This window comes from Sphaerodactylus townsendi, linkage group LG07 (assembly GCF_021028975.2).
Source record: "Sphaerodactylus townsendi isolate TG3544 linkage group LG07, MPM_Stown_v2.3, whole genome shotgun sequence".
In the NCBI taxonomy this organism is placed as follows: domain Eukaryota; kingdom Metazoa; phylum Chordata; class Lepidosauria; order Squamata; family Sphaerodactylidae; genus Sphaerodactylus; species Sphaerodactylus townsendi.
In genome coordinates this window covers 57636397-57780575 of record NC_059431.1, presented here as the reverse complement: position 1 = coordinate 57780575, position 144179 = coordinate 57636397, and positions in this window count along the sequence as shown.

The following is a 144179-nucleotide window of genomic DNA, read 5'->3' as shown; positions in this document are numbered from 1 at the left end:
ATGGCAGCCGTGAGGACACTACCATGTCCTGTTTAATCTTGTTAAGTGCAGTACTGAGAAACAAAAATCTCTGAATCTCTGTGCCAACCTTTTTGTATATAGTAAATATATATTTGTCCTGCTTCCTGTCTTATCTGTCTCATCAAAATCCATCTCCAAGTTATTATTCCTCCATTTCCCATCTTTTCTACCTTTAATAAATATTTCATCTATTTAAGTTTTAAATTTGCCTCAAGTATTTATTTTAGTGTGCCTTAGAGTGCCTGGAAAGGAATAAAGTCAATGGGCATCCATTACCTTCTGGGGGTGTTGCAGGCCCGAGGAGAACCAAATGCTATTATTTTCTAAAACACCTCAGTCCCCGAAAAAGAAAAGGTGGGAAAAAACTGACAGGACATGTTAGTGAGTAGTTCCCTCCCTGATTAAGATTAGAAGCTATATGTGGAATCCATCACAGCTGCATTAGCACTATACTGGCACCTGGGGCTTAGGAGTGCTCTGTGAGACATGTAATCTACATACTTGAGATCCCTCCCCCAGTTTTTCCACCTTTCTAATCACTGCAAGGAGTCTTATAGGTTTCTCTCTCTCTGTGTTTTAATGGGAAACAATAGTTTCTGGTTTTAATTTTTTTCTTAAATGTTAAATACTTGGTAGAAAAAGTCAGAAGGTTTTTGTTAAGTCAACACAGATGTTTGGTAACCATTTAAAAACAAATACCTCAAACTTTCTACTTTGGCTTTTCACCCTCAAATTAAATGAAATATCATGGAATAGTCAAACAGTAAGACACTGTAGACCATATCCCATTAGGTATAGCTCTGTCTGATTTATTATGGGTCACACTCTGCAAAATGAGTCAATATCTACTGTAGATCTAAAGTTGTCAAAATCTTGTTTTAGTAGAGAAACAGAAACTTATTTAAAAATACCATATGTCAGTTTCAGATATCATGCAGTAAGTTATCCAACCTGCAGTACCTACTAAATAACATAGTTGAATATTGTGCCTACAACTCTAAAATCACATCCTTCAAATTTATTTCACTTAACCTACAGTAATTGCCATTGCTCTCCTTATGAACACATGGAGGTCTGTGCAGTTCTTTAGAATCTCCTTGTTAATTTTTGCATCAGTAGAGTTGTGTATGTACAATGGGAAGGTGGGGACAGAGCTGCTCTGGAAAGCTTGGCATACATGGCAATCTCAGATGATAGTGAACAAATTCTAACACAGGTATGAATTGATGATTCAGATAATATTAATACATTAGAATCGGACTGGTCATTATTACTTAACTTTAAAAAGAAAAAAGTGAAAACCCACCATCATGCGACATCCCTCACAGAATACTTTAAATCTAATAGGATACCATGAGAGTTACGTAGGCAAAAAGAACCTACCCTATTTTTAGAATCTGATAATTTCAAAATCAGATGGATGAATATCTTAAATAAGTGGATTTAATGCTCCTCATTATTGAAACAGCTACAGAGGAGGAATGAATCAACGATGAAATTTAAAAAATAAAATCTGATTTGAAAACTACCTCCTCACAGATAGTGTTTGAAGAGAAAATAGGGGAGATTGATAAGGATGTGAAGATCTTTAAAGAAAAACTATCTGAATTTAAGAATAAGAAATTCATGAGAGATAAAAAAGATTATGAAACAAATAGAGTATACAGATGGCAATATGAAAGTGCCATCAAACCGAAACAAGTTACATAGCAAGATGGGTTTAGTTCATATAATAATGACTTTACAGATAGGGAGGATTTACATTTGACATCAGAAGGTAAGGGGAGTAAAAATGTCAAAGAAATGCCCAGAGAAAGTAGAAGAGGCACAAGCCAAAAACAACCCACTTCTTTTTTCTGTTCTACTTGGTGAGGGAATATGAAAACCTAGTAGTCAACCTTTCCTCGAGGGTACTTTCCTCTGAGGAGACACATATACTTAATCTGGGATTAGGGTATGTTATTACATTTACATACAATGAATACCAAACACATATAGATATATTCCAATTGATCAGGACAGTAAAATTGAAATCATTTTTCAGTACCACTCAACAAGACAATATGAATAATGAAAATCCATTCAGGATAAAATTCACTTTTACACCTACTATACAAGATCCTTCTATTACTACATTTGAGAAGGTTATCCTGAGAGATATTTCAACTCTTGAAAAGTCAAAACATACTTGTTGACAGACAATTTCACATTGAATGATAAACAAATTCTTGACAATTTAGCTCAGAATCATTCTATAGCAATAAAAGAGGCCAATAAGGGAGGGACAATAGCCATCCAAGATCATGTAGACTATATTACAGAAATACATAGACAATTAGATAATGATGCATGCTATAAGAAAACAGATCGAGATCACACTGACCAGATTATGTCTATTATTAAGATTGCTGTACAGGAAGCTTCAGCCTCAGGATGGATATTGGACAAAACAGCACAATTCCTTATTAATCCATTTCCCAGAGTTCTGGTTTTCTATACATTTCCAAAGATTCACAAGCCTATACCAGGTAGACCTATTGTTTCAGCTCCAGCATCTGCACTGGAACCCCTACCCATTTACATAGATTCTTTCCTACAACCATTTGTGAAAGATATGCCATTTTATATAAGAGATATGTCCAACTTTATTACCAAACTGGAAGGGACATATTGTCCCAGAGACTCATGCCTGGTTACACTGAACTTGAAATCTCTATATTCAAATATCCCCCATGAGGAGATAAGACAAATTCTGTTTGATATCCTGAACAATAGAGACCAATGTCAACCTCCTTCTCACTTTCTGATTAGTTTAGTTGAAATTATACTAGACAAGAATTATTTTCGTTTTGACAGCACATTTTATTTTCAATGCAAGGGGTTAAGAATGGGATCCAGTTTTACACCCAGTGCTGCTAATTTGTTCATGCATTTTTTAAATCCCATTTTTTGAATTTTTTGAAATTTTTGAATTTTTTGTATTCGGCAACATTGAGGTTGAATGTATGCATTATATCACTTTATATCACTATGTATGTTATATGTATTTAAGTCTGTTCTGTATTTCCTGTATGTCCATTTGTAGTATTGTAGGTTTTGCACTATTTTAAACACAATTAATGTAGGTGGCAGCAGGAGTACAACAAGTTTTTATCCTTTATTCATACATGGGAATCTGCCTCCAAACTGTCATGAATGCAAGGAGTCATTGAACTGGAGTATGCATAATTAGGAGAAATCTAGCAAATTTGTTAATCAGTTAATTCTAAATAATATTTGTTGTGTGTAATTCAAGCTACTGTATAAACTCTGCTGGAACCTGACAACTATAAAACTACATTTATTTATAAGTATAATGATAAATTTAACAACTGAAACCTGAAATAAATATAGTTTATCAAGAACACCCCAAACTACACATAAATGTATTTAGGAAGATGATCCTTATCAGGAACACCATGCTAAAATATTGCTCCATTGCTACTATGGAACGGGAGTTTGTCTTTCTGAACTTTATTTAATGATCAGCTTTTATTGACTGCAGTATTATATTCTGACAGTTCTATGGGTAAACTGTTGTTCTGATGGCATTTAGTGCTGCAGAATGGTACTAAAGTTTCAAACAGCAGAATAAAATGTTGGGGAAAGGAAGCAGAACTCAATTTTCTACAGGTAGGTCATTAGGTCTACTAGGCTTGTTTCATTTTTTGAAAATACAGTTATACTGGGAGGTATAAAAAGGTTACAAATAATGAATTGGATCCAAAAATCACTTTCTGCAAGCAAAAGGCGCTTCTTCTGATGCAAGAGTGATTTTTACCTGTTTCCCCGCTCACTGCAGACCAGCCCATCATATGATCCTGCGAGTCTCCTGGTCTCCAGCACAGTGGACTGCAGTGGGAGGCAGGAAATGTGTTATTTCATAAACTTTGCTCTGATCATGGCACATTGGATACAACCTAGCAGTTGATTGGAACAGTGATATAAAAGAACAACACTGATGGAATAACTTCATCTAATGCCAACAGCTGCCAATCAGCAGTGAATGTAACAGAATATCTCTGTTCATGATGTATTCACCCAAGGCTGTTGGAAGTCCAAGAGTAAAGGAACTCCAGAAAAGGTTTCAGGAGATGCATGGGAGCTAGCAAAAGTAAAACCATTTCCTATATTCCTGTGAACCTCCAATGTTTTTCCTATCATTATGAGTCTGAACAAGAATCTTAGTGGATAACTTCATTGTTTGTTCCTCGATTTTCTTGTATATGATATTAGTCAAGATTAATACAACTGACTTCTCAAACTAACTTGTTATTTCTCTTGCCTTTTCCATATCCCATTTTTCTGCCTCCTATACATGAATATATTTTTTAAAAAATTCTCTTTGGCTTTGTGAATGATTATTGGTAGATTCCACACAGCATAAATATAATGTCATGAGGTCATTGTAAAAAACATTTTAGGGGATAAATTTGCAAATTGAAGACATTGTCTGCCTGCTGAGCAAACAAAAACAGGCAGGAAATACTTTATTTCTCCTGCCCAAACCTCCTACTTCCATTTTCACCTCTCATGCCTGCCATTTTGTATGCTGCAGAAGATTCTTTGTGAAGATTCCTTGCAGAGATTTCCTCAGCTTGCAGCTTATCTGAACACCATTTCACTGTAAAAAATACATGAATAAAGGTCGTTTTGCCTAGTGATCAAGTGCATATGTAGTTTTCCCTCTTTTTTGTTTTAAGGGCAATTTCTGTGAAGCTATGACGACATAAATATGCACATATTGCGCTTCTCTAATCATATCACCTTAGCTTCACAGACACCTCCTGAAAACAAAAAAAGTGAAAAACGATATGTGCATGGGATCACTAGACAAAACTTTATTCACCTACTTTTTACAGAGAAATCACTTGTGCATGAAGATAAGTGGGCTTTATCATTGGTGATAAAACAGGCATCAATTTAATAGCAATCGTTCTAGTGAACATCATCAGTATGGTCTGCTCCTTCTAAGCACAGGAAATATATGTCAGACACAAGGATTTTCAAATGTAAAAGTGGCAACCCCAAAAGCAGGCTTGGGTTGGGTGCCATGTTTTGGGGTCATCTCCATGACTTTTCAGGCCATGCATTATCTGAGATTGTGGGAGATACTCCATGTTTGATATTAAAACTGAGAAATTAAGATGAAGCTACATACAACTAAAGGAAACTATGAATAGAGCATTGCTATCATCAACATTAGTGATAACCAGAATTCTTATCAGTCATCCCACACAAGAGGAACCTATTGTTACCTGTTGAAATTTTGCACAATTTGCTAATGGCTTCTTCTCTCTGTAGTTGTCTGAATGTGTAGCATTAGCTACTCTAGCAGTAGTTTCCAGCATTGGCAGATTGGTTATTTTATCTAATTAGAAAAGAGTTAAATGTTATGGAAGAAAAATAATGAAACTTGATTACATTTTATGGAAGGCACATAAAACCCCTAACTTTCATTTATTCTCAAAATTAGCTTACTAATTGATAAACAACTAAACTGTAGTTGGGATTTTCATACTTTCTTGCTGCACAAGTACTCTAAAGTATAAAGTCAAAAATTTTGAATCAAAGAATTGTTCAGTTCCATTTTATTGCATTAATTTACTTTTACCATATACTTTACGAGTTGCCTTTTGAAGTGATATGTGTTAAATGGACTGTGTCGAGGTGAAGGATGGACGCTGTAAGATAGCTTTGATAAATTAAAATATAATCTTTCCCCCTTAATTATACACACCAGTGGCATTTATTTTAAATATGCAGTTCTTTTTCATTTTTATTATCTTTATTTGCAAGCAAAAAAACCCCTAGAAATGCTTGGCTTTTATCACAGAATAAGTTGCTTTAAATTATTGTTTCAGCAGAACTGTTCATTTCAGTTACTTACAGGCTGGTTCCCAGGCATAGCAGTTGTATTCTGGCATTGTACTAGAACAGATGTAGTTTTATAGAAGTGCTGAGGAAGAATCTGGATGCAAAGAGTTTTGTTCAGCAAAAACAGTAGACATCAAAATAGTCCAGATGCATAGAATAAGTGCTGAACCCTTATTAAAAATACATGTGATGGAGCAAGCCTTGAACAAGTGGGAAAATGTCAGGATGGCAAAACATGGTCAGAATCTAGCAAAATTGTGTCCAACAGGGTGAAGCTTTTAAGCTGTCCAGTCATATGGTGATGTCTGTATCCTAGATATGCCAAAAGCTGTCTAAATTAGCAGCTGAAAATTAGATGTGAGGTCATGGAAAATGTTTTGGACTTTAAAAGTTGTCTTTGCATTTGTGTGCATGCTAAGATGTTATACTGACATCTGGGAAATTAAGATATACATAACATATAAAATATGTATGTGTGACTGTCATATTCACTGCATCAAGTTAGACCAAGTTAGTAGACTGGAAATATCACTGTGCAGGTTAGGTGGAAGCCCTAGGAATGGACTTCTCCACATTGGTCACATGGAAATATTCACTTTTTCCTCACTTCTATCTTCATCACCATAACTAGATTCAATTGTCTCATGATTTGGGTATGTGATCGTAAATCAGCTTTCCTAAGCGTTAGGATAGAAATTGCAGTCTACCCAGGGAGATATTTCGTTCATTCTCTAGTGATCACAAGACCTCGCCATGTTGCACTGTAAGTTATCTAGTAGCTTGCACACCAAGAGTTGAGCTGGCTTTCACGCAAGATGCAAATGCATAGGTAATAAGTTGCTCTGCACAATGTTCTAACTGGATTTTGAGCATAAACAGTGAAGCAATCACATTATGGGATTTGTTTTGCAAGTAAAAGAGAATCCTGATCATGGTAAACTCGGTAAATTCATATTCACAGTGATGTTCTTGTCACTTCTGATTTTGATTTCTTTTTGGTTGTCCTACCTGATTTCTTTTTGGTTGTCCTACCTGATTGTCTAAGGTCCAACAGGGCTTCTGATGTCATTCATTCTGTGTCATTAATCATATGTCATTGAAATATTAGATAAGATACATACCACATATCCATAATCTCTGACCCAGAGTCTTCTCAGGACAAGCTGATATTTTTGGCAGTGCCCCTTGACTTTTCTGAATCTCTTTGCCTTTTGTATGCTGGCTTCTTTGACTTGAATTTGTCACTAGACAAATGGTCTATTCTGAGCCATAATGATAAGACAGTGCACAAGACATTTGTCCCCAAGGTGACCACTTGTTTAAAGGTAAATGTGGGACAGCCATACTATTAGATTATAAAGTAGTGTCTCTGCTGGCTGGTTAATGTTGATGTTATTGTGATGGGAACTGAGAAAACCATCTACGTTGATGATACAATTTAACAGTTCTTTCTTATGCAAATCATCTATAGAATTAATTAGCCCTTGGCCTTTGGAACTTCCATACTTTCCTTCTAAGTCACGATGTGGCTGTACATACAATCAAATCAGGCTTACTTCTGTCCTTTGATACTTGTTTATAAGTTGGTGAACACTTGATATCATCATGATTTACAATTTTAAGATGCTAAATAAATGAAAATAGGTGCTGTGTAGCATTAGCAATTCATACTATTGACTGACATATTTATAATTAATAAGGCTTGCATTACTGCTCAAATATAACCAAAATACCTCTGACACAATTATAGTTCATAATAAGTTATATCTTTCAGGTGTCAACAGTAACGTTTAACAAAGCATTACATATTTTTTTGGCTAATAATGTTATTGAATTGTCCCAGCTATGAAATTCTCCTGCAGATAATTGTGGGACCATATTCATATAATTATTGTTACTTATAGGCTGTGTGCACACTCTGCATAATTCACAGGTTTGTCTCGTACAACTGTTAACATAACTTATAAGGTGGAACGCAAATTTAAGATTTTTTATTGAAGTGCTAACAGTGGCTTCTGAATGCATAGAACTTAGGTCAGTTCTCAGTGCACAGTCCTTGAACTATTAGAACAGTTCTTAAAGAATACAAAAAAGAGAATGAGAACATGAAAGCTTCCTATAGTTTAACAATACTTGACTTACAAAACCAAAACTGTTGCACTGGAAATATGTAGTACATTTTTAATGTTGTACTTCCAACTGATGTTGCTGGATTTCAGCATTTGACTTTCAGACTGAACTTTTGCTATTGCCAGGACCACAGAGTAAGACCCTGAAGCCCAAGGGCTAACAACTAGCCTACATATTTGATGGTTTCTTTTAAGACCCACATATGCCTCCTTGTAGTAACTACTGAACACTAGAGGCACAATGCTGCAAACTTTGACACAAACAGAATCAATGGCTGAACTTGCCTTTCTCAACCCCCTAAATTACATATGAGCCAATTACACTGAGGCATGTAAGAAATGTAATGCTGAACCGTGTTTAGGCTATTAAAATGACCTACTTGTATTAAAAAGCAGGAAATCACTTGCCATTCAACCTTTCTTTGTCCCTTGCAGTCACGTGAATCCTTGAAATTGTGAGACTGTGTTGCTTGCTTTTTGCACCTACACAGCCAGTATCTATTTAAGAAACAGTAGCAGCACAAACTAGGTTGATGGGCAGAATTTAAAGCCACCCACAGATCACAAGTAATAAGTCTTATTTCAAAAAGATTAAACTCAATTGTTTTCTTTTAACTGTGTGCCTTTTAATAATGGAGGAAGTAGTAGATAAGAGGGGCAGGGGAGGGGGAGCTGCTACAAAAAATACTGTAATCAGTTAAAAATGAACCAATCTAAACAATTTACCAAACAAGCAGTTCCTGGCTTGCAACTGGTGAGTGGGATTTTAACTGAAGCAGGAGATGACTATTATGAAGACAGCAATATTCTGTAAAATGTATACAATTAAAAGTTAATAGGTTCTCAACATAATCGTAGATCTCAACCTTGTTTAAGCCCTAGTCCAGTTAAGTCCAGCCCCAGTTAAGAACATAAGAAAGAGCCTTCTGGATCAGACCAGAGTCCACCTAGTCCAGCACTCTGCTACTCACAGTGGCCCACCAGATGCCTTTGAGAGCTCACATGCAGGATGTGAAAACAATGGCCTTCTACTGCTGCTGCTCCTGAGCACCTGGTCTGCTAAGGCATTTGCAATCTGAGATTAAGGAGGATCAAGATTGGTAGCCATAGATCGACTTCTCCTCCATAAGTCTGTCCAAGCCCCTTTTAAAGCTATCCAGGTTAGTGGCCATCACCACCTCTTGTGATAGCATATTCCAAACATCAATCATGCATTGCATGAAGAAATGTTTCCTTTTATTAGTCCTAATTCTTTCCCCAGCATTTTCAATATATGCCCCCTGGTTCTCTCTGTTGACATTTTCTACCCCATGCATAATTTTATAGACTTCAATCATATCCTCTCCAAACTAAAGAGTCCCAAATGCTGCAGCCTCTCCTCATAAGAAAGGTGCTCCAATCCCTCAATCATCCTTCTCTGCACTTTTTCTATCTCTTTGATACCCTTTTTGAGATGTGGCAACCAGAACTGAACACAGTACTCCAAATGCGGTCGTACCACTGCTTTATATAAGGGCATGGCAATCTTTGCAGTTTTATTTTAAATTCATTTCCTAATTATCCCCAGCATAGAGTTTGTCTTTTTCACAGCTGCCATGCATTGAGTTGACATTCCCATGGAACTATCAACTAAGACACCCAAATCCCTTTCCTGGTCTGTGGCTGACCCCTGTAGCATGTATGTGAAGTTTCGATTTTTTGCCCCATGTATATCACTTTACATTTTGCTACATTGAACTGCATTTGCCATTTCTTAGCCCACTCACTTAATTGATAAAGGTCCGCTTGGAGCTTTGCAATCCTTTGCAATCCTTTGAAATTTATAAAGGTCCGCTTGGAGCTTTGCAATCCTTTGTGGTTCTCACCACCCTGCATAATTTGGTATCATCCGCAAACTTGGCCACCATGCTACCCACCCCTACTTCCAGGTCATTTATGAATAGGTTAAAGAGCACTGGTCTTTAAAACGGATCCTGCATTGTGAGAACTTCCCATTTACACACACCCTTTCCTTCCTGTTTCTCAACAAGTTTTTAATACATAGGAGGACTTTCCCTCTTATTCCTTGATAGCTGAGTTTCTCAATAGTGTCTGGTGAGGAATTTTGTCAAAAGCCTTTTGGAAATCCGAGTAGACAATGTCCACTGGTTCCCCTTTATCCACATGCCTGTTTACACCCTTAAAGAACTCTAGTAAGTTATCATTCTATTTGCCCTTAGGAGTGGCTGTAAAGAACATGATGTATCATACGATCAGTCAAAAATGCCCAGCCTTTTGAGCAAATGTATCTGTACTCTGAGAAGAGAGATTTGCTTTGAAATCTTAATGTGCTTCTATAATAAAAAAGTTTTCCCCTGCTGCTCTAATACTTTCTCAGATATTACATTTCTATAGAAAAACATAATCCTGTGCAATTCTCCTATAATCCTTTAATGGGCATGTCCCCCCTCATCATCTGGTTTCTCCAACATTTTAGCAATTTCTAAATCATACTGATCCCATCTTAATAGACAATTTTGTTCCTATCTGGTGATATTAAGCCACAAATTGTATTCTAATACTAAAAAAATCAAATTAACATTGCTGTTGATTCCCTTTCCTTTGGTCAACTTCTTGGAGAAAATTTGTGACACTGTTAAATACAGACTAGTGTGTTAGTTTAAAGCTAACTGTGCTGGTAAATATGCTGGTAAAACCAGTGAAGATGTGATGCCAAAAAATAATAAATCAAGTTTTTTAAAAATAAAACGAATCTTCTGAAATGAAAGCATGTATACATTATAAGATTTAATGTTAAGCAATGTTCTATACAGTATTTGCAAGGGTTGTAGAGAAGTACATGATGAAAAAAAGGAAGTAACCCTAGAACAGATGGTAGAGTTATCATGTTAATTTGTGTTTTCTTCTCAAACACGGAACATTGTTGTGTTTGCATAATGACTTGGAATTCTGGGGGAAGTAGTGTATAATGGTTAGCCCACTGCATTTCCAGAAGACATGGATAATTGTGTCTTGATATACTAGATTCTCTTGGGTCTCTTACAGCATTTTGATGTCAGTTACCATGACATCATTTTGAACTGTCTTTTCAGGTTGAGACTAAGGGATACTGCTTAGTGGTGGAGCTGGTTTTTCCACAAAGTCAGATTCTAGCTGGTGATGTTGTGAGTCCCTAGAAGCAGTTCTGAAGGTTCTTCATTTTTCCTCTCCTATTTTTTTAAGAACTACATGAAACAAATGGAAGAGGTTGTTTAAAGATATGAACTGACGATTCTCAATAAGCTGATAATGGTCATCTCTCTTTTTACTTTTCATCATATCCTTGACCTGGATTGTATGAGGATTGTATGAGGATGAATAAACTTAAACTCAGTCCAAACAGGACAGAAGTAATTTGGGATGTTCAATGTACTAGCTGGCTAGCTGAGGTGTTTGATTCTTCCTGCTACAAACTCACTAGCTTAGTATATCATAGTCTACACATAAAACTGTGCTGAGAGGTACTGTGTCATCCAATTCTCCCCATGGCATCTTAGCTGCTCAGGGATTTTCTGATGCTGTTCAGTACTAAAGGAGTCCCTTCCCCTGGGTGCAAAACCCCATGAAAGGCTGGCTTGGGAAATCTTTGTTCACTGTTAGACATCTCATAGGGCTTGCAAATTGCAAATTTCTCAATACCAGTAGCAACCAGCTAGTCTCACATTCTTTCTTGGAGGTTCTATGAGCCAGCAGCTTGGCACCCCCCCCCCCCAATTTTGGAGAGGTATAGCTGCTTTATAAAGCCACTCCAAACTTTCCTCTGGCTGGGCTGCATGATTGCACAGCCCCAGCCTCATCTTCCTAGGAGCCCTCATTAACCTTCGGAGACTGAGGCAAAAGCACTCCCTGACCCCCACAAGGGTCATGGAAGAAACTTGTCATATGCTGGGGAGCAGATTGTATGGTTTAATATTAGTGTTAATTAAATAAAATTTGTGTTGATTTGAAATTATAAACTGCTTTGAAAATGTATATAAAAGGTGGCATGCAAACATAAGAATTGTTAAATAAAAACATTATTTTGTAACTGACCAAAGAAGAGTTTTATCATTAGTGATCTCTATGTATTCCTTGTGGCTTTCATGTGCAATAAGGGAGGCCGAAGCTTCTCTGGGCATTACAGTAGCATTTGACATACAGGATCATATAAACTGTCTTTCCAATAATGCATAGTTTGTACAGTTAAGTGCATTTTAAGAAGAAGAAGAAGTAGAAGAAGAAGAAGAAGAAGAAGAAGAGTTTGGATTTATATCCCCCCTTTCTCTCCTGTAAGGAGACTCAAAGGGGCTTACAATCTCCTTGCCCTTCCCCCCTCACAACAAACACCCTGTGAGGTAGGTGGGGCTGAGAGAGCTCCGAGAAGCTGTGACTTGCCCAAGGTCACCCAGCTGGCGTGTGTGGGAGTGTACAGGCTAATCTGAATTCCCCAGATAAGCCTCCACAGCTCAGGTGGCAGAGCTGGGAATCAAACCCGGTTCCTCCAGATTAGATATGCAAGCTCTTAACCTCCTACGCCACTGCTGCTCCTTTTACTCATTTATCCATTATGCATTGTAATAGCAAGTTTTTGGCAGAGTCGAACAGATGTCCAGTACTCAAAGTAATATTGAATTATGGTTTTTCTGTGTCTGGTCTGGGTCATTTTTGTATAACCTATGGATTTTAAGGTTTTCATTTCATAAAGCAGAATATATCTATTTTTGTTTTGAATAATAGATTGTTTTGAATAATAGACTGCCTGTTGACTTTTCTGAGTTGTATTGTTGCTAGATTATTTTGGCTAAATTTAAACCCAAATTATTCAGAAAGTTAAGCTCATACTTAAAACATTTCTATACCATGATCTTAAAACATACTCATCAAGACAAATAGTTGCAAATTTTTACTGCTATTATTCTAATGGATACATAGTATAGATGTGGTCTTTTGTTGTTTCCCACAGATGCATCTCTCAACACGTATTCTGCTTAAACCCCCCACTAAATTAGAGATGTACAATGTGACCTTTGATGTGCAAATACTCCCAAGAATATTACTTGAGCGATCCATGGGTCTAGTTAATTCAAACAATCAATGTTATGTTCTAAATTATTTAAGAAGCTAGCTATAAATTCAAGGAAATGGTCTATTCCCAAGCCTACTTTGCCTCTCTTACGCTCTGTCTTTCATGCACAACGACAGATTCATACAAGCAAATCACTCTTACATTTAGGTCACTAGCTTTCATGGCGATCTGGGTCAATGTAAGATTTATGAAAAATTCGTCCTATATTCTGCTGTTCATCAACTGAAGTACAAGATCTGGGAACTGGAATACCAGCCGTAGAAATACTTTGTTTGGCAGATACCCACTTCTGCAACTAATTCTGGACAGTTCGTGAAATGCTATTTGAATTTATTTCAACCCTTTAAATGTTCCTTTCACAACTTAATTTGAATCATGATTTCACAGCCGGTCAAGTGAATATATTTCTCATAAGAAGGATTTCAGAATGTCTATGACAGACAGTGCAACCCTAAAAAGCTGCAAAGCTCATCGACTTCAATAAATTGAGAAGAGTATGCAGCCCTACATCAGATTCCACTGTGATTGTTTCACTTTCCTATAAACAGTTGCACATGTGCAAGAATATAGCATGAGATGAAACACACAACTGGCTGCCACATATGGGCAGACATGGAAGAACCAATGCATTATGAAACAGGAAAACATGGACCAACTCTCATTAGGGTCCCAAGCTAGTATAACGTACCTGATAACCATATAATTTTTATTCTTGGTACATAGTAAATATGTTGGTGGTGAAAGTTACTGTAAGGTCACAGTTGACTTTTGGTAACCCCGTGAGGTTTTCAAGGCTGGGAGACGCTGGGAGATGGTTTGCCATGGCCTGCCTTAGCATGGGCTCTGCGAGGAATACTGGAAAAACCAAGGTGATGCTCATTACGAAGGCAGGGATCTTGAAGACCATTGTGCTCCCCAGTTTGGATGGGTTTCAACTGACCCTTGCTGACTCAGTTCAGATCCGAGGGGTTGTACCGAATCCAACATTACTACAGTTAATGCAGGGGCAAAAATGCTTTCTTTCTATTTGCCACACAATCCTAAGGAGGGGGCTGAAGGGGGAATAGGGGTGGACTGACCCCTAGGTAGGTTATCTGGCAGATATGATAGCATAAGGGTCATTTAATAAATGCATTCAAGCCAGTGCAGACCCCCAGCACCTCTGCATATTTTTGAGTGTCAGCATAAAAGGAGACAGTTCAGGAGGCAGGATTAATGTTAGTCAATTCTCTGTACCGTTTTATCCCAGGAATACTCTCTTTTCCCAGTGCAACTTTGTGCTGTCAAAAATGGCAGGAGAACCTTCCCCCACCTCCAGACAGCATGTCAAGGAGGACCCATCAGTTACTGTTGATATTGACAAGAGCTGTGACTTTATTCTCAAGAGCCTGCTGCTGAAGGGGGGGACTGCAGCTCTGATTCCCTGTAACCTCCCAAGCACTGCCAACTGGACACTGAAGAGACGCCTCAGTGATCATTCTATGCCACAAAAGGCCCCTTGGCCCCTTGTTGTGGGTGTGCTTGCATGTTTTTATATCTGCTGCAGGTAGTAATCCAACTGGAAAAGCTGTGCCCAGAGCCTTGCTCATAGAACAAGGCTTCCCCTTGGAATGCATCTAGGGTAGGCAGATGGCTCACTCTGTTGGTCATTCACCTTAATGGAAACACTGGGGCCCTTCCCACACAGTGGGTTGCAGGCAGGATAAATGAACCCTTCATAGCCCCAGGCTATTCACATGGCTGGGTGTCCTGTGGTCAGTGAGTGCTTTGGTTGGGGCATGTGCCTTCACATGGAGGTGTTTTTCCCCCCACTCACCTCCCTCCACTGCGAATCTATGAAGCCTGGCAGGCATGGAACGCCGCAGCCATGCTGCTATCCTTGTCCCCCCCTCCCATAGCTTTGCAGCAGAGAGGCAAGGACTGAGAAAAAGGAAAGCGGCCAAGTAACACACTTCCTGGGACAGTTGTTCGCTCAGCCGTGGCTGCAATCCATGTTTAAACAAAAGAATCGCAAATGGTGCGATTCTTGAAAAACCCAGGTTGGGGGGAAATGCAGAGCAAACTCATGTTAGGAGCAGGATCCATGCGAAGTCCCCTCCCTCAACACAGGTTTTATACTGTGGTTATCCTGCGCAGATGGGGCCTAAAAGAGTTGCATCTGTTTTCTTTCAGGAGTGGCAGAGGTGAAAACAAAGGTTCCAAGCTCCATTGCCCCTCCAACCACCCACAACGTTTATTCAAAAGCAAAGACTGTTTTTCTTGTCTTTGGGCCGTTTTCGCGACTTTTGGCCAAAAGCAGCGACGCGATGACGTCGCAAATTGCGACGCATCCCAAAAAAAGCGTTCACACAGACAGGCGGAGCTGCGGGCGTCCGCAGCCCCGCAGAAATGTGACGGTTCAAGCGACGTGAAGCCGCTTTCGCGAAGCGGGCGTCTACAGCGACGATATGGGCGCTTCTGGCGCGCATTCTTGCGAAGCTTCGATCTGCAGGTTCGACGCTATACATTGTGACGAGCATACTCCGTGCGCGGCTGTTCGCACAGTCGAAAGCGGCGTCGATGCATCACGATGGGGAAAAAAAAAGAGTGGTTTTAAGCCGGCGTTTCTGAATACACCGTCTTCGCGCCCGGTTTAGCGTTTTCGCTGACGAAGCGGCCGACTATACCTTCGCCCGACTGCGCTGCGAACAGCTCTCCGCTTCTGACGCTTCTTTTTCCGTTGCGACGACGTCATATTTTGCCCGTGCGGAAACGGCCTGGGTGTTGTTGAGGAGGAAAGATGTAGACTTACTGGTCCCACAGATGCTGAGAAGTGAAAGGTGCAGATCAAGCTCTTCCAAAGGAAATGATGGACCTCAGCCTAAAGTGCAAGCAGTGCATAGAGCTCCTGGATGGCACAAGGTGTTACCAATGCAGACCAAGCAGTTGTGTGAGGCCTGGGCCACTGGATAGAGGGACAGGATAGCTTAGATCAAGGGAAGGCAGAATGTCCAGCAGATTGGGGACATATTGGAAACAACTTCTTTGGGTTCTGGGAGAGAATATGAAGTCCCTGTGCAAAGTTGATGGGTGGTGGTGAAAAGTGAGGGTATGCATTTGGATATGACAAACTGAAAAAAGCCATTTTGGCTTTTTGGGGCCAAAAATAAAGAGGCACCATTTCAATTAAGCTGAAAACACTAATCTGATAAAAACTGATTTTTTCCATATGTTTGAGGTAGTGCTACCACATTTGCAGCACATCTGCAGGTGACTCTAAAAGATTTTTAATAGAGAAAATGGGACCTGATAAAATTGGTTCCCTTGAACCAATCTTCACAAAAATTGGAGGTTCTTTTAAGGCAACTCACCATCAACCACATTGCAAATTTGGTGCTTCTACCTCAAGAAACCCACCTCTTTATTGCCCTGCAAAAAAAAGTTTTCTATGCTGTGAAAATTGAATCTTCATGATTCTCATCTCTGACATAACTCAGTGTTATGTCATTATTTGGAGGGGGGGTGTCTGAGGGCTGTTTTCTAAGCTAGTGGCACTAAGTTTTTAGCATAGTTGCTAAAATCTCCTTACAGTCAATCTCCTTACACAGACCCTGGAGTTTGGTGAAGATTGGGTTGAGAGTCAAATTATATATAGTAAAAATGCAGAACACCAAGTATGGTTATGTCTTAGCCTATAAAATTGGACCTTCAAATAGAGGACAGCTGGTGCCCATAAAATTGGACCCTTTGACTTAACCAAATTTGGAGGTTCTTTGGAGGAGAGTGACCTATAGCTATGCTGCAAACCTTGTGCCCCTATCTTAAAAAAAAACTTCTCTCAGAGCCCCACAAAGATTTCTCAGAGCCTTTAAAATTGAGTTATTTCTTCAGGCCTATGGTTGAGGGCAGTAATTGGTATTCTATCTTGGCTGGCCATCCTTCCCCTCCCCTTCCTTGCTGGGTTTATTACTGTTGGTTTTGTGATGCCAGAAATGCAGTGAGCTGCCCAGAACCTGTATTGACAGGAAGGACAGTCTATAAATCAAACAAACAAGCCAACAAACCAGTCGGGTTTCTAAAGGAGTCACTAGCAAATATACTGCAGTTTTTGTGCCTCTTCATTAAAAATAATACTCCCCCCCCCAAGCTCTGGGAAGATTCCCCATATGGTAGTCTATATGGAACCCAGATTTTTCAGATTTCCAACTCCCCACCCACTGAAAAGAACATGTCAATATGGGGGTTCAGGAATATTTGGGAATCCTGAAAAATTTGGAGTCCAAAATAATTGAATAGTAGTATACAGTAGTATACTGTATAGTAGTATACTGTAGTATGCTACAGTAGTAGGAGCCTACTATTTATTTTTGTAAAAGTTTAATTTAAATTTAAATGTAGTCTGAACTATACTCCATTTTCTAAACAGTAAAATTGTATAAATACGCACATTCAGTTTAATATGTCACATTAATTCTTATGCTTTGTTTCAGCTTTCTTTCAGCTTTCTGCTTGGTTTCAGATATTCCAGTTCAAAGGAGCAGCGGTGGCATAGTGGTTAAGAGCAGGTGTACTCTAATCTGGAGGAACTGGGTTTGATTCCCCACTCTGCCGCTAGCTATGGAGGCTTATCTGGGGAATTCAGATTAGCCTTTACATTCCCACACACGCCAGCTGGTTGACCTTGGGCTAGTCACAGTTCTTCTGAGCTCTCTCAGCTCCACCTACTTCATCAGGTGTTTGTTGTGAGGGGGGAAGGGAAAAGAGTTTGTAAGCCCCTTTGAGTTTCCTACAGGAAACTTGTTTGAGATCCATGTTCTTTACACTATAACTTGGACACTATCAGAATAAAAGAAATAGGACACAAATAAGTGTTCACAGGCAAGGAAGCAAAGTATTTATCAACAGCAGCACATTTGTAACTGACCATAAAATGCCAAAGAATTCTATACCAAAATTTGATATTCAGAGCAGAAAAAACGTATTTAGCCATGGAATGCTGCTTGTGGGTTCGGCACATTGCTCAAGGATGATAAACTGGGAACTGTAACTTTTCATAAAGTAAAACAGAGTCCTCAAATATCCCACAAAATATAGGTAGGGCATAAATTACTCCCAGTCACAAGCCTTTATTGGCATAAAATAAACATACAAAATCAGCATACAAAATTTGCCCATTATTGCTCACAATTATAGACACTGGTACTAAAATACTAAATACTAAAATATATACATGGTCCTTCTGTAACTATAGGACATTCCTTCAGCTAAGTTAACTCACTTAAACGTCATCGGATACTGACAGAAGCTAGCAAAAATGACTGCTGGCTATTCTAATGTGGTCAAGTATAATACATAGACATTGGTTGGTATTCATCTAGACTTACGTCTATTATTGTTAGCAGAAATTTTGCTACATTCTCACACACTGTGGGATCCATGTTGTTCAAAAGCATAGGTATCTTAAGAGCATCAGTTAGATTGTTATACAGAAATGGGGATAAGTGCAGATTGTGACATTCTTGGAGTTTTTTTTTACCAAACCTTACACAATGAAAGAGGAGGTATGATCGAAAGTAATGTTCCACCGTGAACCCATATTGCATGGACACTTAGCCTCCTCTGCTTATATCAATTTGTTGATATTATCTGCCATAGAGCAGCATAAGAAGGCATTAGATTGAATCTGGCCAGTGTTGTTAAAGCTCTTCTTAATTTAGGGTTGGTGATCCACTGTAAATAATTGGCCATGTGTCCTTGTTCAATTGGAATAAGCAGGGTCAGGGGGGAACACGTTTTCCTCGCAGCTGTTATCATATCCCGATACTCTTGTTCTAATAGCTTAGTTTTCAAGCAGCTATATGCTTCTGATAGGGAAAGAGGGACTAACGACTCTAATGAAAAGCCAAGAGTGTTGATTTTTCCCTCAACTAGTTTCAGCCACCCAGAATTTGCATAGTCGGAAAGCATGAGGTGTAACAAACTGGAGTGATCCTGCAAATAGTGGATACGTAGCCAGTATCTGACAGTTCTCAGCCAGATCATCAAATTCCAAGATGTACAGCAAAAAAAAAAGTTGTTTTCTCTTTTACCATTTATACTGTTAATCTTCTTACTTAGATTTTATTACTTTGTATCAGTTAATAGTTTGGTTGCCCTTTAATAAAAATGTGACAGGACAGAGGTTTTTTTCCCCCTTCTCCAGTAAATATCATGTATTTCTGCTTGCATTATTGAATGTTGGCTGTGTGACAAACATCCTTGACATGTAGGGAAAAAAATCTTAAAAGGGCACAGAAGAAGAGCTTCTATGAAGCTAGGCTATTTTCTGTATTTCAAGCAAATAACAGAGCTCCCCAAAAGGGAATGTTTTTTTGCTCTGCAATTGAGTATCATGATCCAAAAGAAAAAAGGAGAAATCAAAGGCTAGATCCACGAATGAGATGATGGTGCTTGCTAGATATTACTAGTTATTTCATAACTTTGAAGTTGTAAACTTACTGATCTACTGTTAGGGGTTTGCACCATGTTTACAGTATTTCTTGGGTTTCGGTTTAACAGATTGAGAAATTTTCAAAAATCTGCACCCCCATACTTTTAATGGTTTTTTTGGCTTTTTTACATATTCAATTTTGTTCAGATCTATTAAATCCAAACCCCCAAAATTCCACCTGTCTCCGAACTCGTGTGGGTCTTGGAGGCAGTAAATGGTACAGAGCTTAGCTGAGCTGAACATTCAGCTCTGTGCCATCTTCTGTCTCTGAGATTGTGCCAGCAAGCAGGTAAGGGGGTGGGAGTGGGAGGGTCTGCCAGTGACATCTGCTGTGGGAAGATCCTGAGGCTTCTAGATTAACATTCCATTCAGGACCTCCTATGACAGGTGCTAGAGACTAGGAAGCTGCCCAGTCACCTTGGGGACCAGAGAGCACTTTCCACCCCCATATTATTGAAGAGATGGAATGGGATTTACTAATGTAGCTGCACTGATTTCAAAGGCAGCATGTATTGACTTGTCAAAAACTGTTTGAATACTGGTGCCATCTTGCGGTTGATGTGTAGTGTTTCATGGTTTAATGTACCTAATTTACAAAATTTATATTGTATAGTCTATCCATGAGAAACAGATGCATGAATTTTAAGTAAAAATACATCAACTCTATGCTTAGTGAGTTGATTAAAGAGAACTGTTCAACTGGGACTCTGCCTTCCATAAATAACCTGTAGTAACCAGCTCCTCCTTGTTTCTGCAAATATAATGGTCTTCTGATAATCTAGGAATAATTCAACCTTTATTAAGTGTGCTTCCAGGCTCTTCTGGAAGACCTAACAAATTCTACTGAACAGTGTGGGTGCTTTCCAGTTCTGGCAATAATCCTATGAGGAAGCAGCATATGATCTTTTAAACTATGCAGATTCTGTTGTGTCTGCTGATATTGGTTGTGGTGGTATCTGCTGATATTGTTGGGTTTTCCTATCTGCTGATCTGTTGGCACTGCATACTTGTTTTCCTTTCTTTTTCTACCTGTATTATGACACTCCTTTCCTAGAAATATGACAATAATTACAGGACATTGTGACGGATTAGGCTCTTATGGGGTTAATTTGAAAAGGTGCAGTTAGTCAGAGAAAGAGCACCACAGTAACAGTCAGAGCACAACCTGATTGGCTGGGCTGTAATGGTATAGCTGGCAGCCACAGATAGGGTGCGCTGTCTGCTATAAAAGCAGGAAGAAGCCTGTCAGAAAGCAGATGGGGAATTGAGAGTCTTGAAAGCAGACTGGGGCCGTTTCTGCATGGCCATGCTGGGGGTTTGGTCGGCGTACATGACGCCGACCCAACCCTCCTGGGACCGTTGCAGTGGGGAAGACGGCGCAGCATTTTAGGAGTGGGTTTGGGACCGTGTGTGGAAGGTTTGCCCTTACAGAGTCACCTGTGCTTGTTTAACACTAAAGTCTGTACAAAAAGCCATCTTACTGAAACTGCTTGCTCTGCAATTGCTAAGAAGTATCTGCCTAAAGTTACACTTGAATGCCTCTCTGAACCATCTTCCTTAAGTTTCTTAAATAAAATCCAGTTTTTGTGTTTAAGCTTTCAAAAGCCACTCTATGCTCTCCATTTTACTTCAGTTTTTGGTGGCAGCATTTGAAAACTTTAGATTAGTTTGCCCTGACAGGAGTTCTGTTTAAAAGGCCTGTGTGTGTGTGTGTGTGTATGTGTGCGTGCGTGCGTGCGTGCGTGAGTTGAAGGGAGTGTCTTAGGCGAACACAGTCAGCTACCCAAATATCCACCCTCAGTAACAGGCTTCTCTCCCTTTTTGGGGCCTCTGTCTTTGCTCAGGGAGTGTGTGCTGTTGCAAACTTCATTTGGTTCTTCCCATAGGGTGGAAAATTAACTATTTAAGGTATTCAGATCCTATGCCAGATTTGAATTGTAGAAGGACAAGAACATTCATGGGTATTAATGGGCTTCTAAATAGGATTGCAAAAACTTAGTATTGCCATTTGGGAATTGCAGTTCAACTTAATAAGTTCTGAATATATGGCAACCCTCAGGTATGTAACTACTGACTATGCAACTTTAAAAACTGCACATACACTGAAAATGTTGCTGATTTAAAGTGGTGCTTGACTTCCCTACGATGATTTTGGTGTGTATTTCACCTTATTACCTCATAAATTATAATCATATTCCAGTGATGGCTACCTGGTCTGCACCACACTGCACAGACACAAAACCATTGAAAAACTGTTTATTTTATTGTTAAAAATTATAAGAAATGCTCAACTTAAGCAAAGCATTATAAGTGCAGTATATTGTTTTTTGAACCCATTCTTTGTGAAGATCACAACACCACTAAGGATAGAGGGACTAATGGCTCAGGGTTTTTTTTTAAATTTTGGACTAGAGGGAAATGCAAACACTTTGTGGAAGGCCAGTCTTTCCACATTGCTTTGGAGAATTTTGTGTTCAGAATGAAGAAGATCATGGTTGCCCATGAAGGACTCACAATCAATAGGAAAGGGTAGGGTAGGCCTAGAGGTAATGATGTTACACAAGTTGTCAAGATATTTCTGGCAAATACCCAGAAATGGCATAATGTTGCTGGGGAAGTGGCATCACACTACTGACATGGTGTAACCCCTATGTTCAGAATGGGTTGACCCAGAAAGGGGTGGAGACTCAAAGAAGCAGGAGGCTGCAAAAACTCATGAAGTTGAAGGAGGCAAGGCTACCAGGCTGGGACTTTGATTTATTTCTTTGTAAGTTCTTAACACCTTGTTTAAGATAACTGCAAAGTTGTTGGGAACTAGTGGGAAGGGAGTTGTTTTTGCTGTATTGTAAATGTTAGAATTTATTGTTTCAGAGCTTTCTGTGTATGTAGTTGATGGGAGTTCTTTTGGGGACCGTCATCATCTTGAATCCAATTCACCAAGCCTCTGAAGTCTTCATAAGCCAACCACCAGCAGGAAGAATTGGACTTGGCAGTATCAATAGACTGTAAAGATAAGGACTTGGAATTGAAACTTGAACAGGACCTTGAAGTGTTATATTAATTGTTAATGTTTAATAAGTGTCACATGTTAAGGAAAAGTAAACCATTTTGTTTTAAAATTAGTTGTTGCAAACTCCTTCCAAGTTCTGCCCCACAGAATCCACAAGCAGAGGTTACAATGGCACTATTTTTTTTTAAAAAAAACCCTTTTCCCACTGGCCTTTAGCAGGCTGGTGGGCACTTCAGTTTATACGTTAATTCTGCTGCCAGCTTAGAAGGTTTCAGAGAAGCGGGGGGGGGGGGGGAATAGATAACAATTACTTTCTTAACTTGTACTGTGGAGATATTTTTCTTATTCATTTGGAAACCTGTGTTCATCATGACTAATCATAATCTCTTTTCCTTCAAAACCACTTAGCTTTGATTTATGGCCTCAAAGACACTCAACAACAGTACTATCATTTACTTAAATGGCTGTTTCTACTGTTATATTTCAGTGTTTCAGAGAGATCGTTACAAAATTGACTGTCCATATGATTATTAATTAAACTCTTTTATATGTAAACATTTATCATACAATTGACTCTCTGGGCAATTAAGGATTCAATGTATTATGATTTTATATGAAAACAATGCACTAAGAAAAAAGACCCAAATGGTTTCGATGCTATTTTGTGTGTGGCCAAACTTGCTAGCACAGCTTTAATTACTTGTTTTTCTGCGTCATGAGTTTGGAGGTTGATTTGGAATGAGAAGCTGTTAAATGTGCCACACACCATATGCATAAAGAGACTACAATGTTTCCCCAAGATTGAAATTTCCCTGCACATTTCTGAAAGACTCTGTACTATACTAGTGTTGTAAAACACCTAGAGTGCTGGGCCTTGACTACTGAAAAACTTTATTCAGCCATGAAACTGACTTGGGCCTGTCACTTTTCTCAGTTAACGCTCTTCATTGCCTACTTCTTTTTCAATGAAAAGCAGAAAAAATTGATAGAATCACAGTTCTCAGGGTGAAGTAAGCAGTCATATTTATTTGCTGTTGGTGGCTGAAAGTCACCATTCTCCTCTGTGTTCCAACTTCCTTCTTTCTTCATGGAAACAGCAGCATTCCCAGTTCTTAGGTTGATCTACAACTGAAAAATAGCGTGATAGAGGCTGAACATTTCAGAAATGTCTGGTCTTGATTCTATCTCCTTAACATACTGACCTTACATTATTAGGGACTTTTTATTATGGTGGATCTTTACATCCCCAACTGCATCTAAGTGGTCTACATCATGTGCCTTTCCTGAGTTCACCAGTCCATTCCTAATAATTACATATCTATATATATAAAAATGTAACTGTGACTTTGTTAGTCACGCCCTAACGCCGAAACGCCTAGACCGAATGCCCCCAAATTTGCACATGCTGCTGGCAGGTCTGCAAGTGTGTTTTTCACTACGTCCAACCCTCACAAGACACACCTGAGGCAGGTAAAACACAAAAATCGAGGGTCACCTTCACTGTGCATGCATGACACCTCAAAGCTGGGGCCCAAAGCAAGGCACTCGGTGCCGCCAGGCCCAGCAAGGTGGCCGGCGCCGCAGAAACCAGCGCCCGGAGGGTGGAAGGAGGGACTGACCCCCCACCAGGAAAAGCGTGCCGCCTCAGAAAGCACCGACCAGAGGGTGGAAGGAGGAACTGACCCCCCCGCCGGGAAAAGTATGCTGCCACAGAAAGCACCAACCGGAGGGTGGGACCGACCCCCCTCCCCACAAAAACATGCCGCCGCATAAAGCACCGACGGAAGGGCGGAAGGAGGGAACCACCAACCATCCGGAACAGCAGAGCCCCAGCCGATTTGACCCAGTCCCGCCCCTGACCGGGGACGGGACGGGGCAGGTGGGGAACCACACAGTTAGCCAGAGAAAGCCACCAATGGAGGTGAGGAAGGAGGAAGCCAGCCACCCCCCCCTCAAGAACTGCAAAGGTAGGCTGAGCCACAGCGAAGTGTGGCCGGGTCTGCTAGTAATCTGTATTAAACTTCCATGTGGAATAGTGCTAATCACCTTTTCTGAACTTTCAATATGCTGAAGTTATTTTTCTGTCTAAAAATGGACAGATTAAACAATATACCTATTCTTTTCAGCAGATTTTATCTTGTGTGAACTCCTCTGGATGGATGGAGGGGGAAAATCTGAAAAGAATTTTTAAAACCTGATTAATGCCAAGCAACCTGTGAAAAGACTTCATGGTTTTTGATTTTATTCAGGTTTTAATTCACAGTTGTACCGTTTTGTTTAATTAAGCTGTCTGATGGCTTATTCTGCACACATGGTTACAAATTCCTTGTATGTTTTCTTTTATTTTCACATTCTTGTAGCACTGTGTTTGAAAACAAAACAGGTTCAATTGGTTGTTAATAGGAGGGGGAAAATAAGCTATTGAATCATGAAATCTGAAATTAAAAAGAAGCAACAAGTAGCCCAATCCAGAGCCCTGGGGTGGTCAGGGACAGCACTGTTGTGGCACTGTGGAGCTACACCACTGCCTTCAGAGGGATTTCAGTGGGTAGGGAGGCAAGAAACCCCTCCCTGCTGCCAAGAAGCCCTCCATTGGGCCCAAAAGGCTGGTATAAATCCAAGCCCTTGGTGCCAGCATACCCACTAACAGATTTGCCTCTCCTAGGGTAAGTGTCCCAGAGAGGGCAAATTCACTGGCTTAGGACATCACTGCCTCCACAACTGCCTTTGCCCCCTCCTCCAACCCAAATTGAGTTAGTAGTCTATTTAGTTCTTAAACTTCAAATTTTCTTTGTTGTCCAAAGAACCATATCTCTTCAAATTTTGGAAAAGGTTTATATCTGCTCATATATCAGCCATTAATAAATCTTAATTCAAACCTCCAATACTGATTTCTGCTACAAACATGTCTGTTTGAGAGCGTTTTCACTGAAAGGTAAAGGTGATTCTCTCTCTTGCCAGTTTATACTACTATCACCAGACAAATTCTGATTTACAAAAGTAATGAAGACATAACAAATACGATTAAATTTGCATGAGCATCATGAATGGAAGGAAAGAGACAGAGCACATTACTTGTTCCCTGAGGAAAATCATTCATTTAGAGTTCTCATGGAAAGTGTTTTGAGAGCTATTGCTTGCTTTAATCCTTCTGTACATGGTGGATCAGTGTGTGCTGTAGGAGATAACTCTGAAGTGGCTATTTGGTAGGCACAGCTCCTACTCAATCCTTGTGCTGAATTACTGAAGAAAATTAGGCGATGAGTCAATTTGTTGCCAGCAAATAGGATCTAAGCATGTGCCTGAAGTATAATGGCAATGGAACATTAAGGCACAAATTTCAAATGGAACTGTGTCATTCTTTGATATACTGTAACCAGTAGGGCATTCAGCATTTAATTAACATTGCGTGCAGATGTGCGGATTCCACTTCCCTCACAAACCAAACACACACTTAAATTCGTTGGAAAAGAAATGGCCGCAGCCCGGTTTATTAACAAATAATGCATAACTCTTTTGGAAGCTGGGCAGGCATATCGGGGCACATCCTGGCCACCAGGCAGCGCACCGCTGAACCTGGTCACTGTCAGCTCCACAGCTGACCCCTGGCCCTTCGGGCAGCGCACCGCTGAACCCGGCACCGTCCCCCAATGGGGACCGGGACAGAAGGTTACTAGATGATGTCACTTCTGGAAGCCTACCCATTTGTGGCCACACCCCCTCACCTGCCAGGGGTAGCTTGAGGCTTGAAACAGGGCTTCCAGGTACCTGCATCCTCCAAGCCCAGCCCTACCCCCCAGACCTCTTATTGAGGCTCCCCGCCTAAGGAGAGTCTGGCATGCAAGCCTGCCTCTCCCCAACCGGATTGTGCCCCTATGCCCTGAATCCGCCACTGAGGCTGCAGGTAAAGCAGCTGTCGCTTCCAGATTCCCGAGCTCGGAATGACACCCAGCCCTATTAGCGTGCCGCTCAGCCACTGCAATAGAGCATACCTCATGTAAGCGATATAGCCAAATGTCCGGATCCCCACTTCCGGACAGGTGGAACTCCATCTGGCCCGAATTGTGCCTCCCCTGGCGCAAAGGAGATATTTCCAGTGACTGTGGGATAAAGCTCACCCACTCATATCCCATACCGCTTTGGGCTGCTGACGGCTTGCGGAGTCTCTCACTTCTGAAGACCATAGCTACTGCAATAATGTCGTCTTCGTGGCGTGTCACCACACCTCTCCAGCTCGAAAAGCTTGGACAGAGTGAGGCATCAACAAAGGCAAAGAGTATATATGCTGTTATCTGGTAATTTGAGGGCTTCAACCTCTTGCCGGGATAACCTCTCACGCGCGATGACTCCCAAACCACTTGGCTGTGTCCTTGCATCTCATATACCTGGCCCAGTTTACGGCTATTGACTGAGAACCAGGGCCTCCTCTGCCTAGCCCCAAATAGCTAGCAGGATCAAGCTAGAGTGCACTTTTGTGCTACGCTCCCTTGTACTAGGGCTGATAGCACTCCACTATGCCTGCCTATGTGATAGGCATAACCATATTTTCTGGCCAATGAAGCTGCTGATGCAGCTCTCCAAGCTGTAAACAACTACCCTGACAGCCAATGTCCCTCTGAGCAGGGATGATGATGTGGAGCTGTGGCAAGCGGTGAACCACATCAGGAAACTTCCTCATAGAGCAGCGGCGGCAGCACATCCCATCGCAAACCATGTTGACCGAACCAGCTAGCATAACGATGAGTCCCCACCGATGCTCCACTTCCTCTGGATCGATGAGGGGCAAACCAAGCGAGTGGCCCAATGGTCCATTTCCTTAAAGGCTTTGTGTGCACCGATCCATACCTCTCCATTTGGCTGGCTCGACAAGAGACTAAGAGTAAATAAATTAGAGAGAAATTGAGGTACCTGAACATTCGCCTTCAGTTAACTAACGACACCCATGGCTCGGATGTACCAAAAAATTCGCTCAGAAGGGTGACTGTCCTCCAGCCACTGCCACAGCAGCTCTTATGCGGCAGGAATCGATCCGGTCCGGAGATCCCTGGTGGTAAATCCCAAGCCACCACTCCAGAGTAATAGCACAGAACAACGCTTTACCATCTAAACAGGGGAAAACCCATCCGGTGAGAGAAAGTGCCTGTAAGAATTGCTGGCTGCTAAAAGCTAGGACCACCGCTTAGCCCTAAGTGAAGACTGGGCATGAAGGCCCTGTGGTGTCAGGGTTTAAACCAGATTCACCAGATTATCATCCACCTCCTCTCTTTAACACTGTAGCCCCACACTGGGTCTCCAGAGATGGTTTGCCATTGCCTGCCCTTCATGTCACCCCTCGATACTCTAAGCTGGAGTCACAGTGTGGCGGTGACTGGGCCCAAGGTCATCCAGAAAGCTTCCACATGTGGTGCCGAGTGAGGGATTCACACGTGATTATTCCCAAGTTCTAGTCCCACACCTTAACCACTAAACCAATGCTGGCCTCGCGTAAACATGGTTAAAGAGGTTGTCCCTCTGTCAGTCTGGGCAGTTTGGAACTGGCCAGCCAGAATCTCCAGATTGTCATCACCAATGACACATCCCCTACGGCAAGGTAAATGGCAGCCTGTGGTCCTTTCACATTTTAAGTGCTAAGGCGCTACCTCACCGGTACCACGGAACAGAGAGGGAAGCCTGAAACCCACTGGCATCCAATAGTCTAGTACTGACGGGAAGACCTGGAAAGGAGTCCCCTAATGCCAGAAGAAGCCCTCCGCCTGGCCAAGCGAGGAATCAAGTAAATCGCCCACCAATAAAGACTGGAGGACTCCATCCATGGGTCAAGTGCTGCTGCCCCCGGTCTCACGGCTGATCTGCGAAATGCCTCTGACTGCCCGGTTGCACTTGAGGGGCCAGGGAGGCTGAGGAACAGTCCATCTGGTGACCGTAATTAAACTGTTGGCAATATCCGTGGTGATACCTGGAAAAGACCAGCCTTAAAATAAATGCCGTTAAATTAGTTCCCTCATTTCCCAGTGACTTACTAACTCCGTGGGCTAAGCTACCAACCTTTGCCAAAAGTGGCTGGATTGTCTGACAACTGCACCCATGCCACGGTAGGATCTGCTAACGTTATTATTTGCAGTGCCATGGCCGTATGGCTATGATAGTATCCAAAAAAGCCGTGCTCAATGGTGGCCCATGGATTGTGCAAGCTGGGCCTAAAAGCCCTTTACAGCTCTACGATCCTCATGCTTTCGACACATTTAGGTGCTCCTAACAGGAAAGCCGTGATCCTATGAGCCAGCTTGAATTCAAGCCCATAAACAACACTTCTGTCCCTATACACATCCTGTGGAAAAATCCAGTGAAGAACAAGATTTCGCTTAAAAGAAAACCCTGGGCACAAAACTTGGCAACGTGGGGGAACCCGGTCAACCGTCAATATCAACAATCCTACCTGAGCACTAGAAGTGAACATGAAATCAAGTAGAAAAGATTAAGAAACCCTTACTACTTGCTTAAGATTGCACCTGTACCACATATGAGAGCGTGAGGCAAGAAATTAAATCTCATTTGTGCCAAGGCCGACAACTTGTGATAAAACCCTGATTGTCGCTTAATAGGCACCAAGGGATGATTGCTTCTGATGGATTTGTTCAAGGTATAATGTCAAAATTGAACCATATGCAATTGGCTTTATCAGCAAGGAATATGCCCAACCAGAGTTGGAGAGTTGGCCTGGTTTGGTCAGCCAGCTCCGGGCCTAATGAATAATCAATTTCAAGATAGCTGGCTATGTGTCTATAAATCTTCACATCTTTGGAATTATCATTATTATTAATTATTATTAATCACTCAGTTATTCAAACCTTCCTGTCACTTGTCTTGGGCTCAAGGCCTCTGACAAATTCCAGGGGAAAATGGTGGTTTTGGGCGCAGTATCTAATCATAAACAAGAAATTCTGCACCCATTATTAAGTATACATGCTGAATAGTTAAATGCCCTAGTTTTCCAAAGTGCTGAATTGAAGACCTGCACTTACCAAGGAAACCAAATGTTCAGATTGGACTCCCCCATTTAATGTGCCACTTCCGTCAGCTTTCATGTAAGGCTCCCAATAAACACTTTTTAAGCTTTGCTGATAATAACAGCCTTACCATAGCCCTTTGCTATCTCAGCCAAAATCTTCTGAGTAACTGAACTTATTGCAGGATATCCCCAAGATATGGATTCCAAACCCTTTACTTCAGTTGCAATAGTTTTCTCTCACATACAGAACATTGCAAAGGTGCCAGCATTAGATTTCTAAACTGTATTGACTCAGCATAATAACCACCAAAAAGCACCTTTGGCTTCTCTTATCTTTGCATCGCCAATGTGAAACATACATGGAAAAATTTTGTGCTGGCAGCAGCTGCTCCCTTTCCCCAAAACAGTAGCCCCTTACATGGGAACCATCTATGCCAGCCACCAAACTGCCATAAATCAAAGGTATGGAGAAATTAGTCACTTAACGGGTGTTTACCTGAATGTTTCCTGATGTTTTGTCCCACTCTGATTCCAAACATCTCCCTGACCATACCCACATTTTACCTGTCTTTAGAAATTGCGTAGTTATGTGCCTTTTGCACATTCGATCCTGTGCTGGCTGGATCACAAGGCAGCAGATCTCGTTCATATCAGTAAAAGCTATCTTAATTATTGAGATACTGTGCACAAATGTGGTGAATCCACAAACTTATGAATTAAGAAAACACATGGATACAAAACAATACACACTAATAAGGAATCTTTTATTGCTCAGCTGGCCACCCAATTGGCCCCTTCTAAGACCAAAAGCCTTTATGCGGCCTGCAAAACCCTTTTATTAATATTATTTTTAGGCCTCAATGGGGGGTCTGCAAGGCCTCCAAATCAGAATCTCAGAGGCCTGCCAGGTCCTCCTAGGCCTTCATGGGCCAGCTGGGCCCTTACAGGCCTCTTTGAGTCTGCAAAGCCTTTACAGCTTCCAGGAGGCCTGCAAGGCTAACTTAGAGCATTGTCAATGCTGAAATTCATTCACTGCCTCTTCAGTGTAGAATAGGCCCGAAACAGGAGAGGATGAGGGATAACTAAAGGCCTTGATTCTGGTAGAGCCTCAGCCCCTGATTATAAACCCACACTCGCTACCGTGACTGCCTGACAACTGTGAATGCTTAATATACTGTAAACCCTCAGTAACTAACTATGAATAACCATGGATCTACACATCTAACTATACTAAGACTGAAAACTAATAGGCAAGTCAATCACAGTAAAACTGCCCAGCAGCGGAGACCTAACATGGCCCCTGTAATCTGCCTGGCAACCAGGAACTAAGAATGGCTGCCGCCACCCCTCTGCTGATATTACAACGGGCGCCCTGCCTCTGCCTTGGGCTTCACATTCCTTTGTGGCGGGCGTCTCACCCGCCCCACCATTGGACCCTCTCCTGAAGCTCCCCTCGTAAAATGCTGAGTGGAGACTAGTCTGAATTGGGTTATGGAGTGGCGGCCACTCGCCCCACCTCCTCCCATTGCACTCAGTGCGGCTGGCTGTGAGTCATTTCCAAATCCCGGCCCGGCTGCTGAGGCATCTGTGGCGCGCAGCCGCTTCTCCTGCCCCCGCATCTCGAACTGGACCACCTGCATCCCTGGGAATTCACCCACCTCCAGGAGGTGGCCTGCCGGTTTTAAAAAGGCCCCGGGTCAATGCGCGAGGCCAACGTAAAGCTGGCCGAATCTGCCGCTAACAGAGCCTTCCCGCCCTCACCAGCCTCGATCTGAGTGATCGTTGTCTGGCTGTGTAGGGTGCCGGGAGACCTTGCTCCGCCGCCTGGGGCTTTCCTCCCCCACTCCTCAAGGCCCGCCTGTGCTGTTCCCAGGCCCGAGCAATACCTCGGGCCTAACCAGCTGCAAGCCGGAGCAACCACTCCGCTTGCCGGCAGCCTTGTAAGGAGGCTGGGCTGAACTGGGCATGGGCTTAAATAGCCTGCCCGGCTCCCTCGTCACGTGACAGTTCCCACCCCCGTCACATGACCTGTCGATCCAACAGGGAGGTGAGCCGATCGCTCCTTCCTCCCCTGCCGCAATGGCGCCCAGGGTAAGTCCTGGTGCGCTTTTTTTAGATGTTATAGCAGCCAACATCCAGTTGTGGTTTTAAAGACATATTGATGTAACACAATATAATTCATACCTCAAATGAGTTCACCTCACTTAGTCAATGGTATTTTCATGGATCAGCACAGCAATTTATCAAAAAAGAGAGAAACTTTGGTTTCCTCCTCTTTCAAACATTTCAAAAAATGTTGGGTAATAACATTTCATTTATAATAGCATCAACCTGGAATCTCAAGTGATTTGTCTACTAGAGGTGGCATTGACATAATTGAATCAGGCAATTGCCCCATGTTGTTTCCCCCAAACTGGGTTTTTTGAGACTCATGCTATTCACGAGTCTTTTGAAAAATCCCAGGTTGCAGCTTCTTGCGAGCAAACGACTGGGCCGGAGGCGCTTTATTTACCTCCATTTTCCTTTTAAAAAAATTTTGTGACTTACATCTGCATAGCCACACAGGTTCAGATGGTTGTATCATGAGATGTCAGTGTGGCTATGGGGGTCATTTGTGCATTTTTGTCTAGCTATGCATCGGTGGGAATTAAATTAAAAAAGAGACACATCTCTATGCGAAGGCATGACAGCAATCCGGCTTGTTTCCTTGTGCTCCGATTGTAGTCTGCACTGGTGCATGTGAATGTGAAAACAGGAAAATGGCCTAGGAGAGGCTGCACCTAATCTCCCTGCTGATCCTTTGCAGTCAGCTGTGGACTGCTACACTGGAGCCATTCTGCTCTTAGGAGTCCTCACTGTTCCTGAGTCAGAGCTGGACCATGACAAAAATTTTGGAGGAAAGGCAGGAGTCATTTCTTCCCTCTCAGTGCTGTTCCAAATCCTTTTGGGCTCTTTCTCTCTTTTTAGAAACTCTCGTTACAGATACTGTGAGACTGCAGGAAACACAACCCTACACTACACACTGATACATACTCTCATGATATTTTATTGTTTCCAAACCATTTGTAAATAATATAAGATCAGAGAATCTAAGTTAAACATTTACTTTGTGTTTTGAGTTACACAGCTTTCGTGCTGCTAGCTGCTTTCAGAGTAATTATATTTAATGTATAGGTCTGGGATAATAGCAGCCAGTCTTTCAGCCTCCATGTCTCCCTGTCAAAGATAATAAATTGTGAGCCAAAGATCTTCATGCAGAGCAAACTGATTAACAATAGAATGCAATGGAAACTGATCTAAAATCAACGTATTAAACCTGCTTCAATGTAATAATCATCACAATGGTGTTATTTAGAAGCAGTGTTTATAATATATATATATATATATTATATATATATACATATATATATATATATATATACATATTATATATATATATATATATATATATATATATATATATATATATATATATATATATATATATATATATTATATATATATACCTGCAGTCTCACAGTATGTGTGTGTGTGTGTGTGTGTGTGTGTGTGTGTGTATATATATATAATTTACAAAAATATCATTAGTACATCTTCATTTACTGCTACTTGATATACGAAGTCTGCCTTTTTCTTCTTGCATGCTTATAATCCCAAGAACCATCCATATGATAACAAAGTTTATTCAGATGGTATATTACTTTAGCCTTTAGGGTTCAAAATTTTCATTTTATGGCTTCTCTTCCTCCAGTATCCCTCAAATGAAAACACTAAATGGGTTAAACTAGATTTTTGTCAAATAGCTAATCTGCATTATGAAACTACAAATTAACTTTTAAATGTTGATTGTGACTAAGGCAGCACACTAGCTATGAGCATTTGGGCAATGCCAGTGTGGCTTCAGTCTTGGTCAACATTAACATTAGCTTTGTTTATCCTAGCTTGTGCATTAACTGTGCCAAGAAGAGCCAGACTTCATCTGTCATGCCCCCACAGAGCCTTTGTTTATTTCCCCTTTAGTTTCCCCACAGTTAGTATGGGTTTATCTATGTTTGTATAGTATTCAGTGGGAGGGAACCAAATTTAGTTCTGTCCCTTTAAGAAGCCCTAGGGCTGGTGTTCTATGAAAGTGTTGGTTACTCCAGCAACCCGCTCTGGTTTTGGCAGTTAGAGTGCCAACGGAAGCTGGAGTGACACCAACAAGTTAGACAGTCCAAGATCTTATAGGCCCACACTATTTAAGTTAAACAGTTATAAATGTTATACATTCACAGTATAGACGTTATAGACTTGCAGTCTTTACAACAAATGCCAGACTCCATAAAGTTTCCGCAACAAAAGTAACGCCTTTTATTTAGTTAGGACCCGGAGGAGTCAGGGGTCTGTCAACATTCCATTGCCAATTAAAGCTTTAAGTATTGAACTGTTAACTGAATCAGTGAGTCCTTTACATTCCCAGAGCTTTGGCCGTGGTGCAGGGCACCTAAATAACCAACTCAAAGGGAGCAGAAATCAGTCCTAACTTGAGTCTAACTTGAATGTTTCCAGTTTCCAAAAGGCCGAGATTAGAAAGTTTCAGTCGGTGAGGAGGCAAGGGCAGGGAGCCTTTGCAGTAAAGGAACAAAAAAGAAAGAAAGTCTGCCTCAGCTAACAGTAAGAGATTGGTTCCTATAAGCCCCAAAGCTGTTGGGCATAGAGGAAGTTGAAGTCTTCAGTTGCTAGGAGCACCAGCCAGAAGAGAGAGATTTGGGTTCCTACAAGCCCTTAATGTGTAGCTGGGCAAAGGAAAATTGAAGTCTTCTTTGCTAGGAGCACTGGCAGAAGAGAGAGATTGGTTCCTATAAGCCTCTAAAGTAGCTGGGCATGTGGAAAGCTGAAGTCTTCTTTGCTAGGAGCACCGCAGAAGAGAGAGAGATTGGTTCCTTAAGCAAGCCCTAAAGTAGCTGGGCACAGGAAAATTTAAGTCTTCTTTGCTAGGAGCACCAGCAATGCCAAGAAAGAGAAGAAACTCACTCAGAGCCAACAAGCTCTATTTCACAAAGCAAGGCTAGGAAATAAAAGAAGCCCACTACCAAAATGTTAGCATCTTTGGTGCAAGATCAGGTGAATCGTATTGCAGCTCAAATGCTCTAAGACGGGTGGCAAGACCTCCTAGCTATTTATCAATCTGGAAAATGCCTACTTTGTACAAGCATAGAAGAAGAAATATTAAGTTGTAAGCAGGAGATTCCTTACAACAACGGTACCTTTTTATGGAAAAGGTCCAAGCTAAGATATACGCATTTCCCTAGAGCCTGGCAAGTGAATACGTCAGAAGCCTTGAATCATCAAGACAAAGATGGAGAAGGATCAGAGAGAAAAAAAGGCAAACTTCTTTAACAACATTATGTGTGGTTTGTATCCAGCAGAGTTGCAGGGGTGTGCAAAGAAGCAAGTCAACAATCAGAGATCCAGCACCGCAGCTGAAGCATATTAATCCACCAAAACAACTGTAGACACTGCATCCCTATTCAGGAGTAGTACTTAGGAAGAGAGGAATGTCACTCCTCACATTCCAGTTAGAAAGGAGTACACACCTGCAATTACCCAAGGGCAAGTTGGGCAGTAAATCTGCAAGCCTAAAACCTCATCTTCCCACACATTATCCCACAGATCAAGAGAGAAGCACTAGCCAGCCTCAAATTATAGCGAGTGCTACCTCTTGTCGCTCCCAAAGATTGGCTATGGAAATGAAGATCCTGGAAGACCAAAGCTGCTCGCAGTTGCTGCTGCAAAACAAGTAGAGTTCTTAAAACGAAAAGGAGAAATCATTGGAAAGAACAAGCTTCATTTTGAGAAGCCCAGGTGAAGAGGCCTCTAATAAGCAAAAGTAGAAGCAGCCTTGTCAACACTAAGGAAACAAAGAGAAACAAAGGCAGAAAAAGCTGATAACTTGAGAGCTCAAGTTTTGGAGCAAAGACTTTCTCCAAAGAAGAGTTTATTTACGCTCCGGCTCTGAGGAAATAATAGCCCAGGAAGAAGACCCTATGATGAAAGGTATCTTCCTATTTAAATCCAACAGACATCCAACTTTGGAGAAGTGACTGCTGATTCCGGAAGAATTCAAGAGTGACAGAACATCTGGCAGCTGCAGAATCCAGCAGAACTAATGTCCCCAGATGTCCAGGAGTGCAGCAATCAACGGTCCAGTTCCGACCACAAGCATAGCATGGATTGGCGCCCAGTAGTGAGTGAGTCAGCAGGCAGTGCCTCACAAAATGAGCTGCCCTGGTAATCAACAAAGCAAAGTCAGTTAGCAAATGAACAGAATGAGGGGAGGAAAACCTTATTAAATCCAGTTGGGATGCCCAATTTCGACTTCTACCCAGTTTTGTAGACAATGTGAGCAGAAGTCTCCTTGAAGACACACAGTTAAAATTACCTGGAGTATCAGCTTGGCTAGATGTTATACTCTCTACTCCGCAAGATCATCAGGCAACAAATCCCATTATGCAACCTGACATCCCAAATTTGTCAGATGTTTTGAAAGCTGACCCTTTCCAGAAATCCTGTGAAGCCGATTTAGGTGGACAGAGGCATTCAGAAGATTTTCTGATAAGCCAGAAGATCTACTTACTTTGAAAAATTACATCTCCAGAAGAGAGCCCTCAAAGACCTGAAACTAGATGCCGAGGAAGAGCTGACCTTTGCTTATAGCTTGGTTGGGAACAACATCGCCAAGCGCAAATAAGAAGAGCTCTATGCAGCATTACGTAAGAAACCCTCACATGGCTTTCAGAACGAGCAGGCATGGAGTAGGGACAGGACGTAAAGATATGGAGCATCTTCAGAAATAGAAGCTTCAATTCTTACAAAGGCTTAAAATCCTTTTCCCAAACTTTGCAATGAAAGTTATTGCAAGAAACTGTGGGATTTGACAGGATCTGCTTTCAGGAGATTGGAGTCTGGCTTGAAGAAAACCCCGAAAGCTGCCAGGACTTGCATGTTTGGATCAGCATTTGACTCAAGAGAGAAGTTATCGACAAGTTGCTCCTTCCCCTGAAAGAGCAATGGGGTAAAGAAGTTTTTTAATTGGGCTAAAGAGAATCATCAGCAAAGGTATCCACCATATTCATATCTTGTAAGGATTTATATATCAAGAATGGCTAAAGAAAGAAATGATCCTCGAAAGCAGGATTCCCTTCTTTGTACCAAAAGGTGTTAGGAGAAGAGAAGAAAGCCGCTCCAAGAGTTTAAAGGTAAACCTCAAGTTATGGATTTAGGAAGACATTGTGAGACAAAATACAAAACTCAGCTAAACAGATTCTCAAGCTAAGCCATTGGAAATTAATGGCCAGTCCAGTTCATAAAAAAATTGCACAACCTCAATGACTGCAAAGAGTTCAGAGAAATGCCTTATGAAGAGCTTCGTCCTACATAAAGCAACAGAAAACTGTGTTTTAAATGTTTGCTCCTTCCAAGAACCATATATGGCCAACGAATGCAAAAAAGAAAGGTAAAAGTGCCAAGAATGCTCCAGTGAACAGCATTGGTTCTAGCCATTACACTCGCTATCAAAACCACTTTTGCTAGTTACCAAAGAAAGAGAGACCAAAGAGGCAGAAAATATCCTGGAGAAAACCATCACAACCAAAGGAGGGACAGAACGGCAACAGCTTGGCCGACATGCACTACCATGTGCTGATGGAACAAAAAAAGATATCGCATTTCTTGCCATCCGATTTGTCTCAAGCAGATGTTTGCTCAAAAGCTTCACCGCATCAAAGTTTTCCCAAACGTTTATGTATGTGGCATTACTACTGTGCCGCATGCACTTCATTTTCAGCCACTTCCAGAGTTTTGAGATGTTGCTTATACACTCAGAAGAGAATAGAATATGTCATGACCACATGTAGTGGAAATCAAATCATGACAGGAAGAACAGCTTTACCAGGATTTGTTCTGCAATCAACTGATGGGACAGAGCAATTTAAACTACCTACTCTCCTTCTTGAGATGTCAAGCATATTCCTAAAGACTCCAAAAGACAACTTCCAAAAACAAGAAGCATTGCCACGCGATCACAAGCACTTGGAGTCTATAGCAGACAGGATACTCAGAGGCTTGACCCAAATGCTAAGCATTCCTAAGCGCTGCTTATCGGCTAACAGATTGTCCCAGAGGGGTGTTCAGTCAGGGGTCAAAAGAACAGGTTAGAAAGGTTCCCCTGTGAATGCCATTCGCTCAGAGGTTAGGGGCTGCGGGGTGGACCATTCTGGAGGCCCAGTTTGTTTGAACCAATAAAAAGAATACCTGAACATTGCATTTCACACCTTCTGCCATGGGTTTTATAGCCAAAATGGACAACCCACGCATAGATGTTAGGACTGCCCAAATCACATCCAGATAGCTACAACATCATAGCAAAGAGGAGTTGGAGTCATCAGTGCTTTTTAAAATTACAGTCCACTTATGATGACCAGCCACAGGCCTTGTCCATATATGAAGATAAAACGTGTTTCCTAGCCATAATGGAAAGAGAGTGTCAGTGGCAGAGATGAGCAAGGAAACTGGATTGCACCTTTTACCCCTTCAAAGAAACTCCAGGAGACAAGCAATTACCAAATAATCGTGTCATGGCACTGCAACATTTGAAAGCACTCCAAAGAAAAAAACATGGAAAAAAAAAATGCACAGTGCCAAAGGAGGATGTTATTGCCTCTCATTAACACCACATGATAGAGAAGGGCCATGCCGAAAAAGCTCCTGACATTGAAGACCACCAAGAATGCTGGTATTTACCATTTTTTGGAGTCTATCACCCCCCAGAAGCCACATAAGGTATGCAGTGGTGTTTGATTCTAGTGCATTATTTAATGGCACATCTCTTAATAGAGTTCTGCTGACAGGACCGGATTTTAATTAACAATCTTATCGGAGTACTGTTAAGCGCTTTTTTTTAGAAAGGAAGCTGTTGCAATTATGGCAGGAATATTCAACAAATGGTATCCTATTCCTCTTTTGGGTTCAGAAAAGACCATAGAAATCATCTTCGTTTTCTGTGGTTTAAGGATCCATATCAGATGTCAGAGGTGCAAGGAAGTACAGAATGTATGTATTTCATGTTTTGGAAACAGCCCCTCACCAGCTATTGCAAAACTATGGACTTAAGAAGACTGCAAAACTCTTAGAGCAGCAATATGGGATCAGAAGTGAGTCAATTTGTTCACAGAGACTTTTACATGTAGATGATACTTTAAAATCTACACCCACCCCGCAAGAAGCAATCAATCTTCTCAAACAACCAAAGCATATGTTGGCCAACGCCAACATAAGATTACACAAAATTGTTTCGAATAGTCCAGGAAGTGCTGCAAGCCATTTCCCGAAGAAGATAAAGTAAAAGGAAATACGAAAACTTTAGGAATTAGGACAGGAGTCCTCAACAATACAAAGAGAGTTTGGGTTTGTGCTTGGAAGGTTAAAAAGGATGAGTTTACCTTTCAAGTTCCAGACTCAAAGAAGAGCTGCATCATCGCAGCAGGAGTGCTATCCACAATCAACAGTATTTTCGATCCCCTTGGGTTTGCAGCGCACCAGTCATTATTCAAGGTAAATGCTTGCTGAGAGAGCTAACATCAGGACATTAAAGATTGGGATCAACTCTTTGTCAGACCTTGAAAGGTCCCAAATGGGAACCCTGGAGATGTCAACTCTTTCCAGCTTTGGAACAAGTCCAGTGTCCCAAGGAGTTATGTGTTCATTTCTACTCCACAGACTTCCAGAACACATCTGCAACTCCATATATTTTCACAGATGCTTTCCAGTTCAAGCGATTGCTGCAGTGGCCTATCTTCGAGAGTGATCCGAGGTGATCAAGTGTACTTTAGGTTTTATTTTAGGAAAGGCTAAGCTGAAGCACCGAAGGCAGAGGCACATACCATACCTCAGCCTTTGAACTTCTTTGTGCCAAGCGAAGTGCTAGCTTTCACAATAATAACTTTTAGAAATTATCCAAAGGAATTGGACTTGTCCCTTTCAGGAAGTAGTGCTGCTCTATACAGGGAATAGCCAAAGTAGTGCTAGGATTATAATCTAACAATATACATCGAGTAGATTTTACGTGATATGTGAGCAATAAGGAGTGGGATCAAATGCATTGAAGATCACCTCACACACTCTAGTCAGTGGCAACAGACAAACATGAAAGGAGAGACTCCCTCTCTTTGTAGCGGTGGATAAATGTCTTGTGGAAAATGTCATCCATTTTCTGCTACTTCTAATGACTTTTAACCCTGATTTTAAGAATGAAGATGGGAGATTCTTCTTTATTCAGAGTTCCTGAACGTTAGAACTTCAGTAGAACTTCACAAGCAGTTTGAATTCTGCAATCATAGAGTTGTTAGAAGTTTATAGTTATAAAGTTAGCATATAGAAGTTTACAGTTAGCATAGTTGATATGTATGTAGTATTAGGGATAGATAGTTATTAAGAGTAGTACAGTTAAGAATAGATTTAAAGTATAGTTAATGGAAGTTGATAAAGGTAAAACTTCCAGAGGAAGTTTTAGGCGGGAGTGTCATGCCCCCACAGAGCCTTCTTTATGGTTTATTTCCCTTTGTAGTTTCCCCACGAAAGTGCCAGTCATGGGTTTAGCTATGTTTGTATAGTATTCAGTGGGAGGGAACCAAGATTTAGTTCTTGGTCCCTTTAAGAAGCTCCTAGGGCTGAGTGTTTCTATGGCAGTTATTACCCAGCAAAACAGCCCGGCCTCTGGGTTTTGGCAGTTAGGTGCCAACAGGAAGCTGGTGTGACAGCAACAAGATTAGACAGTCCAAGATGTTATAGGCTCACAGTATTTAAGTTAAACAGTTATAGATGTTATAGATTCACAGTATAGATGTTATAGACTTGCAGTATTTACAATAAATGCCAGACTCCAGAAAGTTTCTGCAACAAAGTAACCTTTATTTAGTTAGACCTGGGAGGAGTCAGGGTCTGTCAACATTGTTACAATTAAAGCTTTAAGTATTGAACTGTTAACTGAATCAGTGAGTCTTACATTCTGCTTTGGCCGGGTGCAGGGCACCTAAATAACCACCTGGGGAGCAGAACATCATCCTCTCCCAATGTGCTAACAGACTGATTGATACCACTTCTGTGGAAGCAGTTATGATTCTCCTGGGTGATTTAAAGCAACAGACTTCTGAAGAAGCACTGAGAAACAAGGAAGAATCACAAAACCTTCTCAAGTAGTATTGCTTCGATATTTGAAAAATTAAACCCTAGAACATGTGTGAGAACACACACATAAACATAATTAAATACTTGCTAAACGAAATACATCCTCCTACACAAAGGCAGAGAAATACAAAAGCTTGGCAACAAATCAACCAAACTGTCCTCTCCCTCCAAAAATACCCCCAGGGACCATAAAACCAAATGAGAGAAGACAACCATTTCCTCACAAGGCCTCACAAGGATTTTTGGCTTGACTTACTTTCATCCAACACTAGAAGAAGGCAGGGGTTTCCAAACAAAAAATAGAAGGGGTGAAGGAAGGCCCCCCAGAAACACCCCAAAGAAACAGCTCAGAAAAAAACCTAGTAGAGCCACTCAAACGCACAAGACCCTAATTAAAAAACCCTCCTGAAACAACTTTTAAGAACACAACAGGGAAGCCAAACAACCAAACTTAAGGCAATTGAAGGCCCTTTAGGACTTGCAAGGCAGAAGGCCCCCAACCCATAAGCAGTCCAAAAACTGAGGAAGGTGCAATGGACACACTTCACTAGAGGTGTAGCTAGATAAAATGGAGCCCAGGGCAAAATCTGAGTTCATCCCCTTGGTTGGCCACCCTCCCTCTACTAGCAGCAAAGCCCATTGCTGGGGAGATGCAATGGGCGCTAGAAAAGGGTGGAAGAGGAAGGATCTCCCCAGCAACGGGCTTTAGTGGGGCTGTAGCAGTGTCAGATCCCCAATGATTGAAACAACACCTTGTAGGGAACAGAGGTTCATTCATCCTGAGGACAGCTTGGAAAAGCCAGAATTGGCTTTTTCCCATGCATACAGCAGTAATATTTATGAGGGTTATACCCCCCCCCCCCTGAGAACAATGCAAGAAAATATGCAGGCAGTACAATAAGAGCAGTAGTCCGTTGGAGCTGGCCTTGATCAGCACCTGGTGGTAGAAGCAGTTAGTAACACACAGTACACCCATAGTATCTCATCCCATCCCCCCAAAGCCCAGAAAACGAAAGCAGCTCCCGGCTCCCACTAGACTTCCTGACAAGCAGCTTCCACCCCACCCTTGCTCAAGTTGTGACACTTACGTGGGTGAGCATCTGTGGCTCAGGGATGGGACAGGTTGAAGAGTGTGGTTTGAGGTAGGAATAAAGGGGAGGATAGGGGAGGGTGGATAGGACTAGGGTGGGGGGACTAGGGGTGTGGCAAAGTGAGGGCTGGAATGGAGGAGGATGGAACAGAGTGGCTTTGGGTGGTGGGAGGGTTGAAAGGGCAGGCTTGGGGTGGCAGATTGGGAGGGTGGAATGGGAGGCTTCAAGTGGGGGAGGTAAGAAAGGTGAGGGTTCTGATGGGACAGGGTGACATGGTGAGGCAGGGGGGGTTGAAAGGTAAGGCTTAGAGTGGTGGGGGAAAAGGTGTGGCTAGGGGTAGGGGAGGGTTGTAGGAGAGCACAGGTAGGGTTAGCAGATTAGTGTTGGGTGGGTAGGGATAGCAGATTAGTGTTGGGGTGGGGCAGGGTGGCAAGGTGAGGGTTGGGTGGAGGAGGGTTGAAAGGTAAGGCTTTGGGTGGTAAGAGGGTTGGAAGGTGAGGCTAGGGCAGGGGTGGGTTGGTAGGTGAGTATGAAGGTGGGGAGGGTTGACAGGTTAATATTGGGGAGAGCAGCAAGATGAGGGCTGGGGGTGGGAGGGTTGGCTAAGTGAGGCTTGGGCCATGAGAGCATTAGAAGGTAAGACTTGGGGTGGGGAGAACTGGGCGGTGTGACTAGGGGCAAGGGGAGGGTGGAAATATTAGGAGCGAGGAGCGGGAGAGTGGAAAGTGCCTGGGAGATTGGTAAGTGAGTAGGTTTGGGGCGTTTTGGGGTGGGGAGGGTGGCAAAGTGAGGGGAGGGGTTGGGGAAGGTTAGAAAATGAGGGTTGAGTGGGGGAGGGTGGGAAGCTGTAGATAAGGGTGGGGGTGCCAGGGCTTCCTTGCAGGGGTGGCGGTGGCAGGGGGGTCCATGGAGTTGCTCAGGCTTCTTTGCGGTGGCGGGGGAGGCAGGGGAGGGCCTCTGGAGCTGCTTGGCCTTCCTTGTGGAGGTGGGGGAGGCAAGGGAGGGGCCCAGGTTTCCTTGCAAGGGTGGGGGCAGGTGTGCCTGAGAGGGCTTGCTGGGGGTGGGGAGGGGGGCGATGGGGCTTTTAGCACCACTGGTCTGGGATGGGGTGTGGCCGTGTGGGGGCAATTTTCCACACACACCCCATTACTGAACAGTGGCCACTCAGGGCATTTGTCCCCAAATGTCCCAGTGGAAGCTCCACCTCTGCACTTCACAAAAAAATCAAATAAATAAAATTATTTAAACATTAACCAATTATCTCAATTTATTCAATGTATTCCTCTCCAGGCAGCAAGCTGACAGCTGGAATCCTGCACAGGCGGACCATAATCCAAGGGTTCAGGGGTCACAGCATGTGCACTGAACTCTCTCAAACACGTTTGGAATGTGGTCTGTTGAAACTAGACCTATTTTTTATGCTTTTCAGCCCTGCATAGAAATTTTTGAAGGAAACCAAGCTAATCTGTGATTGGCCAAAGAGGTGTATTGTCCCTTCCCTGAAATCCTATTGGCTAATCTAACTTTCTACCCCCATTTCCACCTTTCCTCTCTAAAGGTTGTTGCAGTCCCCATTAAGACTGCAGCAATCTAGCAAATATGTAATGAAAAATGCATTATAGCCACTGGCCAAATATGAAAGTTCCAGTGAGTTCTCCTATTTTTCCCTTCAAGGTGATGCTCCTCCTCCCTTTTGTTGCCTTGGAAACCAGCCACAGGGTAGGTAAAGGGCAACAGGAGATTGCTCCTTCCAGAACAGTCCAACGAAGGTTAGGAAACTTCACCAGTCCTGCAGAACACCACAGTACATTCCAGGGTATGTTTATTGGGGAGAAGGGAGTTAAAATTAAAGGTCAGTTGCCAACCATTTGAATGGGCTTCAATTTTTTTATTAAAAAAAGAGCAATTTCCCTGTGCCCTTACATGTGGTGTGGAAAAGCTGATTGTGTGTGTGGGGGCGGGGTATATTTGGATGGCTGGTTATTTTGGCTGAAAATAAACCCCCCAAAAGCCAACATGGCTTTTTTGCATTTTTCTTCTGATTCAGCTTATCCAAATGCACACCCTTTATATTCAGGTATCATTCCAGAAAAAATGTTGACTGACATAGTACATATGAAAATCTTACAGAGGTGACAACGTATAAATGGAAAAATTAAGCAACATTATGATGTATGCCATATCATATGCCGTATTTCTGTCTTTCTGACTTAAAATGTGTTAATGAAAATCTTTTTCTAGAAGAAATGGTATTTCTTATTAATAGGATACATAAAACTCATAAGACACTCTCCTGATCGCTCCTTTGTCACTACAAAGAAGTTAGGTCAGTGAAAAAAACACACACAAAATTTCAATTACATTTACAGCAGCAGCTGAAGGGGAACAAAATCAATGAAAGGAGCATACTTATTAGAGACCTGCAGTTGCCATAAAACTGAAACTAAATCACATTGACAGCATCTGAACTTCAGGTAAATTGCTTTGAATTCAGAATGGGAGCCTTGAGAAATAATGGAAATGATATTGCAGTTGTTGAGAGGAAAAAGAATATAACTTATATATATCTGTTGCTGCTCTGAATTGTGTAGATAGCTATTATGGGCATGTCACACGACTATGTTATCTGTATTTTTTTTTAAATAGAGGGCTCTATTGCTTCTTGAACAGATAAAAATACCACAGGCAATTGAGTTAGTCCATCACATCAATAAGATTATACTATTTTAAGGCACAAGGCTCTCTGATAACCAACAAGTTGGCCCTCACTGTGTTTATGTTTTATTAAACAATAAAAATAGGAGGAGGAATATTAGAACAATTAAAAGGTTTCCACAAAGGATATGTCCAATCTTGTTCTTTGTTTCCTGGCAAATATTGACCTTATATATATATAGTGTATATATATATATAGTGTATATATATACGTGTATGTATATATACACACACACACATATATATATACACACACACACATATACACACACACACATATACACACACATATACATATACATACACATACACATACACATACATACATACATACATACATACAGACACACACACACACACACACACACACACACACACACACACACACACACATATACATATATATACATGTAAAAAGTTTGGAATATGCATACATACATAAGCCTTTATTGGCATAGTCAGAAAAAAGTTACATGAATTGGGAACAATTACATGGATACATGATAGATAAAAGGCCCCATGGGGAGCACAACAAATACGTCCTACTGGGAACTCCCAACTATCTCCGCAATGAAATTGGCGATCTCTTCACAAAGACCGGGGTCCGAGTTGTTTAACAATAGAGATAACCTAGTCAGATCAGGCAGCCCAGATTGGAAGAAAAAATGTAGGTTGGTATATTTGGTATATTTAGATCTGATGTCATGTATATTCTGAATTGTTGGGTAGCCCTTTGCCATGCTTTGGCAATGTAACATAGAAACTGACCTTATGATGTAAAATAAGAGAATGATAGTGATGAGTTCCTCTGGATTTTGACTTATGTGAATTAGATTTGGGCCAAATGCGACTTGGACTCTATATGCTGGAATAAATCCTTGGAATCCATTCTGTTCTGCTGATCAATTGTGAGAAGACAGAATTAGTAATGGAGGATATAATTGATCAGCGGTACCAAGGATTAACCATATGTTTAGAGATGCTCTTAATGCAGAACTTTCAATTTTCACTATTGTATTGCAACTTCAAATTCATATTTGGGACAGTTTTTATTCGCCTGAGAGATAGTAAGCATTTTGAGACATAAATGGCCTCCCATTCAATACAGACATATTTCAAGTGACAATATCATCATTTGGTCTGAGGGTTTAGCTGTTGGTTAAGCATACTTTTGAAACAAAATCTTATTAACATAATCAATGTAATGTGCCTAATATTTTACAGAGTATGTATAGAAAGACTGCCTATTGGGAAATGTCTTAAAGGGACAGGGGCTAACTAAAATACCCTCCCTTAGAAGATAAACAATGAACTAAACCCATGCTAACTATGGGGAAACTGAAGCTTAATGGGGAAATAACAAAAGCCTCTGCATGAGTATCACACGGTATTATGGTAGTCAATAAAATCTGTGTTTTTCTAGAAAGTTCTTATCAACACTTTGAAGCATGCTCAAGGCAGCTGGAACTTCCTTGTTGAGTTCATTGCTTTTTCAAAGGAAAATAATAACTGCAGCCAAAAAAGATTTGTCCCTGTCAGTTCATATAACAACAGCATGGCTATTACCTCCCATCGTATATTTTTAGTTGGAGTGGTGGTGGGGGAGTTGCCTTTGGAAAACAATACTTTTTGAAAAAATGGCAGGATATTACTCACAGGAGGATGCACTATTATTCTTTAAGGATTTTAACAGGCTGAATCTAGCTTCTACATGCTCTATTTTTGATATGCCTGGTATGATTTTTATGTTCAGATTATAAACATTTCCATTTTAGTACAGCTCAATCTAACTTCCCAGGTATAGTTTATCATAAAGCAATTTTGTTTAAATGGAAAGACAAATGAATAGATGCTACCATTACATGCCTGTCACACAAATGCAACCTTGTACTTGGAATTTATCACAAGCTAAATAAGAATTTATTTGAGGGTGGAGGAAAGCTGGGGATGCTTAAAAGTATTGGCAGTGCATCACAGGTGTGTAAATAGGCTACTAAAGCATTTTGAGATACGTTCCAGGAAAAGAGAGAAATGGCCTGTCACAATGGAAGATTGAGGATTTAACAAGGCAGATGTCTGAATGAGCCCTAAAGGTCAATCAGCTTCATCAGAAACCACTTGAAAGACTACAAATGCAGCATAATATCCTCAGGGGAAGCACCTGAGATAGATGTCTAATAGAGATACACTGTAGACCTGCAATATAAAATCTGCAGATTTAACTCACAAAAAACTTGAATACTTTAATCTTAGATTCATTTTTCTCAGAAGGCAGCTATAGTATGTTTAACTTTTTGCATAGGAGTGGTTGAACCAATTGAGTAATTTAATGAGCATTTCAAGTACAGTCATTGGGAAATGCTTTCTGATAAACTCTATGGTTAATTATAGAACAGGAACATGGACCTAAAATGAAACCAATTAACTGTAGTGCAGGCGAGAGCAATTTGTCCAGTCTGAAACCAGTCCACAACATCAGCTGAGCCATGTTACAGTAGAAGAATAGTGTAGGAAATGCAAAGACAATAACAGTAGTAGCTGTGTATTTTCATAATGTGTGTGTCAAAATGGAAGGAATGAATTGTATTGTTGAATGGTTTCACAGCTGGAATCAATTGGCTGTTCTGGGTTTTCCTGGCTGTGTGACCATGGTCCGGTAATTTTTGTTCCTATCACTTTACCTACATTTACAGCTGGCAACTTCAGAGGCATGACACAGTAGGGTGTGTTTCTCTCCATGGCACTGTGTTAAACATTAGGAACAAAAAACCAGAACATGGTTACATGGCCAGAAAACCCAGAACAGCCAGAAAGTTAAATATCAAATGTATCAAAATCTCTGACAGTAGAACTCTATTTTTTTCATATTTGTAGTCTAGAATATTCCCAAATAACAGAGGAACTGCAACACAATCTTAAACTGAGGTATAACTTTGCTTAGGATACCATTGTTAGAAACCTGGAAACAGAGCAAGTGGCCAGCATATCAATGTGATGAAAAGATGTGGATTAAACTAGTCATACTGCAAACCTTTAAACATCCAAATTGTCTATCATTTTTTTAGAAATCTATGCTTCCCAATGCCATTCATCTCTTCTCTTTTCTGTTTGCCTCTTTTATATATAGATATATAAAATATTGTACACAAAAACTCTATAAACAATGAAAGAACTCTGTGATAAATTATACATCACTAAGATTTTTCTGTCTTCTTGTCTACGCAACTGTGTGTATTCATGTGTGACCACATGTGTTGCATTTTATTTCAGTTAAATTTTGTTTCAGAATAATTTTTTTCATAAACCTTAGACAAGCTGAGAGGTAACCAATATAATATTTTGAATCTGTTTCACATTATATTTTCATGGTGATCTATACTATTTTGTGTTTGTGTGTGTGTGTGTGGGGGGGGGGGGGGGATTTCAACATGCTCCATGGATTTTGACAGTGTGTTGTATTAAACTGGCCCAGAAAAGTAGTCTTTTCTATTTCTATCCAGCATTTAAAAAAAACCAGTAAGCAAAGAGGAATATAGCAATTGGGAAACAAACATGTGTTCACGTGTACCATGTCCAAATTAAGAGTGAATGTCAAAAATGGATTTAGAATGCATGTCAAGGTTGAAATCATTACCTTTTTCTGTTTAATTAATAAAAAAACATTTTTCAAAAAATCTGATCCGTGTATTTTTTGGGGGACAGATTTGAATATCTCTAAACTGTGGTGAATTTTGGGCAAACTCCAGAGTCTCAGCTTAAGATGGGTCCCCAAAAAAGTTGTACTGTGCAGTTCAAGTATTTATTATCCTCTACAGGATGCCCTACCATAAGACTATTCAGGTCAAAATCTAAAATTATTTCTACACCACTATCTATAACTGTCCATGTATTTGATAAATGGAGCACACTTCTTAGGACTTATATCCTGTGGTCACTAAACACTTTAGGATGGTGAGCAAACTCTTTGCTAGTATAAGCACAGCCTGTCTGGAGACAGTGCTAATTTGTGCCTGGGCCATGATGGTGCAACTCTGGCAACAACACAGAAATGGATGACGGCAGGGATATATAAGCAGGGCTAAGTAAGCATCCTAAGCCTCCCCAGTTTACATGATGCTACCATTGCTTGTACACTGTTATTCTACTGGCAGTTGTTAGCCACATTATATTTCCCCAAGGTACATTCTATCTTGTGGGAACCTCCTTCCACTTCAAAGGGGAAGTGTGCTGCGGGAAATGTAATACCAACATGTGCATAGGTATGACTCCAACTCACTGTTACTGTAAAACATTATTCATTAATGCCCATGTCCTTGCTCTTTGCTGGAGGCCCATCAGGATTTAGGTCAGGGTGGACCCAGTTCATACTGCAATGCTGGCAATCTGCTGGACCTGCAATAGGACCAACAGGACAGTGATATGTCCATCTAACTACTCTGCTGTGGGGCTGCCAGTGCACTTCTTTATCTCAGCTCTGAATCAGTCTCACACAGCTTGACTAGAAGTTGTTTGGCCAGCACATATGTCCCCATCATGGAAATGCAGAGATACGTACAGCCATACTTGTGATACTTGTGATTCCGAAATGTGTCAGTGCAGTACCCTTGTTAGAACAAGGAAGTGGACAACCCCATTCATCTGCCATGCTTTCCAACCTTTTTGCCTGATTTGTTCAAGCAATATGTGATTATGTCATTTCTGTGGTTCTATTTTATGGAAATTTTCAGAAGTTGGAAAAAATTCCCATGCTGTACTCATTACTACATGCTCTACTCAACATGGGACTCACATTGACAGGGAGAGGGGCAGGTCCTTCAGGTTGCACAGTCCCTCACTGTAAGCATTTTATAAATGATGCAACCTGTATCATCGGATGGGAAATTATATTTATTTATATTATCTGTATATTTATTTCATTTACAAATGATATATCCTCCCATTCTGCCACAGCAGGCCACCAGGGTTGTTAATTAAAAGAAGGACATTAAAACACACCACAAAAGCTAAAGTAAAACACATATAAAAGTATTAAGCCAACACTGGAAACACAGGGCAAGAAGAAGATACTGAAGGAATGCCAGATGAAATAAAAAAGGGTTCACTTGTTGGTGGAAGATCATGATAGAGGGTACAAACAAAGGAAAGGGTACAACAACTGAGAAGGCCCTCTCTCAGGTTGTTACCCATCTAACCTCTAAGGAAGAGGAATCCAAACCAGAGTCTCGGAAGTTGGTCAGAATGGTTGGGTAGGTTTATATAAGAGTAGGAAGTTCTTAAGATATTATGGTCCCAAATGTTACATATTTATATTTGTATTTTTATGAGGAGGTTTTTGGAACTGCTCAGTTTTAGTCCTCATTAAGGGCAATGCCTGGACCTAAGGAAACCACTAAACATCCACTTAACCTATTATAAGGGTATTACAGGCTTGATGGTCCCAGTGTGGATGGACCAGGCTTGCCTGATCAGTCGCAGAAACTAAGCATGGTCAATCCTAATTAGCACTTGGATGGGGAAACCACCAAGAAAATCCAGGGTTGTTACGCTGAGGCAGACAATTGCAAACCACCTGTTATCTCAAAAAACCCATGAGGGATTATCATGAGTCACTTTAGGCTTAATGAAAACAACTGAGAAACTGGCTTATTTCAGTGGTAGGTGTGGGTTGGTTGTTTCTTTTCTCCAGCCTTCTCAGATTTATGCTAAGAAAATTACTGGTAAACTGGACTTTAAAAAGCATAAAAGTTACAAAGCATGTTTTGTTGTTTGACTAATACAGACTTATAACATGGAACATTCATTCATTCATTCATTCATTCATTCATTCATTCATTCATTTATTAGATTTCTCATTCATCCTTTCTCAACCATGTCAGGCTCAGGGCAATTTGCAACATACATAATTACAGTTAAAATGATCAAATTTACCAGCATTAACAGTTCGCAATGATGCAAAAAAAAATCATTTATTAATACCTAAAATTCCTAATGGACTCCCATCCCCACCAACAGGTTTCCTAACCCTTGCCTCATGAAGAATCTCACTCTATACTGAGTCAGTTGGCCAGCATTTAAACTGTCCAACCTAACCCTCTTATTCCTTCATTGCTGAGTTTTCTCAATAGTCTTTGGTGAGGAACTTTGTCAGAAGCCTTTTGGAAATCCAAGTACACAATGTCTACTGGTTCCCCTTTGTCCACATGCCTGTTTACTCTAGTAAGATTATGAACTCTAGTAAGTTTGTAATGCAGGACTTGTCTCTGCAAAAGCCATGCTTTGTTGAAGATCCTTTAAACAAGATTCCACATTTACTAAAAATAATCTCAAAATTCAGACAACTATCAGGCTTTAAAATCAACAATCAAAAAACAAAAATGTTAACGAAAAATATTAGTGATAAGGAAATACAGATCTTAGAACAAGTCACGGAATTTAAAGTAGACAAAAAAATAAAATACCTGGGGATAACACTAGAAAACAATAATAATAACTTAATTAAAAATAATTATATACCACTCTGGCAAGAAATTAAACAAAAATATCACAAATGAGAAAACATAAATCTATCCTTTTATGGGAAGATTTCTTTAATTAAGATGTCCATATTACCGAAATTTATGTTCTTCTTTCAAAACTTACCTTTATTGACTTCAAAACAGACTTTCAACCAGTGGCAATCGGAAATACTGAAATTTCTGTGGGGGGTGGGGAAGGAAGCCACGGATAAAATACAAACACTTTATAGATGCAAAAAACAGAGGAGGCTACGCATTGCCAGACCTCCAGCTGTACCATGATGCTGCAGCTATATCATGGATTAAAACTTGGATCAACTTAACAGAAAATAAAATATTGACTTTAGAAAGCCTTAATAACAACGCAGGTTGGCATAACTATTTATGGCCCTCCACCCCAAATAAACAAGTAGGAGATACAAACTTTAGAACACACTCTATCAGATATGCTCTCTTAAAAATTTGGACAAAATATAGAAATATATTTTATAGGAAATTACCGAACTGGGTCTCAAGAATGGAAGGCCTACAAATAAAAGTTAGGAATGAAAATCAAAATTGGCTTACCTATAAAAATATATTAATAATAATAAATAACGAAATTACTTTAAAACCTAGGAATCTCATAATGATTAAAAATCAGCCTTGCCATTGGTTCACCTATACTCAACTACAAGACAGTTGGAAATCAGATATGAAGAACTGGGGGATAAACGTAGAGACTACAATATTGGACAAAATTCTTACAGGAGGCAATAATAAATTAATTAGTAAACTTTATAATCATCTCCTGCAACAAAAAACAGAAACTGAAATCGTAAAACAAAACATGGTAAAGTGGGCACAAAACATCAACCAAATTATTACATTAGAACAATGGGAGAATTTATACAAAACACTTATAAATTTACACCCAATACAGATTTGTGGGAACAAAGTCTAAAAATGTATTATAGATGGTATATGACACCTATAACTATGGCAAAAATAAACAAAAAAACTCACCTGACTGCTGGAAATGTGGACAGGAAGCTGGGACCTTTTATCATCTATGGTGGACCTGCAAAAAAGCAAAAACATTCTGGTCAGAAATAAATGTAAATATAGAAAAAATAGTGGGTAAAAAATTCAAGAAACATCCGTTAATTTATTTGTTAAGCCCTACAATGGTAGAAAATGATTTAGGGAAATCAAATATGCATTTAATGTTTCATTTGACTATAGCGGCACGTCTAGTATATGTCAAATACTGGAAAACAGAAGAACTCCTGACGACGGAAGAATGGAAGACGAAAGTACAGCACTTATTTGTTATGGACAAGCAAGCTCATCAAATTGCACTTTTACCAGTAGAGAAGTACAGAACCAACTGGCAGCTTTGGATAAAACATATATCAGAAGCAAATGACATCAAATTTCTTCCGGTTGTATATTAACTGATTGTTAGATAAGTTTTTTATGTTACTGAATGCTACATGACGAAACTAATATACAGGTGAACAATAAATTCACAGTTTAGAAGGATTATAATATAAACTGAAAATATTTAGCAGAATGTTGATATATATAGAACAGGAGAAATGAAACTTAAGATAATGTAACATTTAGTATTATATAGTTAGCTTAATAATATATAGAATTTGAGAAAAAGGCAGATTATGATCTGCACCTGAAGGTGAAGTCACAATGAATTAAGCTAGAAATTAATTCAAATTTAACAACAGAGAAATATAACATCTTAAATTATAACTGTATGTAACCTCACAACTTTTTCTTTTTCGGTCTTTCCTAAATCTCCAAATATCTTTCTTTTACTTGAGTCTTGGTTTTCAGTAGACTCTGATATAATAATTATAAAGTAATGAAATGTAATCTTTACATATACAAGATAAGAAATTACAAAATTATTTTGATGGCTGAAACTGAGGCTTTTTAAATTTTCTTTTCGTATCTATTGTATCTATTGATTCTCTGTAACTTTGCCTGAAAATTTTCTAATAAAGACTATTTAAAAAACAAAAAGCAAAAGCCATGCTGACTCTTCCTCAGAAGGTCTTGCTTTTCTAAATGTTTTATAAGCATAAGCATAAGCATTTTATTGTCATTGTGCACGCACAACGAAATTTACAGCAGCATTCCTCGATGCACACAATTTCAGACTCATACATCATCCTCACTTTCCCCTTCCTCCACCCATCCCTACACAGCCCCAAATACATCAATATGAAGCAGCGGAGTTTAGCATAGCCACAGCTCTAGAGTAGAAGCTGTCTCTAAGCCTCTTTGTCCTAGTTCTGAGGGCCCTGTATCATCTGCCAGATGGTAACAGTTTAAAAAGAGAGTGTGCTGGATGAGACGGGTCCCTCAGAATATTTTGGGCTTTATTTAGGCTTCGGGAATTATAGATTTCTTCCAAGGAGGGAAGAGGGCAGCCAATAATCCTTTGTGCAGTAGTGATCACCCTTTGGAGCGCCTTCCTATTCGCCACTGTGCAACTGGAGGACAATACACAGATGCAGTAGGTTAGGACACTCTCTATAGCACAGCGGTAAAAGGACACCAGAAGTTTTCCATCTAGTTGTTGCTTCCCTTTAAAAGTCTCAGAAAGTACAGTCTTTGCTGGGCTTTCTTAACCACCGCTAGCAGTCTGGTACGCTTCCCAGGTCAAGTCCTTTCTTTAATCATAACGCCTCTGTGAAATTTAAAACTAGCCACCCGCCTCCACCTCCTTGATCTCCATTTATAGCTTTCCAACAAGGACTGGAATTTCTGAGCTATTCCTTCCTATAGTCCACTATGAGCCTCCTTTTGTTGTCTTGTTAGTGTTAAGAACCAGGTTAGAGTTTTCCCCTGCACCATGAGAGCAGTCGGTCCACTTTCATTCCTGATAGGGCAGACTCATCCCTCCAGAGATGAGCCCCACCACCGTTGTGTCATCAGCAAATTTGGATGAAGCAGGTATTACTATGATAGACAGGAGTACAGTCATATGTATAAAGGGTGAACAGTAAAGCGACTCAACATTAATAACAAAGCCTCTGTGGCGTTCCCATATTTTAGAGTAAGAACTGAGGAAAACCCAATTTCCTGTAAGTTCTCCAACCTCTCTGGGGAACGCTCCAGACAAGAAGTCCCTTAATCCACAAACAGATTGAATAAAGAGAGTCCAAGATCCACAAGTTTTGTCACCAGTCTTTGTGGCGCAGATTGTATTAAATGCGGAACTAAAAGTCTGCAAAGAGCATCTCGCACATAATTCCCTTGATGTTCCCCAGATGCGCCAAAGCCAGTGTGGAGGCTAATGGCAAAATGGCGTCCTCCGTAGACTCCTATATTAGTCCAATATGCTAACTGATGTTTATCAAAATGTATCTGGAAGGCAAGAACTAATATGCTCTATGGGACCAGTTTTTTCAAAACACTTCATGATGATGGGGGTGAGTGCCACTGGTCTATAATCCTGAAGATTGTCAGCAGGAAATCTCTTTGGTAGTGGAACAATGGTGGAAGCTTTCAAACAAGATGGGATGGTGGACTGGGATAAAGATCGATTAAAGATCCCAGTAAAAATACCAGCCAGTTGGTTAACGCATTCCTTTAACACCCGACCTGGAATACCATCCGGTCCAGCAGCCTTCCTTGGATTCACAGCCCTCAAAACTTGCCTCACCTCATGTTCCTCCACAGTGAGGTGTGAGCTGCAATCACCTAGTGGCTGTGTGTCATCTCCTTCTGATAGACCTGTTTCAAAGCGGGCAAAAAAGTGATTTAGCTCCTCTGCCAGAGAAGAATCCTCATCTACAGAAATGTCATTGGTTGGTTTATGATTGGTAATTTGTTGGATCCCCTGCCACACCTGCCTCATGTTGTTATTATGAAAATAATCCTCAATTTTTCTCTTATAACTCATCTTGGCTTGTCGAATACCTCTCTTGAGACTGGCTCTCGCCGCACTATATTTTGCCTCATCACCAGATCTGAAAGCAATATTCCTGTCATGCAAAAGTCGCTGAACCTCCTTTGTCATCCAGGGTTTATGGTTGGAGTAATTTTATCTTAAATAATTTTATCTTAAATGATAGATTCTACTAATTTACCAGGAACAGATGTCAGACTGACTGGCCTGTAATTTCCTGGGTCCCCCTAGATTCTTTCTTAAAGATTGGTGTGACATTGGCCATCTTCCAGTCTTCAGAGATGGAGGCCGATTTCAGGAATAAGTTGCATATTAAAGTGAGAAGATCAGCAATTTCATGCTTGAGCTCTTTAAGAATTCTTGGGTGAATGCAATCTGGGCCAGGGGATTTGGTAGCATTTAGTTTATCAATGGTGCCAGAACTTCTTCCTTGTCTACCACTATCTTCGCTATTTCCTTGGATTCCCCTCCTAAGAAGCTTGCTTTAGGTGCAGGAATTTTCCTCACCTCCTGTTGGATTAAGACAGATGTAAAGAATTCATTCAGTTTCTCTGCAATCTCCCTGTCATCCTTTAGCACACTTTTTGTTCCTTCGTCATCTAATGGGCCTACCGCTTCCCCAGCTGGCTTCCTACTTTTGATGTACTTGAAGAACAGTTTGTTGCTGGTCTTGATGTTTGTTGCTGGTCTTGATGTTCGCAGCCTTGCATTCCTCATAATCCTTTTTTGCCTCCCTTACAGCTAACTTGCTTCTCTTTTGCCACCATTTGTGTTCCTTCTTGTCTTCTTAATCAGTCGAGATGGACTTCCATTTTCTAAAAGACATATTTTTTCTGATAATTTCCTCAACCACCCTTTTTAACCATAGTGGCTTTCTGTTGGACTGGATGCTGCCTTTTCTAACCTGCGGAACACATTCCAGCTGAGCTTTTATTACTGTGTTTTTAAATAATCTCCAAGCATCTTGGACAGTTTTGACTCTCTTGATTTTCCCTTTCAGCTTCCTGAGCACTATCCCCCTCATCTTTGAGAAATTTCCCCTTCTGAAGGTGAATGTAACTACATTAGTAGTTGTCACTTGTTCGCACGTAGAGATACTGAATCTGACAGCATTGTGGTCACTATTCCCTATCGGCTCAACAACACTGACTTCCCGTACCAGTTCCTGGGTCCCACATACAATTAGATCTAGGATCACCTCTCCCCTGGTTGGTTCTACAACCATCTGTTAGGACTTGACAGTTAGATCACCAAAATCTACTTGACAGCTTGGCTGATGCAATACTCTACCTTTCACCTAGTTTCAGTGGGTGATGCAACCATGACTAAGCACATCATGTGTGATTGCATCACTGCTCCCTGATTGGTTGTATGTCTCTATGTATATGCACAGAACAGTTTGGTCTATGCGTGCTTTGGTTATACAGTTGCTGCGCTGCACTCTGTCAGACTGTTTTGTGATTTTGGAAACAAGGAATAAAACCCTTCTGTTCTTTGAAGTGAACAACGCCTGGGTTCCTGTGTTTTCTTTTCCTTAACTGCTTCTGCTGTTACCACGACCGCTGCTGAGTGGCTCCTTCTCAGGTTATGGGCCCAGCTCCTACGTGCTACTCGTGAGTAACAGTGAGTGTACTGCGTGCTGTGTGACTCAGCTATTGCCATGGCTTCCACAATGTCCGGGTTGCTGTTTGAGAGGCTGAATGAGCATAACTATGTGGCTTGGAGCCAGAAGATGCAGAGCTATCTCATTCGTGAGGACCTGTGGAATGTTATCTCTACCCCTCCAGCGGCCCCTACAGTTGCTGAGCGATGAGCAGATGAAAAGCACGCGGCGCCTATTGTGCTAGCAGTGGAAAAACTCACAGTTGGTTTATCTGCGAGAAGCTGAGACTGCAGCCAAGGCGTGGGCGGCTTTGAAAGGCATCTATCAGCGTGAGTCGGCTGGGGCAAAGGTCCTCCTCACAAGACAACTGTACAATCTCAAACTGAGGCCAGGAGGATCTGTGTTTGAGCATCTGAAGCAGATGCGTGAACTGTTTGCACAGCTCGCTGATTGAGGTTTACAGTTTGAAGACTCCCACAAAGTTTATCTGTTGCTTTCGTCGTTGGATAGCAGCTGGGACCAGTTGGTATGCAGTTTCCAGAGCGTCGTGGAATCTACGCTGACTTTGGATTACGTCACTGCCAAGCTGCTAGACCACCAGAAGCAGAGGGACTACCAGCTTGAGAGCACGGCTGAGAAATCATTGCAGAGGGATTTTCCTGCTGATTCTGCCGTCCCTACTTCCTGTGCTGTGAAAAAATGTTTTCGTTGTGGGAATCCTGGCCATTTTGCACGGGCCTGTACAAATGCAAAAGTGGCGCAGAGGAAGAACAAACCACCTTGGAAAGCGAGGGCTAACAGACAGGAATCACAGGCATCTACTTTCCTGGTAACAAGCAAGGAGAAGGACTCCAACTCACTATGGCTCATTGACTCTGCTTGTTCTGAGCATATAGTGAATAAGGAAAGTCTCCTTACTGACCACGTGTGCCAACCTGTTATTGACCACGTTTGTTTAGCTGATGGCACCGCAGCAAAGGTGCAACTACAAGGATCAACATTTGTTCCTGCTCTAAATGGCTCTCTGAGTAATGTATATTTTGTGCCTTCATTTGAATTTTGTTTGTTAAGCGTTGTAAGATTGACAGCTGAGGGTTATGTAGTGGAATTTAGTGGGCAGACCTGTTCTATTAAGAAACAAGGGAGAGTCTGTGCCACGGGTATACTGCAGAATAACCTTTATCAGCTAAATAACAATGCTGTAGGACAAAGTATGGCTAATGCAGTTAACAAACCTATGCATGATGACTGTATTCATTATATGCACTGTGTGCTAAGACATGCCAGTTTCAAAGTGCTAGGAAACATGTCCAGGTTGTGTGGTTTGAAAGCCAAGTCCTGTGCTAATTTTCTTGATTGTACTGTGTGCAGTAAGGCCAAAGTAAAGGCATTTCCTTCTACAAGGAAAAGCACCAGACAGTCAGATAGGCCATTTGGTTTAATTCATGCAGACCTTTCTGGACCATTTCAACCCAGTCAGTGGCATGCAAAGTACCACATGGTTTTGGTGGATGACTATAGCAGGTTCACCTATAGTCTTTTCCTGAAATCCAAAGCTGAGGCTTACCCAAGGTTTAAAGAGTGGGTGGCAATGGTGGAAAGACAGTTTTCACATAAAGTGGCTTGCCTCCAAACGGACAGAGGAGGTGAGTTCTTGGGTTCTGGGTTCCAGAACTGGTTGAGGAAGAAAGGCATACGTCACAGAAAGACCAACCCTTTCTCTCCTTTTGAAAACGGGGTTGCTGAGAGAAAATTTGGGGTTCTACATACTATAAAACGCTGTTTGCTTCTGGATGCCAACATGCCTGAACATTTCTGGGCTGAGGCTGTGAACACTGCCACATACTTGACCAACAGAGTATGGTCTTCTAGTGTGAACCAGACTCCTTATTTTCTGCTATACCAGAAAGATCCATCTCTGGATCATTTGCATATCTTTGGCAGTTATGCCAATGTGCTGGTACCTGACGCCCAAAGGCGGAAGGGGGATCAGAGGTGGGTGAGATTGAGGTTTCTTGGTTATGAATCTGGGACAAAAGGTTTTCATTTTGCACATTCCTATGGGAAGGTTGTGATCTCTCGAAGTGCAAACTTTGAAAAAGCATGCAGGATGGGGAAACTATCCATGCTAACACAGAGGTTTTGCTACCTTTCACTCAGCATGAAGGGGTTAACAGAACTGCCAGGCAGCAGCCTGCAGCAGCTCAAGGTCAACCAACTGCTTCTAGTAGTGGCAAGCGTCCAAGGAAGAAAGCTGAGAAGGGGGGAAGGGCTGCAAGACAGTGACACTAGCAGTAGTGAAGAAGATGAGAAACAAATTAAAGTGCCTCGTATCTCTGATAGGTCTACAAAAGGGATACCTCCTGACAGGTATGGGTTTTCTCAAAACGTCTATGTTTGTCAAGCACAGGTATCAGAGCCAAGCTCCTATAAAGAGATGTTAAAGCTACCGGCCAGCTGAAATAGAGCTCTGGTGAAGCTATGGCTGAGGAGTATAAAACCTTAGTGCAACAACAGGTGTTTACCAAGACTGTTTTGCCAGAAGGAGAGGAGGCAATTGGGTCAAAGTGGGTGTTTCTGGAGGAAAGAGTTGCCAAATGGTACTCAAAGGTATAAAGCAAGGCTTGTCGCGCAGGGGTTTGTACAAGACCGTTTGCTGAATTATGACCAGACCTATTCTCCCACAGCACGACCTGAGTCTTTGAGAGCTATGCTTGCATTAGCTAGTAAGAAAGGCTTTATGGTGAAGCATTATGACTTCCAGTGTGCTTTTTTAAATGCTAAATTGAAGGAAGCAATTTATCTGAAACCTGCACCAGGGTATGAAGAAGCAGACCCAAATACTGTTTATCTTTTGCATCGTTCTTTGTATGATATGGTATGGTTTAAAACAAGCTGGTGCTAACTGGTATGATGAACTGAACAGTACATTGCTTAAACTGGGGTTTAAGAAGTCTGTTGCTGATGCATGCTTATACATCAGGGGAACTAAAAAGAATCAAGAGGTCATTCTTCTTTATGTTGATGACATATGTGTGTGTGCAAGATCTACACAACAATTTGACAAATTGTACAAACAACTCAGTGACATGTATGTTCTAAAGGACTTAGGTTTTATCAAACATTACTTGGGTATTGATGTCATATCTACACCAAAGCAAGGTTATCTCCTAAGTCAGAAGAACAAAATAAATGAGTTGGTGCGCAAGACTAGATTGTCAAAGGCAAGGGTTGCCACAACACCAATGTCCCTAGACTTTCAGAAAGTTAGTGAAAGTGAGGCGTTCAACAATCCTGAACTGTACAAATCTGTTGTAGGTAGTCTCCTACATATATCTAACTGGACACGCCCAGATATAGCGTTTGCTGTTAGTGCACTAAGCAGAAAAGCTAGCAAGCCCAGCAAACATGATTGGGAGGGTGTTAAACGTGTGGTTAGGTACTTAAAAGGAACTGCTGATCATGGTTTACTGATCCAGTCCACGCAAAGCACAGAGTTGCGTGCTATTGCAGATAGTTCATTTGCAGACTGTGGTGACAGATAGTCCTGTACTGGTTTTGTCATTCAGTATGGTGATGTAGCTATCACCTGGTGTTCTAGAAAACAGACCACAATCAGCCTGTCCACTTCTGAGGCTGAGTTCTGCGCATTGTCCGAAACGTGTTCAGAACTACTTTGGGTTGAGACACTGCTAACTGAGTTAGGTGAATCCATAAAGAAGCCTATAATCGTGTTTGATGAGGCACAGGCCTGCGGCGCATTGGCAGGGACTGCAAAGATGAAGACAGGGACTAAGTAGATAGGAGTAAAGTACCAGAATGTTAGAGAGCTAGTACAGAATGGAACTATTCAACTTGCCTATGTTGAGACAGAGCGAAATGTTGCTGATGTGTTTACTAAAGCTGTGTCACAGAATAAGCATCAGACAATGTTAGAACGGCTGAAAGTAATAAAGGTGCTGTCATAGTAGTTTTGGGAAGGGGTGTTAGGACTTGACAGTTAGATCACCAAAATCTACTTGACAGCTTGGCTGATGCAATACTCTACCTTTCACCTAGTTTCAGTGGGTGATGCAACCATGACTAAGCACATCATGTGTGATTGCATCACTGCTCCCTGATTGGTTGTATGTCTCTATGTATATGCACAGAACAGTTTGGTCTATGCGTGCTTTGGTTATACAGTTGCTGCGCTGCACTCTGTCAGACTGTTTTGTGATTTTGGAAACAAGGAATAAAACCCTTCTGTTCTTTGAAGTGAACAACGCCTGGGTTCCTGTGTTTTCTTTTCCTTAACTGCTTCTGCTGTTACCACGACCGCTGCTGAGTGGCTCCTTCTCACCATCTGCTCTAAGCCACAGTCATTTAGCATTTCCAAGAATGCTCTCTCCTGAACATGCATTTTTTCAGTTTATGTGGGGATAGTTGAAACCATCCATTACCACTACATTTTTTGCTTCTGTGGGCCTCTCTAATTTATTTTTCCATCTCAGAATCCCTCTTGTGCGCTTTGGTCAGGGGGACGATAATATATAAAGGACACATTGACCAATACATCAAACAAATCATTTGAGTAGATGCAGAAGACCCTTCCCAGGTAACCAGTGGTGGGATTCAACTAATTTAACAACTGGTTGTTTACAAGCATCATTTTAACAACTGGTTCTGCTGAAGTGGTGCGAACCTGCTGAATCCCACCACTGCAGGTAACCTATTCTTCTAAGTTGTCAAGGAGAGTGGGAGCAATACAAAATACTTGAGGAAAAGTGAAGCAGATAATTCAATGTTTCAGTTAATTGTTGTATCCTAGCTATCTTATAAAGAAGACATAATAGCATTCAAGAATTAGTGTGGTACAGTGTTAGTCAGCCTAGAACCTGGGTGACCCCAGTTCAAATCTTCACTCTGCTAAAGAATTTTGCTGGTTGATTATGGGCCAATCTCAGCCCTTCAGGTTACTGCATCACAGAATTGTTGTGAAGGCAAAATGGAGGAGTGGAGTGCATTGTAAACTGCTCTGAGTTCCCTTTGGGAGAAAAGGTGGAGTAGAGTAGGATATCTCTAAAGGGTTGATCCCAGAGACTTGACCATTAAATACACCTGTTTCTCGTTAACATGTAGCTATACTAAGTTCCACAATTAAGTTTTACATGTAGGTATACTAGCTTTACATGTAGGTATACTAAGTTCCACAATGAAGTTAGGAGGAAATCCATCTGGATCAACTTCCTAAAAAGTAAGTTTGATTATACACATTTTTGCTTACATCCTTACTATTGAAGTAATATATATAGATTTCTTATATGTCTTATGTGTAATCTCAGAACTCATGTATAATGTATAATCTTTGAATTCAGGATCTCCATCAAAAACCTGAATTGGCTGAGAAAGGGAGGAGGTTCCCCAAAAGCATGAAGTCTTACCACGGATCACGTTCATATCTTATATTTATACCAATCTTCATACTGATGGAATTCATTTGGATGGAATAAGTATTACCAAGTTTTCTTGATGAGCCTTTTGTTAGCAATTATGAAATGAGCTTCTAACTCCTTTTCTTGTTCTATCCATATACCAGTGTGTGTGATGAAATCATTGCTGACTTGGGACTATTGGCTACTGTTTATGAACTAAAATAACTAATTTTCCTATCAAGGACATTGGTAGAACAATTAAAGATTTCCAACAGCATTGCAAAGATTCCCAAGATATTCTAGGAGAATTGGATAGAACTTTTTTTGTGTTGAATAATTGTCCTATTTACTGATTTTCTCTTTATTATAACAAGTTTAAATGGTATATTCATATATCAGTTAATTAGAGTTATTCTAAGTAGAGATTTTGTATGTATATATGATATACGTTGATTGGTTTCCCATTGATCTGACATGTTTATAAAAATACATGTTTTAAGCTAAATTCTGCCTCACCAAAAGATCAAAATGTGATTCTGCATTGTTCAGCAAAAGTGAAGTATTGTGTTTCTGCTGTAGAAAAAAAGTCCAGATATTAAAATGGCAGCCATGGATAAAACCACCCATATCTCTGGAATCCCTTGGGCTATCACAGTGGTTTTAACTGAATTCTGCTTGGAGTCACCTAGGGATTCTTCTCCATCTATCAATTTTTAAAAATTCAAACATCTCAATTTTATCATTTTTTCCTGGTCCCCTAAGATGGCTGCCACTTCCTTTCAATACAAAGAAGGTTTAGGACAGTGGTGGCGAACCTATGGCACAGGTGTCAGAGGTGACATTCAGAGCCCTCTCTGTGGGCACATGCAAACAGAGTGCCCCCCCACATCTAGGCTGGCCTGGGACGCTGGGCTCAATTATTAGCATTAAACCTAAGACCTAGTTTTGGGGAAGCAGTGTAGGTAACCCTGTTAAGCGCTGTCAAACCCCACTGATTTTCATGCGAAGAACTAAAGCACGACCCTTTACTTGGGAGTAAGCTTGGTTGCTGGCAATGGGGCTTGCTTCTGAGTAAACTCTCCTAGGGTCTTGATTCACCTGTTGGAAGAGTTGCACAGTTGCTTCAAAGCAAAGCCACCAACTACCACCAAGCTTACTCCTGAGTAACGCACACCTCAGAGCCAACCGTTTTTTCTAAACTAAAACCTCAGTATTCAGGTTAAATTGCTGTGTTGGAACTTTGCAATAAATAAGTGGGTTTTGGGTTGAAGTTGGGCACTTGGTCTCGAAAAGGTTTGCCATCACTGGTTTAGGAACTGGTTGCAGATTACTTCAACACTGAGGTTCCATCTTTTTGTGAGACAAGGTGTAGGTGTCCTTAGGAAATCATGAACACAGGACTTTTTGAAAATCTGCCTTGACTCTTGGACTCTTTTCTCATGTACTTCCTAAAATTCAAGTGACTTTACTGATTTTCTTCTTTGGCACCACTTTATTTTGGATAATGACCCTTCCTTGTTTTATAAAAATGTTCTGATAGCAGACTTTATAAGCAATGAATTCTGTCCTGGGGAGTTCTCAGATTGGATGCATATTCTGGATGCAGTTCACAGTATATGTTGCCTATCCTGCCTTGTTCCTAGGCTGCTTAACTTCTTTCTGTTCCAAGACCTCACTAATTAAGTCAATTTACTGGGGTGCTGTGTGGTTTCCGGGCTGTATGACCATGTTCTAGCAGCATTCTCTGCTAGAACATGGCCATACAGCCCGGAAACCACACAGCACCCCAGTAATTCCAGCCGTGAAAGCCTTCGACAATACATATGTCAATTTAATTGTATGTTGTCAGAATGCTAGTTCAAACATTTATTTTGCTGAGTTTCTGGTGGCAAGACTCTCTATTCTGGTATTAAGCCTCTCTTTCCGCTGCACCTAAAAAGAACAAACTGTGTGCATAATTGGGAACACTTGACTTTGATCTCCCTTCCTTTAAGATATCACAAAATGACTAATGAAGACTATGTGAGCATAGAGCATCCCTAAATACATTACACATGTGGTTCTGGAACAAACCTTGGTCTTAGGTGTATACATCAGAGTAAAGTTGTAGAATGAGAAGATGATTGAAAGGACTGTACTCCTGCAATTGGCAAGTGGTAGAGTTGAAAACTGATGAGGGGCAGCAGAGGACAGAATTCAAGGTCAGGAGACTAGCCAGGCAAATTGGAGAACCACATTTCTCATGATATTTTTAAAAAACCCAAACCAAACCCTTCTTGCTGGTTTAGGACCATTATCTGTATGTACTGGTATTTTTATTTATGGGAAGATTTTCTTTAAACATAGTGAAGCATTTAAAACAGTAGCCCCTACCCCCATCCATGCCTCAGGTCTCTATCACTTCATTTTTCAGCTGGGGATAGTCCAGGTCTTCATCACCATCATTACAATTAAGTAAAAACCTTCTTTCCCTTTGAAAATCTTAAGGTTTTAAATCTTAAGGTTTAAAATAAGCAGTGTATAGTTATGTGGTTGTGGTGGGTTTTCCGGGCTGTCTGGCCATGGTCTGGTGGATCTTGTTCCTAACGTTTCACCTGCATCTGTGGCTGGCATCTTCAGAGGTGTATCACAGTGAGAAGTCTGTTACACACTGTGTCTAGTGAGAAGGGAATGTTTGGGGTATATATTGTCCATGTTCCAGGGTGGGGAACCAATTAGTAAGTGTTTGGGTGGAACTTGTTATGCAAAGATGTGGTTGTTAGTATTGTATTGCGGGTGGGGCTTATCAGTCCAGTGTATAGTTATGTTTTCATGCTATTGATCACCACCATATACATTCCTGCCTTGCCCTTCAAATTCTTAGGCAATGTAAGCCATTGCTGGAGCCATTTGCTGGAGCCTTTTAGCATTCAGTTAATATTTCACTTGGAATTTGGGCTTGCTGCTGAAGGACAATTATTAATTTCATATGCAGAAAGAACTAACTGGAATAGTTTTTCATTTAGAAATGTGTATAAATTAAAGTGTGGGCAGCTTCCAGCCTCAGAGTTATGTCCAATAAAGAAGTACATGCATATGCAATATATGAATGTCTTTTCATTGCCAGTGAGAGGATAGAAACTGTCATCTTTTTTGAGGTTGTCAAAAAATGACGCGGCGTAAAAGAGTCCTTTTTTGCTGGCATGCACAAAATTTGTATTGAAATGAATTGAGCTAAATTTATGGAGCCATCTCTCATAGTCCAGATGTACTTATTCAAATAACCTTTTTTAAGCTATGGTAATTGAATTTTGAAAGGATTTGCCTGTTTTAACAATTCTTTCAAGACCAATTTACTGCTCATGTCTAATCTGTGAATTTCTTCTTGGGGCAGATCTGCATTTTTTTGAAAGGGGAACCCCACTCCATGTGTTGTATACATATTTTTATTTAGATATATATATGCATATAATTAACCATAAAATTAATTGTGTTGACCTCTATGAGCTGTTAATCAATAATTACATTTTCACACTATTTTATCTATCCATTGTTATTTTATCTCTCTATTTTATCTCTCTATTAATCTGCCATTTCCTGGACAGTCTATGTTCTACAGTGCTCTGCCTGAGTCCTAGTGCTTACCTAGTGTTGTCCCAAAGGTGCTAGGACCCAAGTGGAACATTCTAGATTAGAACAAAGACAGTCTAAGAAATGGCAGATCAATTCACAAATCTCCTGAGTTCTTTTGGTGGGGCATATGTCAGAAAAGGGCAGTGGAAATAAGATCTGGAAGTTCTGGTGCCCGTTATGAAAAGACAGAAACTTGTAATGAATGAAAGCACTCAAAATTGCTTTTGCCATCTGTGCAGATCCCCAAACTCTTGTAATTTTGTAGAAACAGGTTGTCAAAGTCTCTGAAAGCCAAAATTCAGATTAAAAGCATGAACACACACACTGAAAAATTAAGCTAAACTTGTGAGGATATTGCAAATAATAAAAATAATTTTAAAAGTTAAATTATAGAAAACTCCAATATGGTACATAAAAACAAGTATGCCAAGTAAGAAATGAGAAAGATATAAGAGAGGTAGACTTACAGGAAAATATACACAATGGTTATAACAGAAATTGTTAAGTAGAAAGATTACAAAGACAGGTTTATTCCACCTTGCTTCATTGCTCAAATCCTTTGCACTGTATTCTATTCTCCAGGTATTTGATCAAGGCAGAGGAATTATGGGACATTTGTTCTAGCTAAAATAAATTCTGGATTTTGGAGCTGAGTTGTAGTGCTGTTTTCCAAGATATATTAAATGCAAAATCAAATATGAATAACTGAACATAGGTCAGTAAAAAAATCTCCATAAATAGATAAGGCAGGTTCATAACTTTTCAAGGTAAGGAATGTATATTTCCCCCTTTTTCATTGTACTACTTAGTAGTGGTATCATATTGCAAACCATGTCAATCACTGTTTTAAAGTTTTTGCATGGCCTTTTGAGACCCACTGAAAATTTACCTAATTTAAAATAAAATGCTAGAGTTAGAATTAAGATTATGAACTGAGAATCTTGTGCAGGGGTACATCAAAATTTCTACTCACATTCAGACTTTTAGATATTCTCCTCAGCCTTCTTCAATCAACATTTCCTGAATGATAACAATTAACACAGAAAGGGCATGATAATATTCACCCTGATCCCACCAACCACATATATATGATTACTGGAGAATGAAGACAGCCTATACAAAGTTTATGCATGCCAGTTCCATCTTCATGGTAGAGAACACTTGAAAAGGCAGCATTTCTAACCATAGAGATGGAAACTGTATGCGTACATTTTGTATTTGTGTAGGCACCTTTCTTATGACTGGGTGTAAACAGAAAGCAATACCAGCTTCCATGCTCCTTCTATGTGAATGGTTTTTAGCCTACTTACAGCATCTGAAAAGGACCATCGTCCTTTGGGGAGATATTTATGATGCAATTTAGAAAAGTCATCCAGTCCTTTGTTTGCCATTGTGGAGAAATGGGTGAGGGAGGAATAGGATCAATGGTGGTGGTGTAGGAATTCCTTTTTTAGATTCCTAAAAAGTCACCCACAAGTGACATCATATCCTCCAAACCTCCACCTCAAAGTGACGTCAGATCCTTTGTGATGCTTCAGGAATTCTCCCAGTCTCTACAATTCTTACCATTTGGATTGGGTAAATTTCTAAATGGGATTGGCCCATTATATTTCACTCAACCTGGGTTTTTAAAAAATAACTAGCGATCTTTTTACCCAAACACAGGTTGAACCCACTCCTGAGTGAATAGCATGGGTGCCATTTTTCCTGCCTACCACCTGTTTTCCCACCTTCCTTACCTCATTTCAGTTTTGTTTCTGCTGACCTGCCAGCCACCGTTATGGTGTGAATCTTGCTGTCCACTATTTTGTGAATTATTCTCTTACAGTCTGCCATTTCCTAAACTTCCCCCAAGCATGTTTTCTCTTCATGTGAGCGCCATTTCACCCATGTGTGTACAGAAACACTTTGTTCCCTTTTTGGACAAATTTTAATATTTTGTATGTCACGACTAGGCTTGGAGATTTGGGTGCACCGAATCCCAGATTCGGCATGAATCTGGCTGCATTCGGGCATATTCAGGCCCAAATAGGCCCAAATATGAACAAATCCACATGCATTTGGGCTTTTGGGGGTATTTTTGGTGTTTTTAAATTTGTGTCTGCAGGGGGCACATTTTTAAATCTAGCAGCACCAAAATTTTAGGCTCTCATCCAGAGACTGTCCTGATGATGCCACCCAGGCTTGGCAAAGTTTGGTTCAGGGGGTACAAAGTTATGAAGCCCCAAAGTGGGTGCCCCATCTTCCATTGTTTACAATGGGGGCTAACAGGAGATGGGGATCCTTTGAGGGTCCATAACTTTGGACCCCCTGAACCAAACGTCACCAAACTCAGGTGGTATCATCAGGACAGTCACCGGATGAGATCCTGAAATTTCAATGCTTCTGAAATTTCAGTAGCACTGAATTTGTCTCTGACAAGGAATTTGCCCAGATTTTCTGCTCTGCAGTGCCTTGACTCTATTGTAGCCAATGGGAAATTTCTGAGTGTGTAAGCAGGTTGCACATTTTTAAAGACAAAGACTCCAGACTTTCAAGGTGACTCCAGGAGACCCTCCTGGTAATAACATCCAGGCTTGGTGAACTTTGCTTCTGGGGGTTCAATTTTATGGGCCTTCAAAAGGCATGGCTTTAAAAATGCGCCCCCTGCAGGCACAAACGTGAAAAACACCAAAAATCCAAAAAAGTCAGACGACCTGAATTTTTTTAGTTTACCCGAATAGTCGGGTATATCCGAGTATGTTATTTGTCTTATTCAAACATACAGATAATTTTCTGCCCAAATAAATCCAAATCTGAATTTTACTGAATTTCTAGGGTATTGACCAAGCCTAATCACGACATTGGGTGTGTGTGTGTGTCTGCATACTTCATGTTTATATGTATCATATTTTACACATCCTAAACTTTTTTTCCACACTGAAGAAATGGGAGGGGGAGGTCCTGCTTGCGCTTCCAGGGTTGCTGTAGATTCTCCACCAATTATAAGTGTCCCCTTAGCAGAGGGCAGGAACAAGACTGCTCTGTGAATTTCAGTGTTTGCACCTGTGTAGCTACATATGCATTGTAAAAAATGTGGGTTCATGTGAATTGGCAGAAAGAAAACGGATTATTTTCCTCGACCTCAACTTGATTCCTTAATGAAAAAATAGGCAACCATGTGAAGGGAAAAAACCGGACCCGGATTCAAAAATAATGGCTGCCACCCATTATTATTATGCTGTGCAGAATCAATCTGTTATCTTGGAGGAATCATTGGCTATAATAGGGCAGACAGAAATATATTTTGTTCAAAGTTGCTTTACTGCAGTAGCTCAGAGGACTGCCATTTATTTCTGTATGTCTGGGTAGAGCCACTTCATATATTTTTCTGTGCAGTTTTAAAGAGATAAAATAGGAATTAGTGCTTCGTAAGCCAGTGTTGTGAAGTTTCAAAGCTATACAGCAGCACAATGACCTGCAGAAAAATGTTCATGTTGTATGCTTGTTCCTCTGAATTTATCTATATCCAAAGAGAACCTACTTCATATTCTAGTTCTACTTAGGGAAAATCAAGCCCTTGAGTCACATTTCCCTCACAAATCTGTGTAAACATATTTGTTTTCTCCATAATGCTTGCATACATTTTTAAAAATGTGTTTTCCAAAGATAACATTGGAAGAACAGTGGGTTTGAATACTGTAAAACACAACAGGTGATCACTTGAGGTCTTTGAAAAGGGAATAACACTTGTTTGTACAAAAATGCTGCGTTGGTTAGTCATTTGGCTTTTAAGTTTAACATTACAACCATTCAAAAGAGTCAAAAATTTCTCTTCTGCAGCCTATCTGTTAAGCATGCTAGTTGAAATGCATACCTTCAAAAGAAAACTTACTGTAGCTCTAAAATTTGGCCAAGATGCCCTTCTTTCAATAAAGTTTTATAATACTGAATTGAAGTGGTTCATATGACTCCAATAATGAAGGCAGGAAATTGATGTTGGGATCCTAAATTTTTTTCAGCATTCTAATGGCTCTATGTCTCAGCCAACATGACTAGAACAAAGCTGGATAGAATGATGCAGGGATGCTAATGCATTCACCCCCCTGAAATATTTCCCTAAAAATTGGTTCTAGATCAGGCAGTGAATAGTACATGTAGGCTGTTCACATAACTAGGGCTCCGTCATCCTCAGAGCCTTACAGCACAGAGTAGTAAGCTGTAGTATTTCAGTCTGCCCCCAATCTGAGCTTGACCACGACGGAAGTCGGTTTCAAGAATCTAGCTCAAGGTTGACTCAGTCTTCCATGCTTCCAAGACTCGTAAAATGAGTAGCCAGCTTACTGAGGTTAAAGTGTAGATGACTGGGGAAGGCAATGACAAACCATCTCCTAAACATAATCTGCCTAGTAAACATTGTGATATGGCATCACCCCATGGGTCTGTAGTGACCTGGTGCTTACAGAGGGGACTGTTTTTACTTTTATCTTTATCCATCATCATCAGCTGAGGATTTCAGCAGTATTTTCCAACACTAACTCACAAACAGGAGAAAATTATGATGAGTCTTCTCCAGACCACTTCATTGTATCATAGGAAAGGATTCAAGAGAGTCAGTATCCAGTATTGGTACTGCAATCTGGTGTTTCTGACTTGCTTTCACCAAGGTAGGTGGCAAAGGTACAGGCACTTGGTAAGCATGAAAATTCCTTGCCTAACCTAATAACATTTTCAAAAGTTGAATTTTAAAATTTGTGTTTTAAAATTTAAAGTCCACAGTTGTGATAGGTTTGATTAAGGCACACTTAATGGATCTTCGTGTGTGTGGGGAGATTAAAAATCTGGTATTATTGCAAATGTGCTTACCAGCCAAGATACAGTACCAGTCACATATAATAATATATTGCCTGGATAGAAATTTATTTTATATTCATTTGTGCATTTATATAATTTGTGCATTTGTGCATTTATATAATTTATATTCTGTTTTTTAATACTTTATTCTTTTCTAAAGATACTACAGAGATTCATTCCACAATTTTAATAGAACTTTTGGTTCCATGATGGATGGGGAGACAATGGTGAAGGTGGAACTGAAATTAAGCCTATTGCTGCCGCACTGATGATTTATGCAGGGGGGTGTTCTCTATTTTTTAATTTGGTGTTTGTTTAAATGAAGCCTGTTGCTGCCACACCAATGATTTCTGCAGGTAGGAAGGTTCTTTGTTTTTAAATTAGGTGTTTGTTTAAATGAAGCTTATTGCTGCCACGCTGACGAGTTCCATGGGGGGGCGGGGATTCTTTTTTCCCCTTTACAGCCCTGCATGTGCCGCCAAATCCCGAATTCATACAAGCTGATCTTGTATCCCGAATACACACATACTTTCTATTCGAATCAGCTCATATTCAGGCATTTTGTATTTGGGCCAAATATGATTTGAATACGCTTGAATAGGCCGCAATTCAACCATTTTAGGTGATTCTGATATCCGAATCACCAAGCCTAACAACAATTACAGGTAAGCACAACCCTGTCTTTCCTTCCTCGCAATCTCAAAATGTTTTAAATGAATCCTATACAAAAGCCCCATGATTAGCCCAAGGTTTCACAGCAAAGTTTCATGATAAAATAGTTATTTGGACAAGGGAATCAGCTTCTAGTCTGACACTATAAGCACTTGTTGATATTGTCAGAAAAATAGTTTGTGATGTAGTGTGGAAGTTCACTGTTCATGGAAAATAAATGTTTGGGCATTCTTAAAGGGACCTTTTATATGCCAGTCCTTAAAATTAATACAATTAACAATAACTTTGTAAGAATATGGCATCTTTAAATCAAAGCTGTTGGACTTTACCTCCTGTGCCAGAATTTGTAATGTTAGGCTAGAAATATAAGCTATTAGAATGTTTTGAAGATGATTATCAGTGAAACAAGATTGCAGTTTTAGTCAAGTTTTAATAGTCATAGTGTTGACTCACAAATGTACATGCTTCTATAGACAAATTTTAATTTATAGAAAGATAAACCATGGCTGTACATTTAATCTCATAATCTCTCCAGTGGCTCTTGAAAGATCTAAGATACATGCCCTACAGTCTATAACCAAGGAAGCCACTTTAACAGAGCACTTTTCAGATGCTCAAGTTAATGGTCTCTTAGCACATTCTTGGTTCTTTCATGGACAATATTCCACAGTATTCTTTGTTGTCCAGACTCTAAGGCACTGGACATGCTACAATATTTGTGATACATCAAGCTGCTTACAGTATTGCAAACTAATTTAAAGAGGATCAAATTCTTGTGGTTACGAATACTCATAATTGATAGTTATGTAGAAATCTGATATAAAGTTTTTAAATTCTGTTTTTTAATAAAAGGGAGGTCAACAAGGAACATCGACATATCTATTTTTAAAATTCTGCCTTTTTAATTCATGCACAGGGAAACTGTATTCCCCTAAATATGAGGGTGGAAAAATATTCTATATATAACACTACCAAATTTAGGGAGCCCACAGTTTGGTTTGAGGCACTTTAATCAACAAGAAGCCACACTTTCTGCTTTTGTTAAAATTAATATTGACTAAAATATACCAAGTCACTTCATTTAGGTGGGTGGGCTGAGAAGACAGCCCATCCTGTAAAAAGGAAACACATGTCATCAGTATCTACAGATCACCACAATGTTGTTTCAGTATATTTGATATTTCCATACATTCTGACAACCTGGCAACTGTATAATTGATATAGAAGGAGGAAATGGCAGGCTTACTAATCTTCATGTGGTTAGAATATAACTCTAAAGCCGGATCTGGAATACTGCCATTTTTTGCCTTGGCGTGAAAAGTTTTCTGCTATAGTTAGGCAGTAAGTAACTGTGGTTGGAGGAATGTCAATGCATGTAAGGTATAAACATCCTTTCTATTTCCTATTATCCTTTACTGAAATATTTGTGTAACTCTAACAAGGAAGTCATTGATTATCTGAGCCAGAATAAGACCTTCACTGTTGGCCATATAGTCTATTGTGTAGGCATATGTATTGTGTATATGGATGTTCCTTTTCTTAGTACCTTCATTTATTAATCACTTTTCTTTCAGCTGTTCTTCAAATTTTCCTCCCACAGTTTCATATATACTTAAAATGTAGATGGAAAAACAGGCTTGTCTCCAGTGCCTCACCAGAGGTAATGTCATCTGAAAGCAAAGGCATGGAAAGTGTCATATCTAGGAGCTGTTCAGGTGAAGTTAAGACAAGGAACATCAGAGATTCCTTCCATAAAGGAAATAAATAGTACCATATTGCTTTGCTTTGCATTGTTTTCATCCAGGGCAGCACAAGTATATAATGCTCTTCATGGCAAAGACAAAGTTGAACATTGCCTCTGTGAAACCATTATTCTAATTCCAAAGTCAACTGAGATGCCTTAACTACACCAGTGTTGTAAACTTAAATACCTTTGCATAAGAGTAGGTCTGGGTATAAAGGGTCAGGATAGAAATATAGAACCAAGGCAAGAAGAAAAATCAAACAATTGTAAAAACATCCTCCCCCAACCCCCAGAATACTAATCTCTTTCATACGTAATAATCCTCAAGATAGCAACTGGTGGAGGCAGTGTTGCAATTTAGATTAGAGTCACAGCTTTGGAAGAGGGTGTGAATCATGTTTTTGATCACTGTTAGGTCTGCACTAGTGTTTGGCCCAGGACAAAGCATACAGGTACTTGTTTAATGCCTGTGTATTTTTCCTATAAGGCAAATAGCATTTGCATGGGGGTAGGGGGCAGACAGTGAGATCAGGGTAGAGCTACCACATGAGCCAGGCTCTCCTGCAGCTGTTATTTCCCAGTTGTGGATCTCTCTCAGCACAATCCAAAAGGAGGTCAGCTGCATAGTGGTAAGGGACAGCTTAGCAGTGGCACAGCTGAGCTGCCTCCTAAGTGGTTTGCTGTGCCGCAGCCAGCTTTGAGATGATAGAGCAAAAAGCCGGTCTGTGGACCTAGAATGGCAGCACAGCAGCACCAGCATGGAGGAGGAGGGGCTTCTGTCCAACCCCCTGCCTGCTGAAAGAGATGAGAAGACTGGGGGTGCAAAATCCACGGAAGGAATGATACTTCAGACATAGTCACCCAGACCACTATGATAGCTAACCTCCCAGGAGGAACCTGCTCACACCATCAGCAGGCCAAGAAAGGGGTCTCATTTGCACAATGTGTGTGATTTCAGGTGAAAGGTTTGCCAGGCATTCATAGGCAGTCTTCCTTCCCCACCTGTGCCACAGACTCTCCTGCCATGATAAGGGGGTGCCAGTCTCCAAACCAGTGCCTTGCTTTTGTCACTGACCAGCCTTGGTTTCATTGATGCACATGAGGCAACCATTCAACCCTCCTGCTGTACACATACCCTTGCAGCTGACTACTGAGTGACTGGGTGGAGTCAGGTGAGGCCAGAAAGGAAGCTTGCCCATGCGAGTGCAGTCTTTCTGGCTGCTAGTTTCTGGCTGCTAGTTTCTAGCTGCTCATCTGCACAATCAACAAAGTAAATTTAGAGGAAGAGTTCAGCACTACAGGGGACGTGGACTTTAATGTCCTATGAGGGCTGTTTTGTGTTGGGACAGCCCCACAGTGCAAAGTGCTGACCCATTGCACTAGAAGCACGCTTCCACCACTGCCCCATTAGTCAACTGCTTCGCCAATGGAGGGGCTTTTTTGCAATCTGATAATGCAACTCTATGGGCAATGCCACATTTTTTGCTGGCATAGCTTTGTACCAGAAAAAGTGGGTGTTTCTGGCCCAAAATGTCATACATAAAGGAGGGGTTCAATTCACAGGAGAGAACAATGCAGTGAATAATAGCTTGATGAGTCAAGGCCAGGGACTATCCATCTTTTGATTAGATTTTTGGTGGAGTTGTTGAAATTACAACTCCAAGGCATTCCAGTTCAGAATAAAGTTGAATGGTTGTAGGGCAGGAAGGATTAAGCTAGGTAAGGGAAGAACTTAGGAGATCTGATTATGTCAAAGCTGGCTGGCATTAGTATATCCTTTGTGGGTAAGAGAACAGGTGTGCTGTTTCCAGGCCATTGTAATCTAAATAGCAATAACTGAGGCTGCAGGAATGGTGTAGCTGGCTGCTATGCATACTAATGTGGAAAATGAGAATTTGCCCGGGCAAAACCTTCCCGCTGGAACCAAAGTCCACTTTCAGGATATGGCATTCATCTTGGCCTGCACTGTCTATGGTATCAATAGGATAACTGGTAGAGCACTGTCCTAGAAACAGGTCCCCTGTCTTGCTGTGAGTCTGTCTGGCAACACCTCTGTCATGTTCCCATGCCACTTCCTGGTGCTTGCTTAGGAACTGTCATAAATCCCCTGGAGAACCAGTGTGGTATGGTGGTTAAGAGCAGGTGTATTCTAATCTGGAGAACCAGGTTTGATTCCCCACTCTTCCGCCTGAGTGGCAGAGGCTTATCTGGTGAATCAGATGTGTGTCTGAACTCCTACATTCCTGCTAGGTGACCTTGGGCTAGTCAGTTCTTCGGAACTCTCTCAACCTCACCTACCTCACAAGGTCTCTGTTCTGGGGAGAGGAAGGGAAAGCAGTTTATAAGCCACCTTGAGTCTCCTTACAGGAAATAAAGGTGTGGTATAAATCCAAACTCCTCCTCCTCCTCCTCCTCCTCTTCTTCTTCTTCTTCTTCTTCTTCTTCTTCTTCTTCTTCTTCTTCTTCTTCTTCTTCTTCTTCTTCTTCTTCTTCTTCTTCTTCTTCTTCTTCTTCTTCTTCTTCTTCTTCTTCTTCTTCTACTGGGGCAAGTGGCAGTTACACTGGCACCAGGATCATGCCTCCTCCTCAGCATTTTTGTCTCCTCTCTTTGCATTGTGCTGTCAATGTCATATATAGTTTGAAATATTGTCATATTTTTTTCTGAATACTTTTTATCTTGTTCTGTGTGAATATATGCGAATCAGATTAAAAATTAATAAAACAACATAATTACTAATGCTTACATTTTTATTTATTTAAAACATTTATTAACCACTTTTCTTCATTGCAGAGTTCAGTGGCTTACAACATAGATAATATAAATAAAATACATAAAATCTAAATAGCAATAAATTCCAATTCAGCACTGCTAGTAGACTTATGGTTCTAAAACTGTCTTCAACTACTTTCTAAAGATTGAAAGTGAGGAGGCTAGGTGTTTCCCTGGTGCAACATGAAGGCACAGCAGAATGTTTGCATACAGATTATTTTTGAGGATCAAGTACAATGCCCTATACCTTCATGATCCACATACACTTAGCAATGCACTGCTTCCTTTAGCGGATAGTAATAACTGTGGGAACCATTACTGGCTATGCAGTGTGCATGTCAAATACATTGTTATGGATACAGGAAATAATGATGTCATGTGAAAAGGGCTATCTGCAAACACTGCAGAATAGAAAAACTGCCTTATGGATGTGACCTGAGTGTGATTCAGATTAGCACTTCTTTCTTCTGAAGTGTAATTAACATGTTCAAGGACACTGTAAGGTGCTTTCAGGATCCTTCTGAAAATCTTGAGGATTCAGCTTGGCTGGCCTTTCCCTAGTTAATCTAACAGACTGCTAAATGCAGGGGCATGATGCTTGTTATCTTTTTGTTTTGCTGCATAAGACTTTATTCCAGCATTATGCTTTAAAAGATGTGATAGTAGCTTATTTTGTTGAACTTCACACTCTAACTGTTGCTATACAGCACCCTAGGGAACAAATCTCACTGTGATATAAGGTCAATGAGGCACTGGAGTATCATAAGTAGCAATGAACAAGTATCAAACTGTTTGAAGTTGATTCAGATGTGGATGAACATTCAAGGTTATGGATATCTATCAAATGGTGCTAGGGAAAAATCTAAGAAAAAGCAACAACAAAGAACCTTGGCAGTGGATTTTAATATATTCTGTTCCCAGGAGGGTTGAAATATAGCAAACACCCTCCTCCTCCACAGATTTGCCTTGAAAAAGTGTTACTATTGCTTCAGGATATAAACCGAGCCCAGAAGCACGTTAACATGACGTATTAAAAAGAAAGCTTACTCTTTGGAATTTGCCAAAGCACTGTTATCTGGTGAGTGAAAAAGGACTAGTCATTTATTTTATTTTGGATGTTTTTGCCCTCCCTGCTGGCTTGTCAGGTGTTTTATTTATATCTTTTTAACTTTTCAGATTTTTCTGAAAACCTAGGGAGTGCCCCAAGTTTACAGAAAATTCTGCATAGCACTGGAGTGGTCCCGATCCACATACCGGGGGGGGGGGGGTATTTTTAGCTGTTAGATATGTAGATGTACAGTCCAATCACACAATGAAAATTCTTTACAGAAAAGCTGAGATTTTCAGTATAGTTTTATTCTAGCATGTTTACTGTAGTGTACAGTTTAATTATGATGTAATTGAACAACCTGCTACTTATCAGTAGTCTCCTTTTTATTTAAATTAACAGTTAAACTATCCAAAATTATTTTCTAAAATATAATCTATCTCTTTATAGTTTCCTTCTGCTAATTAATAATAAGTCAGGAGAGCAGATCACATTCCTTTAAATATATTGATTATCATTCCGTTGTTTTTACTGCAATGTTTGCAAATACAGCCCAATATATACTCTGAAGTATGTATTGTGACTTCAGTTACACAGAACTCTGGATTAAGTTTTGAATCATTGTTGTAGCTTAAGTAAAACATGAACATTTTTTTTACAAAAGTATTCAATACTGGTCTATCCACATTGAATTTGGAGTGTTTAACTCCTACATCCTTTCTGTTCTTAGACCTAAAATGTCCTAGTTTTGTAATGGCAACATCATTTGGATTGGTAGTTGTGACCATTTCTGTTTTCCATTGCACTTCTACATACTAACTTACAATGGAGCTTTTTTCCACAAATACTTTCAAGGTCTGTTTGCAATCTTCAACCAAGTTGAAAGAGAGCAATTAAAATTATTAATTTTTATTACTACAAGCCTGTTCTCAATTTAAATATATGCTGCACCAATGAAGAATTCCCTCAGGAATTCAAGTATTGAACTTACTTAATGTTCAGCTCCATAACAATTTGATAGCAATTTGAAATTGATTTCAGCAGCACTCAGTGATGTAGGCAACAAACTGAACTAATATCATGTTCTGAAAAATAACAGATAATTGAGAGATGCAACTTTTGATCTGCAAAATAAAGACATCAACACATGTAGGAGGGTGACTTCCACTGGTCAAATGCAGTGCAATTGACATCATTTGTACATCTATATATATAAATGCGAAATACCACTCACTCACTCACTCACTCACTCACTCACTCACTCACTCACTCACTCACTCACTCACTCACTCACTCACTCACTCACTCACTCACTCACTCACTCACTCACTCACTCACTCACTCACTCACTCACTCACTCACTCATCAACAGAACTCAAAAACCACCAAATCTACAAAGGTGAAATTTGGCACTCCTGTTCCTTACATACTCCAGGTGCTCACTAAGAAAGGATTTCCCAAAATATTCACTTCCACTTGATTTATTACCTATTTACTGTTTTCACTGCTCACTTCTGGCATCTACGCGAACATTCTAAGGGCAAACCAATTGCTCAGTCCACAGACATGCTGCACGAACATTCTAAGGGTGACAGTTAAACACTACCAGTTTCATGTCCTTCACCAAGGTGTGCCAAATTTATGCACTCTAACACTGCCCTCCACAATGCATATGAACCTATCCCTTCTGCTGAAACTGCTCCAGGGAGAAGAGGAATTAAACACAGAAAGTGCTTTACACACTGCATTAAAAAAAGACAACTACAGGAAGCTGCTGCAAAATATGCGAAAACAAACCCATCAGTCCACAGACAGGCTGTGAGGAAATAAGCTGCATGTCACCCCAAAGTTCACAAACAGGCTTCAAAGAAGTATGCTGAATGTCACCCCAACGTTAACAGACAGGCTGTGAAAAAGTACTCCTCCACCCACCCGCACATTAACAACACCGCTACAGCCAAATACTATCAACATACATTACAAACCACACTATCACCTTGGACTACTAAACATTTGTTGGGTTTTGCATATGGACATCAGATTGATTACTGTGGAGACAGGTTTACTGATTTCGTCCTCCGATTACCCTGTGCTTGGTGTCATGCTCTGAAGTGGCGAGATGAGTCCCCAGGAATGTGCTGCAGTGGCGGTACAGTTCAGCTCCCTGCCCTTCAACCCTACCCTGAACCTCTTCACAGCCTTCTCACTCATCAGCATCCAATGGCAGAACACTTCCTTTCTGCATCCCGAAAATACAACGGCTGCTTCCACATGACGTCTTTTGGAGTCCACCAGGTGAAAGAGAGCAATAACACATTGCATTAAAAAAGACAACTACAGGAAGCTGCTGCAAAATATGTGAAAACAAACCCATCAGTCCACAGACAGGCTGTGAGAAAATATGCTGCATGTCACCCCAAAGTTCACAAACAGGCTGTAAAGAAGTATGTTGAATGTCACCCCGAAAATCATAGAGAGCCTATGATGAAGTATGCGTAGTGAAGCACAGGTGCCCTGCTAGTGCAGTTATAATGGAAGTTCCAGAGGTTATCATCATGAATAAATTATTTTCCTACACTTTCACTATCATGGTCCTGTGTTTTTCCAGGAACTAAGGATATTCTTTGTGCTATCCTGTCACCATGTTCTCAGGATAGGCCCACTTAATGAATTCTTGTTAAATGTCATCAAGTTGTTTCCAAATGATAGTGACCATATGAATTAATGGCCTTTATGAAGTCCTATCATTAACAGCCTTGCACAATTCTTACAAACTGAGAGTTCCTTGAATCAGTCAATCCATGTTAGGTGTTCCTCTTTCCTTAGTGTCTTCAACTTTTCCCAACATTAGTGTCTTTTCCAGTGATGTCTTTTTATAATGTGATCAAAATATGATAGCCTTTGTTTACTCATTTTAGCTTCTAGTGAGAGAAGCTTGATTCAACCTAGAATCCACTGATGTGTCTTTTTTGGCAGTCCATGGTATCTACTCTTTCGCTATCATGGTCCTATGTTTTTCCACAATTCTCCTCCAATTCCACATTATTCTCCAGCAACACACTTAAAAGGAATCTATTTTCTTTCTGTCAGTTTTTTTTTCATTGCCAAGCTACTATGCCCATGCATAGTAATGTGGAATACTATGGTGTGAGTCTTGGTTGCCAGCAACACATCCTTACACTTAATAATTTTTTGCTTTTAGCTTTTTCATGACTGCCCCTCCAGTCTTAATCAGATTTCTTAGTTTCAGTCTCTCTTTTTGTTAATGATGAAGTCAATGAATCAAAATTTTTGAACAATTTCAATTTCTAAATTGGCAGCCTTAAAGTTGTGCAGTTTTTCAGTAATGATTACTTTTGGCTTCTTGATGTTCAACTGTAATCCTGCTTTTGCACTTTCTGTTTTAACCTTCATCAGGAGTCATTTCAAGACTTCAGTATTTTCTGCTAATAATGTGATATCTGAATATCTAAAGTTGTTAATATATTTCTACCAATTTTCACTCTATCTTCATCTAAATCTAATCCATCTTTCCTTATGAAGTATTTTGCATATAGATAGAAGAGACAGGAAGATAAAATGCATCATTTTCTTAAACCTTTGCCAATTGGAGATCATTATGTTTCTCATATTCTGACCTAACACTTGTTCAGATTACAGGTTGTGAATCAAAATAATCAGATGCTATGGCATGCCCATTACTTCACATACAAAGCCTTTATTGGCATTTAAATTATGAAGGGTTAAAATGAATTGGGAGCAGTACAAATTAACGTTACAAATAAAATAAAATTGAGTAGGAATAGTCAAAAATCAACCATTAAAAATATACAACTTTCAATTCATGGTATCTAATCGTTTTCTGTAAAAAGCTTGTGACCAATTCCGTTAATTTGGAATTCTGGTTAGTCATAAGAGATATTTTAAAATCATCTGGGCAAGATAATAATTCTGGTTTCAGCGACATTTTTTAAAAAATAGGGCAAGCTTAAGACAGGAATATTAGAATAAAAAACTACAAGAGTGAAAAAGTGGCATAGTAAATAATAAAAAAGAGTGATGGATCTGTACATTCACTTAATTCTTAGGCATTTCATTCCAGGGTAGCAAACTGTATTCACTTTCACCACACAGTACAATCCAAAGCCAAGTTATACCTCTCTAAATTCATTTGTTTCTTTAGAATACATACCCACTATTTTTAGAACCAGTCATAGTTTGGGATGATCCACCCAATCAAAATCTTTGCTGTAATTTATGAAAAACAAGTTAATTTTCTTTTGAAGTTTTCTCATACGCTGCAGTAACCACTGTTAATTTGCAACATGATCTTCCTTTTGTAAATCTTCCTTTTGTAAATCCAGATTGAACCTCTGGCTTTTCTCATTCCATATATTGTAATTATTTTTGTTGTAACATTTTAAGGATCACTTTGCTCATGTGATAAATGAATACAATGAAATGATAGTTGCTGTAGTCTTTGATGTTCCCTTGTTTTGTAATTGGAATATAAATTGACCATTTCTCCTCTGTGAGCCATGGTTTTGTTTTCTGTATTCGCCACCATGGCTTAGCCTAATGGGTCTCATTTTAATTTCAGTTGTTCTTCCAATGGAAAAGCCTCTTAATTGTACGATGTTTTCTTAGGCTTGAAGAACTTCCTCCAGTCTAAGGTAGGGCACTACCCACTTTGAGGAAAAGCCATGCAGCCTCATCCTATCCTGATGTGATAGATACATCTTTTTTGTTAGTTTTTCTTTCCCTGTGAGGTACATTTAGGGGAAGGAGATGGAGACAGTTCCAGGGAAAGCAGTGCTAGAATGCACATCTATAAAATATTTGCAACTGGATCCAAACACTCCCACAAGCACACATGGAGTATTTTGGGCAAAATAGGCAAGACTAGTGTTGTGATGGATGACAGGACAACCCTAGTGGTTTAAAACATGTTTATTTACATCTGAAAATATGTATTTGTTCAGTTAACAGCTAACAGAAGCTCTGGCTGCTTCTGCATGGCCCAAAAACAGTGCCCTATGGATGGTAAAAACACCATCCCTGCCTTGCTCACCCCCCAACAGTGCAAAAATGCTGCTTTCAAAACATGCTCCATGAGTGTGTTTTTTTGAAAAGCAGTGTCTTCCCGCTGGCGCTGAGTGAAGGGCATCAGCGTGAGAGTGCCATTTTCAGGCACTGCCTTTTTGTGTGTATTGTTTACCTTGTCTTCCTTCCGAAGCTCTGGAGGGAGTAGGGCAGTGGCATAACAAGGCAGCCCTGGGCAAACTGTAGCCCTGGGCAAAACCTGAGTTGGATGCCCCCCCCATGGACGGCCACTCCACCACGACCAAATTTCTTTTTGCACCAGGACATTCTACTTGAGGAAGAAGTCTGGCAGCAATCTTTGGTATGTGAACTTGAATGCACAAGCATGTCATCTATGAAACACTGCAAGTTGTGAAATTCTGGTATAATTATCAGATGTATAATTTACTGCTCGCTTTGTAACAAAGATCAATGTACTCTTTGTCCTTGAGAGCACAAAACCCCTTTAGAACAATTTTTCTACAATAGAATATTTGTGCATATCTCTTGTGCAGGTTAAAATGAAATGCTTAGTAGTGTTGTGCTTCAGAATCTAAACATTTATTCCTCAATGAAACTTAATGCACAGGCCTAGATTAATGATCTGGGAGAATTGCTAATTATATATATAGGTCAAGGTTCCCACATTTCATAGAGGCAGGAGATCAAATTAAAGACTTAGCATTTCATGGAGATTTGTGGTCTTCAGATTAAAGGCATTTATAGCATTGGTCTGTGGTTTGACTAGGGAGTATGTAAAAACACACTATTGAAATAAACATAACAACAACACTGTGTCCCCAGGACATGCTCTCCCTACCTCCCCTTCATAAGTTGCTTGTAACATTTGAACTTTGTGATTTTGAAGTAAATGGCTGCATCCCCAGGAAAATGAAATACTACACTGTGTGTTTCTGCAAAGGATATGGCACAGTGGGAGGTAAGATGTGAAATTGCCTTCTGAATTCTTTTAGAATGAGATTGGGACATGCATAATGAGGATACCTGGGATATCATGTCCCACACACTAACTCTAGAGTAATTGCATTTTACACAGCCTGCTGCTCACACAGCACCTTATAAGTGAGCTATAAATGCATGCCTTCTCTAACTTTATTAAAAGAATAAAATCAGTGGAATGATACTGCAGTGTTGACCCAAAACACATGGCTAAATAATAAAACACAATAGTAAACCAGCTTGGAAATGTTTGATACACTATATTGTGCAGTCTAGAATACCTATAAAATTTTAAGTGAACTGTGAAAAGGTTATGCTGCTGTTTTCCAGCACTTCTCAGACATAAAAGCCTGGCCCAAGGTTAGTCATAACTATGCGCAACATGTACCACTGAAATGAATTTGAATGCAACAAACTGTAGATGATTCTTTGAATGGAATCCTACACTCTTGAGATTAATTTTTGTTAACACTGGGTCATGCATTGTATGTATGTTCATGATTCACACCAGCATAAAAGACAAAATATATACTGTACAAGTGGGAACTTGCCAGGATCTGTGGGAGGCCTCTCATTCCCCCTTTCTTCCTCTTTTGAACCCCCCCCGCCTTTTTATTTATTTATTTATTTATTTATTAAACTTGTAGGCCGCCTCATCCCCGAAGGGCTCGAGGCGGCTCACAACACGGCTGTTCTAGCGAACAGCAAATCAACAATATAAAATTCAAATCCCTTAAAACCTATGCAGCAATAAATTAAAACAACAGAAATATGTTAAACAAAATTGTTGAAACAGGCGCCCGAACCAAGGCTAAGGAAGGGAGGAAGTAGGTAGGGCCCACGATGTTATCAGTGGATCAGGCCCAACCAAAATAGAAAAGATGGAGACAGGCAGCCTCAGATTTTGCTTTTTAAAACTTTCTTCTCTCCTTCTAGGGTTGCCAACCTGCATGGCTTTATTTGGCTTTTTATTTGGCTTTTTATTTGTTTGATTTTATACACTGCCCAAACCCCAAAGGGCTCTGGGTGGTGTACAATAACAAACAGTGCACAATAAAATACAAGTTAGAAAACATTAGAAATTAAAATCACTTAAAACCACACAATAGCAGCATTATCTTAAAACCCATATTAATCATCGTTAATCAATGGTGTCCCATCCTAATGCCAGGAGGGGACCAGTAATGCCAACAATAATAAAGATGTAATACAGGGCAGTACTGGAGATGGTATAAAATCTAGTGCAAGGGCATCAAGATGGGGCAAGCAATCCACGGCCAGCCTCCCCAAAAGCCTGGTGGAACAACTCAGTTTTACAGGCCCTGCAGAACTTAACAAGGTCCTGCAGGGCCCTAACAGCAGATGAAAGAGTGTTCCACAAGGCAGGGGCCGGGGCTGTTAAAGCCCTGGCCCAGGTAGAGCCCAGCGCATCATTGAGGGGCGGGGGACCGTCAGTAAATTAGCCTCTGCAGATTGCAGAGGCCTGCTTGGGACATATGGGGTAAGACAAAGTATGGAATAAGACAAAGGTATGAGGGCCCCAGGCTGCAAAGGGCCTTAAAGCTGAATACTAACACCTTGAAGATGATCTAGAATTTCACCAGGAGCCAGCGCAGGTGGTGCAACACATGGATGATATGATCTCTAAAGGAACTACCCACCAAAAGTCAAGTCAGCACATTCTGGACCAGCTTCAGTCTCTGGATCGCAAGGGAAGGCCCACATAGAGTGAGTTACAATAGTCTAACCTGGAGGTGACCGTGCATGGATCACTGTGGCCAGGCCTGCGTGGGAGAGGTAGGGGGCCAGCTGCTTGGCCTGGAAAAGATAAAAAAAGCAATCTAGGTAACATGGGCCACCTGGATCTCCATAGAGAGAGAAGAACCCAGGCAGACCCACAGGTTGCAGGCCAAAGAAGTTGGGGCCAAAGACACTCCATCCAATACCAGCAGCTGAAAGTCCCAGGACGCAGCCCAGCCAAAGAACCTCCATCTTCAATGGATTAAGTTTTAACCTGCTCTGCTTCAACCAACCAGCAACTGCCTCCAAGCAATGCTGTAGAGCTGCAGGGGCAGGGGCAGAGGCCGCCCTCCCCTCCATCAACAGAATGAGCTGGGTGTCATTAGCATATTGATGACAGACCAGCCAAAAGCTCCAGCTGAGCAAGAGATTGCATGTAGATGTTAAACAAGAGTGGGAATAACAAGGCTCCCTGGTACACACCGCAATGAAGCGGGTTCCTTTGGAGCCTGGTACCCATGCCAAACCTGCTGATCCCTATCATGTAGAAATAAGGCAATCAACTGAAGGACAGTGCCCCACACCCTGGAAGCAGCCAGGCGGTGGGTCAAAAGGTTGTGATCGACCACATCAAATGCTGCAGTAAGGTCTAACAATACCAGCAGCGCCGATCTGCTTCAATCAAACTGCATGCGGAGCATATCTATGACAGCGACAAGGATGGTCTCCATCCTATGCCCAGCACAGAAATTGGACTGGAAGGGATTGAGCGCCGATGTGTCCTCCAAGAAGTCCTGAAGCTTCTCCAACACCACTCTCTCAATTACCTTCCCCAGAAATGAAAGATTTGAAACTAGGCGGTAATTGGCCTGATCACTGGGATCTAAAGATGATCTTTTGAAGAGTGGGTGAACCACCGCCTCCTTCAACCAACCTGGAAATACTCCTTGCTCAAGGGAGCAGTTTACAATTTTCAACAGGTGGGGTCACAACTCCTCCTGGCATGCTTTAATTAGCTAAGAGGGACATGAATCCAGAGGACTGGTAGTAGGTCTAACAGCAGCTAGGACTCTGTCAACATTGCTCTCAGTGAGCAAGGAAAACTGATCCAAACAAGGACCTGAAGATGGCAACAGGGCCTCCAGTTCGCTAATTGTTGCAAACCTGGCTGGAAGGTTGTGGTGGAGCAATGCAACTTTACCCGCAAAAAAGCTCATAAATGCCTCACAGCCAATAGCCAATTGACAATTTGTAGAACCCTTAGTCAATGAGGTAAGTGACTGAATAATCGGAAACAACTGTGCTAGCGGAAAAACAAGGGAGGTAGCGGACACGAGGGAGGACGAAAAATACTCCCTCTTCTCCCTCTTCATTGCCATCTCATCGGCTTTAATAAACAGCCTATAAGATGATCATGCAGTCTCATCACGAGATTTCCTCCATACTCGTTCTAGACATCTGAGCTCCTGTTTGATTCAGCGCAGCTCCTCGGTATACCAGGGAGCTAGCTGCAAAAGGGCGTGCAGAGGTCGCCGGGGAGCAATCACCTTGATGGCATCGGAGAGCCTGGAATTCCAGTCCTCCACCTGCTGATCAAGGGTTCCAGTGGGTTTAGGATTCCACAGAACATTCAGGAATTCAACAGGATTCATAAGTCTCCGCGGGTAGACATAAATCTGTCCGTCACCTAGACAGGGTTGGTGTGGCAAGTCCACCCGGACCTTCAGGGCATAATGGTTGGACCATGGCACTTTACCAACAGAGGATACAACCATATGAAGTCCTGACCTTAAGACCAAATCCAGAGTGTGACCGGCTTCATGGGTAGGGCCAGAATTAATCAAGGAGAGGCCTAGCGTCACCATGGATGACACTAGATCCTCAGCCGCTGAGCATGAGGCGGTATCGACATAGACCATGGGTCGGCAACCCGCTGCTCACGAGCAGCAAACGGCTCTTTCATGCTTGTAGTGCGGCTCCCGGCGTGGCTGCCCCTTCCTAGGGAGCACATGGAATCTCCCTCCCCTGAGGGGAAAAAAAAGCAGCACCCGGCTGAGGCGGGCCGCTGGCTGCACGCTCCCTGCTCAAGCAGGGAACGTGGGAGATCCCCCACTCCTGAGGGGAAGGGAGAGAAAAGCGGCGCCTGCTTGGATGGGTTGCTGGCTGCATGATCCCTGCTCGAGCAGGGAGCGTGGGGGATCTCCCTCCCCCAGAGGCATAGGGTCCACGGGGACATCCGGGGACAAATGTCCCGGGTGCGGCCCCATCGAGACACATGGGAGGTGGAAAATTGCCTCCCACACTACTTGCCTGGCTGGGCCTGGGCAAGTGTGTGTGGTTTGCCACCCAAGCAGGCCTGGAGTCAGCCAGCCTGTGGGCATGCTCAGGCTGTTGCCTGAGGGGTGGGGAGGCAGAGGGGGTGGGGAAGCAGTGTGCGCAGGTGCAGGTCCTAGAGGCTGGCAAACAATGAGAAGAACAGCTGGGGAAAGGCCGCACTCTTGCACCGTCCTTGCATAACAGCCCTGGACCGCACAAGTGAGGCGCACCTTTGCACGGAGGGAGCCCTTGAGACTGAGCCCAGGAGAGCATGCTCCTGCTGGAGCCTGAAGCCTGCAGCAGGAAACAAAGGAGGCAACTGGTAAGCAAGTAGGCGGGTCCGGGAGGCTTCCCCAACTCAAAGCTGCTCTAGCTCTGGTTTGGACTTGGCGGGACCCCCACCCCCGGTCCCAGCAGCTGCCCTCTGGGGCTGCTCTGGTGGGGGATCCTGTGGGGCGTCTGTCCGGCGGCTGGACGATGCACTCAAACAGACACTCTCAAACAGAGAGAACAGCTACTGGGATGGGGGGGGCGATTGGGAGAGGAGGCAGGGAGGGGGTTGGCCGGCCTGGTTTTCCTGCCCCCAGCTGGGGCTGTTCTGACTCTGTTTGGGCCACTTCTGGGGCTGACGGGATCCTGCGAGGCGTCGGCCCCACAGCCGAGCTGGGAGAGTAACTGGCAGACACTATTTGGCCTGGGGCACCAAGCAATGCTGGGGCACAAGCTGGGCTGCTAGAAACTACCGGTATGTGGGAAGTTTTCTCTGCAGAAGAGTCGAGGATTTGCAGCCTGCAAGGCAATGCAGGTTCAGTTTCGCTTTTCGGAACGGAGGGCAGAGGGCTGCTTTGCTTCGTCTTCTCCTTCAGATCTTTGAAGTTCCTAACGAGATCGTGTTGCTCCCTCCCTCTCTCCCTCTCTCCTTTTCACCGTCCCCTGCATTCTCGCTTGTTTTGTTTTAAGGCATATGCTTATCAGGGTGGGAGGAAAAAGCGGTGCTGGCTGCAGAGTTCGGGCCCTTCTTGGAGATGCATCCCCTGTCTCCTTTCCAAAAGAAAATCCTTTTGAAAACCTTTTTCCCTCCCTGTTTGTTTGCTCCTTCAGGGTCATGCATTAAAACTTGTCGAAAGGGAGGGGGTAGAGCTTCCTTACTTGGAGGAGTGACCTGGCACATGTCCCAAGGGAGAGAAGAAGCTCTTCCTCTCGGGCCTGAAAGCCCAGCATGTGAAGCTCAGCCTGAAAAGAGCATTTTGATCTTGCTCCCTCGAGTTAAGTTGCCCAAAAGTTTTTCTGCAAAAGGCAGTGATGCTGCCACTGTGATTTTTGGCTTGGCAGGTGGAGAGAGGGAGGGCTCTTGAACAAAACCCCCTGCGTGACTTTGCTACCCCTCCCCACCGGTTTCAATTTCAGAAGGAAATGGCTGTGCCTGCTTTTCTGGACTTCTGTTTATTATTTCTTTTGTTTTTTAAGTGTGTGTGTACAACGCCTCCCATATTCCTAAGCAAGGCTGATGCATTCAGCAGCTTCCTGTACAAAAATGCTGTTCATCTTTTTAAATAATTTATGGTTCTTTGAAGCTCTCAGAAAGGGTAAAGGCTGTTGGCCTTTCTGCTCCCCCAAATTATATATTTAACTTCTGTTATTTCTTTTATTTCTTCTGCCATTACAGTTTACAACAATTGTTGAAAATTAGGTCATGTGATGAAGTTTGTGTTAGTGTGACAGGCCCTGTTATCTTTAGAAGCAGAGAAGTTAAGTTAACATGTGGTCAAGGGCTTCAGCTGTGGTGTGCCGGTGATTTTGAGGTGACTGTGGAAAAATCATGAGGATCCATGAGGATCCCTGTTTTCCAAGCAGGTTTTTGCACCACTACTGCACCACGGAGCCTGGGATGTGTGATTGTTGTGATCAGACATGTGGTCAGGGTCAGGGCAACACACTATAATTGTTTTATACAAAGCGTAAAGGTAAAAAACCAAAACACACAGTGTTATCTTCATTTTAAATGTCAAAAAGTATTTTTGGCTCCATGTGTTTTCTTTTCTGTGGAAAATGGGTCCAAATGGCTCTTTGAGTGTAAAAGGTTGCTGACCCCTGACATAGACGTTGAAATCACCCAAGACAACCAGTCTGAGAAACCGCAACACCCAGTCAGCCACCGCCTCCAGCAACTGCAACAGGCCATTCCCTGGTGCGCTAGGCAACCGGTACACCAGTAAGACAGCCAACCTCTCTAAGGACATCCACTCCAGGCCAGCACACTCAATACCAGTGATCCTTGGGACAGGGATAGCCCTGAAAGGGATTGAATCCTGGATGAACAACACCACACCACCCCCCTGCCCCTGGGTTCGTGATTGGTGGATACACATGAAACCTGGAGGTGAGACTTCACCTAAGGCAACTGTCTCACCCTCACACACCCACCTGCTGAGCCCTGAGAAAATCCCGGAGTATTGTGGTCTTATTATTGATGGACCTGGCATTGATCAACACCAAGGACGAAGCAGAGAATGACTGAACCCCACAGCCCTCATCCCTCAAGATATGTCAGAGGTCAGAAAGGGGGACGAGCATAGCAACTTCTCACTTGCCTTCTCTCATGTGGCCCCCGCCTACTGTCATATCTACCCTGTCCCAATAAAACTGAAATCCCCTGTCCCAATAGTGCCACCCCCACACCCCCACCATCTTCTCCCATGAGAATGACCTCAGGCCACAAACAAACCTAACAGCTGGTAAAAACACTTTAACCAGCCACTAACATCCACTCAACATACCTAACTCTAAAGGCTAAACCTATTACTAACCAACCCCAGACACTCACTGTCCAACTACCCACTAACTAAACTAAACTCAATATAGTGGACCTACAAACCCTTAACATCTACTAACTAACTTCAATCTAGTCTACTCTAGGCTACCTATAAACTAAGGAACAAGGAAGAAGCAGAGTGCAAAAACGTTAAGGACCTCCGGGTCTTCAACTGAGCCCCCTGCAGGGTGATAATCATCCAGGTCAGCCCAGTGGGGGCTCCAGCCAGTGAAGGCGGATGGTAACCCTCAAAACTCCAATCTTTGGGGGAGAGGACAGTTGGGAAAGCAGTACTAGTAGTCTGAAGGGAGTGATTATCAAGAACCAACCAGGAGTTTCTGCCACCAACTCCTGAGCTCCCCTAGTGGTCGCAAAAAGAAGGTCAGAGCATTGAATCATACAGCACCCAAATGTCCAGAACTTTTAACAGAAATGTAGTTTCCTGGGTCATCCCTGTCCCCTCCCACGACTTTTTTCAAGATTAGTATAACATTCACCCTCCTCTAACCATGTGTCATATCTCCTGTCGTCCAAAAGGTCTTGAAGATGATAAACAAAAGGTCTTTCAATTCTGTTGAAATCACTTTAAAAGACAGACTTTGGGTTTCAAACATCATGGGAAACCATACTTCGTACATTCACATAGAATTATCTTGAAACCTGCAGATTTTATCTAAGTACCTATTGCTTTTTCTATCTTTCTCCAACTACCTTCATCCTTTTCTTAAGATTATTTCCTCTACCTTCAGACATCCTCTTCTGTCTCATTTCAGGCCATTGTCATATAAAACCACTTGGGTCTATTTTAATATTTTGCCTCATTACACAAAATGATAAAAGTCACACAGCTTCCTTGCATACCAGATGAACCAAATTTCCATTTTGTCCTATGTTCTTTCCATTCATTGCTCAGCTATTCTCTCTTTCCATTTCAACCACATTAATCTAAAGTTCTTTAATGAAACATTAGACCTGCTTCTATTATAAGTTTCTGTAATAGTATTAAGGGATTTAAAGAAAAACAACCAACGTTAAAGCAAAAATTAATGCTAAACTGCAAGATCTCAGCCTCCATCTGGGGAGATGCCAACCAACCCCAAGATACATTGTTGTGGAAGTGAAGTTATCAAGAGAGGAAGAAGAAAATGACAGCTGATGCTGACTTGCCTTACAAGCAAGAAAAGAAAAATAGATGGCAAAGAATCAGGTAGCAGGTGGGAAGTGGACAGGTTGGACAATGTGAACTTTCTGCTTCTCTTCTGGGGGTGGGGATTTTGCACTCTTATTATCAAGAGTTCGGCACAGTTTTTGCTAGAACTCTCTTTCTATATTCCTGACATGTCTTCAATAAAAGCTTTGAACCCAACAAGTGATTTATTGTCTGAAAGGGGAATCTGGCATTAAGAGAGTTCTCCATTGTGCATGTTGCCAACTTTATGCTTTGATCACTGGCTAAAGTTGTGAACATCTTATCAGTGATTATGCTTCATGGACCAGGGGCACCACACCTTTCCCTCACTGGTGATGGGGCAAACTTGTCTCTTATAGAAGTAGTAACAAGTTCTGAGCCCCAGCCCCCTGATGTGGAAGAGGCTGCAGTTGGACTTGGATGTTTGCACATCGGCAACATTCAGGGTATGACTGACAATCAGATTTATTGAGGATCTGAACTGGGGTTCACCTCCAAATCTGATCCGGCACTACTGGATTTTAGGTGGAGCATGGAGGTGACTCAGATCCATGGATTTTCTTCGGGACTAACTTCTGAGAAAGTATATTACCCTTTGGAGCATCCTAAAGAGGTGGATTGCAACCCAGCGTTCTCTTTGAACCAAGCTCTGAGAGTGGGAAAAGCAGTGTGGGTGGAAAAATAAAAATTGGAAACAACTGACGATTTTTACTCAGATTCTGATTCGGACCCTTTGAAAGCCACTGGTATTTCGAGGCAGGAAGCTGATCAGTGGAACCAGGAGAAAAGTTGACGCTCATATGCAGGACCACGGGCGTACCTATGCTAGTGAGGTAAAGAGGGTTCACGAGGTGGGTACTCTGTTAGACTGGCTGGCAGCCTACTGGTATGTGGGGTTGTTCCACAGGCAGGCTCCTGAGCTTCAATCGTTTCTTCATATTCTGATGGCTTTGTGGGGCATTTTGAAAACCTGTTTCTGGCAGAGAAAGCAAAAAGGGACATTTTGCAAATGCACCAAGGCAATAAATCCTTGGTAGTGCACCAAGGCAATAAATCCTTGGAGGAGTTTCGAGCGGTGGCAAATAAAATCCCTGAGTGGTTGGAAGAGATATTCATCCAGACACACAAGGTGCGTTCAATCTCGAGCTACGCCAGTGGACTTTGATGTCCGGCAATCCAGGCACCCTAATAAATTGCATAATACTAGCTGGAGAAGCTGAAATTCAGATTTATTTATTTATTTTTATTTTATTTATATTTTAGACTTGTAGGCCGCCTCTTCCCCGAAGGGCTCGAATGATGATGGAGGCCCACAACTTTGAGAACAAGATGAGCTATGGCTGTCATCAGGGGCATGCGGCCCCTATGGGGCCCCATAAACTGGCTGGGAAAATGACCAGTGAACCTGAAGAGACCCCTTATGTTCACCAGTGCCATTTGGGTCTCTATCTTTACTGCGGGGAAAGTGGACACATGGCTGCTACCTGCTCCACAAAACCCCCAGTCAATGCATCAACTCCATCATGAGTAAATAAGACCAATGTCATCAAGCCTGAGAAAGGATCCTCAAAAGCAGTGTTGGGACCAATCCCATCCTCCTCTGATTCTGATGGAGCAGCACAGGAATCTGAGCATCTAGACCCATCGGCGGGAGCTTCTGAATGGGTGAGTGAAGATAAAGGACCCATAGTCCTACCCATGATTGCAGCCAACTCCCTCAAAGGGACCCGAATGATGGTTCAAGTGTTAGTGGATTCTGGATATTCCCACTGCTTAACACATCCCAGTGTAGTGGAAGAGTTGGGTTTAACTTCAAAACCCCTCCACAGACCCATTCAATTTACCCAGATGGATGGCTGCCCCATGGAGGGCCTCCTGCTGCTTTCCAAACTGAAAAAGTGCTGATTCAGTGTGCTCAACACTGGGAGCGCGTAGTTTTATAATTGCCAATGTGGCTAAATACCCTGTCATTTTGGGAATGCCCTGGCTGGTAGATCACGATCCCACCATTAAATGGGCAGATGGGATTGTGCATTTCACTGATCCTCCGTGTGGAAGCCATGTGCACTCCACCCCTATCTTGAGCACAGATGCGTCAAAAGAGGAGGGGGTGGCAGCTTCTCTTGGATCTTGCCCTGAGGAGAGGCAAGGAATTCCTACCTCCTAAAGGGACCTACGTCGAGTTTTTGAAGAAAAAGAATGTGATGTCTTAGCCCTTCATCGAAAAACCGATTGTAAAATAGAGCTAGTTCCTGGTGCCAAGCTCCCCAAAAGTCGCTTATACCCCATGAGTCCAATGGAAGACTCCGCCCTCCGAGAATTCTTGGACAAGAATCTTGCTTGGAAATTCATCCAATCTACCACTAGTAACTATGCAGCATCACTTATTTGCAAACCCACCTATCTGCTGCTACGACGTCAACCTCCGTTGTTCAACCTTCCTGCAAGCCTCCTCTCCTCCTTCCTGGAGGCTGGTAAGGAACAATTCCCACTGGAAGAGGGAGGCCCTCAGTTGAACTTACATGATGGAATGTGGTGGAGGGGAGATCTGCTTTTTGTACCGCCCTCCCTTCGCAGAGGTATTATCCAGCAGGGGCACGATTCCAAAGCTGCAGGTCACTTTGGTTTTGTTAAAACTTTACACCTCCTCAGATGCCAATTTTGGTGGCACACCATGCACAACGTTATAGATGCTTATGTTAGGGGCTGTTCTATGTGTGCCAAGGCAAAGGGAAATCCTGGGAAGCCCCAAGGGCTTCTGCAACCGATCCCACTATAAGCTTGCAGATAAAGGCATGAGCATGTTGCCTATGCATGATAGTAAGATAAAGATAAAGATAATGACAATATTTTGTGCTATGCTTATAGTCTAGAGATAAAATGAGGTGAAGGGATTTGGAAGGAACAGAAAGATCTTACGTCTGTGACGTGAGACAAAAGCTGTCAGCCACTTCTTCACCATGTTTGAGTCCTAATCCCACTGAGAATCACTTCATCTAGAATATTTCTTATTTAAATTTATCATTTGTATTGCATTTTGATTCCTGTGAGCCTCTTTAGGAGCACAGCCAATATTTGACTGAATAGTAGAATGAAATGTAATAAATAAATAAAGCAAAGGCAATCTATCTCTGTTCAGACTGAAATGTCTTATCCTAAGCTGATCGTTGGTGTGGAAAGGTCTTTAGTAAGCCCCAACTATATTTAACTTTGTGACTGTCCCTGGCTTGACAGAAACTATCACATTTTATTACTTATACCATTCATTTGAGCTAAGAATTTTGTGCAGTGCATGAGATACATAGCAAATATATATATATTTAAAAAGTCAACCTAGTTTCTTCATTTGGAAATGAAATGTGGTGGTGTTTTTATGGCTGCTAGATGACTCCTCTTGTGTACTGACTGCTGATTTCCAAAATCTATTTCCTGTAACTGGCATCTCATGCAGAAACGATCAATCTCTATTGGACACACAAGGAAGGTGGGATAGTCTTTCAATATTTTTAACTCAGTGTCAGGGAGAAAGAGGGATAGTGGAAAGAAAACTGTAACATTGAATCAAAAACCTATTTCTAGTCTTGCCTGAACAACCTCTGAGCCACAATTTTCCTGTCAGTGTACACTGTTTGTGTAAATCTGAATAAAACTAAAGAAACTGGCTTTCTGTGACCCCCTTCATTCTACATTTCTGTCCTTGAATATTTCAAATCAAGAACAACTTCTTGCAAAGTCATTCTTACCTCTCAGAACAAATTGTTTTAAAAGATATTTGAATCATGAGTGCGAAAAATAATCATATTCAGTCTTCAAGGCCAGTTGAACCATGCCTGTAAAACACAAACTTGTGTAAAAACTGATGAAAGCTAACACAAGGTAATGAAGGAACATAATTTCATATGATTGCACCTTTGTCTAAATGGAGAACAAGTATTCTAATTCTAAGGATGATTAGTGACTTTATTACCTAAGAAATTAAACAGTCTTTTAGTATTCTATTTGGGAGGGGCTATGGTTCAGCAGTGGAATATCTACTTGGCATGGCAAAGGTCCCAGGTTTAAAACCCAGCATCTCTAGCCAAGGATCAGGTAGTAAGTGATGTGAAAGACTTCTTCCTAAGGCACTGGAGAGCTGCTGTCAGTCTAAGTCCATCTTACTGACTTTGATGGACCAAGGGTCTTATTCACTGCAGGGTAATTTCATACGTTCAAAGAAAAACTTTTTAAAAAACTTAAAATGTCATAGAAAGCTATATAAATGACCTTTAATTTAGGCTACTTAAATAACACATATTTTAAAAAGACAAAATACCAATGTTCATGGCAAAGCTCTGAGTTGTAGCCACCTAGTGAGCGAAAACAAGTAATGCCTGTAAACTATGAGTACAGAGACACTTCTTCCTTATTGTTTCTTCCTTGCATTTTGTAACATCTCAGGTGCATTAGCAAGTAAGCATTTATCCACATACACACACACACACACACACACACACACACACTATTCTGAATGGCAGACTGAGTCAAAACAGAAGGAAGGTGGCCCTCTACACTTTTGGACCCTTTCAGTTTAATACAAACCCTTTGGGTTGATAGCCATTTCATATTATACTCTCTAGAAAAAAAGTATTTTTTATAGTTTTGTAAAAGAAGAGTAATGCAAAAGACTGCTTCCCCACAGAGAAGAGAGAGCCCCTACTTGTGGTTTGATTAGTAGCAAGCAGTTTGGACACAGTGGGAATGTCATCTACATACCCCACCCCATCCCCTTGGTCACCCAACCACTCTCCCTTTCCCTCTGTTGTATTTGCACAGAATTAGCAATGTGGCAATTATACTGGGCCTCATTGCAGCTCAACAACCCCCCTTTTGGCTTACCAGCTGAGCCATACAGCAGTTGTACTACAGTTTATCTGTGAAAAAAAGCCTATTAAATATCACAGGACTTAATATTATGGAACAGCATTGGCATAGGTAATATGAATCATTTATTGTATTTATTTATTTTGTTCAGCTTATAGGCCATCCTTTCCCACATGAGCTCAGGGCAATAAAAATTTTTAGACAATAAAATTAATAAAACATGTTGTCCATATCTGGGTGCTTTTAACCTCTACTGGGGGATAAGCAATACAAATTGAACTATACCCCTATAAAATCTGTATTCACCCCATACACTAAGGAAGGGAAGGAAAGGGAGGTGGAGTGAAAGGGAGACTAGTAAGACTAGTAAGATGCATACCATCATTGTCCTCAACCATAAGCCTGGTGGAACAGCTCCAACCCTGTGAAATTGTACTTAGTTTCATAGGGCCCAGGTTTCATTTGACAGAACATTCCACCAGGCTGGAGCCTGGTGCAACCAGGACCATAAGTAAGTTTTTACTTCCCAGGCATAAGGCTCTTTGGGGAATGTATTGGGAGAGGTGTTCTTGCAAATGCAAAAGTCCCAGACCATTTATGCTTTGAAGGTTAATATTTTGTATCTGATTTGGTGCTTTACCTGGAGCCAATATGAATGGCGGAGCACTTGCTGGATGTATGCCCACCATGGGGTCCCAGTAAGGACCCGAGCAGCTGCAGTTTCTGAAGCAGTCTCAAGGGCAGCCCTGCATAGAGCGAGTTGCAGTAGTCCAGTCTTGAGGTAACTGTTACATGGATCACTGTGACTAAGTCAGGTTGGGACACAAAGGGTGCCACAGCCTAGCCTGGTAAAGATGGTAAAATGCCAGAGGGGCTACATTTGTGACCTGTAAGATAGCCTCCATAGATAAGGAGGTGTCCAGGATCACTCCTAGACTCTTGATGATCAGTATACATGATAGCTGCACATTATCAAGAGCCAAAAGCTGGCCATCCCTATCTGCACCTCCTCATCTGCACAGGATCCCTGTCTTTGATGGATTTAATTTCAGATGACTCTGCTTCAACCATTTTACCTTGGCCTGGATGCAGTGTTGTCCTTTGTTCCCCAAAATACAGCTGAAGACTATGCAGTTCTGGACAATATCTTGGAGTATATTTTGAAGTCTATATTGTTTACAAAGCCTTGAACTGCATGCCAAAAAGCCAAAGACTGTGATGCAGTTGTACTGCAAACCATATGTTTGGCATTGAGGTGTGGTTCTGTGGTGTTTGAGTTCCATATTTTTATTTCATAATTAAATCCTTTGTTATTTGCAATAACTTTGTTTACTCATAATACACTTAAATAAAGCATTGAATATTCTATCATAAGATGTGCAGTCTGTTTGTATGCCTGTTTACTTGGATTCAAGTCCAATGGTGTTCAGTAAGTTTACTCCTCAGTAAGTATACATAGGATTATATCCTTAGACATAGATTATAAATGTATTTATCTCCCACTTTCAGCGAGGAGAGCTTGCTATGGCTACCGGATGTATGGTATATATCTTTCTCATCAACAATCACATAGTGTTCCTTAAAATAACAGTGACTGTATTCCGCAAGAATGGATGTGCTGTAAAGCAGTTTACCTATCAAGTTGAGATTGGATGTTTTTATATTTATGTGATGGGATTTACAGAATAGCAAAAGTGCTTTTGGTGTGTAATCATAATAAATTACAATGTTGGCCAGTAGGGAAAAGCTAGGAAATAAGTTTTAGTGTCAGGCAGAGTTTTTGAAGGCATTTGTTTTACACAAAAAAGTGTCTGCTTCTTATTTTACTTTCAGGGACATCAGACTAGTATGAGAGGAGAGGTCCAGGGATCAGCTAGGAAATGTGTGCAGGTAGTAAACATGAAAAAGCTGATATTCAGAATCTAGGTGGATGACTCAATCACTGTTGAATTATTGTGGAGAATTTCTTCTTTTGCCAACCAAGCCTGGCTTCAGTGCTTTGCCTTAATATGTACTGCTTTGTGGATAACAAGAGAAGCTTGGTATGATGCAGGTTCAAATTCATGAACTGTGAAAATGTCCTTCACACAATTTTCCTTTAACATCTCCAGAAGGAACAAAAAGATTATTAAGAACCAGACAAAATACTTTTCCTGGGAAATATTCATGCAAATGAAATATTTTCTGGCCAATTTAATAAACACTCTTGCCTTAGTATAGTCAAGGAAAATTAATATGATGCTCTCAACCAAAGGCAGTGCTCATCTGCTTGATCCCCAAGTTAGTCTTTTGAGAAATGCCTGGAATGGAAGTGTTCCTGGTTAGGGCTGCTGTATATTACCAATGAAGTTTAGGGGCAAACTTGAACAGCAGTTCTTGAACATAAGATGCTTACCCTGAGAGTTTGCTGCTTGCCCTTCACTTTCATGAGCAATAAATTTCCCTCATACTTGAGGAGAAATTGCTGCTGATAATGAAAAGCTTACTATATTGTTGAAATAAATGTTGACTAACTCTTATAAGTCCTGACATATACTTAAAATTAAGGACATAGTTATGTATTTTCTCAAAAGCAAGCCAACTTTTGATGCAATAAAGTAAACACTGTAATTTTTAAGTACGGATTATTAAGCATGCAGGGTAAAGTTTCTCCCAAGAAGAATGCTACCATTTTGAATGTGTGCATTAGGGCCTTGTGTTGATAATTAACTTTCCAGTGAAGTTCATCTGACTGTTTCTTTCACCATAAAATGTTTTATATAAAAAATGTGAGGGCAGTAGCCCAGTAGCACATCATGAGCATAGGGCCTTGACTAAATTCCTGGAATCTCTTATTACAGTTGAAACAGATTCCAGTTGAAAGAACTGGGAAGAACTGGGGAAACCTCTGCCTAATTTCTTGGAGATTCATGCTTGTCAAAGTATTCTAGTGGGGTAACCATGTTAACTAGTTGTAGCAAAGTATCGTAGAAGACCAATGACACTTTAAAGACTGATGTAATTTATTCCAGTATGAGCTTTCATATGTCAGAGCTCACTTCCTCAGTTACAACAGAAAAGAAAGAAAAGAAAGTTCTTCATTATAGCACAGACAATTACAGTATGGAAAGGGCAAGAAGAAAGATCTAAGCAAAGAGAAGCCTCGTGTTATTATTTTTGTGGTGGTGGGGGGGGGAGAGGAAGTGACTTGAACTGCTTGGGTAGTTATAATGCATAAAGAGAGAGACCAGGGGTTCTAGTCTGTCAAACTGCAGTGAATAAACAAAAATGCAGTAAAGCAGAGTAAATACTAAGCTAATTTTATTGTTGTTTTATACTGATTGTTGACCACAAATAAATATTCATTCATTACTAAGCTAATTAAGGGATAGTGATCTTGGGCCACTTCTGCACGGCCACGCTGGGGGTCAGGTTGGCGTACATGACGCTGACCCAACCCCCCCGGGACCGAACGGTCCTGGCAACGACCGGGAAGACGGTGCTGCGCCATCACCCGATTGATTTACTGTCCCTGCGACCATCTGGCGCGTTGCCGAGGCCAGGGACCACCCCCCCTGCCCTGCACGACCACTCTGGAGTCACAGGGCAGGGGGGGTATCCCCAGGCCTCGGCGACACGCCGGACAGTCACAGGGATGGTAAGTCGATCGGGCAAGGGGGGAGGGATGGCGCCTTCCAGCTGGAAGCCGCCGTTTTCCAAAAACCTTGCTCGAGGAGCGAGGTGAGGAAATGGTGGCTTCAGGCCACTGGAGAGGAGTGAGGGCGGCGCGGCTGCAAAGCAGCTGCACCCCCCATGCAAACAGCTCCCTCGGGATGGCGTTTTTGCTGTCCCCAGGGCACTGTAAAAGACCTGTGTGGAAAGGGCCTTGGACTTAGTTGTGGGAGAGCAGAAGACCTTTTGAGAGTTGTAAAGGTTATTGCACCAACTGAGGACAGTGACCACAATGCTATTAAGCTCAGCTTTCATGTTAGTGGAAATTTATCCCTATAATCCAAAACTGTAACATTTGACTTCAAAAGAGGGAACTTTACAAAAGAAAGAATAATTAAAAGAAATCTGCCAAGGAAGCACAAGAGGGTCAAATCCCTAGAGGATGCTTGGAAACTATTTAAAACTGTACTAATTGAAGCCCAAATACAATGTATTTCCCAGATTGTGATTGGCACCACCAAATTTAAAGGAATGCCTGCAAAGTTAACAATATACTTCAAAAAAGTTATACAAAGCAAGAGGGCTTTTAAAAGTTCTTAAAGAAAGTAAACAGGTAGATAATGGTGGCCCTGAAAAGTATATAGTTGTAATCAACTCTTACTGCTGATTCTGGCAATATATTGTTTTCCTATTTTTAAATATATATATATATATTTGGGAGGAGCTATCTTTGAAATTATGCAAGCATGCATAAGAGAATCTCCCAGCAATGAGAGTCCTCTGAGCAGCGAAGATTCTGTTAAGCGAGTCTATGTTATCTTCAAAGATAACTCCATTTTTTAAAGCTGCCAACAATAACAGGCCTGGCCCTAATAAGTCCACTCTCAAGGGCCAAAAGAAGTCAGAAAAGGGCCTTGCGTCTCCCCCTTTTACTCACAGAAGCTGAAGCCTAGATTGCTGTGGTTGCTTAGCAATAGTCACTAAGTAAATCAGTTGTTTAAAGCTACAGGCACTCTTTTTATGATTCAGTTTTTTTTAAAACTGGCAAATGCTTTTTAAAAAATTTTTCTTGAAACCTGGGGTGTTTTTGAGATTTGTAGAAAGATCTGTTTTGTCCATTCATAGTTTTGCTCAGCAGATTTAAGTATCCTCAAATCTGGATGACTTTGCTACTAGAATATAAGATCATGATGATGATGATGATGGTGATGGTGATGGTGATAATTATCTTTGTTCTGACTAGTAGAATATAGCTGATATAAAAGTTGAATTTGTAAAGTAGTCCATAACGACATTTTCAGATGATTTTTAGAGTCCTTCAGAAAGTAGTTGTTTAAATTCTGATAGATACATTTGACATTACCTTTGGCCACCATTTGCACAGTGGTGGACCCATTGGAGCTCAATATTTATTTTCTGGCAAAATAGAATATTTCATATAAAATAAAAGACATGTTACTTAATTTCTTATATTATGTTTTTAATACAAATCAAGAGTTTTCCAAATGATTATTCAGTATAAATAATATAAATCAATGCATTATTCAAAGAATTATATAATGAACCACTTAATAATAATGTGCTCGTTGATGAAATTTGGGACCCCAAAATTCAGATTTGAAGGGAAAATTCCTCACAGCTGAAAGATAAAAGTTCTCCATACAATTCCATATCTATTACTATCTTGCCGACAAAAACTATTGATGGTGCCTTTTATCTTCTCTCAACATGTAAGGCAGGACTTTTCAGTGAATGCCATTGTCCTATAGACACCAGTTACAGAGGATTAAATAAAAGCTAATTCTTTATCTGGTCTTCATATAGATTGTAAGACCTCTCTTTTTCGACTTTATTTTAGCTGCAAATTTTCTTGATGTAATGCTGGGCTTACTTTACTATTTGCACGGTTTTATCAACTGATAAGCATAGTTTACAATGCTCAAGATTCCTCTTCTGATCAATATTTTTATTGTACCTTGATACTGTGATTTGTTGAAGTTTATTTTATTGAGAGTCACTATTTTAATTTTTGTATACCATTTTAAATGAAGAGCAATGAGCATAGATATGGTTTAAATAATAATAAAGATTCCAAAACAGTTCTGTAGAATTGAGATATTCCTTTGACCTAAAGCAAGAACCCATATAATGCAAACACATTGCATTGGCTCATCTTGCTTTACTGTAATGTGCTTTGTCTTATTGAAAACTATTTTGATGGTGTTAAGCCAAATAATGAGATTTTTTATATTAAAAAAATGCTGCTAGATTTACTTTAAGTTAATTTTTGCATAAATAGAATGGGTAAGCATATATCTAATCATCTTGTCTCAGATAATTTACCAACTTGGCAATAAGTATGAAATCTTCATACCCTCAGTAATGGCTGTGCTTTTCAGACTTCAATGCAAATCATTCATACTGCAAGAGGTCTCCATGTCACAGAAAAAGAGAATCATAAAGCCTACTTCTCTTTCATTATTGAAATTAACATTCATTGATTGCCTGTGCCCAGCACAGCACCCAGGCATTTGCTGTGCATGAAAAACAAAATTGAAATTAACGATATCTCTTCTACCACATGAATCCCAATTAAGGTGAGTGAAAAAGAACAAGGGAACAAAACTTTGTGTATTCATTGGTTTCTCCTCATCAGGGAAAAAATAATCCCACATAAAATATTGATGACAGCTTCACTGACCAGGAGGCCTCATCCTTTCTTTTAATGTTTATTCCAATCCCTCTGTTTTAAATGCAACAAGCAAAACATAAGAGAAGATTGTCAATTGAGAGTGAAATGCATTAGAAGGAGCAGCTAAAAGCATAAGACTAGAATGGCAGTGGCTCTGCAAAAGTGTTTCAGAGGTGATTCCTTTGTTGCAGCATATCATCTTCTCTTGTTCAGCACCGTACATGCAATAACTGGCTTTTATTTCTACAATACAGTATCCATTTGTAGAACACTAAATACCCATCTTTTGGGGATGGGTTACAATTTTAAAATACATAAAATGTATCTAAGAGAAAGGGAATGAATAAATAAATACTATAGGGTCAGGTCGCTGAAAGTTTTACACTGGCCAGCTACCAAAACGCACCTCCAGACTTACCTGGGGCACTGTTGTGGCAGGGGAGGAGTGAGCAATGCCCTACTCCCAGGAGCCATCAATGGAGTAATAATCAAGTGGTTATTGGGAGTTTTACACAAAAGCTGATTGAAGTGGCACATTAAAAAATGGGAAAGTCCAATTTGAACAATTGGTTTCCTTGGTAAGTGCAGGTCTTCAATTCGGCACTATGGAAAACTAGGGCATTTAACTATTAGCATGTATACTTAATAATAAGTGAGCAGAATTTCGTTTGTTAATCTATGGCCCCTTCTGCACACGCAAAATAATGCATTTTCAAACCACTTTCACAACTGTTTGCAAGTGGATTTTGCTATTCCACACAGCTTCAAAGAGCACTGAAAGCAGTTTGAAAGTGCATCATTCTGCATGTGGGGAATGAGTCTATGACTAAATACTGCAACTAAAGTCACCATCTTCCCCCGGAGACCTATGTACCTGAACACCTTTATTAAATGCTTTGATAGAATCAGAAGGAAATTAGCTGGACTATTCTGATAATACTTCAATGAGATAGGGGATAGAAATTTTGTTCTCAGCCCTACGGGGTATCCCCTGTCTTTAGAATGCCCAGTCTGTGGCCTATAGGAAATCTCAAGGAGCTTTACAACACGGGCAGAGCATGTTAAGTACACCTATGTTAAAGATGATAGGACTCGCCTGATAGTACCTTGGTGGACTGCTGAAATGGTAGTTGAGATGGCAAAGGAATTGCCTACCATTTCCTGGCACCATAGTACTGCCCATTTCCTTTACTAGAGCTGTTTCCATCTAATGTTAGGCAAGATTCTCGGGGATTGTATCCAGCTGGAAGGCAAAAAGATTTCTGCTTCCTGCCAAAGGGCAGAGAGATGCAAACCCTGGTATTTAACATTACTGTGTGGTTCCTTTGGCACTAGGTTATATTATCACATTTGTCAAAGGCCTTGAGCCCAAGACAAGTGACAGGAAGGTTTTAAATAACTGAATAATTAATAATAATTAAAATAATAATAATAATTCCCAAAACATGAAGATTCATGGACGCATAGACAGTTATCTTGAAATTGATTATGTCCATTATGCCTTGAGCTAGCTGGCCAGACTAACCTGTTCTTGTCAAAACTCAGAAGTTAAGTGGGGCCAGCTCTGGTTGGGCAGATTCCTTGCCGATAAAGCCAATTGTATATGGTTCAATATTGACATTATACCATGCACAAAATCCGTCAGAGGCGATCATCCTTCTGATCCTACTAAGCGACAATCAGGGTTTTATCACAAGTTGTCGGAATTGGCACAAATGAGATGTAATTTCCTGCCTCATGCTCTTATATGTGGTACATGTGCAATCTTAAGCAAATAGTAAGGGTTACTTTATCTTTTCTACTTGGTTTCATGTTCACTTCTAGTGATGGTTTCATGTTCACTTCTAATGATCAGGAAGGATTGTCAACAGGGTGACAGGGTTTTCCTAAGTTACCAAGTTTTGTGGCCAGGGTTTTCGTTTAAGGAGAAACTTGTCTTCTCTGGATTTTCTCCAGATTTCTCAGATTCATAGAGACGTTGTTATGTGTTTGAATTTTAAGTGGATCGTAGATACACTTTAACTGTTAGGGCATCTAACTTTGCCAGCAGGTCCGTAGCACTGGAAAGGGCCATGGGCAACTGTATAGCATTTAGCCACGGGCAACTGTGTAGCTTTTAGCCATCAGTGCTCACTCCAGCAGCACAAATGATGTAAAGTTACGGAACATATTCACTTAAAAGTTGAATAATTAAAAATGTTTATTTATTTTGAAATTTATATAAATGTATATTAATAAAAATGTATATAAAAAGATAATTAGTAAAAGGTGATATCCTCAAGTTCATTAAGCTGAAAATTCTTTGCATTACAGTGCATGTGCCTTTTTGGAGGTTGTGTGTAATTTTATAATATGTGTGCGCTTTTCAAATATGTGAAGCTTTGATGTTTCCCTCGATTTCTGAAAATACAAACCAATGAAATAGATATTAAGCATCTAATCCTTATTTTCCTAATTTTCACCCCCCCCCCCATCTCCCCTTGTCCAAAGCTTGCTTGAAAAACAATGGTAATTAAAGGTGTGGATATTGTGGTTTGATGCAGGCTCCCTGTGGTATTTCTTTGAAATATTCAGAAATTGCAGCTGACTCTCTCTTTCTTGTTTAGCCCAGTTTAGCAAAAACCTTACTGTTCATCATAACCACATACTCAGAGAAACATGAAAGTGTAGCTTTAAAGGTCTCATTAATTTCCTTTGTACTCCAAACTAGCAACATTAAAATTGTGATACCCAGAATCCATTCCAAACTCAAAAACTCTTACCAATTTCCCTGCTATTTACATCAAAGCAGGTCTGAAAGGGATGCACAAGAGAATTACATTCTTGTGTTGAAAAATTAATATGTCATTGACACTGACCCATTTTCTGGCTTATGAATTTTTCAAGCATTTTTACTTGTAAGACAGATCCATGCTTAAACATGTTTCAGAGTATTGTACCCTGCAAGATTTAACAGCAAAGTCTGCTGTTCCTTTGGAGTATTGATATGGTAAAAAAAAAATAAAAACAGAGATCATTGGAACAACCACAAAAAATGCCAGTGTCTCTACACTCTTTAAATCAAATGCTTGTATTAACGAGCAAATAAGCTGTGTAGAAAAACATTCATGAAGTTGATGGCACAACATATCATTTGCATTTTACTTGTCTAAAACAAAGTATGGCTACTATGTATTAGCTAAATAAACTTACCAGATTTCTGCCTTTGTAGAATGCTAACTGATAATAATACCTAGCTATTTTTCAGAGTCATAATGGTGAACCAAGACCAGAATTAAAAAGTATGAGATATATGATGACTTTCTACAGGCCCATCCAAAGAACACCAGCAGATGGGGACATTACCTCTGCCACACTGCTGTACCATCTCTCTAAGACTTCCAGGCCGTGCAGGGAGGTAGCCAGCACACACAAAAAAAATACCAGCTGCCCAGAAAGACCTAAATAGGGCTCAATGGAGTTCTGTCATCTTTCAGGTGATGTAACAACAAGGTTGTGCTGTGGCATTCCCATCTCCAAAGTTCAGTTGGAAGCCAACTACTGTTTACTCCATCCCCAAGAACACTCTTCTAGAATGCTAGGGTAACTCTTTGGTGGTGCCCATTTGTGTTTTTCACTGCTACAGAGCTGTGGGGCAGCTGGATCCTGGCAAGTTTGCTCCTTCCACCAGCAGGGATACCTCTTATGCCAGTAGAGGTGGAAAATGTGTTGGCGTGAGGCCATGCTGTTCCTAGAAGCTGTTCCCTCCCCCTATATTGGGCGGTTAGAACTGTATCTCATTGTATTATTTTCAGGGGGATGTTATCTGGGTTATTGAGATGCATTCCTAACTCTATGTAACTGATTGAAATAACAAATCAATGCTGCTAAAGAGATATATGTAACCAGCCTGCTATATGTAACCACTGCCATCTGTGCATTCTTCCCTTGATCTTTACTTTATGGCTTCACACGCTTTGTAGGACACTAGGCTTCCCTTGGCACCTCTGCCCCATGAGAAAAGAATTACATCCATTGTCTCATGCGACAGAAAGCCAGGTGGCTCTCTCACTGTCTGCCGCTGACTTTGGGGTGCCTTGGCTTTTCAGGAATTCTTGGGAAACCAGGAGGGGGGCTTTCAGCAGGGAATAAAGTGGATTGTGAATGCCAGTTTTGTCAGAACTGGCTTTGCCAAGTGTGGTGCTTTAATATCTCATCAATGAATGCTGCTGATCAGAGTCTGTTTATTGGCTTAAGGTTCTGAGACTTAACATTTATCTCCTACTAGCGTGGCCCGGCCACGCGTTGCTGTGGCTTATTGTGGTGAAATGGGAAAGGAACAGTAGCAGCAAATCAACTGCAGAGGCCAGCAGTACGTGCTCATGCAAACACGCAGCCTGATACTGTGTGATGTCATTGATGTGTGTGCCCGCATTCCTTGGGGGGGGGGAATGGAAAGGCACCCCTCCCACACATCTAGGCTGGCTGGTCATGATCCTTTACCTGGGAGTAAGTTTGGTTGGTGGCAATGGGTGTCCCTTCTGAGGAAACCCTCTGAGGGGCGCAATGCAGCCATTCAAAGTATGTCACGGTTGCTGTACCGAACTTACTCCAGAGTAATGCGTGCCTGGTTTTCTTAACTGTAACCGCAGTATTCAGGGAATCTAGGGTGCCTGGCCCCTCCCTCCCGTCCCTTGCATGTTGCCCCTCACTCTCCTCCTCCCTCACTTTGCTTCCCTTGCATGCTACCCCTCCCCCTCCCTCCCTTCCCTTTCCCTCCGCTAGGGTGGGTGGGTCATATCAAGATGCTGGGCCCCCTGCCTCCCCTCCCTCTCATGCCACCCTCACTGTCTCCCCTCTCTCACTTCTCTTCCCTTGCATGCCTCCCCCTCTGTCCCTTTCCTCTCCCTCATGTGTATGTGTGTGTATGTGTTTCACTTCCACTGGAGTTACTGCCTATGTACTGTTTTCACTGCTCATATCTGGCCATCTGAGTGAACATTCTAAGCAGCACGAACATTCCAAGGGTGACAGTTACACACAGGCAGCTGCATGTCCTTCACCAGGGAGCTCCAGGGAAAAGGTGGTTTACCTGGGCCAGATGTGAAATTTCAGGAATGTGAACATCTAAAAACACTCTCGCCTGGCTGACTATAGTGGCTGGGAATTTTCAGAGGAATTGGCCCAGCAGTTACTGAGGTATACTATCATCAACAAAAACACTGTTAGCTTTATATATATATAGATTTCCTGGTTATATGCCACAGCACAAAACATATGATACAACAACTTCACAGAGCATGTTTCTTTGACCATTGAAAAGAGGTGTTAATTGAAAAACACACAATAGAGTGATGTCACTTCATGTGTTTTATATTACTGAATGTTATTTAGGGTCAGCGAGAAAATTTTGAAAGCAGAAGCATTGCATCTTCCTTGTCTCATTCAAGATCCAGAAAAAGAAAGTTACATATTCCTTTTAAAAAGATATGGCAGGGGGAATTGAGGATGTTGTACACTTCAAAAGGGCCACTGTCTGCGCTTAATTGTGGTACATTGAAAAGTTTCACAAACTCCAGTTCTGAAGACAGAGGAAACTGTCCAGCCCTGAAAAATGTTTGCATCGGTTGTGACCCATGGTTCTAAGGGGTTATGATCCTGGTTCTAAGGGGAAAGTTAAATTTTACTTTTCAAGTTTTATTTCAAAGATTTTTTAAGGAAAAAAAGGTAAGGATCTCATGAGGGGAAGCACAGTTAAGATACCAGTTTTAATTTTCTCAACAGTTAGAATTTCCATGGTACAGGGAAACAAAAATTCAAACAAGCCACCTAAGTCTTGAAGCTTATGCCCTAATTCTACCATGTTCAACAAGTTCCTCTGAGGAAAATATGTGGAAGGTGGCCTTGTTTCTTGGCCAGATCATGGACTGCTGGTTTTAAGCCAAAAACAACATTTGGGAGAAATAAAAAAGCACGAGAAACTTTATCTTTTATTTCACTTTTGTTGAAAAATTGATTACCAGCAGGGACAACTCAGATACCCACAGAGAAAGTCTGCTGCTTGTATATTGCAGAGAGATAAAGAGAAGCACATATGTGTAAAGTATCAAATGAGTACCAAGAAGCTATATCTTTTGCATAACTGGGAATGTGCCTGAGTGGGCTACAGATTTTTGTTGCAGCTGCACCAAATTTTTAAAGATAAAAACTTTTTAAAGGTAAAAACATTGTTTGATTTTTCACCAATACAAAAGGAACTTCAAAAGTCCCTTACAAGATTTTCTTCAGTCTTCTGTAGTTTCAGTATCTTGTATCATCTTTCTTCTTCACTACGTGCCAGTTGGGATTATGAACTGAACATGACGACACCTAAGAACTATGCAGTTAATCAGATCTGGCTGTTTGATGAAGTCAATGTGAGTTAACAAATTTATTTTATCCTAACTGAAATCCCATCTATTCTAGTGATATCAGAGTATATAACTGGGAATTTTGAATGTACATTTGGAGCCATAGTATAGACTGGATAAACTACACAACACTAAGATTCAAAGTGTATAGGGGTCATTTGTGCTGTTTATGTAAATGTAGCAAAATTGAACAGTCCCTGAACAGCATGAGAAAGCAAAAGCATTAGCCTGATTTATGAGTCAATGGGAATATGATATCTGTCCCACTAAGAACACTTTGGTTCCTTTAATACACACTTCAAAATGACACTGAAAATTGGTGTGCTTCTTTGGAATTAGGCTTGGTGATTCAGAGAAGCTGAATCAGTAAACAACAACCCCAAAACAGATTCAGACTTTTCAAGTTTTATTTGGCCTCGAATACAAGCTGCGACAAACCCCCTGAGCTGATTACTTAGAAAATCCAATAAACTGAATATCTGTATATCGCGTCCCAGGCTTCAGCCTGGCGACGTCGTTGCGGGGGGGAGGAAAGAGTGCAATGCCTCCTCCCTGCTGGCCAGCTGAGGCAGTCATGTGGCATGGAACTGCCACGTGACGAGGGCCTGGCAGCCTATAAAGGGCTGCACCTTTAGTGATTGTATATATGTAGTCTTCTCTTCTCTTCTCTTCTCTTCTCTTCTCTTCTCTTCTCTTCTCTTCTCTTCTCGTCTTCTAGTCTGTTCTAGCTTAGTGTTATAGTATTGCTGAAGTGTTCTGTATAGCCTTGTTGTCTTATCTTGTATAGTCTTGTGTAACCTTGCAACTGCTAAGTAAATGCCTTCCTGATTGGAAAGAACATCTTGTGTGGACAGTTTTCTTTCCCTGAGAGATAGGAGGCTGCAGTGTGTGCAAGACTACTAGACCCTCTTCTCTGTTCTAAGTAGACCCGCTTTAAGTCTGCTATAAACCATCTTGATACTTTTCTTTAAAAGAGGACCCCAGAGAAACCCCCTTCCATTTTACTTACTTTTGCTTGGTGTCTGTTGGTATTTCTGATAAGGTCTGGGAGGGGGCATGCATAAAGCCCAGCAATGTTGCTGAAGCTTAATGCAGTCTTCTTTTATCCTTACCTGGTGCTGCACTCTGCGCAGTGACGTAGGTATAACATTTTTATGGGGTGGGTTCAGGGGGCGGGGCCCCACCCCTGGGCACGGCCACTCCTCCCCAAGCTCCTCCCCCACTCTGCCCCCCAAGCTGGTGGGAATCACTCCAAACTCTATAAAATTTAAGCCCAAAGAATTTTGCATCAGATTTCCCAAAGCTGTACCTGGACTTTCAGGGGAAATCGAAGCTCTTATCAAGCAGCTGAAAAGATCTGGCTGAATCTCTGACCATCCTCTTTCAACCTTCAAAGCCTTTCTTTAAAGGGTGGGGGGGCTCTTGGTTGTCTTTTCTGTTGCTTTTAGAAGGTTACTGTAAAGTGGATTTTAAGTAACTTACTACTAACATGTAATTAGTTTTGCTAGCCTGAAAAATCATGGCTCCCTACCAATCTATTTGGAAAACCAGGAAAAGGAAAGGTGAGCCTCCAAACGTGACTGTTTGGACCACCACGTTTATTAGGGAATCGTGTCCGTGGTCAGAGGCACACTGGGGCCAAATGGCACCCGGAGACAGCCCCCCTTCCAGGCACCCCCATGCGTGAAGCTCCACTTACTCACAAGTAAGTGGGACTCCAGCCCTCCTCCCTGCCTGGCAGATGGGGGGGCGAGTTCCCCTCGCCCTCCGGCTGCTAGTCAGGGAGACGGCAGCAGTGGCAGCCTGTCTCTGCTGCCGCTGCCAACTCCCTCCAGTGCCTAGCAGCTGAGGGGCAAGTTTCCCTCATCCTCTGGTTGCTAGGGAGACGGTGGCAGCAGCCCCCCTTTGCTGCCTCCGCCAACTCCCTGCCAGTGCCTAGCAGACGAGGGTCAAGTTTCCCTCGCTCTCGAGCAGGCTGATCTCTTGTGAAGCCTTCACATATCTCTTAAAGGGGCCAAAGATTGCTTAAAGGGGAAATTACTGAAACTCAGTTTGAAGTCCTTTCCCCTTTAAGCAATCTTTAAAGAATTGCCCCTTTAAGAAATATGTGCTGTCCCCTGATGAGGCGCCTGCAATGCCTTATACTGGCTCAATCTTCTGGCATTGCTGCCCCTCCCAGCCTTGGGACCGAGCACCACTCATAGAGAATTTGAGTTGACTCTGTCTTTAGGATTCTGTACGCTGCTATTGATTTTAAGGCTTGTGTTTTAAATGATTGTTGGATATTATGTGTTGTGTTGTAAACCACGTAGAGCCTTCCGGGGATGAGGCAGTCTACGAAATCCAAATTAATAATAATAATAATAATAATAATAATAATAATAATAATAATAATAATAGATGTAATGGGGGAGGGGTTAAACCGTAAACTCCCCCTTACCTACATCCCTGACTCTGCGTGTTGTTTCCAGGGCAACAAACAGGAAAGTTCTGATCTTCCTTTATATATTCTGTTAAGAATTATTTAATCCTGTTTGCCAAAACGTTCAGAAAAATTTTATAGTTCAGATACAATGAGGAGATTGGTCTAAATTCCCCTATTTCCACAGTTTCAGATACTTCTTTGGGAATCAAAGCTTCCTGCAAAGAAGGTGGAATGCTTCATTCATCATAGATTTCTTTTAAAATTCTTTTCAATCTGGGTATAATTACTGTAACTATTGTTTTATAATAGATATTAGTAAGACCATCTGGGTCATGGGCTTTATTACTTTTCAGCTTTCAAATACTTCTTTCTATTTCCTCATTTGTAAATGGTTCAATTAACTTAGTTAACATTTATTTTTATTGTTGGTAGGTTTCACCTTTTTAAATAATTCCCTATTTCTCTATCATTTTTTCTTTTTAATTTTGTAAAGTTCCATATAGTATTCTTCAAAAGCCTTTTCAATTTCTTTCCCATCATTGTTCTTCTTTTTTATGTATTTTAGTTATAATTTTAGAATCACTTCCATTTCTCAGTTTAATTGACATCCACTTTCCAGATTTATTATCCCATTCAAAAACATTTTGTTTCAAAAATTGTAATTTTCTCCATACCTGTACCAATAAGTTTTTATCTATCTGTGATTTAACAATTGTAATTTTATGCTTTATTTTCTTACTATATGGTTGTTTTTTCATTGTTCCTCTAAATACCCTAATTCATTTGTCCAGTTTTCCATCTTTTTGTTTTCTCCTATTTAAGGTATCCTGTTCTATTAATAAGCCCTCATAAAAGCTTTACTCATATCCCAGATTAAATTTGCATCATCTGTTGCTTCCTCATTTATTTCAAAAAATTCTGTCAATATTGATTTGCACCGTTTTTGTATTTCTTCTTTTTATAATAGCCATTTTTAAAATTTTCCTATTATTACTTTTACTTTATGTATTAACCATATAATGGGATTATGATCTGAAATTACTTTTGGAAGAATTTTCATCTTTTTTTAAATTTACCATACATTCAGAAGCCCAAATCATATCAATACATGTAAAAGTTCTATGTCTACTTGAGAAAAAATTGAACTCCTTTATATTCCCTTCTTTCTCCAAATATCTTTAAGTTTAGAGTTTGTATCAATCTTGCAAATGATTTTGGTAATGTATTCCCCTTTTGTGGTGTTTTCCCTTGTTTGTCTAATTTTTTTATCTACTATGCCATTAAAGTATCTCATTGAAATCAATTCTTCATAACACTCCTGTGACAAGATGTTTAACATTTTTTCAAAAAATATTGCTTTCTTTGTATTGGGAGCATAAACCACTATCAGTAGAACTTTCTTTTCATCAATACAAATTTCTACCCCAAAAAATCTCTCTTTATCATCAACAATTACTTTTTGTGGTTGTAATGTTTCTTTTGCATATATGGCAATTCCTTTTTTCTTTTTGCAGAACTATGGAACAATGTTCCCAACTTTTTTGATGTCAGATATTTCTCATCTGTCTTTTTTTATGTGTGTCTCTTGGGCTGTTTCCCAGTAAAACACCATTGGGGGGAGTCTTCGCACAGTCGCCACTTCCAAATTGATGCAGCAGTGCCCCCCCCGAAATGGTGTTTTTGAACCTCGCTTGGGGAGCAAGGTTTTTGGAAAACTCCGACTTCCATTTGGTGCCGAGCAAACAGCACTGGGTGGAAGCTGGCATTTTTCCCACAGCACTCCCAAATGGCTCTTACCTTCTTCCACCTCCATCATTTGTGGAGGCCAGGGGACATGCCTACTGGCCTCTGACCCCAGAGCCATTCCCCTGGCCTCCACAATGCGATGGTAGGTGGCAGGAAGTAAGAGCCATTTGGGAGCAGCACAGTCTGTGCAGAGGCTGTGCTGCTGGCTGCTCAGTCAGCGGGACCATCCATGTGAACCATCCCGGGGGGTGCATCAGCATAAACTATGCTGATGTACCCTCGCTCAGCTGGCCATGCAGAAATGGCCTTGTAGACAAATTACATCTACTATCAACTGATCTAAGTAGTGGAAAACTCTTATTCGGAGCATTTAAACCATTCACATTAATTGATAAGCATCTATAAGTCATTTCCCCCGTTTCCGCATACCATAATAATTAGAACCCCCAAAAAACATAATCATCATAATTACTACTACATGCAAAGAGAGAAGAAATATAAAACATAAACATACGTTACATACTTATTTTCCATTTTTTCTAATTATATTCCATTAGCAGTTGGCTTCAGTTGTTTCTTGCTTTTTTCCCAGAAATTCTTGTGCTTCTTGCACCATGGTTATAACTGTGTTTTTGCAATCCAAAAAGAAGCTGAGACCTTCTAGTTGTCCCCATCTGAAATGTATCTTATTTTCCTTGAGCTAATTTACAAATGGGGAGTAGTCTCTTCTTTTCCTCAGGATGTGTAATGGAATTTCTTTCATAATTAAAATCTCTTTATTCTCAGCCCTTTATTCTCAGTCTTTCAGCTGAATGTTACATTAAAATTTAGTTTCTGATTACTTTCCTTCCAAATGTTATCAAGATGTCCTGAGGTGGCTTCCTGTCCATCACAAATCTGGCGTTGTCTCAGTAAATTCTGTTCATTTCCAAATCCATATGTCAGGGTCCCCCTCCAGAGTATCACGGGGGAGCCCTGATGCCTTCCCTCCAAACCACCCGGGGTTCTTGTTCCCGGCCTCACCCCTGTTCTAGGGAGGGGTGGTCAAACAGTGGGGCCTCAACCCCCTCAGGGCCCGTCTGGCCTCTTCACACAGTTCCCCTAGGGGAGCCTGTTCCTCACACAGGACTCCCCTTTGTTTCCCCGAGGGAGCTTTTTCGCTCCACAAGTCTCCCTTTCATATAACTGGGGAGCCTGTTCTCTCCACAGGCCTCCCCTGCTCCCCTCCTGCCCCTCGGTGGGCCCTTCCAAACTTCCCCTTTGTCCTTCAGCTCCCAAGCCTCTCTCTGCACACCCTTCCTTCTGCCTCCTGTCCTACAACTCCCCCAGCTGCTGCCGTTCTTCTCCCTTTATCCCCTCACCGCCTCCCATGTTCCTTAAAGGCCCCTCACCTTGCTGGCTCCGCCTTCCCCCAGACCTCTGGGCCCGCCCCGTCATGCCGGACGAGCCCGGGAGGGCCGCATCGCCGGTGCTGTCAGCTGGCCAGGCCGCGGTAGTCACGCTGGGCTCCCTCCTGGGGAGCGGCCAGCCAGCAAGTCCCTCGGCGGCAGCGCCGTAGCACTGCAGGGTGTCGCTCCCTCGTCGCCAGGGAGGGCCCGTCCGGCCGTCCCCGGTTGCTGCCTCCCCCTCCGAGCCTGGACCAACCGTGGGAAGGCTTAGCTGGGTGGGCGGGGCGGAGCCCGCCAGAGCGTCCGCCGCCGCACCGCCGGAGGGCTTTCCCGCCCTGACTGACTGCCGCCGCGGGAAGCACTGCCTCAACCAGCAATCCAGCGTCGCTGGGGGGGAGGCGTCGGGCTGGCAGTGAGGCCCGGACATCGGCAATGCTTGAGGGGCTGGCATGGCATGTAGAGCTCTGGGGAGGGGGGGCTCCCTGCTCCCGGACACCATATCTTCATCTTTCATACCTAAAAATTCTGCTAGGGCAGAACCCAGAAGTTGTCTCAAATCTTCTTTTTCCTCTTCCACATAATCTCTCAGTCTTAAGGTATTTTATTTTTATCTCAGCTCCAGTAAAGCCATCTGGTCACTCAGAATCTCCTGTTAGTTTTTTTTTAATAATTTCTGTTTTACTATCCAGCACTATCACATTTGAGACTATGTCCTTCAAATCATTTTTAATTTCAGTTATTGATGTTTCCATTTTCTTAAGTTGGTTTAGGTCTTGTTTAACCTCTTTAATTTTTTTTCCAGTCTGGAGAATCTGTTGTCCATTCTGTCAAAGTATTATTTTGTTTCTTCCTGGAGTGAAGTTTTTATATCTAACAACTTCTGCAATTTAGCAACAGTCCCATTTTTTTCTGGAGCTTTAGTGTCTGGCTGGCCCTTAAAAGCATCATTGCTAGCGTTGCTCTTACTTCTTGTAGATATCTTTATTTATAGCTAGGGAAAACCATTCATCTCAAAGAAATTCTAATGTTTCTTCTTTCTTCTTTCTTTCCTCTGCAGTTCACCAGAGTCTCTCTAGGCTCGAGATGGAGTTAGTTTTGATTCTCCAATTTTCAGTTTTGGTCTGTAAATTTTTTTAAATTATATGCTCATGCTTTTATATGCACTTCATTTGCTACTTATAATTAGAGATACATAGGCAGGCAATGGCAAACCACATTCGAAAGTCTGTTGCCTTGAGAACCCCACCAGGAATTGCCATAAGCCAGACATGACTTGACAGCAAAAAAGAGGCCATGTTACTTTGTAGTCATCAAATTAAACAGGATTTATAGTAGTGAAATTAAACAGTGGCACCTTAGAGAATTAATAAGCTCTGACTCACAAAAGCTTGCATTTAAATAAATTTCTAAGTCTTCACTGGACTCCTGTCTCACTATTTATTAATCATTCTCAAACTGCCATTATCACCAGAACCATGTTTAGAAATGTTTGTTCTAGTTGGAAGACAAACCACAAAGATTTCTATTTTACTAAGTCAATTTTAAATTAGAAACATTTCGTAATTTAGTCTGTAGAATTTTACCACAGTCATTTTAGAAAAGGTGTTCTTGTTATATTAGAATGGATTAGATTGTTTTGACAACTTCACTTCTGCTTAGAGAGTCTAAACAGTTGCTTTTCTGCAGTAATCAATCTCCAGTATTAGGTTTAGAGTTTGGAGAGGGGAAGAGGCCAAGAAGAATTCTGGACTGAAATGAAGCCAGTCTGTTTAATACACTCTCATAGCCTTCAAGAAAGCAAAAAAGAAACCTGCTTTGGATATATGACCCCAGCTGACTGAGGATAAAATTATTATGGAGCATTAAGGGGGAAAAGATATGTGTAACGTGGTATGTGAAGGACTTCGTGCTGTTGCTTAACCTCAGACTTCAGAGGGAGACTTGACTAAAGAATCAGAGGCCCCTTCCGCACATGAAAAATAATGTGTTTTCAAACCACTTTCACAACTGTTTGCAAGTGGATTTTGCCATTCCGCACAGCTTCAAAGAGCACTGAAAGCAGTTTGAAAGTGCATTATTCTGCGTGTGCAGAATGAGCCAGAGAGATAGAAAGGTCAAGGATCTATTATCTTTTTGATGTATTTGACTAATACACGTAGGGACACTTCCTTGCATTCTGCTTCTTCTCACACCTCCACTCGCATGCACATTTCTCCATCTTACAGCCATAAGGGCAGGACACAGATCCTGTCTCTCCCTCCATCCTAGTTAAACTAGATTAGGCTACTATATTTACACTATCCTATCCAGAAATTGAGTTTCTACAAAAAAATGTAGCATATTAGTTTGAATAGACAAAACACTTGAATTTAAGTTTTGTTCCTGGCACACAGAAAGATAAGATGGTGCTCTACTATACACACTAATGTCTTGCACACTCTGCTAAATTATCAGATCTAGAGTGTAATGGGTTTTTGATGGACCAAGATTTTTGAATTCCAACATTTTAAAGGAATCAGCAGAACTTTGAAAAATGATCTAAAAATGGCCATATGTAGCAGCATCCTAGGGTGTGTATGTAAATGAAAAAATATATACTATATGTTCTGCAATCTGATTATAAAAACCAAAAAAAGCATTGAACATATACAATTTTATAAAGAACATGTAAATTTACCTCCCCTACTAACCAATCCAAATAAATTTCATGTGCAACTTACTTAGGGTTACCAACCTTCAGATGGAGCTTATAGTGGGTGCATTAAGTGGGTGCATTAAGTGCTATCAAGTCACTTCCAATTTATGAATTAATGACCTCAAAAATGTCCTGTCATTAGCAGCCTTGCTCAGGTGTAACAAACGGAAAGCTGTGGTTTCCTTTATTGAGTAAATCCATCTCATGTTGGGTTTTCTTTTCTTTTCCTGCTGCCTTCAGCTTTTCCAAACATTATTGTCTATTCCATTTACTCTTGTCTTTTCATAATGTGACCAAAGAAGAATAGTCTTGGTTCGATCATTTTAACTTCTAGGGAGAGTTCCGGTTTGATTTGATCTAGAACCCACTTGATTGTCTTTTTCACAGTCCATGGTATCAATGAAACTCTACTTTAACACCACATTTCAAATGAGGAGCCTGCAGATCTCCCATGACTACAACTGGTCTCCAGATTACAGAGATCAGTTCTTATGAAGACAATGGCTGTTTTAGAGGGTGAATTCTATGGCATTATATCCCTCCAAGCTCCACCATCCAAAGACTGTACTCATAAATCTCCATAAATTTCCCAGTGCAGTGATCCTGGAACATTTCTTGAAATGCACTTTTTGGTATGCGGGTGGGGTAGGGCAAAAGGACTACTATTTTTGTCCCTTAATCAGGTGACTTCAACAGAATGTTTTAGAATCCTCAATTGGTCATGGTTGTTTTTATTGAGCTCCCCCCACCCACACAAACATTTAAGTAACTGCATTAAAATTGGAACTTAACTTGTGGGAAGTGGCACAACTCTCATCCCTGTGGGTTACATTGCCTATCTCCTCTTTTTCTCTTATGAGAAGAACAATTGTTATCCTATGGGGCAAAAAATAAAAGCTTGGAGGACAGTTATTTTTATAAGAAAAACAGGCAGTAAAGCAGTAAAGACACTTTCTTTTCCTTATGCAACCATCTGATTACAAGTTCTCTCAGCTACTTTTGGGCACAGAAAAATCTTGCAAAGGCATTCATACTAGGGATATGCACCATAAAAATGTATTTTTCAGATCCAGTTATCAGGGAGTTGAACAATATTGGTGTTTTTTAGATCCTAAATACCAATTTGGTATTTGTATCTGGATTGGGGGCATTCTGACATTATTTGGCTCCATGATTCCCTATGGAACATAATTTCAGGAGGCTGAAGGGGATTTTTAAAAGAAAATGGCACTAACATTGAAGCAGATCTGATGAAACCAGTCCAATAAATAACTTCTAAGTTTCAAGTGTATTGTACTAAGCAGTCAAATTGGACTAAAGAGTCCAATTCCATGGGCCACTGAACAAGATGCCACTAACCATTCTCCATTGTTTCCTAGAAAGGGATAATTTCCATGTTTTGTGCAGGTCAAAGAATAGGCAAAGACACAAGACTGAGAAAAACAACTACTGGTCGAAAGCCTCCCAAGGTAAACGGAGCCAATAAACCCAATAGAATCAATGCAGAATCAGGTAATCCCAGCAGAGCCACAGAACAATGCAGAAAGGCTAACACAACCAATGTCGAAGTAGAAAATCCAGGCTACATCTATTTGACATGGAACGATGTTGTAAAATGAATGACAGGATTGCCCACTGAGAATGCTGGCATGCCCACTGAATATAATGGAAGCCTGAAATGCCAATCAACTCACCTGGACTTCTTTTAAATACACCACAGCACACAAAAGTTGCAATGAACAAGTACAATGAATTTACAATGAGTGTTTCTGGCCTCTAGCTCTCAGAGTGACAGGAATATGATAAGGGCTCTTGACCTGTAATGACATCCTCCAGAGCAGATGTATGGTGCCTGAGAATAGCAAAAGTATTCTGCAACTAGAATGATAGACTGCAGAATGGAATTATGGCTCCTAGGAATAGAATTGGTGCTGTGGGACTGGAATGACAAGCCTTATATTGGAATGACAATTACTGGAACAAGATAAATGTTCTGGAGCTGAAATGCCCAGAGTAGTTTAGTTTCAAGGGGCCACCATTCTCTTGCTACTCCAAGCAGCCATCATTCCACTCTGGAGGCTGTCCTTCTACTGTCTTGCTAGTCCAAGCAGCCATGGTTGTTTTTGCTGTCTTGCTACTGTCTTGCTGTCTTGCTAATCCAAGCAGACATCATTCACTCTGGAGGCTATCCTTCTAGGCCCAGAGCAACTTACCTGGTTCCAGGGATTTTCATGCCACTCTGGGGACTGTCATTCCAGTTCCAGAACACATTTACTACTCCCAAGGGCCATTATTCTGCTATTGGAGGCTGTCATTCCAGACCCAGAGCACTGATTCCAGCCTTAGTCCCAGAGAACTCTGTCAGGGCCCAGAGTCTGTGATTCTGTATGTGTTGCATTTTCATTGCAAATGTTGTGTGCTCTAATGCATTTAAATGGACTCCATACAAATTCATTGGTATTCCTGACTCCTGTTACATCTATTGGGCATCCCATCATCTTCCACTGTTGTCAAAGAACAATCCTGCAATTCATTTTTGTACATTCCCCAATGTCAAACTGGAGAAACCACTGCAAACTAACTTGAACAAAGAATAAGATGTTACTAGATCTACAGAATCCTTTTCAAAGTCCAGAATCTAAGCCAAACCAGTCTGGCAAGCCAATTCTAAGGCCTGGAAAAAAGACACTTATAGAGTCACACAGTAAAATTAAAAAAAAAAACAGTCCTGGAAGAAGTCTTCAAATGCTGGCCCTCCATATTCTTGGTTACTCACAATACTTTCAGAAATTTTAGGACCAATTTCCTGGCATCCTGGAGAATCCCAGATACCATTTGGACACCTAAACATATCAGAAAAATGCCTCTAAGGTATTTTTTGTACATTTATTCAGACCAGAAATATCCAAATGCACATCTGTAATTCATACAACTGAATATTTCATGAAGTGTGACATGAGAGAAACAACTCATACATGATTTTCATAACTTTAAAGACTTTTTCAAATGTTACATATTTTTACACTAAAAAATCTGTGCATGTAATGCATAACTATAACATGTAGGTGGAAGCTCGGGGATAGGGCGGTATAAAAATCTAATTAGGAGCCCCTTAATTAGGAGCCCCTCGGGGATAGGGCGGTATAAAAATCTAATAAATAAATAAATAAATAATAATAATAAGCATGATGATCACCATACAGATTTTACTATGAGTATATATAGAATTTATGTGTTGAGAAGCTTTTGGATTAGAAGTCTTTGATGTTTCCAATGTGGGCACTTGCAATGAAATAGGAGTGTGTTATAAACTGTATGCGGCTTTATGTAGAAAACATAATTTCTGATATTAATTGGTGATTGTATTCACAATTAGACAAAAATTGGAAATCATAATAATACATTCTGAAAAGGATTTTTGTTTTTACCAGGCTAACTTCCCAAAATTATTTATGGAACTGGAAAATCCATTGGGTACTATGCTTTCTTACACACCATTTATTTATCTTTTATTGTTAGCTTTTGTCATTTTGAAGTTAGTATTAATAGCAAATGTTTTTCTCATGAAGAGACAAGTAGTTTGATTATTATTAAGGGTTTATTTTATGTTTTCCAGTTAACAGTGGACATAGCTACTACTAGTTCTAAACTAGAATAGGATGTGTAGTTTTGTATGTTCTTCCTCCATGTCCAACCAGTGAAATGACTAGTTGGTTTCTGACAAATCCCCTTTCATAAAAAGACGCAGAATTATTTTCAAGTGAGCAGGTATCAGAGGATTGAAATACCATTTTACTAAGGGAACCAGCCCAGTGCTCCCACATAGTGGGATGTGTATCCAAATATTCACCTCACTTCAAACAAGCAGCACAGATAAATGATATTTGGATGCACATATGAAAATGTTTCCTCTGCATTGTATTATAACTACTGTGATAAATGTTTGACACAACATTTCAGTGTGAAAGAATGTTGGTCTGGTTGCCTGGCAATAGTGACAGGTTCTCTACTTTCCTTCAAACCAACAATAGACTGGAGGAAGAATGACTGAGAGCAGACATATGAAAAACGGATGAAAAGAGGGGAAGGTAGAGGCTTTTTGCAAATAATTTTGTGTCTCCCATGTTGTTTAAGAAGGGGACCTGAAATTATTCACAGTGAATATCAAAGCCTATAAAATTGGTGCAGAAATCCTGTAACATGAGCCAAATTTTCTCACATTAAGAAAAATTACTTTTCTCATGGCTGCTGTTGCATATTGGCAGTCCAATCCATGAGACATAGCCACACGGCATCCACAGAGGAATGGGGAGGTGCAGAAAGGAGGGAAACTTTTTACAAAACTGAGCAAATAGCATGTTAAAGATTTTAATTGTACTGCATATATGGTTGGACGCCTCTATTATTGCTATCGCTGTTTTAAAGGTTTTAGTAATTTATTTATAATTATGTTTTAAGCTGTACACCGCCCAGAGCCCCTTGGGGATGGAGCGGTATAAACGTCAAATAATGAATGAATGAATGAATGAATGAATGAATGAATGCTGCCCTGATCTGGATAACTCAGGATAACCTGATCTCGTCAGATCTTGGAAGCTAATCGAGTTTGGCACTAGCCAGTACTTGGATGAAAGATCACCAAAGGTTGCCACACAGGCTGCTACACAGAGGAAGGCAATGACAAACCACTGTTTCTTGCCCTGGAAACTCTACAGGATTACCATAAGTTTTCTGTGATTTGATGGTACTTTACACCACCATCACATATATAGTATTATTGTCAGAATTTCTTCTCAGATTACAAGGGCAGTAGCATGTATTTTGGAGACTGTGAAATGGTAAGGAAACAATATGTCTCCTCATTCACTCCCCCCTCCCCACCAAATGAATATGAGAAGTAGATTCATTTTGCCTAATACTTTCAAATAATTTATTAATACTTTTCAAGTTTTACACCTATTCCAATATATATCTGGAAATAGGATTTTATAAATATTTATTTCTTCTTTGATTCATCATTGTCTATGCTTATTATCATCATGTATGCAGATTGTTCAGTCATTCTTAGCTTTTTCCAGTGGTTTCTAAGGAGATGGTAAAGCCAATAGCATTTCAGAATACTGAAAAAGTCAGAGCTGTATCCTTGATAAATATATGGGGCATTATAACATTTTTGGCATCTAATTTTCATGTCTCGCACAACATTAATCTTATCTCATACATTAACCATTCAATTAAGAATTAGAAATAGCACAAATGTGATACATTCTCCTGCACAATTTTTCAAACTCTAGATGTAAGATACTAATGTTAGCTAGCTTATACTTTTTTATTTTATCTATTTTATTAAACTTACTATCTTCCAGCCAAGGCCCAGCTCAGGGCGGCTGACACACATAGTTAAACAACTTACAGCTAATTCAATATCAATTTAACACCTATAAATATTATAACATTAAAACTCTAAAACATCAGTAATTATCAGTGATGGATACAATTAATAGGGCCTAATAAGAATCTCCATCACCCATGCCCTTATAATATAATTTATGGCAGTTAGGGGAGGATGAAGAGAAGGCAGATTGGAAGGCCAGCAAGTTGGAAAAGGGAAGCATGGCTGTCTCAACCAAAGGTCCAGTGGAACATTTCTGTCTTGCAGGCCCTGTGGAATTGACTTCCTTAGGACCCTGGGATCAGAGTTCCACAGGCCAGGACCAGGGTCAAAAAAACCTGTCCTGGTTGAGGATAGCTGGACATGCTTGTGCCAGAGACTGCCAGAAGATTACTACTGGCAGAGCAAAATGCCCTCTGGGGGCACTATGGGAAGATGCAATCCCGCAGATATGTAGGTCCCAAGGCCTTAAAAGTTAACACCAAAACCTTAAACATGCTCTGGAATTCAACAGGTAACCAGTGCAGTTGGTGGAGCACAGGTTGAATGTGCACTCTTACCAGAGTCCCAGTAAGAACCCTTGTTACTGCATTCTGGACCAGTTGTAATTTTTGGAGCAGTCTCAAGGGCAGGCCAGCAAAGAACCAGATACAGTAATCCAGCCTCGGCATGACAGTTGCATGGATCACATGGATCACTATAGCAGGGTCTGAATGGGACAGGTAGGGGGCCAGCTTGGTGTATTTTAGATGATTCAAGGGCAGGAGTGGATGACCAGGCCACTCTTTTAAGTGATAGGGCTCCCCCTCCATCCCAGCTGCCCCTGACCATCAGGTCCACTACTGGGGTGAATCTCTACCACTCTGAACTCCATTGAAGCCTCACCTGGAAGTATGGTGCAGTAGAGTTCCAACAAGAAAATTTAAAATGTTTCAGCTATCCCCTTTAAACCTTCTTAGTGGTCTCTGGAACCCAAATGTTCACAGTGGCCTTACAACAACCACAGTGGCTGGGACCTCTGAAACACTCCCATTTACATACCTCTTTCCTTCCCATGACCAGAGTCTCCCTTTGGCTGTTTGTTTTACTGCTTTATTGTCCCATTCTCATTGCTCATTAGCATACTAGAACCCTTTGTGGGAGGCACAGTGATGATCAGAGTCCCTAGCCCCCAAGAAGGCTCCCCCAGAACTCCTCCTCTGTTAATCAATCCTTGGATTGGCAATTGGTTGTCAAGATGCAGGCAACACAGTGAGAGGGGGAGGAGCCTAGCAAAATTAAAACTGACATATGTAGGCACTAGCCACTGCAGAAGCATGGTCAGGGAATACAGGAATGCAGGGAAGGAAAAACAAGACTAACCACTCAAGGGAGCCTTTAAGTGTCAGCCCCTCAGATTGCCAAATAAACCCTGAAATCACTGTCTCTGGAGATCATATTAGTACCCTCCATGGAACTACCAGATCTATTTGGTGTTCAGTGATTATGTGGAGAGCAACTTCTAAAACACTTCTGGAAAACTGGCTTAACACCCATGTCCAAACTAATAGAAACAGCTGTGGTAGAAAGCAGAAATTCATCTTTCAGCAAAGAGGGGAGGAGGAGGAGGACTCCAGAGACCACTTCTGAACCACAAGAAATTGCACTATTACTGTCCTGGGGTGGCAAGCATCCAAGTAAAACAGAGCCACAGATGAAACCACAGGCTAAGATTTGAGATCAACTGTTGATTTCAGAAGGCAGATTGAGACAGCAGCCTGAACACTGTATGTATGTGGGGTGGTGGTGATGGTGGTAAAGCTTTGTCAGCTCCCTTTCTGCCTTGGATCCTGTTTTTCTAGGATTACTTTGAAAATCTCCTTTTCCCTTAAACTCAATCTTATGCACTATTGTGGAAAACAGCAAGAGCAAAAAGTTAACCTGTTGGCCAAAAACATATATGATAATATGTAAGGCTGGGTTCCTGTAGAAAAAAACTTCCAGAAACTGACGTTATTTCTCCCAATGTGGAAGAGATTTTATTTTAATTAATATATATGGCTACTAGAAATAAATACTTTCATCTGAATAAAAAAATAAGGGGGGGTTTTGGGATCTTTGATGAAAGACAGAATACTTTTGAATGCTTTATGATTTTTCATCTTTCTCCCCCACCCTTTATTTCCTTAGTCGTGAGAAGTGAATATATCATATCTAATCCTATTGAAACTCAGCCAAAGGTCAGTCTTGTGTGGGAGTGCTACAGGATTAATATGTCAGTAAATTGTTCATCACTGCCTGACATGTAAAATAGCTGGACTGACAGAGTGCTTACAGATGAGCCACTGGCCAAAGTAGCTTTCTACTAAAAAATAATGATAGAGCTAAACCTCATGAGTCTTTGACTGTGCCATCTTGAAAATGAACTGAGGAATCCTACTCTTTTCTTGAATTAGCTAAAGGTATTCTCCTAACAAACTGTGCTTGTTTTGATATGGTTAGGCCTTTTTCTGTTGCAAAAATGTTTAATCCAACTTTTCTCCATGGCTCATATTTTTCAGCCTCAGTACAAATGTCTGCCTATTATTTGTCACCTTAAGGAAAATTCTCAGCTCTTTCTGAAAGCCAATTCATCTGTCAATTCATCTGTCAACACTGGCAGCAAAGATGAATTTGAAAATGGCAGTACTTTATTTTTCCATTGAAATATTTCTGCATTGCAGTGAATTATCAGAGTAAATAATATAGCAGAGTTGCAAGTGAGTTGTTTTGTAGAACTTTACTAGATAACAAATTATGTTACACTAAATATAGAAACAGTAAACTCTATCTATGCAAGTGCTCAGTCTGGGTGACTGTTTAGTCTATCTGTGTCTGTGTATCTGCCTCTCCACTTTTTCTGGAAGAAGAAGCAGAGAGATCTTTCTAGAAGCTAATGTTATTCCAGGCATGTGATTTCAATATTCTATCTACATACTCAACAGTTAAGTTTTGTTTGACTGAATGAAGCAAGCAATTATAAAATTCTAACAAATATACATTTAACTCCTTGGTAACAAAGACCCTATGATCTCAGCTTCCTTCTGTGGCCACTGTTCTGCCAATGTTCTCATTACTCAATAATTAGTAAAGCTTGTTAACTGCTTTTTATACGTTCCTTATTCCCAGGTTCAGCATGAATTGTCTTACAAAAATGTAATTTTCCTCACAGTGAATTGATATGAAACCATGTATAAAATATACCATGTGCCAGGTTGAAGAAGGAGAGAGAAGTAAAGAAGAAGGCATCAGTTATTGGTTAAAAGAAAAAAAGGGAGATGAAGTGGAAGAAAAAGTATAAAATTCTTTTAAAATGTAACAATCTTTATTAATGGTTCAAATAGTAATGGGGTGTGAGAAAATCCAATATTAGTTCAAGTTGTGGGCCATCATTTGAGCATAGCTGCTCACTTATGCATTCATGCCCAGACGTAAATCCAATTAAAATCAACAGAATGGAATAAAGGTGAAGATAAAGCTGTAATTGAACAGCTGCTTAATCCACAAAGAGATCAAAATGTATTGGTCAGGTTTTTTTAAATTATTATCCCATTGTGGAATTCAGATTTTGCTTTGTTTCTGATTTAATCATGGAGTAGTTTAAAAAAATGGGTGGAAAGAAAAAACTGAATCTATCTGAAGATTGTAGACTGTGATCATAAAGTCAGGACCTTATGTCTACAGTTTTTATTGGGATTTGTATACAGGATTATAGCCATGCATTCAAGATCAATAAGGGATTCAAAATCTAGACATTTGAAGTGTTCAATCTATTTTATGGATTTTATTTAGATAAATATACTAGTACTAGTACCTTCCCTTGCGCTTGACCAGGAGACTAAAACTGGTTCAGCATGCAGCGGCGCGCCTGCTAACAGGTAGCGCCACTTGGGAACATATCCAGCCTGTATTGCGCCAGCTGCACTGGCTCCCAGTAGAGTACCAGATCATTTTCAAGGTGTTGGTGTTGACCTTTAAGGCCTTATGCGGCCTGGGACCATCGTATCTTCGAGACCGCATCACCCCCCCATACAGTTCCTGCACGGCCTCTCTGCTCAGTTGAGGCTAATTTACTGCATCCCTGGCCCCTCAATGATGCGGCTGGCCTCCACACGGGCCAGGGCCTATACAGCTCTGGCCCCGGCCTGGTGGAACGCTCTCCCACCAGCAGTCTGGGCCCTGCGGGACCTTGGTGAGTTCCGCAGGGCCTGTAAGACGGAGCTGTTCCGCTGGGCCTTTGGAGGAATTGGCTGCTGATAGTGGTGCCCCCCCCAGTTTGGCCCTAGTTTGGTTCTCGTTTGGTCCCGACATCTGGGCCACTTGTCATCTAATGAGACCATCAAGCCTCCTTTTTTTGGGGGGGGGGAGGGAATCTTAAAATTGGGATATTGGACGCCATTCATATTTTCATTCCCTTGATGTTCACTGTTTAATTGTTAGAATTACTCTCTGGTTTTATTGCTGCCTTTTAATGTTTTAATTATTTTATATTGTTACTTCTATCTGCTGTACACCGCCCAGAGCCCTTCGGGGATGGGGCGGCATAGAAGCCTCAAAAATAAATAAATAAATAAAATACTAGCAAGCCCAGCCACACATTGCTGTGGCTAAGTCTGGTGAAGTGGAAAAGAAAGAAAAGGGGAAGCGAACGGTTTGAACTTATGTCATTGCACAATGATTGCAAGGGAGGAGAGGGGCAAGGGGCCCCTCACTCCCCTCCCTCTCTCCCGTTCCCTTGCATGGCAATCCACCCCGCCCCTCCCTAAAGTTCCTCATCCTCTGCTAGGGTGGGTGGGCCATGTCCAGGTGGCTGAACCTGTCCCTTTCACTCCCTTCCCTTGCAGGTGAAATTCATAGCTGAAAACACGCTGGGAGGCATGAGCTATGCTGTGTTCAAATTTCAGAGCGTCTGGTCCAGCAAACCCCCGGACCCTCCCTCACCTTCCCCTTCCTCCACTAGGGTGGGTGGGCCATGTCCAGATTGCGGGCCCCATCTGTTTTACTCCAGATGGCAGTGGTTTTAAAGGAAGGCATGGTTGTTTCCCTTGTATCAGAGGGTGTATCAGAGGGTGTTGTATCAGAGGGTCCTTTGACGGCCAGCAGATGGCGCTGTTGCGGAACAGAACTGTGGTTCCAACTGTCACAGGTGTGGCATGTACACAATAACTGGCATAGTTGTGACATGTACACAGCAGGAGGTGTGGAAACAGTATGGAAACCTGGTCGCCCGCGAATGTGATGTTGTGTGAAAATTTCAAAGCAATTGGTCCAGTAGTTTGGGAGATTACCTGTCAGCGAAGTAGCGCACCATAGATCTCTATAAAAAAAAGTTAACCATCCACATGTTGTTGACTCCCTAACACCCAAACGGCTGGACAGATCACCCCCAAATTTTCACATGACGTCCCCCCTGTTGTGGGCAGGTAATCGGACCTTCAAACCACCAAAAGTCCATACCTGAGCCAGGTAAAACATCTTTTTCCTGGCGCACCAGGCCATGAAGCTGGCTGTGTTTAACTGTCACCCTTGGAATGTTCGTGCAGCCTGTCTGTCTGTGGCCTGAGGGCTTGGTATGAGGGCTTAGAATGTACTGTCGAAGGCTTTCACAGCCGGATGGGTTCTATGGAATTACATTCCTGCTGAGATCCCTTCCCTCCTCAGGCTCTGTTCCCAAATCTCCCAGAATTTTCTCAGCTGCAGTTTTGGTTGCAAACAATCACACAGTGGGACAATTGGCCATGCTGGCAGGGGCTGATGGGAATTGTAGTCCATAACATCTGGAGTGCCAAAGGTTCGCCACGACAGTTCTAGAGGGTTTCCACTTCCTTGAAGCGTCTTTCATGAGTGCAAGGCAGCACATGGCAATTGCTGCTTTCCCGAGACCTCAGTTAAGAGTTCTGTCTGCCTTGATGGAGTCAGCACAAAATAGCCCCTCCTCCTTGCCCCCAGGAGTTCTATCATCTCTCTTTCTCCTTCCACTAATCAAGTTAGGTTAACCCCCCCTTTCTGAAATCTCCAGGAACTGTTTTCCTGAAGTTGTTCTAGCTCTTAATTGTTCCAAATATCTGCTCCCTGTTAAATATTGCTTGTCTGGCTGAGGGTGGTCTCTGGCTGAAACTATTAGCATGACTAAAATGGTAGATGAAGTGAGCATGGAAAGCAATTGAATTGATTTCCCCCTGCCTGCATGGTCTCTACCAAGAGGGAGAAGAACTTTTAAAAACTCCAAGTTAAGGTTTCGCTCAGTTCAAACCTCCATGTATTTCACCACAATTGTTGTCATTGTTATCATCATCATCATCATCAAAAATATTTTATTATATATGAGAAGCGCAAATAGTTCATACTTTTCTCTGAAAACTCTAGAAAGCATACATTTCTGATAATCTGATAAAATCTTTGAATTGCTACAAAGGTACTTGTTTTTCTTTGATGCATTATTTTGAGGCAGTGGAAGAAATAAATGTTTTGAAAGATGAATAGCAATAGCTTAACATCAGAGGCACTTAAACATCAGAGCAAATTTTGAATTTAAAAAGTTAAACCAGAAAAAGCTGCAAAAATAACTCATGGTAAAAATGAACAGATATGAGAAAAGGAGGAAGAACCAAAGTCTGAGATGGTTATTTGAAGCCACCAGGGAAGCAGTATTACCCTTTTGAGAGCGTAAAAGATGCAATTCAAATTATTCTGATTGTGGAAAGATCCCACTGATGAAAATCCAAGCTGAAAAACTGAGTCATACTTACAAGGTATTGGTGTAAACAATATCAGCATTGGGAAGGATTTACTTTGCTATGGGTACAGTTGATTTCTGAAGGATCAATAGAGCTCTGTTTTGCCAGAAATATGCAGGGGAGCCATTTTGTTGTCAAGAGAAATGAGAGGTCTGTGCATGCCTCTTATAATAACATCCACCAAGTAAATAGGAAAGACTGGATGTGTATATTGGAGGTACACTCAGACATCCCACATGGAACCATATGTTTTCACTTTCAGGCCTTCAGTTGATTCTCAAAATAATAATGCATTAATAAGAACAACTGGATGAATTATATTACCTTGGCTTTTTGATCTCAAGGAAACATATCAACATTTTTTAAAACATTGTGAAAATTATGTGAAGTTCCTCCTATTTATCCAAGGGTACTTAGAAGCATGAAATAGACATAAATTGCCAATATTCAGAGGTGTATAATGTATGCAACAGTATATAACAGTATAGAGCACTATAAGTGAAAACAAGACTACAGAGAAATATTTTTTTCTGGTTATGGACTGCGGAAGCTCATTATAGACAGATCAAGACAAAATCTGGTGAAAAAGTCACATTGACTTTGCTATCATTATTCACTGCATTTTAAAATGAGTTTAAATAAAAACTGTGTAAAAGCTGCTGCCTTTTGGCACACATTAGTTGCAATGTATTACAATGAATTTCACAAGGAAATACAAAATATCTCTCAGAAGCATACATAAATAGCATTAAATATTACACACTATCATAACGGTGAGATGCCTAGGAAAGACTGCAAAGATTAGTTTCCTTTAGATTTACTTTGTCCTCATAATATCGGCATGTACTAGCAGTGGAGATATATTCTTGAGAACATTGCTGTCAGCTGTATAATATCCAGAATTATTTTCTGTTTCCCTTTCGGTTTGCAGATATTTGAGTCTGGGCATAGCCAGTGTTAGCCTTGCCCTTGACACCCCAATATATATTATTTCAGAATTTTCCTGTTAAATTACATTGGCAGAACCCACCTCTCATATTTTTGTGTGTGTAGCAGTGTGTCCACTTAGAAGCAGGCCACAGGCAAAAGGTCTGTTTAGCAAGATTAAATCAATGAATGAGTCACTCCAGTGAGAACCTGGAAGCCTCATTAACGATGGACATTATCTTGATTACCACACCTCACTGAACTACTTTGACACAATAGACACTGAAAACCTCCTTGGTATCTGATGCTACATTTCACTACACCTTTTCAGAAAATGGCTCTGCAACAAATGGTTGCTTCCTTGCATTTCCTCGACCTATTGATACACTTTCCCTAAAACCAATCAATCCCTTCCTAATCTGATGCCTCTGCCAAATTTGAATAACCTGAGTGGAGGCTCCGAAGAGTTACTCTGCATAAAGCTATTCTGTGTTTCCCGATTTAATCTAAGAGCAATTGACTCCATTGTCCCGAGTACTTAGAACAATAGATAGAGCTTTTGATTAGCTCAAGCCAGCAAGACCAGCATGGGAAATTCCAGAGAATTTAGGAAAATGAAACTTAAACCCCGCCCCTACCCATGCAGAAGGGTATAAAAGTACTGTGCACCCCAACTCCAGTGCTCATTGCTAACTTGAACCTCCCTTGGTCTTGTTGGTGTGAGACACGAATTCATCCTTCGCCTGGATTCAGATGCTGGTCATTTGAATCCTTGCCTTCTTCTAGACTTTCTTCAGCTGATTTAGGTAATGTATGACCCCTTGCTTCCCCAAATCCCATTCTATCTTCCCACATATCTTTTCCTCCCTATCTATATACTTAGGAGCTGTGTGTATGTGTCTTAACGTCCCACTGTGTGATTGTTTGCAACCAAAACTATTATAAAAATATTTAAACTGCAATTTGGTCTTTTGTGAATTCTCTGCAGATACATTTCAAGCCGTTTCTGGTATACATAGTCTAAAGAGATCCCTACCCAGCCTGCCTCTTGCATTGCCAAGCCAAGTTATTTTCCCCATTGCTACTTTAAAATATTTGTGTGCTGTTACACTCTTAGCAGCTGGTGGAGATTCCTTAAAAATAAGTTCACAACCTGTGAAAGCTGGGTAACACCAGAGGCATGAACTTTTTGGTATGGAGCTGAAAAGCAAAAGTCATCGGGTCAGTAGCCTTTGGCACTAAACTGACCCAGTATATCTAGAACCAGCCTAGGGTATAGTTTAGTACTTCTTTATCATTCAAATTGTTGGTTGTTGTGTCCCTAGATACAGTGTGTAACAGACTTATCTCTGTGATACACCTCTGAAGATGCCAGTAACAGATGCTGGTGAAACATTAGGAACAAGATCTAACAGACCACGGCCACACAGCTCAGAAAACCCAAAACAACCAATTGAATCCGGCAGTGAAAGCCTTCGACAATACATTCAAATTGTGTTTTTGCTGCCTTTGGGTGGCCATTGAAGAGATAAGCAGGGTTAAACATACTTTAAATAAATTAGCAAATACGTAGGTGCTTTGCCAATGAACATACATAAATGAGGATTGATTTGCAGCAAGCATATCATATCTGCCTCTTTGCTGAGATACAGTGTAGTCCTGTAGTTTTGAGTTAGAGCCTGAAGGACTTATCAATGATCAGCTACCTATAGGAATTACATTGACCCAGTTTTGAGGGAGTATCCATTAGTGATTGTATATTGGTTAAATATTTAACAATAAGTACTGTCTATAGGTAATTAGGTAATGGAAGAAAAAGGTCCATACTTGTGCCCTGCAAAAGGCAACCTCTTGCTAAGGTTCCCTAAGCCACACCAGGAAACTCCCAGTCCCCAGCACACAGCACAGGTGGGCAAGGGATCAATCAGATGCTGACCCCAGAAGGAAGTAGTAGGAAGTGAGGTGTGGCATCAGTGGTGTGAGTCGAAAGAGTCTGCAAGATTAGCACATTGTGGAGATACCTGACGAAGCCCCTGTGTGAGTTAGGGTGACTTCACAGATTTCTTTGGGTGGATGGCAGATGTTTAGCAAACCACATTTGGAAGTGGGTTGCCTCACTGAGGACCTAATTGACTCTGGTGAGTTCTGGCTCTCTTTTCTCTCTCCCTGCTGAAATAGTGAGACAGAAGCTAATCCCAATGGAAAACAGCTCTCAGCACACTGCCCTTTCTCTTTAGGTAGGAATATTTAGTCCTTTTAAAAACCCTATCATTACATACAATTTATTGCAATGCATAGAACCTATTAATTAGCAGGAGAGGTAGGTATTCACAAGGTCCATTCTAAAATATCACTCCTGCATATAACCAATCTCTTTCTTTCTCTCAATCCCATTTTTAATTATATCGGTTAAGGTAATTCAGGAGTTAAAAACTCTTATGTAAGCCTTAGGCTGAATTACTCTTTTGTTAGTAAGGCTGGGAATACATGCACATTTCAGATGATTAGCTACTTTTGACTGATATATCAAGTTTGCTAGATTTTGCACATCTTGCTTTATTGTTCCACACCTTTGGGTTGGCAGATCAGTCTACAGAAGATCAGCCATGATATCTGGAGTATATGAATTCTATTCACACAGAGAGGTTACCATAGAAATGAAAGAGAGATCTCATTTACACATCTCAGCAGTACATCTTCTGACAGCTGTAGTTGACACGTTTGGTAGCAACATTACTGAGAGATTTATCATCCAGAAAAAGAAGCCTGAAATACCAGTAGGTAAAAACGTAACTGATGTTCTAATTCCTGTCACATTTCTATATACACCCTTACCACTCCTATCTTTTTCCCCATAGGTGGTTGAAATATATCACATTGTGCAGTATCACAATATCTTAACCAATCCCCCACCAAGTAATACATGCATAGTTGTTGATTTATTGTGGGAGATACAGATTTCACTGTTAATGTAATAAATTTGTTGATATACTGTTGCTGCCAAAATATACTATTCCTATCATCTAAGGCACCTCTTTTAGGGGCAACCAGTTTGAGAAATATAATTGCATGAGTAGGGATGAACTGTAGAGTTCCGCATATTGTGACCACTACAGAATATTTAATATTTTTTAAATCCTGCGTATAGGGTGAACATGCAACACATTATACACGTAGAGAAAATGGCTGCTTTGGAGATGGAAACTGAGGCATTATTCACTGATGATATGCTTTTTATCCACAAGCCCTGCCCTTCCCAGATTCTACCTCCAAATCTCCAGGAATTCCCCAACCCCAAGTTGTCTGCAGCATGGCTTCATAGTAAATTGGATCAGGCAACCTATGTCCCAGTGTATAACATTTATCATATATTCTGGTCTTTTGCTATCCTTTTCCTTTTTAAAAATTTGACCCCTGAATGTTTTGCACTTCCCTGCATTAGTTTTGGAACACAATATTTTTAAAAATAAATCAGAAAGTAATAACAAAAAGAACATGACAGTGTTCCTTCACTCCATCCAAAGTAAAGCAGGTTATCACAGTACTGGCACTGGGTTTATACTCATGTAAAGGAAGAATACATTTTAAGCATCTGGGAAGATCCTTAGAAATGTGATATTTACAACTAACGGACTTCCTTTCCCAAAGAGAGGCATTTCTAGCCTAGAAATTAGAAATTCTGACCTTCCTATGCATTATGCTAAGTTCTGCTTTCTTATTACATTTCTGGACATAAAATAGCTAAGTGATAACTATGAACTTGTCAATGTTGTAAATGAAAAAAGTCTTTATTTAACATAAATATTGCACAGTAAGTGATGAATTTGCTTTGTCACATTGTCAGTATGAGTTCCACTTTTACACACTGCAGATGGAATCAAATTCAAAACCTTTCAGATTCATTCAGTATTGTTATTTATGATGTCTTTAGCCAAGGTTAGGTTCCAGAGTTCATGGAAGAATGTAGTACTCAGTGTTACTTTATGAATGGAAGAAGAATAACCTATTCAGCATTGAAGGTCAGCCCTGAAACCACACTGTTTATGTAAGGTAAAATGAATAGTACTTTCATAGTACAAATGCTTAAAATTCAAGGTTTTCCCTCCTGTGAATTCAGAATGTTAATTGAAGTCTGCCACTACTGTTTTATTGCTGACTTAACAAGTAGACAGCCAAGTTTTTATGGTAGCCATTTTATATTATGAGCAATTTCCTAGTAGAAAATTAAACTAACATACTTATTGGTAAGACATCATTGGTGAAATTATAAATATATTAAAAAGTGATAATGTAGTTTTGGAGAAACACAGCATGGAAGTAAGCTAATATTTCAGTACAGGGTGTGATTGCCAAGTAGTCAATCCTAACTCCAATAGCCAATTTAGTCAATGCTATCTCAAAGAACACAAGAAGCAAGTCCAGTAGTCTGTTTATACAATCTTTTTTTTGCTACTGTTCAGAGTTTGTTGAGTGTACTTTTTGTTTTATCTGTCCTATTGTGTTAGTTGTTTGCCTGTAAGAAATAAGCTGGATTCAAACTAAATTGACAATTGCGCCTTCCTGGTGCATACCTTCCTCATATCATTTCTCTGGGTACCCATATATCAGGAGAAAGATTTTGCAGTGGTGAGAGGCAGGAAAATTGCATTCTACCATTGGATAATTTAATCTTGTTCCAGTCCAACATAGCCTCGAGGTCTCTCTTGTACTGAAAGGCCGACTAGTGCACTGATACCTTTTGTAATCTGTTGTTGCAGTAAAGTTTACAGCTTGCAGCTCTTCCTGTATGGAACTAGTTCATTTCCCAAGTTCTGTTAACAAGTAATAAGTTCATGGGAACTAGTTCGAGAGAAAGGTAGACCCCCCTCCCATCTAACTTGCAATTACACTGCTGGCAGGTTCATTGCTTATGAACACTTGGAGACTATTACAGAGCTCATAAACATGTGCATGAAGTTAATCAAAATAGCATTGGATTCTACAGAACTTTTACTGTAATGATGGTATTTTCCTTTTTTTAATGAAAAGTTTTGCTTGTGGAAGAGTCTTTTCTGCTAGGCCTGGAGGAAAACACTACTATTAATAGAAAAATTATATAGAACTCAGCTCATAGATATGCATGCTAAATATGTGTATTAAAAACAACCAAAAAGTATTTAGAGTTGATAATGCTGCTAAATTTTTGACATGTATGAAGAATGGAATCATATAATTTGGATTGCACAAACCACAAGTGGAAGGCACTTCTATTCATCATAAACATTTCCTGCTTTCACTTTCCCCAGCAGCCTCCTTTACCCCAGTAAACTTAGGCTGGGAGCTGAAAGAGACTTCTATGCAAAGTGCTGTTGGGCATATGTAGCTACACTCTCTCACAGGGACATAGGTATAGATTTTTTATGGGGGGGTTTCAGGGGCAGGGCCACACCCCCACCCGCCCCTAGGCCATGGCCACGCCTTTCCAAGTCCCGCTCCCGGCCTAGCGTTTATAAAAGCAGCTCTCCGAGGCCAGAACGACAGACTCCCCTGCCCTGCCCTCCCCTGCCCCCCCACCAGCTGGGCTCCCAGCTGGTAGTTCCTTCTGCCCTCTCCTCTGGGCAGAGGCTTAGAGGGAAAATGGGGCCCATTGCAAAATCTGAGTTTTGCGGGGCACCCCCCCATGGGCTGCCACTGTGATGCTGGAATCCACTCCCAAACAGAATCACTTACAATGGTGTTTAAACTAAAGAGCCCAAATTCTCCTTTTCAATCCACCTTAAAGGGAGAATCTGAGGTCCCCAGTTAAAACAACATTGAAAGTGATGCTGTTTTGGGGTGGATTATCCCCCACCTTGAAACAGCATCACTTTCAATGTGGCGTAGTGGTTAGGAGCAGGTGCATTCTAATCAGGAGGAACCGGGTTTGATTCCCCGCTCTGCCGCTTGAGCTGTGGAGGCTTCTGGGAAATTCATATTAGCCTGTGCACTCCCACACATGGCAGCTGGGTGACCCTGGGCTAGTCACAGCTTTTCAGAGCTCTCTCAGCCCCACCCACCTCATAGGGTGTTTGTTGTGAGGGGGGAAGGGCAAGGAGATTGTAAGCCCCTTTGAATCTCCATATAGGAGAGAAAGGGGGGATATAAATCCAAACTCCTCCTCCTCCTCCTCCTCCTTTTCCTCCTCTTTTTCCTCCTCTTGCTCTTGCTCTTGCTCTTGCTCTTGCTCTTGCTCTTGCTCTTGCTCTTGCTTGCCTCTGCTCTTGCCAACAATCATGGTTCTTGCTCCTTGTCCTTGTCTCCTTCTTCTTCTTTTTGGGGTTGAGGTCCAAAATGGAATCCCTCTTTCCCTTTTCAATTCACATTATTATATGGTGCTATCTTGGTTTTTAGTATAAGGTAACCCTTTCCATTCCATAACGGAACTGTTCAGAATGTGAATCCTGCTGTCCATGAGGCTGCTTCTGACCACCTTTTAGTCCTAAGGGCTTGGGTAAAGAGGAGCAGAATCTGGGGCAAAGGAGGGTAGCCTGCACTGGGGCAAGGAGGGTATCCCGATCAGGCAGCAGAGGCAGGGTGGTGAGGCGCTCAGATCGAGGCCTGCTCCCTGGGCTCTTAAAGGGCCATGTGCAAAAGAAGCAGAGCCGGTAGTGTTGGTTCGCCCCCACGCTGTGGATTTTCTTAGAAGAAAAAGGCAAACTCCAGCTTGCTTTTAGTAAAATAAGGAATAAAATAAGGAATAAGGCCATAATTACCTATCCCAGAAGCAGAATGTCCTGATGAGTAGAGTTCAATGACCCATGTTGAGCTCTGAAAGAGACAGGGTAGAAAGGAGTGCTGGGAACAGTATTAATCAGACAGAGAGCAGTCCAGGAAAATACTTAACACCTTGTGTAGGTGGGCAGGTATCATGCCCCTGGACTGTTCAATAACAAGACTTTGAATTCAGTTGATTTCCTTATGAAACAGCATCAGACTTCTATTGTCAGAACTAAGCCTAGCCAACATTGCAGTCACCATTATACCCCACATCACCCCCTATATCATGTTACCCTGTCCCGGCCAACGAGTTCCCAAAGGGAGATGGCACCCCTCCAGTCCCATGATCTGTTGGAAGATGAAACTGCCTTCTCCAACCAGGGTCAAAACAACATATATCCACACTACTGACAGAGCTACAATAGCAGGTGCCTAACAAGCTTATAATGAGTCTGAGAAAAATCAAAGTGGTGTAGCTGAAGTAAAGCAGGGAGGGCAATGAGCTAACACCAGTTACCATATCCCACCCAGGAGTTAAAACTTGGCAGGATCAAGCAGGGACTGATCATGACAGCAGGTTAGTTAAATGGAAAATCAGGCCCTCAAATTATGCTGAGATCTAATTTTCTCAGGAAAAATTTGGCTCATACTGTTCAGAGAAGATCAAGAAGTGAAGACATTGGCTAATAAAGCATATTTTCTTCATTTAGCATTGCTGCCAATATTTGGCATCACTTTTGAATGGATGCTGTTCACATATTCAGAGGTGATGGTGCCCAGCGTGCCGATTATTATTATTATTATTATTATTATTATTATTATTATTATTATTATTATTATTATTATTATTATTAGTAGTAGTAGTAGTAGTAGTAGTAGTAGTAGTAGTAGTAGCAGCAGCAGCAGCAGCAGCAGCAATTCGATTTATTAGACCGCCCTACCCCCAAAGGGCTCAGGGTGGTTTACAGGCAACCAAACACAATACAATACAATGTACAATGTGATCATTGGTAGAAGCACAGAAGCCTCCCTCTGGTAGCCAGCTCTAGTAATAACCCAAAACTCTATACTATACAGTTTCCAGCAATTCCTAGAGCTGTTCTGTGTCAGGCTACTGCCATTCATTATAGAGACCAGAAGCAGACCACCTGGTTTAACATGTAATATAAAGCCATTTTCTTAACAGTCATTACTTTTTCCATTCAAGTTGTTCATCTTTTATCCTTGTGGATCTCTGTGTATATGCCGAAGGCAAAAAACACTGATGTGGTTGTCTTAGCTCTCCCCAGGCTTGTCTAAAAATCCATTGTTGAATGGTTGCTTGAATGTAGGGGTTAAAGAGGAGTAATTTGTCTGCTTTAATGCTGGGAAAGTGGAATTGAAATAAATGTCTGCTGTTCTGCTTATCCTTATTCATATGAAGCTTCTTTGTCTTAATGGAGACAGAGAATAGGCAAGGTTGTTTTTAGAATAAAGAATAACATAAATATAAATAGCAAGGAAGAGATTTCCCAGAACAAGGTGTTCCAAATAATTCAGTCCAATTTTCTATTAGGCTGTGTACTATAGATAAATGTACAGGTCTTTTTATAAGTGACATTGTAATGTTTATCATTTATTTGTTCAATACAAAAATTGCTTTTCTCAGCATTTGAAATATGCAGAGATGTTTCCTTTAATCTGTGGAGATTAAATTTTGAATTGCATTTACAGGAAGAGTAAGCAGAGCTGCTTCAGAGACTTCAGGAGTTTTGCTTCCAAAAATACATATTGCTGAGAATCTTCAAATTCACTGAAGGTGCCTGACTATGAGGCATAATAAAGTCGATTGTAGAAGAGGAAATTGACTGGAGCATTACATAATAACAATTGTTCTTTAGAAATCCAAAATTATATTGTTTTGCTTTGGGCTGGAGAACTCTTAGAAACTGCTAGCTTTGTGCTACAGCAGAATGGACCATTTCATGTGCACACAGATGAGTACAGATGGCAAGGTGAAACCTCTGCAGCAACAAGTGAAACCTCTGCAGCAAAATTGGTTGTTGGGTGGCTCTTGGAAGATCAGGAGAACTGCATGAAGGAATTAACTATATTATGGGTTGCTACAGCAGTGAAGGGTAATCAGGTAAAATCACTTCTTTCTCCTTCCTAGCAGGTTGTGTCAGCGAAGAGGAAGAAGTGAGTGATTTTACTCGGGCCCATTATACATGGAACACTTACCTCAGGGTTCTCCACTGCACAGTCGGTTTGTAGTGGGGTCTCCTCACATTTCTCTGTTTATACGTGAGGAGGCACACACTTCTGCAGTTTTTCTGCTGAGAACTCTCCTGGGCCTGCTTTTCTTGGTTCTCTTAACTCTGCCCATCAACTCAGCCTTAAAGGTACAGATCTCCTCACATCTGGTAGTCTCAAGTTTGCTGACTTTTAAAAGACATTTAATTGCTGTTATTGCAGTTATATCAATATTGTAGTCTTTTCCAAAAATACTGTCCAAAAATACCCCATGAAAGAATCAAAGCAAATTCCTGGATCACACACTGCTGAAGAAGAAGATCATGCCCTAGAGATCATATTCTCTCCCTCTCCCCTCCACACATGCACACACACACACATGCGCACACACCTATACCACTTACTGCTGGTGCTGCTACAAAAGGAGAGATAGGTTTGTTATTTCAAAACTTTATCTGGTATTATTATACTGATATCTTGATATATCAATATGGAAATTTAGAAGTCCAAATTTAGAGGTGTGGGGTTTGAGAATGGGTCTTGTTGTCATCACTTTCTCTTATGGAAGTTATGTAGATTATTCAGGCTGAAGCAGCAGCTATAAGCCCAAGTGGTTGAGATTTTTCTCTTGAAGGGTGAAGCTAGGTAGACTGGCTATAGGCAGAGGAAAGATGTCAGAGCCAAGCTGTGCTCAGTGGCAAATCTGCCCCATTCTGGCAGTGAAGCAAATTAAAGTCCCATTTGAAGTAGTGCTACTTGTTGTGGAGAGAATGGAAAGTGAAAGCAGGGCTCAGGGAAATACATCCATAAAAGAAATCTTGCCACAACTTACATTTGCTCCCACTACATAGCGGACATCTTGTGCATAATCGGCCCTGATTTACCAAGCCCCCACTATGCTACATTGTCAGGATTTTTTTAAATTTACATTTTCAAAGCAAGCAGCAGAAGGCTTAGGAAAGGGGAATGTGGGAAAAGGTCTTCTGTTTATTTGTCTTTCATGAACCATTAGACATTTTTGCTCTGTACTGGGAAAAAACAAATCTATAGTTCTTATGGAGAATGAAGACAACACTCAAATTAGATTTAATTAAAACACAGAAGTATATCCAGAAATAAATTCTAGGAAGCTCTTTTTCAATGGAATTTATCCAGGAAATACTAGCTAGGAAAGGCCCAAGCCAAAATACGAATTTTTACTGTGAAGCAATTGTCACTTCTCATCACAGTCCGCAACCCACACAGATGTCCATGCAGGTCCAATGATCCCCAGCATAGCCTTTTGGGGTGGTCAAATGGAATCCCTCTTTCCCTTTTCAATGCACATCGTTATATGGTGCTATCTTGTTTTTTTTAGTATAAGGGAACCCTTTCCATTCCATAACAGAACTGTTCAGAATGTGAATCCTGCTGTCCATGAGGCTGTTTGACACGCACAGTCCTGGCTTGGGTAAGGCAGAACTGGGGCAAGGAGGGTATCCCGATCAGGCAGCAGAGGCAGGGTGGTGAGGCGCTCAGATCGAGGCCAGCTCCCTGGGTTCTTAAAGGGCCATGTGCAAAAGAAGAGGAGCCGGTAGTGTTGGTTCACCCCCATGCCGTGGATTTTCTTAGAAGAAAAAGGCAAACTCCAGCTTGCTTTTAGTAAAAGAGAGCTGTGGCGAATATGGGTGAGGAAGTGGGTAAGTGGTGGTTGGATGTGAGGGAGGGCAGACTGAGGTGTGTGAGGATGAGCTAGATGTGTATGTGTGTTGTGTGGTAGCAGTGGGTGAGGCACAGAGAGTGAAAGTTACCTGCGTGTGAGGAGGGGGGAACCCCACCTGACGTCTCACACGGCAAAGTGTGTATGTGTTTCACTTCCACTCGAATTACCTAACAGTGTTACCTATTTACTGTTTTAACTGCTCATCTCTGCCCATCTGAGCGAACATTCTAAGCTCTCATCCCAAGCCCTCAGACCACAGACAGACAGGCTGCACGAACATTCTAAGGATGACAGTTAAACAGAGGCAGCTTCATGGCCTGGTGCGCCAGGAAAAAGACGTTTTACCTGGCTCAGGTATGGACTTTTGGTGATTTGAAGGTCTGATTACCTGCCTGCAACAGGGAGGGACGTTCCTGTGAAAATTTGGGGGCAATCCGTCCAGCAGCTTCTGAGGGAGACCATGCTACTTTTTTGGTATAACATTCCCATTGGGGAAATACTTGCACTAGGTGATAGTGGGAACAATAATCTAAGTATACCATCAATGAACCCACTGCATAAAACCACATTGCTGGTTGCCATTTTTTTAATGCAAAATATAATTTTGGCTATTCTAATTATGCCTCTTTGTTTTGTTTATGTTGTTGGAATGATTTTATCATGATGGGCTTCAACATCAATCTTATTCACAAGATACAAACAAAAAAAGCAGAAAAACACAATTAATATTGATATAGTTGTATCTGTCATAGACATCACAAAAGAGTCCAGAAGTGGTAACAGTATACTTTAGTGATGTTCTATGAAATATGAGTGACCATAATTCTCCATAGCCAGATCTAAAGAGCTTGGACATGATCAAAAACCCTCCCTTCCCTCCAAACATGTGGACGAAAGCAGAGTTACAGCATTGTCTTGTTTATCATAGTTATCTTAGCTAGTTCACACAGGAAAATTTCTTTATGTCAAACTACAAAGCACTACCAACCTGGAATACGAGGGCCCAGGAGTGGGGGAGGAAGACAGGAATGAGATGAGCCTGATAACAGCCAAAGAGATGAGAATGAAACAAGCCTGGGAACAGCCTGACGTCACCACACAGAGAGATCCCAGACTCCCTGTGGGAGAACAGCAAAAGACTCATCAGAGGATATATATTTAGCAGCTGCTGCAGGACCATCAAGGACATGACTGGCTATAGGTTAAGACCAGTGGTGGGGTTCAAATAATTTGACAACCAGTTCTGGTGGTGGGATTCAAATAATTAAACTGGTTGTTTACAAGCACCATTTTAACAACTGGTTCTGCAGAAGTGGTGTGAACCTGCTGAATCCCACCGCTGGTTTTGACAATGTTTAGATCACAATTTGAATTTTTCACTCTACACTGAATACAAAACAGTGTCACAGGCATTTGGAGTTATATTTGGACTATCTTGCAGCTTTCTGACTCTATTCTTTTCAAGTTTAAGGCCCTTTCCGCAAGGGCCAAATACGGCGCCCTGGGGACGGCAAAAACGCCGTCCCCAGGGAGCCTTTCGCACAGGGGGTGCAGCTGCTTTGCAGCCGCGCCGCCCGAGCGGCGCGAAGCCACCCGAGAGGCGCGAAGCTGCCGTTTTCCGACCTCGCTTCCCCAACGAGGTTTTCGGAAAACGGCAGCGGCTCGAAGGCGCCCTCCCTCCCCCCTTGTCACCGTCCACCTACCGTGTCTGTGGCTGTCCAGCGTGTCGCTGAGGCCTGGGGACATGCCCCCTGCCCTGCGACACTGGAGCAGTTGCGCAGGGCAGGGGGGACGTGTCCCCAGGCCTCGGCGACGTGCCAGACGGCCACAGACACGGCAGGTCGACCGGGTGATGGCGCTCCACAGTGCCGTCTTCCCGGCTGTTTCTGGGACCATTCTGGGACCGTTCTGGGACCGTTCTGGGACCCAGGGGTGTTGGGTTGGTGCCATATATGCCGACCCAACTCCAATCGTGACCGTGCGGAAACGGCCTAACTTTCTTTATGGTGCTTTTTAATAGAAGAGAAGAATTTGTATTTATACTCTGCCTTTCTCTCCTGCAAGAAGTCTCAAAGTGGTTTACAAATTCTTTTCCTTTTTGTTTCCACAATGGATGCCTTGTGAGATAGGTGGGGCTGAGAGAGTTCTGAAGAACTGTGACTAGCCAAAGGTTACCCAGTGGACTTCATGTGTAGGAGCAGGGAAACAAATCGAGTTCACACAATAAGAGTCCTCCACTCATGTGGAGGAGTGGGGAATCAAACCCAGTTTTCTATATCACAGCCTGCAACTATTAACCTCTATACCATACTTAGGTATTTACAACTTGAAACATACAAAGAACAATTTACAGGGCAATCCTGGGGGGAGGGGGTTCAAAACTGCTTAAGAGGCAGCATGACCCTGATAATGGGATAAATGCCACTTGGGCCAGAATAAGGGGCATTTATATTGGCACAGGGGAACTTCCACCAGTGTTGAGGAGCCATGTAGCAGACTGAAGCCCAGTACTAGGGAGCATTCCTGAGGACAAGGAGCATCTTTAGTCAGTTTCCTAAACTTTTTCAGCCCAGGAGTATCCCCATTTGCTGGCATTGATTTGTTCTGGCAAATGGGATTGTTTCTGGGCTAAAAAAAATCAAATTACCAAATTATGGTCTAAGCTACTTTCACAGGAGAAGGGGCAGCATCACTTTTTGCTTGCTTGCTGTGGTACAGCAAGCCTCTTAAAAGGTGGTACAGGTGTGCCTTGGCTGCACTATCCTTGATTATGGCACAACTATACCCTTTCAGGATTGCATTGTCAGTTATTAATAAAGGATGGGGTTTTTGATTTTTTTTGGTAGGTGGGAGAGTTGACTTGCCTAGTACTGAATAATCAGAAAGTAGTTAATCATATAATTGGCCATAGTGAAAATCTGGTGGACTATGTTTGGTTAGGCAGAGAAGTTGCACAAGCATGTTTTGAGGATAAAATGGTATGGACAGATGGTGGGTGGGAGAGACAATCCCATTTTCCCCATAATCATAGAAAAAAATCATGGGCTTACTAGTGTAGCTAGGGCTTGTCAAAAAACTTGTAATTTATCATTCCTATCATTCCTTTCATTAAAAAATAGTTCAGGTTGTGGCCTGCTTGAAATAATAAGAATTGTTAATAATAAGAATAAGGATTCTAACAGTGCTGTTTGTTATCTGCATAGTTAGTAGAGTCCAAGTGTGAGCAGTTAAATATTTTCCATTAATCTATACTCCCTGTGACCCCAAGGCCATGCATTTGCCACTGATTCCAGACTATTAAGTTAATTAGAATTATGCAGTGTCATTTTGCTAAAGGGAGGGTTTATGACTGCAGGGTAAGTTCTATTCTTTATTTTGATTTGCTCAAAGAGATCACCTGCTCATTAATTAGAAACATAATTGTCTTAGAGCATTAAACTTTGTGCCAATTGCTCATTTGGTCCCCAACCACATTGGGTCTTTATGATAAAAATGGCTACCCAGGTCTAGCCAGGCATTCTTTTTGTAGAATCTTGCAACAGATTTCCAGGTTCACTATTTTGGACCTTTTGGCAAGTGTGTTCTGTGCATCCTGGACTGGTTGGCTGGACATCTTGGGACTTGTATTCTGGATAGAGTTGACTTTTGAGTGGAAATCTGAATGAATTCCCACCTAA